Source organism: Scyliorhinus canicula, chromosome 13, assembly GCF_902713615.1.
Source record: "Scyliorhinus canicula chromosome 13, sScyCan1.1, whole genome shotgun sequence".
Lineage (NCBI taxonomy): Eukaryota > Metazoa > Chordata > Chondrichthyes > Carcharhiniformes > Scyliorhinidae > Scyliorhinus > Scyliorhinus canicula.
This window is the reverse complement of record NC_052158.1, coordinates 67483707-67627539: the sequence shown is the minus strand read 5'-3', so window position 1 is coordinate 67627539 and position 143833 is coordinate 67483707. Positions and strand designations below refer to the sequence as shown.

Here is a 143833-nt window from a genome sequence, read left to right as displayed (position 1 = left end):
CCACATCACCCTCACCTCCCCACCACAGACCACCCTCACCTCCCCCACCACCGACCACCCTCACCTCCCCCACCACCAACCACCCTCACCTCCCTCACCACCCACCATCCTCACCTCCCCACCACCCTCACCCCCACCACCGGCCACCCTCACCTCCCCCACCACCGACCACCCTCACCTCCCCCACCACCGACCACCCTCACCTCCCACACCACCGACCACCCTCACCTCCCACACCACCGACCACCCTCACCTCCCCACCACCGACCACCCTCACCTCCCCCACCACCGACCACCCTCACCTCCCACACCAACCGACCACCCTCACCTCCCCCACCACCGACCACCCTCACCTCCCCCACCACCGACCACCCTCACCTCCCGCACCACCGACCACCCTCACCTCCCCCACCACCGACCACCCTCACCTCCCACACCACCGACCACCCTCACCTCCCACACCACCGACCACCCTCACCTCCCCCACCACCCTCACATCCCCCACCACCGACCACCCTCACCTCTCCCACCACCACCTCACCCTCACCTCCCCCACCACCGCCCACCCTCACCTCCCCCACCACCCTCACCCCCACCACCACCCACCCTCACCTGCCCCACCACCGAACATCCTCACCCCCACACCACCAACCACCCTCACCTCCCCCACCTCCCCAGCACCCTCACCCCCACCACCGACCATCCTCACCTCCCCCACCCCACCACCCTCACCTCCCGAGCACCCTCACCCCCACCACCGGCCACCCTCACCTCCGACCACCCTCACCTCCCCCACCCCACCACCCTCACCTCCCCAGCACCCTCACCCCCACCACCGGCCACCCTCACCTCCCTCACCACTGACCACCCTCACTTCCCCCCCCCACTGACCACCGTCACCTCCCCACCGCCGACCACCCTCACCCCCACCACCGACCACCCTCACCTCCCCCACCTCCCCAGCACCCTCTCCTCCCCCACCACCGACCATCCTCACCTCCCCCACCACCCCAGCCCCCTCACCTCCCCCACCACCCCAGCCCCCTCACCTCCCCCACCACCGACCACCCTCACCTCCCCACCACCGACCACCCTCACCTCCCCCACCACCGACCACCCTCACCTCCCCCACCACCGACCACCCTCCCCTCCCCCACCACCCCAGCATCCTCACCTCCCCCACCACCGACCACCCTCACCTCCCCCACCACCGACCACCCTCACCTCCCCCACCACCGACCACCCTCACCTCCCCCACCACCAACCATCCTCACCTCCCCCACCACCCCAGCACCCTCACCTCCCCCTCCACCCACCACCCTCACCTCCCCCACCACCGACCACCCTCACCTCTCCCCCTGACCATCCTCACCTCCCCCACCACCCCAGCACCCTCACCTCCCCAACCACCCAGCGACTACCCTCACTTCGCCCACCACCTACCACCTTCACCTCACCAGCCACCCGCATGCACACCACCCCTCCATTACACATCCACCTGCTGCACAACGGGCCGGGCTCACACGGTCGCCGGTGGAAGCAGGTCTATTGCATGCCACGGAGGATGATGACAACCTCTCTGCGATGAGCTCAGAGCTCCACATCGTTAGACAATGTCTGACTCATGGCCACAGTAACATCCTCCACTTGGGTTGTCCCTCTCTGTGGCTTGGACACTGCATCACATGGCCAGTCGTCTCGCTGTGGGCGGGGTGGTGAGTGCGAGCCGGGGGTAGGGGGCGTACGACACACTCACCAGAGCGCAACATCCCACCACCCCTCACCCACACTGCAGCTCAGTTCCCACCCCACCCCCCGCGAGGCAGCTTCCATAGGTGTAACAGTGTGTTTAATTACAAACGTTATATACATGTTCCCTAGCCCCTGATACTAGTATGTGCCCTGCACCCGTGCCAATGTCTACCTTTTGGCCAGAGCGACGGGGACACAGTGAAAGAGCGCGAGGAGAGCGGCGGGGACACAGTGAAAGAGAGCGAAGAGAGTGGCGGGGACACAGTGAAAGAGCGCGAGGAGAGCGGCGGGGACACAGTGAGAGCGAGGAGAGCGGCGGGGACACAGTGAAAGGGAGCGAAGAGAGTGGTGGGGACACAGTGAAAGAGCGTAAGGAGAGCGGCGGGGACACAGTGAGAGCGAGGAGAGTGGCGGGGACACAGTGAGAGCGAGGAGAGCGGCGGGGACACAGTGAGAGCGAGGAGAGCGGTGAGGACACAGTGAGAGCGAGGAGAGCGGCGGGGACACAGTGAGAGCGAGGTGAGTGGCGGGGACACAGTGAGAGCCAGGAGAGTGGCGGGGACACAGTGAGAGCGAGGAAAGCGGCGGGGACACAGTGAAAGAGAGCGAGGAGAGCGGTGGGGACACAGTGAGAGCGAGGAGAGTGGCGGGGACACAGTGAAAGAGAGCGAGGAGAGCGGTGGGGACACAGTGAGAGCGAGGAGAGCGGCAGGGACACAGTGAGAGCGAGGAGAGCGGCGGGGACACAGTGAGAGCGAGGAGAGCGGCGGGGACACAGTGAGAGCGAGGAGAGCGGCGGGGACACAGAGAGCGAGGAGAGCGGCGGGGACACAGTGAGAGCGAGGAGAGCGGCGGGGACACAGTGAGAGCGAGGAGAGCGGCGGAGACACAGTGAGAGCGAGGAGAGCGGCAGGGACACAGTGAGAGCGAGGAGTGCGGCGGGGGGACACAGTGAGAGCGAGGAGTGCGGTGGGACACAGTGAGAGCGAGGAGAGCGGCAGGGACACAGAGAGCGAGGAGAGCGGCAGGGACACAGTGAGAGCGAGGAGAGCGGCGGGGACACAGTGAGAGCGAGGAGTGGGCAGGGACACAGTGAGAGCGAGGAGTGAGGCAGGGACACAGTGAGAGCGAGGTGAGGGCGGGACACAGTGAGAGCGAGGTGAGTGGCGGGACAGTGAAAGAGAGCGAGAGAGGGCGGGGACGGACACAGTGAGAGCGCGAGGAGAGCGGCGGGGACACATGGAGCAAGAGGAGAGCGGCGGGGACAAGTGAGGGAGCGAGAGGAGTGGGGGGACACAGTGAAAGAGCGGGAGGAGAGCGGCGGGGGACACAGTGAGAGCGAGGCGAGTGGGGGGACACAGTGAGAGCGAGGAGAGCGCGGGGACACAGTGAGAGCGAGAGGAGAGCGGTGGGGACACAGTGAGAGCGAGGAGAGCGGCGGGGACACAGTGAGAGCGAGGGAGTGGCGGGGACCAGTGAGAGCCGGAGAGTGGCGGGGACACAGTGAGAGCCAGGAGAGCGGCGGGGACCACAGTGAGAGCGAGGAAAGCGGCGGGGACACAGTGAAAGAGAGCGAGGAGAGCGGTGGGGACACAGTGAGAGCGAGGAGAGTGGCGGGGACACAGTGAAAGAGAGCGAGGAGAGCGGTGGGGACACAGTGAGAGCGAGGAGAGCGGCAGGGACACAGTGAGAGCGAGGAGAGCGGCGGGGACACAGTGAGAGCGAGGAGAGCGGCGGGGACACAGTGAGAGCGAGGAGAGCGGCGGGGACACAGAGAGCGAGGAGAGCGGCGGGGACACAGTGAGAGCGAGGAGAGCGGCGGGGACACAGTGAGAGCGAGGAGAGCGGCGGAGACACAGTGAGAGCGAGGAGAGCGGCAGGGACACAGTGAGAGCGAGGAGTGCGGCGGGGGGACACAGTGAGAGCGAGGAGTGCGGTGGGACACAGTGAGAGCGAGGAGAGCGGCAGGGACACAGAGAGCGAGGAGAGCGGCAGGGACACAGTGAGAGCGAGGAGAGCGGCGGGGACACAGTGAGAGCGAGGAGTGCGGCAGGGACACAGTGAGAGCGAGGAGTGCGGCAGGGACACAGTGAGAGCGAGGTGAGTGGCGGGGACACAGTGAGAGCGAGGTGAGTGGCGGGGACACAGTGAGAGCGAGGAGAGCGGCGGGGACACAGTGAAAGAGAGCGAGGAGGGCGGTGGGGACACAGTGAGAGCGAGGAGAGCGGCGGGGACACAGTGAGAGCGAGGAGAGCGGCAGGGACACAGTGAGAGCGAGGGGAGCGGCGGGGACACAGTGAGAGCGAGGAGAGCGGCGGGGACACAGTGAGAGCGAGGAGAGCGGTGGGGACACAGTGAGAGCGAGGAGAGCGGCGGGGACACAGTGAAAGAGAGCGAGGAGAGCGGCGGGGACACAGTGAAAGAGCGCGAGGAGAGCGGCGGGGACACAGTGAAAGAGAGCGAGGAGAGCGGCGGGGACACAGTGAGAGCGAGGAGAGCGGTGGGGACACAGTGAGAGTGAGGAGAGCGGCAGGGACACAGTGAAAGAGAGCGAAGAGAGCGGCGGGGACACAGTGAAAGAGCGCAAAGAGAGCGGCGGGAACACAGTGAGAGCGAAGAGAGTGGCGGGGACACAGTGAAAGAGCGCGAGGAGAGTGGCGGGGACACAGTGAGAGCGAGGAGAGTGGCGGGGACACAGTGAGAGCGAGGAGAGCGGCGGGGACACAGTGAGAGCGAGGAGAGCGGCGGGGACACAGTGAGAGCGAGGAGAGTGGCGGGGACACAGTGAGAGCGAGGAGAGCGGCGGGGACACAGTGAAAGAGCGCAAAGAGAGTGGCGGGGACACAGTGAGAGCGAGGAGAGCGGCGGGGACACAGTGAGAGCGAGGAGAGTGGCGGGGACACAGTGAAAGAGAGCGAGGAGAGTGGCGGGGACACAGTGAGAGCGAGGAGAGTGGCGGGAACACAGTGAGAGCGAGGAAAGCGGCGGGGACACAGTGAGAGCGAGGAGAGCGACGGGGACACAGTGAGAGCGAGGAAAGCGGCGGGGGACACAGTGAGAGCGAGGAGAGCGGCAGGGACACAGTGAGAGCGAGGAGAGCGGCGGGGACACAGTGAGAGCGAGGAGAGCGGCGGGGACACAGTGAGAGCGAGGAGAGCGGCGGGGACACAGTGAGAGCGAGGAGAGCGGCGGGGACACAGTGAGAGCGAGGAGAGCGGCGGGGACACAGTAAAAGAGAGCGAGGTGAGTGGTGGGGACACAGTGAGAGCGAGGAGAGCGGCGGGGACACAGTGAGAGCGAGGTGAGTGGTGGGACCACAGTGAGAGCGAGGAGAGCGGTGGGGACACAGTGAGAGCGAGGTGAGTGGTGGGACCACAGTGAGAGCGAGGAGAGCGGTGGGGACACAGTGAGAGCGAGGAGAGCGGCGGGGACACAGTGAGAGCGAGGAGAGCGGCGGGGACACAGTGAGAGCGAGAGAGCGGCGGGGATACAGTGAAAGAGCGCGAGGAGAGTGGCGGGGACACAGTGAGAGCGAGGAGAGCGGCGGGGACACAGTGAGAGCGAGGAGAGTGGCGGGGACACAGCGAAAGAGCGCGAGGAGAGCGGCGGGGACACAGTGAGAGCGAGGGGAGCGGTGGGGACACAGTGAGAGCGAAGAGAGTGGCGTGGACACAGTGAGAGCGAGGAAAGCGGCGGGGACACAGTGAGAGTGAGGAGAGCGGCGGGGACACAGTGAGAGCGAGGAGAGCGGTGGGGACACAGTGAGAGCGAGGAGAGCGGCGGGGACACAGTGAGAGCGAGGAGAGCGGTGGGGACACAGTGAGAGCGAGGAGAGCGGCGGGGACACAGTGAGAGCGAGGAGAGCGGCGGGGACACAGTGAAAGAGAGCGAGGTGAGTGGCGGGGACACAGTGAGAGCGAGGAGAGCGGCGGGGACACAGTGAGAGCGAGGAGAGTGGTGGGGACACAGTGAGAGCGAGGAGAGCGGCGGGGACACAGTGAGAGCGAGGAGAGTGGCGGGACCACAGTGAGAGCGAGGAGAGCGGCGGGGACACAGTGAAAGAGCGCGAGGAGAGCGGCGGGGACACAGTGAGAGCGAGGAGAGCGGCGGGGACACAGTGAGAGCGAGGAGAGTGGCGGGACCACAGTGAGAGCGAGGAGAGCGGCAGGGACACAGTGAAAGAGAGCGAGGTGAGTGGCGGGGACACAGTGAGAGCGAGGAGAGCGGCGGGGACACAGTGAAAGAGAGAGAGGTGAGTGGCGGGGACACAGTGAGAGCGAGGAGAGCGGCGGGGACACAGTGAGAGCGAGGAGAGTGGCGGGACCACAGTGAGAGCGAGGAGAGCGGCGGGGACACAGTGAAAGAGCGCGAGGAGAGCGGCGGGGACACAGTGAAAGAGCGCGAGGTGAGTGGCGGGGACACAGTAAAAGAGCGCGAAGAGAGCAGCAGGGACACAGTGAGAGCGAGGACAGCAGCGGGGACACAATGAAAGAGCGCAAAGAGAGCGGCGGGGATACAGCTGCCAGAGAAGCGGACTTCAGATTTTCGGCGGGAGCAGTGGCCAGGGGTCTGTCGGGAAAGTAAGTTTACCGATTTAAAAACTTTAAAAACTTACCTTGAAGAGTGACATCACAGCAAAGCAGTGACCTGATTGGCTGGTAAGGAAAGTGCTCCAATTAGCAGTAGCTGGGAGAAATTCAACTTTTCATGTGTTGGTAAGTATAGTGATTGGTAAGTAAAATCCTTATTCCTTTCACTTATTCATTATTTGATATTATATTTGTAATCAGTTCAGGTAAAGTGTAAAAATGGCAGGAGATCCCAGACCTGTGTTATGCTCCTCGTGCTCAATGTGGGAGTTCAGGGATGCGGCCGATGCCCCTGACTCCTTCATGTGCGGGAAGTGTGTCCAGCTGCAGCTCCTGTTAGACCGCATGACGGCTCTGGAGCTGCAGATGGACTCACTTTGGAGCATCCGCGATGCTGAGGAGGTCGTGGATAGCACATTCAGTGAGTTGGTCACACCGCAGATTAGGATTGGTGAGGGAGACAGGGAATGGGTGACCAAAAGTCAGAGAAAGAGCAGGAAGGCAGTGCAGGTGTCCCCTGCAGTCATCTCCCTCCAAAACAGGTATACCATTTTGGATACTGTTGGGGAGATGACTCACCAGGGGAAGGCAGTAGTAGCCAGACACATGGCACCGTGGCTGGCTCTGCTGCACAGAAGGGCGGGAAAAAGACTGGCAGGGCTATTGTCATAGGGGATTCAATCGTAAGGGGAGTAGACAGGCGTTTCTGTGGTCAAAAACGAGACTCCCGAATGGTATGTTGCCTCCCGGGTGCACGGGTCAGGGATGTTTCAGATCAGCTGCAGGACATACTGAAGGGGGAGGGTGAATAGCCAGTTGTTGTGGTGCATATAGGCACCAGCGATATAGGTAAAAAACGGGATGAGGTCCTACAATCAGAATTTAGGGAGTTAGGAGATGTTAAAAAGCAGGACCTCAAAAGTAGTAATCTCAAGATTGCTACCAGTGCCACGGGACAGTCAGAGTAGAAATTCAAGAATAGTTAGAACGAATATGGGGCTTGAGAGATAGTGCAGGAGGGAGGGGTTCAGGTTTTTGGGTCATTGGAACCGGTTCTGGGGGCGGTGGGACCTTTACAAATCGGATGGTCTACACCTGGGCAAGACTGGAACCAATGTCCTAGGGGGTGCTTTTACTAACACTGTTGGGGAGGTTTTAAACTAATGTGGCAGGGGGATGGGAACCAGATTAAGAAGTTAGAGGTCAGTAAAGTGGCAGCAACTAAAGCCAGTAAGGTACTAGATAATAAACTCAATGTGACTAAGGGGAAGAGTAGACAGGGAAGAGATGATGAACGCAAAGGGACAGATTGTCTGAGGTGCATTTGTTTTAATGCGAGAAGTGTAGCATGTAAGGCAGATGAACTTAGGCTTGGATCAGTACCTGGGAATATGATGTTATTGTTATTACTGAGACTTGGTTGAGGGAAGGGCAAGACTGGCAACTAACTATAGATGCTTCAGGAGGGATAGAGAGGGAGGTAGAAGGGGTGGAGGAGTTGCATTACTGGTCAGAGATGATATCACAGCTGTGATTAAGGAGGGCACGATGGAGGATTCGTGCACTGAGGCAATAGTGGTAGAGCTAAGAAATAGGAAGGGTGCAGTAACATTGTTGGGACTTTACTACAGGCCTCCCAAAACCGAGCATGAAGTAGAGGTACAAATATGTAGACAGATTATAGAAAAATCTAGGAGCAATAGGGTGGCCGTGATGGGAGATTTTAACTTCCCCAACATTGAATGGGACTCATGTAGTGTTGGAGGCATAGATGGAGCAGAATTTGTAAGAAGCATCCAGGAGTTTTTTAGAGCAGTATGGAAATAGTCCAACTCGGGAAGGGGCCATACTGGACCTGGTATTGGGAAATCATCCCGGCCAGGTGGTTGAAGTTTTAGTCGGTGATTATTTTGGGAATAGCAATCACAATTCCGTAAGTTTTAGAATACTCACGGACAAAGACGAGAGTGGTCCTAAAGGAAGAGTGCTAAATTGGGGAAAGGTCAAGTATAACAAAATTCGGCAGGAGCTAGGGAATGTGGATTGGGAGCAGTTGTTTAAGGGTAAATCCACATTTGAAATGTGGGAGTCTTTTAAGGAAAGGTTGATTCGAGTGCAGGACTGACATGTCCCTGTGAAAATGAGGGATAGAAATGGCAAGATTAGGGAACCATGGATGACGTGTGGAATTGTGAGACTAGCTAAAATGAAAAAGGAAGCATACGTAAGATCTAGGCGACTTAAAACTGATGAAGCTTTGGAGGAATATCGGGAAAGTAGGACAAATCTCAAACGCGCAATAAAGAGGGCTAAAAAGGGTCATGGAATATCTTTGGCTAACAGGGTTAAGGAAAATTCCAAAGCCTTTTATTCGTATACAAGGAGCAAGAGGGTAACTAGAGAAAGGATTGGCCCACTCAAAGACAAAAGAGGGAATTTATGTGTGGAGTCAGAGGAAATGGGTGAGATTCTTAATGAGTACTTTGCATCGGTATTCACCAAGGAGAGGGACATGGCGGATGTTGAGGCTAGGGATGGATGTTTAAATACTCGAGGTATAAGGAAGGGGGAAGTTTTGGGTATTCTAAAAGGTACTAAGGTGGACAAGTCCCCAGGTCTGGATGGGATCTATCCCAGGTTACTGAGGGAAGCAAGGGACAAAATAGCTGGGGCCTTAACAGAGGTCCTGGAGGACTGGAGAATTGCTAATGTTGTCCCTTTGTTTAAGAAGAGTAGCAGGGATAATCCAGGGAATTATAGACCTGTGAGCTTGATGTCAGTGGTAGGCAAACTGTTGGAGAAGATACTGAGGGATAGGATCTATTCACATTTGGAAAAAAAATAGACTTATCAGTGATAGGCAGCATGGTTTTGTGCAAGGAAGGTCATGTCTTACAAACCTAATAGAATTCTTTGAGGAAGTGATAAAGTTAATTGATGAGGGAAGGGCTGTAGATGTCATATACATGGACTTCAGTAAGGCGTTTGATAAAGTTTCCCATGGCAGGTTGATGGAAAAAGTGAAGTTGTATGGGGTTCAGGGTGTACTAGCTAGATGGATAAAGAACTGACTGGGCAACAGGAGACAGAGAGTAGTGGTGGAAGAGAGTGTCTCAAAATGGAGAAAGGTGACTAGTGGTGTTCCACAGGGATCCGTGCTCGGACCACTGTTGTTTGTGATATACATAAATGATCTGGACAAAGGTATAGGTGGTCTGATTAGCAAGTTTGCAGATGATATTAAGATTGGTGGAGTTGCAGATAGCGAGGAGGACTGTCAGAGAATACAGCAAAATATAGATAGATTGGAGAGTTGGGCAGAGAAATGGCAGATGGAGTTCAATCCAGGCAAATGCGAGGTAATGCATTTTGGAAGACCTAATTCAAGAGCGGACTATACGGTCAACGGAAGAGTCCTGGAGAAAATTGATGTACAGAGAGATCTGGGAGTTCAGGTCCATTGTACCCTGAAGGTGGCAACGCAGGTCGATAGAGTGGTCAAGAAGGCATACAGCATGCTTGCTTTCATTGGACGGGGTATTGAGTACAAGAGTCAGCAGGTCATGTTACAGTTGTATAGGATTTTGGTTTGGCCACATTTGGAATACTGCGTGAAGTTCTGGTCGCCACATTACCAGAAGGATGTGGATGCTTTGGAGAGGGTGCAGAGGAGGTTCACCAGGATGTTGCCTGGTATGGAGGGTGCTATGAAGAAAGGTTGAGTAGATTAGGATTGTTTTCATTGGAAAGACGGAGGTTGAGGGGGGACCTGATTGAGGTCTACAAAATTATGAGAGGTATGGGCAGGGTGGATAGAACAAGCTTTTTCCAAGAGTGGGGGTGTCAATTACAAGGGTCACGTTTTCAAGGTGTCTCAATTCTCACTTGGTGGCGCGCTCATGATCTTGGCATTGGCAACCTCCCGGTCCTCGGGTCCGCCTGCAATGCCCAGTGCCCTCTGTTCATGCACAGTGTGGGGGCGCAATTCAGGTGGAACCCCCTCCGGTCCTGTCCCGGTCCCGGCGGTGGTGGCGCACTTCTCCTGGGGGGACGCACAAAACGATCAGCAGTGTTAGGCGGACAGATACATGCAGCATAGCGGTTGGGGCTATGTTGGCATTGGTTCATAGGCCATCCTGTCAATGCGGTTGGCATGGGTGGGTGCAGCCATGTGGGTCACAGCTGGAGTTGTACCGCCCCCCCCACCCCGCGGAGGAGGGGGTGGTGCCACATGTGTGAGGGGGTAGAGGGGTAGAGCCATGGGCACAGTGCTGGGTCCGCACCCTGGCTGCCCTGACTAGGTCATTCAGCTTTTTGTGGCACTGGCCACCTGTCCTGGGTGTAATCCCGTCACCGCTGACACCTTCACCCACCTCCCTCCACATATGCCGGGTGGTGTTGGCTGGGGTCATGCAGCCGTGTCTGTGGTACAGGGCCCCCCCTCCTCTGCTCCATGGCGTCCAGAATGCGTCTTGATATCCCGGTTCTGGGACTTTGGCGCTGAGCGGCGGACGGCCATCATGCAGCATCGCCCTGTGGCGCATATTTGACTGCGGCGCCGCGTCAATTACGGCGCGTGCATCTGTGACGCAGGTCTCGGGCCGCGCCGTCGCACTTCCCGTGACACTCGTGCTGGCCCCTTCCGGGGCGCAGAATAGACGCACTTTTGACGCCAGTGTGGAACGCTCCGGTTTTTATGCCGGCGTCAACGCTTGGCCTGGATGTTGTAGAATCCCGGCCCTTGTGTATATTTACGGCTGAGATAGATTCTTCATCAGTAAGGGAATCAAGGGTTACGGGGAAATGGCAGGAAAGTGGACATGAGAAATATTGGATCAGTCATGATCCTATGAATGGTGGAGCAGGCCCAAGGGGCCGAGCGGCCTACTCCTGTTCCTATTTCTCATGGCCTTGTGGTCTCCATCCCATCGAACTGAACCAAATTTCTCACCCACTGTCCATCTAGGAACAACAGCAAACAGAAAATGTCCCATTGGAATCATAAAACCCGCCTGGTTCCACAAGTTGATAGGGAGCAGGAGATAATGGGAACCACTTGGGAGGAAGACACAGCGTCAAACGCTGGAGGGTAGGAAATGAGAGCAGTTGATAGGGAGAAGCTGCAGAAGCTGATTGGGAGTGGCAGATAAAACTGGCTGCTGAGAAACAGCAGGCCCACGACATTCACTGTTCTACAGACTGAACCTGATTCCTAACAGTTTCAATGCTGACTTGCAAAATAATTCCCTGCTCTGGCCTGCACCCTGCTGGCAAACCATTGCTAACTGCAGTTTAGAGATCATTTCCATTGCAGGGAGATCACAATTCTTGCGAGAGCTTTATTCCCTGTGTGCAATACACTGGGCGCAGCACGGTAGCACAGTGGTTAGCACTATTGCTTCACAGCGCCAGGGTCCCAGGTTCGATTCCCGGCTTGAGTTACCGTCTGTGCGGAGTCTACATGTTCTCCCTGTGTCTGCGTGGGTTTCCTCCGGGTGCTCCAGTTTCCTCCCACATGTCCCAAAACATGTGTTGTTAGGCAATTTTAACATTCTGAATTTTCCCTCTGTGTACTCGAACAAGCGCCGGAGTGTGGTGACTAGGGGATTTTCACAGTAACTTCATTGCAGTGTTAATGTAAGCCTACTTGTGACAATAAACATTATTTTAATTCTCCAGAAAGATTAGTACTCCTTTTTAAGTGTGGTATACTTTTTAAGTGAATACCCACTAATGCTATACAACGTTAATTGGTCCACTTAATGAGGCCCCACGGGCTTCTCGCCGCAAATGCAGGCTCGCCAGCTGATTCGCTGGGACCGCGCTCACCAGCCCCCCATGAACAAGGCCGAGCAGCACTCACACAGCCAACCGCACTCGGGTCGCAGCCATGGCGCCAAGAAGACCGGCCCCAAGATTCAGGGATGCAGACCTGGGGAGGTTCCTCGATAGGGTGGAGGCCAGGCGGGATGGCCTGTTCCCCGAGGGTCCCAGAGGGTTGGCCACAGGGCAGCCAGTGCCTCCTGGGACAAAGTGGCGGTGGCTGTAAACTCGGGGAGTGTGACCGATATTGGGGAATGGGAATGGCCATCCTGGGGAATGGCCTCCAATATCGTAGGAAGGTCAATGACCTACATTGGGCAGCACGAGTGACTTGACACCTATGCCCCCCCCCCCCCCCCCCCCCCCCCCGCCCCCGAGACCTTTCTGTCCCCACATGAGTATCCACCCCCCAACTCTCAAGGCGGCCCCCAACCTGATGTGTTATCTGTGTTGGTCTAACATTGACTGGTAGTGGATGCAGTAAAACGAGAAACAGGCTTCAGACACAGGAGATGGTCCAATGCTGTTTTATTGAACCTGTTGATTGCTGTACATAATCTGCTGTGGGTTGACACTCTATTAACCTAACTGACAACCTCCTACTGGCTTGACCAGACTAGCTCGCTGTCACATGGTGATGATGTTCATTGGCCTGTGCACTGTGACTATCTCCCTGACCGTGTCCTGTGAGAGAGGGAGAGCCTTAATGCCCTGTGGGCTTTATAGTGGTGGTGTCCTGTCTGGTGATTGGTTGTTCTGTGTCATGTGTGTTCATTGGTTATCCTGTGTGTCAATCACTGCCTGTCTGCATCTCATGATATACATGAGTGGATATTATGACACAACCCTCACTTCACCCCCCCTCCAACCCCCCCACAACTCTTCCTTTATACTCCCCTCTCCCATTACTGCGAGCCACAAGTGTGGCTATCGATGCCTTCTCTGTGTTTCCGCAGGAGAAGCTCTTGCGTAATCACCGAAAGAAGGCCCAGACTGCCGAAGGCGTGCCGGATATAAAAATCCTCACCAACTTCGAGGAGCAGGCCCTGGAGGTGACAGTGAGTGGCCGAGGACAGGGCGGTCACCAACCTGGATGTTAGCGGAACCGCAGAGATGAGGAAACACGGGCTCCCCCCGGAGGACCTATCAAACGTGAGTTATCATTGCCATACTGACTGACCCATCCCTCCCCCGACCACATGTCCATTCACCCACAGGCCCTCCAGCCGACGGCACTGGCCCATCCGGGGTGGCCCCCTCTCCTGTCTCCCAGGAGAACACCTCGGAGGAGAGCTCCGAGGATGCCACGATCGATGTGTCACTGCTGTCATCCCCACCCTCCGCCAGCACAGATACACACACCTCGGTGGGAAACATTTATCAGGATTCTGGGGCACAATGCGGTGAGCAGCACACAGCTGTTGATGTCCATCAGGTGGAGGCAGGAAGCCCCAGGCGAGGAAGCAGTCGGAGGTCTGTTGGATCCCAGGACCCAGCTGGGTCCCAGCCTGATGCTGAGCCTCTGGAATAGGGTTACCCGGAGCTGATAGAGACGATAGGGAGTGGCCGGGACATTCAGAGGGAGATGTCAGCAACACTCCAGCAGGGCCATTGCCGATTAGAAGACTTCCAGAGGCTACAGGTGTAGGCGATGTCGCCGGCAATGCGTGGCTCTGAGGTCAACACTGCTGGGGTGGCGATCTCAGTGGAGAGCCTGCTGCATGACATCAGCACCATTAGTGGTTTCCAAGGCGCCGTGCAGTCAGTGACGGCCATGGCTGCGGACATCGGCAGAATGTCCGACTCGCTGGGGGATGTGACCCAGTACCAGGCTGACCTTCATGAGGATCTGCGGGACGTGGCCCGCTTCCAGGTGGGCATTGCTGAGGCGCTGCAGAGCATGGCCAGGTCACTGGGGAGGTGTCCCAGTCTCTGAGGAGCATCGCCAAGGGCAACGACGCCATGGTGCAGACATCGGGGATTCGCCAGGGCTGGCAGAGCCAGATGATGCAGGGGAAGCCGGGACTCGAACCAGCTGCCCCTTTATCCCAAGGTGAACCCCAGGGCCCTATAGGCACTGAGCGGGTGGAGGGGGCACTGGGTGCTGACCCGGGCCCGTCCCATGGAGTGGGGTTGGTGGCAAACGGCTCCCCCGAGTTCCATCCCTCCGGTGAGGCCACATCTCGGGGTCAGCACACGGGACAGGATGGCACGGCTGTGCATAAGCCGCTGACAAGTGAGCCGGGGCCTTCCGGCCTCAGAATCCCCCCCCCCCCCCCCCCCCCCCCCGAGGACACCCGCCAGGGGCATCAAAGGCCACGGGACGTGGTAAGCAGCTGGCTGCCTCCACCTCAGATGTGCATCCTGGGGATACACCTAGATGTAGCGGTACAACTAGGAAGGTGAAGCACGTAGAGGATCACTGAGGGCACCAGGGGAGGGGGGGGAGAGTGTGGGGGGTGGTAAGTAGGGGGTGAGGGGGTGGTGGGGCGAGTGGGGCAGCACAATTCGAGTGGCGTATTGTATGACACATTAAAAACCTTTGAGCACAAGCAGTACGACGCCTCTGTCACTTTATTCTGCAATGCGGACTGACCTCCGAACCCTTCGACCATCTCTCCAGGCATCTCCTCCTCCCCATAGGACTTACCCACTCTCTGGCCGTGGACATGTCCCCGGAGCTGTGGCCCATCCCCTGGGTGTTCGGATGTTGGTTGCTGCGTTTGTGGTGTTGCCTCCTGCAGCGTTCAGGTACATTGGCCAGGCATCGTGGTCTGATTGGGATGCTAGGCAATGACTCCCACATGCTACATGGCCCGCCCACTCACGGGGATACACTTGGGTTGTGTGAAGTGCCCACTTAACCACAATTGCCAATAGACTCCAGCCACAAGGCCAGAGTCCTTGGTAGTCGGTGGGGGTTATGGGCGGTCAGTGAGGCAGAAGGGCAGGGGCTAGGGTTGCCCCAGAATGGGTACACATGATTCAGGGATTGGCATGCTGGTGCCATGCACAGGTGCGCCCCCAGCACCCCCCCCACTCCCCCACCCCCCGCATCTCCCCACCACCACCACCATGGCAGCTCACCCCTCCAGAGGGTGCCTCCCTCCACCTCCACCCAGGCGAAGGTTCTCAACCCCTCGCCAAGCACTGGTGCGGCAAGCCCAGCACCCCGGCCTCTTTGCCTGTGAGCGGATGCCCTTCCACCCGGTTCACGGTTTTAAAAGGAGTACCAATCAGCATGAACGTGACCACTTGACGGGGAGGCCACTGGATCACTGGAGGCCGTTGGATATGGGGTCATTCCCGTTAATTGTATAGAAATAGGGCTTAAGTGGTGATAATTGCTTTCTCGCCACGCTATGGCAAGATCCTGATTTTGCCTTCGGGAGTGAGCTGATTGCATCGCAAACTCTTTGCCGCCTGGTGCAGTTCTCGTTTTCTGACTTTCCCGCTATTCACTGACCTTGTTTCGCTTGAGCAAGAGCACAACAAAGCCAGAGAATCATGCCCAGTATTGATGACCTGAATAAAAGTCCAATCATCATGGGTATTTCAAAATTCACCCCAAATCAGAACCAATATCTGACTCCTCCGTGTCAGTGCTTGGTACTTCACTGGATCTGATTGAGTTCCAGGTTTTTGGCTTGTGGATTGATTCCCTCATTTGATTACAGGCAGATTCATTCTCAAGTGTAGCCCTCCGTTGAATTAAGGATGATACCCTCACATTAATGTTGGAAAATAGCAGACAGATATAAGACCATTTGGTCCATTGGCCTGGGTTCATACCTTCCTTTTGTATCCAAGCACCATGTCCTCTATGACACAACTATCACCACCACCACCCAAGGCTCCCACACAACAATGGCCATATATTAACAGAAATGGCCACAATGAACAGAGGTTATTCATGAAGGTCCCACCTTCTCAACCTTGCCCCTCGCCTGAGGTGTGGTGACCGTCACGTTATATCATCACCAATCAGATTCCCCCTCAAAGGGGAAAGCAGCCTATGGTCATCTGGGATTATGGTGACTTTACCTTTAGCTGTGATCAGAAAATAAGAAGAGGAATAGGCCACATGGCAGAGAAAGACTCGAAGCCAATTTAGGATGGAAAAATATCTGGGAAGTTCCTCTCAAATCCTTGAAAGAAATCAAAAGAAGTTTCTGGAAGCCAGTGCCCATGGGACATCTCACCACCACATCTGCCCCATGTAAATTCCAATATCGATCAAAGAACTTTTATTTTAGCATTTTAGCACTTGGCAAAATCTGTACTTGCTGTACAAGCTGGCAACGTGTTCCAAATGTTTACTATAATCCTCTGGAAAACGAAGAACCTCCTGACATCTAACCCAGTTCTGCTATTGCGTAACTTATACGCTTGTCCTCTGGTCCTCTCTAATCTAGCTAATTCAAATAGACTAACTGCATGGGCAAAGTCCAATTCCTTCATTAAAGACTTTGATCACATCTGCTTGCAGTCTATGCTTTTCTAACGTTTAAAACTCCCAGCTCTGTAATCTATTGTGGCAACTAATAGTTGTTAAGCTAAGTATCACAGTACAGAATCATGGAACTTTACAACACAGGAGGCTACTAGCCCTGTCACATCCATGCTGCCTCTTTGCAAGCGCAATGTAGACATCCCACTTCCAGGCCCTTTCCCTGTGGTTGATAATTCTTTTCCTCTTCAGGGACTTATCCAATTCCCTTTTGAATGCCAGACAGTGCATTCCAGATAATAAACACTCACTGCATAGAAAAGACACCGGGCGCGATTCTCCCATGGCCCACGGGAGAATCACCATTCATGCCATATTTTCCCACAGCGCCGGTCCGACGCCGGCAGGCGATTCTCTGAGGAGCGGAGAATCGGCGGCATTTGCGCCGGCGCATTTGGTGTGGCACAGGTCGCGGGCCGCTGTCAGTGGCCAGGACACCAATTCTCCGGTCTTAATGGGCCAAGCGGCCGCGCGGAAACAGCAGAGTCCCGCCGGCGGCGTTCACACCTGCTCGCAGCCGGTGGGAACTCTGTACGTAGGGTTAGTGTTAGGCGCGGGAGGCGGCCCGTGGGGCGGGGAAAAGCGCTCCTTCACCGGGGTGGGGGGGGCCTCCGATGGGGTCTGGAACACGATCAGGGCCCACCAATCGACGGGCCGGCCTCTCCAGCCCCGGTCCTATTTTATTACGTGGCCTGTCCCTGAACCCCCACGCTATGTTGCGTCGGGGCCGGCTGCTGAGGAAGTCCCCTGCGCGTTCGCGGGTTGGCGCGGCCCAACTGCGCAAGTGCGGGTTGGCGCGGTGCTCATTTGGCACCGGGAAGGGAGGCTGGAGCGGCGTGAACCCTGTGGGGCCAGAATCACTACTGCCCGTGCCAGTTTCGCTGCATCGTGAAACACGACGGCGTTCACGACGGCGCGAACACTCTGTCTCCATTTCGGAGAATCGATGTCCCCTTGTTTCTTTTGCTGCTCACTCTAAATCTATGTCCTCTAGTCTTCAACTGTTCTGCCAACAGGAACTATGGCCGTTAGGGTTAGGGTTACGCCGCTCCAGACTCTCTTCCCAAATGGTTGGGCCAGTTGGGCGAATGCGCGGTTGACTTACTCAGCGGCCACCCTTTCCCCATAACCCAGTAACCCCACCCAACACTAAGGGCAATTTGGAACACTAAGGGCAATTTATCACGGCCAATCCACCTAACCTGCACACCTTTGGACTGTGGGAGGAAACCGGAGCACCCGGAGGAAACCCACGCACACACGGGGAGGATGTGCGGACTCCGCACAGACAGTGACGCAGCCGGAATCGAACCTGGAACCCTGGAGTTGTGAAGCGATTGTGCTAACCACAATGCTACTGTGCTGCCCATGAAAATGAAATGAAAATCGCTTATTGTCACGAGTAGGCTTCAATGAAGTTACTGTGAAAAGCCCCTAGTCGCCACATTCCGGCACCTGTCCAGGGAGGCTGGTACAAGAGGGGGAGGGGAAGGGTTGGTTGGACCCGAGGGCGGGGCATCAGACTGGAGGGGGTGGTTAGTCTGAGAGGTGGGGGAGCTCAGTCAGACCGGGGGGGGGGGTTCAGTCCGGGAAGGGGTAATGGACTGGACGCTGGGGGAGTCAGACCGGATTGAGTGGGGGGATCGGACCAGAAAAGGGGGGGTGGAAAATCAGATTGGCGGAGGGGGCGGCTGGGTGGGGTTAGTGTTAGGCCATCTGGGGGAAGGGTCAGTCGAGGTTGAGAGGAGTTTAGCCGGGGTTGTTTGATGGGTCTCCTGGGGGTCGTGCGTGTGCGGGCTGACCCATCAAGTCTGGGTTTTTTTAAGTAGTTACTTTGGAGTTGGAAGTGATTCTTTTTCCTGTAACTTACATGGGAACTTCCTAGAGGGATTCCCTTGGGTATCAGATTTATTTAAAGGATTTAAGATTACACCACCGGGACCTTCGGTGGCGGACGTAGAGGGGAAAGATAACGGCGGCAGCACAAACTTAAAAAGCCAGTGAATCGTTGTGTGAATGCCAGGACAACAAAAACTGCCTAATTAAAATAAGTAGAGGAAGGAAGCAGATTGTACATGTACCTCAGGCTTCAAGGCTTCACAAGACTAGGCGGGTGGCAAAATGGTGGCGGCGAGGTCCCCCTCCCCCCAGGCAGCAGCGTGGACGACGCCCAATGAAATCAGCCACATCGTGGCGGCTGAGTTGAGAAAATATCACCAAAACCTGGCTGATGAGGTAAAAAGATCGGTGGATGAGGCCCTGGCCCAGACATCAAGTAAGTTTGAAGGTATCAATAGACTTATGGAGGCACCTGGGACTACAGTGAAAAATATGGAGGAAGCCCTTTCCGATCATAGTGATCGGATTGCTGCGCTCGAGAATGACCTGTCTTCTGTAATGGAGTCCAATAAATATTGAAAGGCCAAATTAAATGGCGTCGAAAACAGGTCCCGAAGGCAGAATACTGCCTCATGGATTTGCCAGAGGGGACGGAGGGCAACAGCCTTACGGGATATTTTTTTACACAGAGGGTGGTGCGTGCCTGGAACTCGCTGCCGGAGGAGGTGGTGGAAGCACCTGCGCTTAAGGGGCAACTTGATAAATACATGAATATGTCAGACGGGGTTTGTGAAGGGGAGGCAGCTCTTTTCGAACATTAGGAGGGTATTGAATGTGGTTATGGCGCCGGTGGAGGGGAGGGGAGGGAGACAGAGGTGGTTGTGGCATTAGGCGCCGAGAAGGTGTGAAAAGGGATAGTGCGGGGTGGAGGTGGGGGGGGGGGGGAGACATGAATTAATGCCTGCTTATTTTCTGCTGAGACAGTGAACTTTGGGCTAAGTGTGACTCTAACAGATGTATCCTCCAACGACAATGGGCCAGTGATGACCAGTGCTCCACGGACTGCAGGAGCTGGTATTCTAAGCTGTCAAAACAGCTGCGAGAGGTCCTGGGTTCAAATCCAGGACTGGCAACTCATGACCCTATGACTGGCGTCACGTAACCTTATGTAATCATGTGCGGAACATATTGATTGGACGAATGTAGCACACTGTGTAAAGAAATGATAACTATATATGGAATGAACTGCGATACTAAGAGAATTGATTGGCTGTATGTAAAGGAGAATGCAAACTAATTCTGCTTTTGAAAGTGTATATTAACCCAGTTTAAGGCCCAGCTCAGTGAGAACGTGTGCCGGCAAGACCGAGGCGTCCAGGACCTTTCTCCCAGAGCTCTGCAACAATAAATTGCTTCTTTTATTCACGTTAAGGTCTACTTGTGAATATTTTCACACGACATTCAGGATATAAACTAAATTTTGATAAAAGTGAATATTTTGTGGTGTTTCGGCCAGGGCTGGGGGCAGGGGTGGGGGGCTACCATTCCCACTTTAGATATCTGGGGGTGCAGGTGGCACGGGATGGAGGGGGGAGGGGAGGGCACCGTAGGTATAATATAACAAGTTTTGTGGGGGAGTGTGAAAGTGGATCTGACAAGGTCTCCCTCTGTCGCTGGCAGGTCGGGTACAGACAATTAAAATGAACGTGTTGCCGCGATTCTTGTTTATTTTTCAGTGTCTGCCGATCTTCCTGCCAAAGGCATTTTTCAAGGAGATTGAAAAGATGATTACCTCGTTTATATGGGGGGGGGGGGAAGGTGGCTAGGATTAGGAAGGTGTTGCTGCAGAGAGGACAGTAGTCAGGGGGGTTGGGTCTTCCAAATTACTATATTCTTACTGGGCGGCGAATGTGGAGAAGTTGAGAAGCTGGGTTAGAATGGGGGGGGAGGGGGGGTTAGAATGGAGGAGAGTCTGTGCAGGGGGTCGGGGCTGAGGGCGTTGGCAACAGCGCCGCTCCCAATGGCCCCAGGGAAATACTCAGGGAGTCCGGTAGGAGTAGCGATATTGAAAATCTGGAGGCTGTTGGACCAGCACTTTAGGCTGGTGGTGGAGTCCAGGGGAATGCTGGTGGTGGGGGAATCATAGGTTTGAGCCAGGGAAGTGGCATGGGAGTTTTCGGAGATGGGAGGAGAAGAGGGTCAGGGCATTAAAAGATTTGTTTCTAGGGGTCCGGTTTGCGGGATTGAAGGAGCTGGGGCGAATTATGGGTTGGGGCAGGGGGTAATGTTGAGGTATATGCAGGTCTGAGATTTTGCTAAGAAGGAGATACAGAGCTTTCCGATGGAGCCGGCCTCCACACTGTTGGAGGAGGTGCTGACGGCAGGGGGAATGGAGAAGAAGGTGGTGTTGGAGATTTATGGGGCAATTCTGGGAGAAGAGAAGGCACCGTCGGAGAGGATTAAGGCAAAGTGGGAGGAAGAGTTGGGGGAGGGCATGGAGGAGGGGGTGTGATGTGAGGTGCTCCGGAGGGTGAATGCCTCAACTTTGTGCCCGAGGTTGGGGCTGATACAGCTGAAGGTGGTGTATAGGGCGCACCTCACAAAGGCGAGGATGAGCCGACTCTTTGAGGGGGTACAGGATGTTTGTGAACGTTGTGGGGGGACCCCGCAAACCACGTTCTTTGTTTTGGTCCTGTCCAAAGCTGGAGGGGTATTGAAGGGAGGTGTTCAAGGTAATTTCGAAGGTGGTACATGTGAGGCTTGAGCCGGATCATCTGGAGGCCATATTCGGGGTATTGGATTGGCCAGGGTTGGAAGCGAGTGCGGAGGCAGATGTTTTAGCCTTCACCACACTGATCGACTGAAGGCAGATCCTGATGGGGTGGAGGTCAGTTTCTCCACCCCGTGCCCTGGAATGGCGGCAGTATCTGTTGGAGTTTTTAACACTTGGGAAGGTGAAGTTCGAGTTGAGGGGAAGGATGGAAGGGTTCTACAATTCATGGGCTTTGTTTAATATGCACTTTTAAGAATTCAATGATATCGAACATTGGGGGGCGTGGGGGGGGGGTTGGACTGTGTATGTTGTTGGTGACTATGTATGGGTGGATGGTGGATTCTTTATCCTTTTCATTGACGTTTGTATTTAAAATATTGAAGGTTGTTTGGGGGTTGGTGGGAGGGAGGAATGGTTGGTCAGGGGATTGACATTGTATTTGTACCATTGATTTTTTGTTGGTGGGTGTAAATGTGGATGAAATGTGAAAAAGGAGGAGAATAAAAATATTTTTTTAATAAGTACTAGTATTTAGATTCTAAGCATACCCTGAATCTCTGTGATTCAGCTGTAAATATAGCTTTTTGAATATCAGTGACTTAATCTGGTGTTTTGGAAAAATGTTACAAAATTACAGAAATCATTCCACTTTCCAAAGAAAGCCTTTTCTTTTCATTAAAATCGGGCACGTTCTTGGACTGCAAACATTGATTGACAAATGCGTGACAGAAACTCCCATTCTGCTCTTCACAAGATATGAAAAAATGAAATGAATGAAAATCGCTTATTGTCACAAGTAGGCTTCAAATGAAGTTACTGTGAAAAGCCCCTAGTCGCCACATTCCGGCGCCTGTTCGGGGAGGCTGGTACGGGAATTGAACCGTGCTGCTGGCCTGCCTTGGTCTGCTTTAAAAGCCAGCGATTTAGCACAGTGTGCTAAACCAGCCTCTTATATAAACCAGATATGTATGATGGATAGCGATCTTTTGACTCAGCAGAGTACAGGATCACTGCAATTGGTCAGGTATGGAGTCAGCCATTTCTCAGCTCCTCTCTTATTTTGCCCCACTTGATTTTTCTTTCCACTGATTTCAGTGGAATCAACTCCACTGATTGACTGTATTTTCAATCTGTATGAGTGATGCTGATTTTAATCCTCACTGCCTCCAGTAGTGAAGCTATATGTTTCCAGGAGTAACACACGCAGGGGGATTTGGCTCATTGATGGCAACAATCTGAACTGGAGGGGAATCCTCTTGCAACCATGTGAGACTGCGTGATGTACGACGCAAAGGCAGCTGGCATGGGGACCATGTTGAGTGATTTCTACCTGAGCTATTATGTGGCACTCAAGGGCAGGTTTGGCTACAAGTTCCTGGAGTTTGAGTTCATGCAGGACAGTAAGAGATGATCGGAATGCACAGTGCTCATGGTATGGTTTTAAATCCCAAATTTGGGGAGGTTAAGAAGTGGTGGAAGAAAGGCCGGGCCAAGGGCTTCATGCTGAATGTCTCGAGACGCCATCTTCCCAAATGGGAACAAAGCCCCGAACACGTTTAGCCACTTTTGAATAAGAGACCTACCGAGGTTGCGCATTGCCGCTTGTTTTACAATGGGGAGCTCCGCTTGCCGAAACTCTCCATTGTAGCGAGAGATTGGGATGCCATTTATAAACGGCATTCCGATCTCCGAGGCCCCGAAAAGAAGCCCTGACCCCCCCCCCCCCAGACCAAACACAATATGGGAGGGGCCCCCGGCCCATTCCCACACCCTCCAACACCCACAATGGGCAACCCCAGCCGGATCACACACAAAGAAATGCCAGCTTGGCAGTACCAGCGTGGTACTGCCAGGGTACCCAGGTGGCACCAGCAGTGCCAGGGCACCACCCTGCCCGAAAGGCCTGTAGCTGGAGTCTCCAATCCCCTTGGCGACCCCGAGTGCCATTCCATCACAAGTACCAGAGGACATTCGCCCAAGATCCCCGAGTCAAAGGTATTGAATCCCATAGCCTCAGGTACCTCGGGAACCTGCTCATTAGAGCGAGAGTTACTGCCTCGATCTGATATGCAAATTTTCTAAAACGTGATCCCGCCCATTGTAGGCGGGGTTCCCCTTGCAACGTCTCGCGAGATTGCGTTGAATCACGGCAGGTGTTGTGAGCGGGTAGATCCCAGGAACGAGGTCTCCCGGTTTTCAATGGCCACACTGCACCATAGCGAGTTGTTTTTCCGCGTGGCTGGAGGATCGCACCCTCTGTGTCAATGTAAAACAAAATACAGGCCTTACCTTTGAAGCTTATCCAAAGATGTGCTGGTGAGGTGGATTGGCCATGCTAAATTGCCTCTTAGTGTCCAGAAAAAGGTTACTGGTTTACAAGGATAGGGTGGAGGCGTGGGTTTATTAGGGTGCTCTTTCCAAGGGCTGGTACAGGCTCGATGGTCCGAATGGCCTCCTTCTGCACTGTAAATTCTATGAATCTATGATTACTGGAATCTGATGCAGCATCAGTACCCTGCTGATAGTTTGCCTGCTAGTTCCTTGGCTGTGATGGCCTGGTGCTGTGAAATGCAGTATAAGGTATGTATTCCCTGCTGACAGCTTTATATGGAATTTACAGCCCAAAAACTGGCCATGTGGCCCACCACATCTATATTGGTGTTTATGCTTCACTCAGGCCTCCTCCCACCCTTTTTGATCGCACTATCAGGTTAACCTTCAGCTTCTTTCTCCCTCGTGTGTTATCAACTTCCTTGAAGTAGAACCACAGAAAGGTTACGCACAGAAGGAAGTCATTCAGCACATTTGTCTCTGTGTCAGTTTCCCGCGACAGCGACTCAGTTGGTCCCCCTCCTCTGTCCTTAAAAATCTTCACTTCATATAATTATCCAGTTCCATTTTGCAAACCACATTTGAGTCTGTCTACCACACACTCTCAGGCAGTGCATTCCAGATCCAAACCACTTGCTGCATAAAGAAATCTGTCCTCATGCCGCCTCTGGATCTTTTGTTGATCACCTACGGGACCTGCTGTCAATGAGACCATTTTCTCTCCATTTATTCAATCCAGACCCCTCAAGGTTTTGAACTTCGCAGCGTTCCCAATCACAGGGCCATGCTTTGCGGTGTTACTGAACGCTGGGCCATGCGTCGCAGCGTTCCTGATCGTGGTTCGTGCCCAATGGCGCGACCAGCTTTCAGAATGCCGGCCATTCCCCGCATGCGCGGCCCCTCAGCAGTGCGCAGGTCTAGAGCCCAGCGGAACAGTCAATGTGCTGACCCAGGAGCAGATTTTGTTTTCAGAAAATCGCTGCCGTCTTCCTACCTGGAGCGGTGGCAAAGAGCAGGTCACATGCCCTGTACACTGATGTCATGTGTTCTGGATGCAAGAGCGATATCTCAGTTTTGTAGCTGTCGGCAGCGCTGGTGTGAACTCCAAGGACCTCTGGTGAACGACCCATGAAGAAGAAGCTGAAAACAGGAACAAAGCAGCATAAAGATGGTTACTTGAGGTGCGGGTTATTAATTGTGCCAATGCAAATCAGGATTCAAAGTTCATGTGTGTTATATGCAGGGAAACACAACAAAACATCAAAGGCATTTGAAAACTCTTGATTTTTTTTAACGGATGCAGAAAGAACTGAAGTAATCAATTGAAGTCATCATCAGAAATGAAACATAGAATAACAAAGCAAGTGAGATCGTGAGGACCAAGTAGACTCGCCTGTCACATTAAAGATAAGTGAAAATGGTGGGTCACGAAGTTTGGCTGGCATGGGTGGCGAAGGTCAGCTGGTCCTGAACGATGGTGGGTTTGTAAAAATGTTTGAAAACACTGGTCTACCCCATTCCTCAGACTGTGACCACTGGTTCCGGATATCCCCGCCATTGGGAACATCCCTCTTGCATCTACCCCGTCCAGTCCTGTTAGAATTTTATAGATTTCTATGAGATGACCCCCCTCCCTTCTCAGCCCCCAACAGCACTGTGGGTGCGCCAACTCCACAGGGACTGCAGCGGTTCAAGAAGTTGACTCGCCACCACCTTCTCAAGAGCAATTTGACACTCACAAATTTTATGCCCACAAACGTGAAAGAATACCAAAATAACCCAACCAGTGTCCAAGAACAAAAACAACAGAAACTCTGCCACCCTTTTCTATGCTTCATTACCAGCCAAACCAGCTCAACATTCAAGGGTCGAAATTCTTGATTTCCTCTCCCTGAAAATTGCTCGTTTCCCTGGGTGCCAACCTTTCCCTGCCCCAGAATTTCCAGGCTTTATCACACCCACAGACTGCACTGGATGATAACGGTAATGATATTGAAGCCGGGAAATTGTGGGGCCTCAGGTGATGTGGGATGCCTGTCTCCCACTGTGGTAAACACCACTGGTAACACACTACGTGTATTACGGTACTGCCACTGTACTACAGTTAACACAGTAAATCCCAGCCTGCTGGCTCCTCCCAGCAGGTGCTGTATAAAAGTATGTGCTCTCCTGCGCTGCTTCCATTCTGGTTCCAGCTGCAGGAGGCACAACATCTAGTGCAATAAAGCCTCAATAGTTTCACCATTTTCATCTCGTGGTCATTGATGGCATATCACCCACCTACTTTTGCAGCACAAATGTGCCCGGGATACTCCCATAGCTACAAGTCACTGTACTGTTCTCCCACGTCCGCCTGACCCACCAATCAGCAAGCTGAAGTTAATGAGGCGAGGGACATTGGGTAATCTTTTGGGCAAGTGGGACCTTCTGGCTGCTGATCTCCAACTTCATCTGGGAACTGATCTCAAAGACCTGACGTTATACAGTTCGAGAGGACTACAGTTGTGCTTTAATTACCTGACCCTTCTGCTGACACTGCTCCCTGGTGGGGTTGTGGGATGTGGGCATGGGTGGCGGGAGGACGGTGGTCAGGAAGTCGGAACGGTTTTATGTGTGCTGCTGCTGACCAGCGAGGGTCAGAGGTCGGCTTAGGTACGCGTTGGGCATTACGCAGGAAGATCTGCTCTGTATTGTTTAGCTGAATTGACCTTGCTGCGGCAAGACCTGGCCCGTAATGCTTCTTCAACATAACAACAGCAACAAACAAAATTCCTACTTTAAAGTGGATTCTCCATGGTGCTTGCAAAACACGACCGGAAGAGTGTAAAACAGAGAAGGCAATCGGGCTGTAATGCTGTAAAAGCATAGCAACAATATGTCCACTTCCTGATTTAATAAGACAGTATGAAGCAGGGGTGAATTTGGTTAATTGGATTTGGAGAATTGAACAGCCGCAGGTAGGCCCCGGTGATTCAGACCTAAACAACAACTTAACAGCCTGCGAGACAGAAATAAAGAATTTGCATTTAGATCACATCTTATCCTATTTCTTAGTAATGTCCCAATTTGCTTCACTTCAAATGAATTGCTTTCAAAGCTGCTGTGAAGTACGTGGCAGCCTATTTTATGCACAGCAAGGCCCACAAACAACCCAAAAGATGAATGACCGTTTGCCCTGTTACAGCAGAGCTGTCAACATTGGATAAATGCCTGACGTAAGCCATGCGACGAAGCATCACATTTTACCTCAACTTTAAAAGTGCAAGCTGCACTTGTCATGCGGGCTGTAGGGCCCGTATAACAGGCCCATTAATAAGGGTTGCCTATTTAAAACAGAAAGGAGGAGGGACTTCCTCTCTCAGAGGGTAGTTCATCTGTGGAATTCTTTACCGCAGAGGGCTACAGAGGCTGGGTTGTTAAGTATGTTCGAGGCTGAGACAGATTTTTATTCTCAGTCAAGGAATCAAGGGTTATGGAGATAAGGCAGGCAAGTGGAGTGGAGGATTATCATTTCAAAACAGCCATGGTCTCACTGAATGGCGGAGCATAAGTGATGGGCCGAATGGCCTACCTCTGCTCCTATGTCTTATGGTTTTATTGCCATTAATGGACCTGCTCTCCTTTGAGAAAATGAATGGAAACGAGAGGACAATCTCATCCCAGCACCCTTAAAGCTGCTGAGAGTCATCCATTAAGATTATTCCTTCAAAGGTTTGAGGAGAAGGTCTTACATTTATAGAATCATAGAATTTTACAGCACACAAGGAAGCCATCAAGCCTGTCCAGTTCTTTGAAAGAACCATCCAATTAGTCCCACTTCCCTGCTCTTATCACATAATTGTACAATTATCTCCCCTTCAAGTATTTATACAATTCCCTTTTGAAAGCTCTGATTGAATCTGCTTCCACTACACTGACAGGCCATGGTATCCTGATTGTGCAAAACAAATTCTCCTTACCTCCTGACTCTTTTTCCAATTACACTAGATCCTCAGTTGCTGTCCATTCTGACACTGAAAGGTTTCTCCTATTTCACTGTCACAAAACCCTTCATAATTACTTCTATTAAATCTCTCCCTCACCTCCTCTGCTCCAAAAACATAAAAACATAACAAATGGGAGCAGGAGTAAGCCACTCGTCCTTTTAGCCCACTCTGACCCTCCAGCTCATCCTGCCATTCAATAAGATCACGGCTCATCTTTTATCTCAACACAATTCTCCTGCATTATTCTCGTGGTCCTCTATGTTTTTAATAGGTAGAAATCCATCGATCTCGGTTTTGAACTTGCTTAATGATGAGCATCTATAGCTCTGTGGGCAGAGAATTCCAATGATTCACCACCCTCTGAGTGTATAAATTCCTCCTCACCTCCATCCTAAATGACCAAATCCCTGATTCCAAGACTATGCCCCCTGGTTCTAGAGGCCCCAGTGGAGGGAAACATCCTTGCTGCATCTACCCTGTTGAGTCCTGTAAGAATTTTATATGATTAGTAATAATCTAATAATAATCTTTATTATTGTCACAAGTAGGCTTACATTAACACTGCAATGAAGTTACTGTGAAAATCCCCTAGTCGCCACATTTCAGCGCCTGTTCGGGTACACTGAGGGAGAATTCAGAATGTCCAATTCACCTAACAGCACGGGCGTAATTCTCCGCTCGCCACGCGGTCTGGGAGAATCGCGGGAGGGCCTCCCGACATTTTTTATGCCCCCCCTGGCGCCGCCGCGATTCTCCCCCCCCCCCTCGGAAAAATCGGCGCTCGCCGTTTTTCACGGCGAACGGCGATTCTCCGAGCCCGATGGGCCGAGCGGCCGGCACTTCACGCCCGTTTCACCACTTCAGCAACCACACTTGGTCGCTGCATTCGTGAAACGGGGCGCCAGATGCCCGTTTGGGGCATCTAGGGGCCCGATTTGGACGGGAGCACCGCGACTGTGCTCGGGAGGGGACAGGCCCGCGATCGGTGCCCACCGATCGTCGGGCCAGCGTCCAAAACGGACGCCCTCTTTCCCCTCCGCCGCCCGGCAAGATCAAGCCGCCACGTCTTGCCGGGCGGCGGTGGAGAAAGACGGCACCACGCATGCGCGGGTTGGAACCGGCAACCGGCTTCTAGCCCCCCGGGTGGGGGTGAATTAGGTGCGGGGACCGGGCCCAGAGGCTGTCGTGAACCACGGCCGAGTTCACGACGGCCTCCGCGATTTTTGGCCTTAGTGGAGAATACCGCCCCACATCTTTCGGGGATTGTGGTAAGAAACCGGAGCACCCGGAGGAAACCCATGCAGACACGGGGAGAACGTGCAAACTCCTCACAGATGGTGACCCAAGCCGGGAATCGAACCTGGGACCCTGGTGCAGTGAAGCAACAGTGCTAACTACTTCTACCATGCCGCCCTTGTGCTACCGTGCCAAAATGAGATCACCTCTCATTCTTCTAAGTTCCAGAGAATAAAGGCCCAGTATGTTTAATCTTCCCTCTTAGGACAATCCCTCTATACCAAGAATTATTTTGGTGAACAATTGTTGCACTCACTCTGACAAATCTATCTTTCCTTAGGTATGGAGACCAAAACTGCACTTTGTGAGACAATACTCCAGGTGTGGTCTCATAAAGGCTCTATATATTGAATTATTCATGAAGGCTTCACCTCCTCAACCTTGCTCCTCGCCTGAGGTATGGTGACCCTCGGGTTAAATCACCACCAGTCAGCTCCTCCCCTCAAAGGGGAAAGCAGCATATGGTCATTTGGCACTGTGGTAGTATGACTAGGGGTATTACGGTACCTGGGCGTGTGAGCTGCCATTGGTGCAGAGGACTCGCTGCCCATTGGCCCAGGTATCGTGTGCCTCTAATCCCTATTGGCTAAGAGGAAGGTAGCTCCGCCTATGAGGCAGGGTATAAGAACCCGTGTTCCCCGACAGCCAGCCATTTTCCTGTACATCTGCTGCCGGGCTCACTTCTTGCTAATTAAAGCCTTTCATTCGGACTTCAGCTACGTTTTGTGTCCATTGATTGTGCATCAATTTAATTAGCAAGATTTTAAAGGATGGAGCTTCGCATCAAGCCGGAGTATCTTCGACTCAGCCCGCAAGCAGCAAATGTAACAGCCGCATTTAATCTCTGATCTCCCCTTGAGTTCTCGACAGAGGTTAGGATGGTCCGCCTTCCCGTGTGGGAGGGAACCATGTCCCCTCCTGCGAATGGCCTTCCTCCCCGTTTCTTCTCTGCTGTAGTCCCTTTCATCCAGGTGGCGCTCCTTGCCCCCCTCCGTCCTATCTGCTCCTCCCCTAGTTAGTTGCTGGGTGCAAACAGGTCTGTGAAGAGGTTTGTGAAATTCTTCCATGTGTCGTGGAATCTATCCTCCGACCCCCTTGTCGAGAATTTTATCTTTTCTAGTTTCAGGAACTCGGCCAGGTCCGAGAGCCACTCCGAGGCCCTGGGTGGCGCTGCCGACTTCCAACTTAGCGGAAATCGTTGTCTGGCAATCAGAGGGGTGAAGGCCTGGGCATCCGCCCCCTTCCCTGTCTCGAGCTCAGAATGCTCTGACACTCCGAAGGCCGCCACAGATGGGCACGGCTCCATCTTGACCCCCATAACCTCAAAAAAGGCCGTCCAGAACTCCCTGAGTCTGAGGCAGGACAAGAACATGTAGGTATGGTGGGCCGGGCCCCCTGACCCTGCCCTCACCTATCCGACACCAATGGAAAGAACCCGCTCATGTGTGACTTAGTAAGGTGAGCTGTGGAGAGACTTCCGGTAGCGGCCATGTCCGACCAGGTCGCATATACGGCAGCTCCAGCCGGGATCGGGGTTTCGGGCTTTTAAACGGAGCAACATCGACACTTGGAAGGTGAATACCAGCTTGGGAAAGAACACTGGAGAGGCTCCCCCCCACTGCTGTATGGAGGGAACCAGGAGCGGGGCCGTTAAACCAATGATTGCGGGGAAGAGAGCGGAACGGGTCCGGGAGGACAAAATGGCGGCTGGCGCGGACCACGAAGCGTGGGCCCAGTGGTCGAGAGAGCAGCAAAGAAGAACAAAGAACAAAGAAAATTACAGCACAGGAACAGGCCCTTCGGCCCTCCCAGCCTGCGCCGATCCAGATCCTTTATCTAAACCTGTCGCCTATTTTCCAAAGATCTACTTCCCTCTGTTCCCCACCCGTTCATATATCTGTCTTGATGGAACCATCAATTCACTAGACATGTGCTTTAAGATATGAACAGTGGTTTTAATCTACTTACAACAGAGCCAGCCTGTCCCGCGTTGAACGCTCGATGAACCGAACGACTGGCTCTGAGCATTGGTATTTATACAGCAGGCCAGGGGGAGGAGTTGTGGGCGGAGCCAAGGGTGGAGCCCTGCACAAACTCCTAAGCATTCCCAGCTCTACTCCCCCTAGTAGTCGGGCAACGCAACTGCGCTTACAAATGCATGGTCTCATGTATATACAATACAGTGTGAATTACGGAGTTACATTCACCACATGTCTAGATGCATCTTAAATGATGCTATGGTGCCCGCCTCTACCACCTCCGCTGGCAAAGCGTTCCAGGCACCCACCACCCTCTGCGTAAAAAACTTCCCACAGACATCTCCCTTAAAGTTTCCCCCTCTCACCTTGAAATCGTGACCCCTTGGAAAAAGCTTGTTGCTATCCACCCTGTCCATACCTCTCATAATTTTGTAGACCTCAATCAGGTCCCCCCTCAACCTCCGTCTTTCCAACGAAAACAATCCTAATCTACTCAACCTTTCTTCATAGCTAACACCCTCCATACTAGGCAACATCATGGTGAACTTCCTCTGCGCCCTCTCAAAAGCATCCACATCCTTCTGGTGATGTGGTGACCAGAACTGCACGCAGTATTCCAACTGTAACATGACCTGACGACTCTTGTACTCAATACCCCATCCAATGAAGGCAAGCATGCTGTATGCTTTCTTGACCACTCTATCGACCATCGTTGCCACCTTCAGGGTACAATGGACCTGAACTCCCAGATCTCTCTGTACATCAATTTTCCGCAGGACTCTTCCATTGTCCGTATAGTCCGCTCTTGAATTAGATCTTCCAAAATGCATCACCTCGCATTTGCCTGGATTGAACACCATTTGCCATTTCTCTGCCCAACTCTCCAATGTATCTATATTTTGTTGTATTCTCTGACAGTCCTCCTCGCTATCTGCAACTCCACCAATCTTAGTATCATCTGCAAACTTGCTAATCAAACCACCTATACCATCCTCCAGGTCATTTATGTATATCACAAACAACAGTGGTCCGAGCACGGATCCCTGTGGAACACCACTAGTCACCTTTCTCCATTTTGAGACACTCCCTTCCACCACTACTCTCTGTCTCCTGTTGCCCAGCCAGTTCTTTATCCATCCAGCTAGTACACCCTGAACCCCATTCAACTTCACTTTTTCCATCAACCTGCCATGAGAAACTTTATAAACGCCTTACTGAAGTCCATGTATATGTCATCTACAGCTCTTCCCTCATCAATTAACTTTGTCACTTCCTCAAAGAATTCTATTAGGTTTGTAAGACATGACCTTCCCTGCACAAAACCATGCAGCCCATCACTGATAAGTCTATTTTCTTTCAAATGTGAATAGATCCTATGCCTCAGTATCTTCTCCAACAGTTTGCCTACCACTCTCATCAAGCTTACAGGTCTAGACTTTAGCAGAGCTGAAGACGGAGATGCTGGCCCATATGAAGGCCTCTATGGAAAAGATGGTGGAGGTTCACAAGGTGCAGGAGAAGGCGATCAAAGAGGTGGAGAGGAAGGTATCCGAGAATGAGGACGAGATCCTGGGCCTGGCGGTCAGGGTGGAGGCGCAAGAGGCCCTACACAAGAGATGGCAGGAGAGGCTGGATGACCTCGAAAATAGGTCTAGGAGACAAAACCTGCGAATTCTGGGCCTCCCTGAAGGTGTGGAGGGGGGACGCAAGCATGTATGTGACTACAATGCTGGGGACACTAATGGGCACCGGGGCCTTCCCGCGGCCCTTGGAACTGGATGGGGCGCATAGAGTCCTCGCGAGGAAGCCTGGGGTGAACGAGCCACCGAGGGCGATGGTGATAAGGTTCCAACACTTCACAGACCGGGAGCGTGTCCTGCGGTGGGCAAAGAAGGAGCAGAGCAGTAAGTGGGAGAACGGCGAGATTCGCATATACCAGGAATTGGGAGCTGAACTGGCGAGGAGGCGTGAGGGTTTCAATCGGGCTAAGGCGGCCCTCCACAGCAAAGGGGTTAAGTTCGGGCTCCTGCATCCGGCGAGACTTTGGGTAACGTACCAGGACAGGCAGCATTACTTTGATACACCGGATGAGGCGTAGACATTCATTAAGCACGAAAAGCTGGACTTGAACAAAGGGGCAGCTGCACGTGGGTGAAACGCGCTGGTGGAGATGCGTAACCGGGTGTTGGCCTGGTGTAAGTTTGTTAGTAGAATTTAAGTTTGTTGGCTTTTCTTTTCCTGTTTTTTGTTTCAGGGGGCGGGGTAACACCCGGGTTGTGCTGTCCGGTGCACCGGAAGGATCCGGATGGCACTTGCCCCCTTACCCTGTGGGGGAGGGGCGTTGGGGGGCCGAAGGTGGAGACAATAGTAAGGTTCGAGATAGACGCGGGAGTGGCCGGGGTCAGCATGGGTCAGCTGACTTACGGAAGCGCAATGGGGGGGAAATCAGTGCTAAGCAGGTGCTTGGCAGCGGGGGTTGGGATTGGGGGGGGCCTGGTGGGGGGGGGGGAAGGGTTGCTGCTTTGCTGACTGAAGTGGAGCCAACTGTTGGAGATAGATGGAGAGTCGGGTTGGGGGCTGGAGCGAGCTGGGGGACTGGGCACGTGGCTGGCCGAAAAAGGGAGATGGCTAGTTGGCCGGGGTGGGGGGCAGTGTTAACCCCCCGACCAGGCTGTTCACGTCAAATGTGAGGGGCCTGAACGGGCTGGTCAAGAGGTCCCGCGTGTTCTCGCATTTAAAGGGGTTGAAGGCAGACGTGGCCATGCTGCAGGAGACGCACTTAAAGCTTGCTGACCAAACGAGGTTAAGAAAAGGATGGAAGGGCCAGGTGTTCCACTCGGGGCTAGACTCAAAGACCAGAGGGGTGGCAATTCTGGTTAGTAAACGGGTGGCGTTTGAGGCAGGGAGCATTGTGGCGGACAAGGGGGGCAGGTACATAATGGTGAGCGGCAAGCTACAGGGGGCCCGGGTGGTGTTGATGAACGTGTATGGCCCGAACTGGGATGATGTGGAATTCATGAGTCGCGTGTTGCGTAAAATCCTGGTCAAGTAACTTGATCATGGGGGGTGGGGGGGGAGACTTTAATACTGTCTTGGATCCGGCACGAGAATGGTCTAAGTCCAGGTCGGGAAAGAGACCGGCGGTTGCCAGGGCCCTGTGGGAGTTCATGGATCAGATGGGGGGGGTGTGGACCCGTGGAGATTCGCGTGGCCAAGGGCGAAGGAGTTCTCCTTTTTCTCTCACGTCAATAAGTCTACTCGCGGATTGACTTTTTTGTGTTCAGCAGGGCGTTAATCCCGAGGGTGGAGGGGTTGAGTATTCGGCCATTGCAGTCTCGGACCATGCCCCGCACTGGGTGGACCTGCGACTGGGGGCGGAGCGGGGGCAGCGCCCTCTCTGGAGACTGGATGTGGGGCTGCTGGTGGATGAAGAGGTGTGTGGGTGGATAAGGAGGAGCATTCAGAACTATGTGATAACGAATGACACAGGGGAGGTAACAGCAACAATGGTTTGGGAGGCCATGAAGGCGGCCATCAGAGGGATGTTAATTTCTATTAGGTCCCATAGAGAGAAGAGGGATAGGGTGGAGAAGGAGAGGCTCGTGGGAGAGATACTCAGAGTAGACAGGAAGTATGCGGAGACCCCCGAGGAGGGGCTGCCAGAGGATCGCCGGAGACTGCAGGCGGAGTTTGATCTGTTGACCATGGGGAAGGTGGAGGCGCAGTTGAGAAAAGTGAAGGGGCAGTCTACGAGTATGGTGAGAAAGCAAGTAGGATGCTGGCGCACCGACTTCGCAGGAGAGAGGCAGCCATGGAGATCGGGGGAGTGAGGGGTAAGGAAGGTAATACGGTGTTGAGCCCAGAGAGGATTAATGAAGCCTTCAAGGAGTTTTATGGGAAGCTGTACGAGTCAGAACCCCCGAGGGGAGGGGAAGAGTTGAAGTAATTTATGGATCGATTCAGGTTCCCTAGGGTGGCCGAGGATCGGGTGGAGGGACTGGGAGCCCTGATTGAGTTGGAGGAGAGAGTTAGGGGACTGGCAAGTATGCAGTCGGGCAAGGCCCTGGGCCTGGACGGCTTTCCTGTAGAATTTTATAAGAAGTTCTCGGAGCTGCTGAGCCCACTCCTGCTCAGAACCTTTAATGAAGCGAAGGAGAGAGGAACCCTCCCCCCCGACGATGTCGCAGGCATTGATCGCGCTCATTTTGAAGAGAGAGAAGGATCCGCTTCATTGTGAGTCCTACAGGCCGATATCGCTCCTGAATGTAGATGCCAAATTGTTGGCAAAAAATCTGGGTATCAGAATAGAGGACTGCGTCCCAGGAGTGATCGAGGAGGACCAGACGCTCAGAGACGTCCCCGAGCAGGAGGCTTCTCCATTCTGACCCAGTCCGCCTCCAGTTCCGTTAGCCACCCCCTCAACCTCCGCGTTTGCTGCCCGGTGGTAGAATAGGAGGTTCGATATGGCCAGGCCTCCCACGTGTCACTCTCGCCGTAAGATGGTATGCGTATCCTAGGGACTCTTCCCCCATCTAGACGAAAGCCACGATTAACTTGTCGACCCTGGCGAAGAAGGATTTGGGGATGAAGAACAGGAGTGATCGAACTACAAAGAGGAACCCAGGCACACGTTCATTTTGACCATCTGTACGCTTCCCGCTTGCGAAAGAGGGAGTGACCTACATCTTTGCAGGTCCCTCTTCACCACTTCCTTGTGCCGTATCCCTCTATACCCATCCTATCCATGGATTTGAGAGATGCCTTTTGAACACCGTTAATGTACCTGCTTCCACAACCTCCCCAGGTAACACGTTCCAGGCACTCACCGCGCTCTGTGTAAAAAACCTGCCTTGCATATCTCCCCTAAACTTTACCCAACGGACCTTAAAACCTATGCCCCCTGGTGACTGACCCCTCCACCCTGGGAAAGAGCGCCTGCCCATCCACTCTGTTCCTCATTTTAGCCATCTCCATGTGTTGTCTGCTGCAACTAACTCCCCTGCCCCCTCTGTTTCTCCCCATGTACCCACTACACTTGTCCTTTCCACCCCCAGTCCATCACTGTGCTCATCACCATGATTGAAACCGTCCTATCTTTGTACAGAATTCCTTCTCGGCCAGGAGAGCTGCATCCAGCCTCCATGGGGTGAAGTTGGGTCCGGCCCTTGTCCATCCTCATGTCTATGCAATGGGTTGCATGGCTGGAGATCACAACCACGGGGTATTCCGATTTTGTTACCCCTGGAAGCAACCTTTTCTCCACGGCAAAAGTCTCTACATGAGTAGGCCTTGTGCATGTGGGAGAAGTAGGAGAATTCTTTTTCTCTCGGGCGATTGAACCTCCCCCGGGTCTACTCCACCCATGTGCTTCATGAAGTGTGTTCAATTCTCAGACCGTACCTGACACAGTTCCTGTCCAGGGGTTGGGTCCTGTACACAGTTAAAGTCTGCCCCCCGCCCCGCATGATGTCGGTGGGTGTCTAGGTCCGGGATTTTGGCCATTGTTTTTTTTGACAGGTTCTGCATACTCCCAGTCCGGGAGGTATATATTAGCCAAGACTACCGGGGACCCTGCCAGGGTCCCGCTGACCATAACGTATCACCCCGCCCACACCTGGGTCCATCACTGTGCTCATCAACGTGAATGAAACCATCCTATTGATTAGCATGGCCAACCCATTTGTACGGTGTTGAAACATGAATGAAACATTTATCCCACCCAGTCCTTCCGCACCCACAATCGATCCCTGTCTCTTAGGTGTGTCTCCTATAGGAAGGCTATATCCACCCTCAAACTCTTGAGATGCACAAGGACTCTGGATCTCTTCTCCGGCCCACTGAAGCCCCTCATGTTCCATGTTACTATCCGGATGTCCCCTCACCCTCCCTCCTGTGGGGTCAACCATACTCACCCTGTGGGCTTAGCCCTGTTAGTCCCGGGCTGCCCTTGGCTTACGGGCCACTCAAGATGGCACCCGACTACTTTCTCATTTTGGCCATCTCCACGTGTTGTCTGCTGCAGCCACTTCTTTACCCTCCCCTCTCCCCTCCCCCTACCCCCTCTGTTCCTCCCTATGTATCCCCTACTCTTGTGCTCCCCACTCCTAGACCCACCCTTCCCCCTTGGTTTTAAATCTTCTCTACATCCCCCGACCGCCCCTCCTTTCCCCTGAAATTCTGTTTTTCCCTTCCCGTCCGCCAGGCGCCCCCTTCCTCCCGGGAGGCTCGCCAGGAGCCCTCCTTCGTTGTGCTTCCATACGTCAGCCTGCTCGCTAGTCTAGTGGCTCACTTAACAGTTGGATTCCCCTATTTAACCCCAGTCTACCTTTCCATTCCTTCCTCCCCTCCCTCCATGCCTCTGTGTGTGGTCACCTTTGCCCCTCTGGAATTCTTGCAGCCCACGTCCTGTCCATTGCCCTCTTTCATTGGTTGACCAGTCCATTTTTCTGGATCAACTTGTTGGCTTCTCCCGGGGCACCAAAGTAGTGTCTTTACCTTGGTACAAGACTCATAGCTTGGCAGGGTAGAGCATGGAGTCAAACCGCACCCCACCTTTTGGACAGAGTGTATTTGGCACCATTGAATTCTGCCCACTGCTTGGCCAGGTCAGCAACAAGGTCCTGCTGCAAGATGATGGAATATCTTTCCCTCCCTCACCTTCTCGTGCTCTTCTCCCACCTCAGGATCCGCTCTCTATCCTGGTACCTGTCCAGTTTCACGATCATCACCCGCGGTGGTTCCCCAGCCCACGGCCACGGCTGAAACGACCTGTGGGCGCGGTCTACCTTGGCAAAGCCCTCTCGCTGACCAACTTTCTGGGCATCGCTGCTATGTATTCTATGGAGTTTCGCCCCTCCATTCCCTTCGGCAGGCCCTCGATTCTCAGGTTTTGCCAACGCAATTAGTTCTCGTGGTCTTTGACTTTATCCTTCAACCCCTTCTGGGTTTTGGCCAGACTCGCTACCTCGGACTCGACTGCCACGATCTGGTCCTCATGGTCCAAGGCGGCCTTTTTGAAGTCCTGCGTCATCTTTCCTGGGCCTCTGGTCTCCACTCCGTATTGCCCATTGCCTCCCTCATGGGAGCTGTCGCGTCCGCCACTGCCAGCTCGATGGCTGCCGGGAGGTCTTAGTTCGTCTCCTCCCTACATCTCTGGGGCTCGAGGTGATGAGTTCCATCAGTGCCTGGATCTGTGCTGGGAGCTCCGCTGGGTCCACCCTCACCGGTTCTGTGCCTCCACAGGCGCTTCCCTGCTCCGAGGCTGAGGTTTCCCTCCCCTCATCTTTACTGGCTATTTGGCTGGGCGACTGGTTCTTTCCCATCCTGCTTGGCAGTGTGACCAGTAGAGGGGTTAATCTGGGGGATTCTGAGTACTTTCAGTGCCCAATGTTGGGGGTAAATGACCTTAGTTGAAGTTCTCAGACGAGAGCCACCTTTCATGCCACCGCCAGCACATGGCTGTCCGCCCTGTCAACTTCAAGGATTTTTATACGTAATCCCCTGTGTCTCAATGTTCCAGCAACCCCTCCAAAAGTGAACATTTAGTTTATATTGCGTCTCCTTAATCTTCCTTCCAAAAAGCATCACTCCATACCTCTTTGCATTAAATTCCATCTTTCAAGCTTCAGGTATGGCACCTTTCATGCCCTCACGGTGCCCCAAAGCGTTTCACCGCCAATGAGGTGCTATTTGAAGGTAGTCTCAGTTTAAGGTAGGAAAGGCAGCATCCAGCACTGCGCCACAAACAGCCTTCAGCTAAACGGCTGGATAATCGATTCAAGGTGAGAGATAAATATTGGCCAGGCAACAAGAAGAAACCCAGTGCTCTTCCACAAATAATGTTACGGGATCTTTTATCCCCTCGTGAAAGGGCACATTAGGCTTCAGTTAAGCACCTCATCAGATAGGTGGCACCTCCAGCTGTGCCACACACTACTACACTGGTGTCATCTGTTATGTGCTCCTTTTTCTGGCATGGGCCTTGAATGCATTACCTTCTGACTCAGAGGGAAGAGAGCTTCCACTCATCCAGGACTAAACAGGAAAAGAATCAAGCTACCCGAATGAAAACAGAAAATGCGGCAAAACCCCAGCAGCTCTGGCAGTCTCTGTGGAGAGAGAAGCAGAGTTGACGTTTCAAATCCAAGATGACTCCTCTTCAGAACTGAAGGGGGATAGAAAGGTGATGGGCTTTATGCTGTTGAGAAAAGCGGGAGGGAGCAAAATAGAAGTTGCTGGATAGGTTAGGGGGCAGGGGAGAGTAAATGACAAAGATGTCATGAAACACAAGTCTAAGGGAGTGGTAATGATAGTGTTAACGTTAGTCCACAGTAGGTGTTAACAGCAGATCAAAGGTCAACACTGCCTGAAAACAAAAACATGAGAACAAGATGTGGCACATGATCTAACGGAAAGGTTTCTAAGTGTCATTTGTGGCGGGATTCTCCCCGTTTCTGTTGGCGCGTTCCCCACCGCTATCTAACCACACTTACCAGTCAAGCCCACACTTAGAATATTTTCATCACTGTGGAACTGAACTTGCTGGCCAGATCGGCTCGTCGGAGATTAGGCCACCATTTGAAAGAGTGCCCCGATCTCTAAGTAGGCCCACAACCCCCACCCACGGGGAATTTCATCACCCTGCAATGGGGTCGCTAAGAGGCCCCCTCCTTTTCAGGCCTTCTCACACCCCCTTTTGCACCCCCCTTCCAAGACCCCCCCTTTATGCCCAACCTTTCAGAGGCCCCTTCATACCCACATTGCAGTACACCCCGCCCTTCATATCCCCTCCACCCTCCTTTCAAGGGCACAGACCCCTCAGGCTCTGACCCTTGGCAGTGCCACCCTGGCATCCAGACACCTTGGCAATGCCATCCTCCAGTGCTCCTACCAGCTTTGCGGTACCACCCGGGCATCATGGCAGTGCCTGCATGGCAGTGCCAAGGTGCTTACATTCCAGGGGGAGGGCCAGGGGCCACCCTGTCCTAAGCCTGACCACGCAGGGACCGCTGATGGTCCGGGAGACCCCCTAGCGTTTGTGTGGACCAGTACGAATCGGTTCCCTATGTGGGACTCTCCCACTCACTTGGATACCCTCCTGGCGCAACACAGCTGTTAGATCGCACCCATAGACTTGCACTTGGGTTTGGGGGCTGGGGGAAGGAATTAAAATGGAGGACAGAGTTCATGGTCACAAGTTGTTGGACACCAGGTTGAGTGCAGGAAGCTGCAATGTGCTTAATCAGAAGATGATTAATCAGACTGCTCCACCAGCTTGTGTTGGGCTTCACAGAAACATTGTAGCAGGCCAAGGAGAGGAATGTGGGCATGGGAGCAATATGATGAGTTGGAATGTCAAGCGACTGGAGGTTTGTCGTCATGTTCGCCAATTGAGTGAAGGTGATCAGCAAAGCAGTCACCGAGTCTGCGTTTGGTCTCCGCAATGCAGAAGCAACTTGAATGGTTGGTTTTATGGTACTGGTGTTTCCTGTCAGTGTGCACATGTGCCAATCTGTAAAACTCAAAAAAGATGTTGAAGAGCTTCAAAGGATGTTAACATATCCCCCACAAAACTGACAATTTAATTACCAGTGTCCCACCAAAATCAGCCTTGACCAAAGATATTTTTTCAAGGTGGCTGGATAAATTCAATCCTTTTAAAATTCCAAATGAATAATAGATGTCAGGTGTTTTATGAATATTTTGGGATCATATTCCACGATTGTTTTGAAATTCACTTTTGATGGGATGTGGGCATCTCTAGCTACGCCAGCATTTGTTGTCCATCCCTAATTGCCCTTGAGAAGGTGGTGGCGAGCTATCTTCTTGACCCGTTGCAGTCTATGTGCTGTAGTTACACTTACTGTGCTATTAGAGGGATTTTGACCCAGCAACAGTGAAGGGACGGCGATATATTTCCAAGTCAGGATGGTGAGTGACTTGGTGGGCAACCTCCAGGTGGTGCTGTTCCCATGTATCTGCTGCCCTTGTCCTTCTAGATGGTAGTGGTCGTGTGTTTGGAAGGTGCTGCCCAAGGAGCCTTTGTGAGTTACTGCAGTGCATCGTGTAGATGGTACACACGGCTGCTTCTGTGCCTCGATGCTGAAGGGAGCGAATGTTTGTGGAAGAGGTGCCAATCAAACAGACTGCTTTGTCCTGGATGGTGTCGAGCTTCTTGAGTGTTGGAGCTGCACTCATCCAGGCAAGTGGGGAGTATTCGATTACATTCAAGGGCACAGAACTCCTGCAATGATGTCCTACTTGCCGCAGGATTCCTAGCGTCTGACCTTTTCTTGTAGCCAGAGTATTTCTCTGGCTAGTCCAGTTCAGTTTATGGTTATTGGCAACCCCCCAGGATGTTGATTGTGGGGGATTCAGTGCTGGTAATTTCATTGAATGTCGATTGCCTGCCACTTGTGTGGTGCAAATTTACTTGCCACTAGTCAGCCCAAGACTGGATATTGTCCTGGTCTTGCTGCATTTGTACATGGACTGCTTCAGTGTCTGAGGAGTCCCGAATGGTTCTGAACATTGTGCAGTCATCCGTGAACATCCCCACATCTGACCTTATGTTGGAAGGGAGGTCATTGATGAAGCAACTGAAGATGGTTGGGACTAGGACACTACCCTGAAGAACTCCTGCAATGATGTCCTGGATCTGAGATGATTGACCTTCAGCCACCACAGCCATCTTCCTTTGTGCCAGGTATGACTCCAAACAATGGAGAGTGTTTCCCCTGATTCCCATTGACTCCAGTTTAGCTAGGGCTCCTCAATGCAACATTCAATCAAATGCGGCCTTGATGTCAAGAGCAGTCATCTTACTCACCTCTGGCATTCAGCTCTTTTGTCCATGATTGTACCAAGGCTGGAATGCGGTCAGGAGCTGAGTGACCCTGGCGGAACCCAAACTGAGCGTCCGTGAGCAGTTTATCGCTCAGTAAGTGCCACTTGATAACACTGTTAATGGTTCCTTCCATCACTTTACTGATGAGTGATAGGGGGTAATTGATTGGGTTAGATGTGTCCTGTTTCTTGTGTACAGGACACACCTGGGTAATTTTCCACATTGCCGGGTAGATGCCAGTGTTCTAGATGTATTGGAATAGCTTAGCTAGGGTGCAGCAAGTTCTGGAGCACAAGTCTTCAGTACTATCGGCGGAATAATGTCAGGGCCCATTGCCTTTGTAATACCAGTGTCTTCATCCGTTTCTTGATATCATGTGGGGTGAATTGAATTGGCTGAATCCTGGTATCTGTGATGCTGGGGACCTCTGGAGGAGACCGAAATGGATCATCCACTCGCACTTCTGGCTGAAGATTGTTGCGAATGCTTCAGACTTGTCTTTTGCACAGATGTGCTGGGCTCCTCCATTGTTGAGGCTGGGAATATTTGTGGAGCCTCCTCTTCCAGTGAGTTGTTTAATTGTCCACCACCATTCACAGCTGGATGTGGCAGTACTGGGAGCTTAGATCTGATCGTTGATTGTGGGATCGCTTAACTCTGTCTATTGCTTTCTGCTTATGCTGTTGGCACACAAGGAGTGCTGTGTTGTAGCTTCACCGGGTTGACACCTCATTTTTCAGTATACCTGTTGGTGCTTAAGGCAAGCCCTCCTGCACTCTTCATTGACCCAGGGTTGATCCCCTGGCTTGGTGGTAATGGTAGAGTGGGGTATATTCCAGGGACATGTGGTTGCAGATTGTGATTGAATACAATTCTGCTGCTGCTGATGGCCCACAGAGCCTCATGGATGCCCAGTCTTGAGTTGCTAGATCTGTTCAAAGTCTACCCCTTGGCACAACACGATGGACGGTATGTTCAATGTGAAGTTGAGATTTCGTCACCACAAGGACTGTGCGGTGATTACTTCTTCTGATACTGTCCTGGACAGATGCATTTGCAGCAGGCCGGTTGGTGAGGAGGAGGTCAAGTATGTTTTTCCCTCTTGTGGGTTCCCTCATCACCTGCTGTAGTTGCCGTCTGAGGCAGTATAATCAAAGACCCACCCCACCTGGCTTATTCACTCTTCCAACTTCTTCCATTGTGAGACAGCTTTGACACAAAAATGTGAGAACACGCACTAACAGATTCAAAAACAGCTTCATCCCCACTATTACCAGACTCCTAAATGACCCTCTTATGGACTGGTGGACTTATGAACTGATCTGACCTCTTCACACATTGTTTTCTCCTGAGTAGTACCACACTCCTGATTCCTTCACACAATGCCTGTGTCTATGTATTTACACTGTACATTTTATGTCTGCACTGTTATGTATTTTCTTTTCATGTGTGGATTGATCTGTTTGAGCTGCACACAGAACAATACTTTTCACTGCATCTCAGTACACGTGACAATAAAGCAATCCAATCCAATCCAGTTATGTCCTTTAGAACTCAGCCAGCTCGGTCTGTGGTGGTAATACCGAGCCACGCTTGGTGATGGAAATTGAAGCCCCCCCACCCAGAGTATATTCTGCGCCTTTGCCACCCTCAGTGCTTCCTCCAAGTGGTGTTCAACATGGAGGAGGACTGATTCATCAGCTGAGCGTGGACGGTATATAAATAATAATAATAATCGCTTATTGTCACAAGTAGGCTTCAATGAAGTTAGTGTGAAAAGCCCCTAGTCGCCTCATTCCAGTGCCTGTTCGGGGAGGCCGGTACGGGAATTGAACCTGCGCTGCTGGCCTTGTTCTGCATTACAAGCCAGCTGTTTAGCCCACTGTTCTTTTTCCTTGCCCATGTTTAACCTGTAGCCATGAGATCTCATGGGATCCAGAGTCGATGTTGAGGACTTCCCAACTGTGTACCACTATGCCACCACCTGTGCTGGTGGGACAGGACATACCCAGGAATGGTGATGTTGGTGTCTGTGACATTATTTGTAAGGCACGATTCCGTCAGTATGACTATATCAAGCTGCTGCTTGATCAGTCTGTGAGACAGCTTTGACACAAGCCCCCAGATGTTAGCAAGGAGAACTTTGCAGGGTTTGCTGTTATTGCTTCTGGTGTCTAGGATGAGCCGAGTGGTCCGTCCAGTTTCTTTTTCAGCCAAATTATTGATTTTTTGGCGATTTGATACAACTGAGTGGCTGGCTTGCGAGGGGATTTCAGAGGGCATTTAAGAGTCAACCACATTGCTGTGTATCTGGAGTCGCATGTAGGCCAGACTGGATGAGGACTGCAGATTTCCTTCCGTAAAGGGCGTCATTAGACTTTTAATTCCAGATATTTATTAGATTCAATTTCCACCATCTGCCATGGCGGGATTCGAACCCTAGTCCCCTGGGTATTACCCTGGGCCTCTGGATCACCAGTCCAGTGGCAATACCACTAACGTCACCACCTCCTCCAATTCTTTATCTGTAAAAGGTGAAACCCAGGGGCCTTGCATATCAGAAACAACAGAAGCAGTGAGAATCACTTTGAATGGGTAGCACGGTGGTGCAGTGGGTTAGCCCTGTTGCCTCACGGCGCCGAGGTCCCGGGTTCAATCCCGGCTCTGGGTCACTGCCCGTGTGGAGTTTGCACGTTCCCCCCGTGTTTGTGTGGGTTTCGGCCCCACAACCCAAAGATGTGCAGGCTAGGTGGATTGGCCATGCTAAATTGCCCCCTAATTGGAAAAATGAATTGGGTACTCTAAATTTATTTTTAAAATTCACTTTTAATGCAATCCATCAGAGTCAGCATGGTTTTATGAAGGGTAAATCGTGTTTGACTAATTTCCTAGAGTTCTTCGAAGATGTAACAAACCACATGGATAATGGGCATCCTGTAGGTATAGGACATCAAAACTTCCAGAAGGCATTTGATAAGGTTAATAAACAAGGTAAGATCACATGGGATTAGGGCTAATTTATTGGCTTGGATAAAAGACTGGCTAACCAACAGAAGGCAAGGAGTTGGGATAAGTGGGTCTTTTTCTTGTTAATGACCCATTTGCATCCTCCTGCTGGTGGCTTTGGGTGACTGTGTGGAGTTTGCACTTTATCCCTGTGTCTGCATGGGTTTCCTCCGGGTGCTCCGGTTTCCTCCCACAGTCCAAAGATGTTTGAGTTAGGTAGATTGGCCATGTTAAAACAAAAATTACCCCTCAGTGTCCAGGGATGTGCAGGTTAGGTGAGGTTACGGGGATAAGGTGGGGGACTGGGCCAAGTTTAACGTTCTTTCAGAGGGTCGGTGCAGACTTGATGGGACGAATGGCCTCCTTCTGCACTGTAGGAATTCTATGATTCTAAGTATCCTTTCCTTACAGTTTACAAAATTGAAAAATGTATGGCATCTCGTCCAGTTTCCCATTATAAATTGAGATCTGGTCCCGGTACTGTTACAACTAACAAAATCAAAATGTTGTTGTGTGTGTCAACGATGCATCCCAGTGCCCTCTGATTATCCCCATTTATATTCTTTTTTTTAAACTATTTTCTTTCCCCTCCTTTTTCACATTTTCTCCCAAATTTACACCCAACAATAAACAATAATCAGTAACGAATGTAATGTCACTCCCCATATCAATAACAACGCTCCCATCCTCCCTCCAAACCCCCCAAACATTAGCCCGCATGTTAACACAAACAAATGACAAAAAGCAATCAGGAATCCCCAGTCACCATTAACACATACAGTCCCTCTCTGCCCAACCCTCCCAGCCTCCCCCCCCCCCACCCCAGCCCCCCCACAATGTTCAATGTGATCCAATTCTCGAAAGTGCATAACAAATAACGCCCATGAATAGTAGAACTCCTCCATTCTTCCCCTCAGTTCAAATTTAACCTTTTCCAGCATCAAGAACTCCAGCAGGTCCTCCTGCCACGCCCATGCACAGGGTGGAGAGGGCGATCTCCACCCTAACAGGATCCGCCTTTGGGCGTTCCCCTCATTTATATTCTTTTGGCAGACAATGTACAAGTCTCTCAAAATAATAGAACAGGTTAACACAAATTAACAAAACAATTTGAGGGGAATAATTCCTTAAAGGGACACCAAATCCAAACCAAATTACTAAAAAAGATAACTTAGCGAGCAAAATCAAAATATAATTCTCGGGTGATGATGCACACTGGTCGCCCCAGCTTCCCCATTTATAGATCCATCGCCCGTTTAACAATCAATCCATAACAATGTAATAAATAAGAAAGACATTTTGGTGAACATCCCCGCATTCTGCTGCACACAGTGGATCAGGATTTGGAGCAAAAAATAATTTTGCCAAAATTTAGATATAAATATTAAAGTAATAGCAATTATCACAAGTCAGAAGTGACTCATGATTTTCAGTGCCATTAAAAGCAAATACTTAATGTGTACAACACAGCAGGCCTTTGAGTTTCCTAATTGAATTTGATAATAGCATCCTAAGGCTATTGAAACCGATGTAAACAAGAGAACACTTTAAATGAAAGACAACTGCAGGAGGAAGATGTCCCATTGCAGTTACAATGCACTTCGACAGCAGAGCGTCGGATAACCATCAACCATCCACCCTCCAGTTCACAAAGGATACTCTACTCCTCCAGACACAGTTTAGAGAGATATTTTATTTTGCCACTTAGCACTCTGCCAACCTCGCTTATATTTATTTCTCCTCTTCCTTCTCCATTCAGTTCCACATTACCATGTACTTTCCCCTCCACTCCTTTTGCCCACTTCTCTCCAGTGGTTAATGCATCAGACACCCCGACTCTTTCTGTCCAAGTACTTCAGTATTCGTGGCCACCTTTGTCAGCTCTGTACGTAGGAGAGTTTCTACCACACCTCCAGTTATAGTGGCGGGGTGGGAGGTCTCCCAGAACGTTTCCGGCACTTACTCATTTCTGTGTATAAGCTGTCCAGAGCTCTCAATAAGACTCCAGCTTGTAACTCACTCCCGGGCAATCATCATTTAAAACATTAACCAACCAAGCCTTTCAATTAGATTCCAGCCCATAATAGGTATTTATTGTTCAGTGAAATACATGACCAGGGGCTCTTCATTACATTACTGTTTAGACCAGGAGTACAATAAAGAACTGGATAATGGACAGAGCATTTTGAGTGGTTGAGGCACATATATTCGACAGAGGAAATGAGTCTGTCCATCTGCCAGAAACCAGAGGGAGGAGTATTGTCTGTCATAGGAGAATGATTTCGCACAAATCTAGTGTTGTCTTCGAACATCCCATACCATTTACAGTTGGATGCAGAAGAAAGATCCCTTAACTCTGTGCAGCCCCCCACCCCCCCAGCTTAAATGGAGTCATTCTCAGCTGAAAAGCTCCTACAACCATTTCCCCCGCTGACGTTTCTGAGTGACATTTCAATTTAGTGAGAGGTTTTGTCTGTAAGTAGTGAATATCGGGTGCTGTGAAGCAGACGCCACACCATGATTTTCATCAGGGCTTGACCAAGTCGTCCCACTTGGCAATCCCAGATATGTCACGCAAATTTCGGCCAACGTTCCATCAAAGTTGCAGATGGCAAAAAACCTCTGAGGATATTACTGCCACCTGTCTCTCTCTGACCACAGTGGTTCGTCAAGAAAGCCCCCCCCCCCCCCCGCCACCCCCCCCCCCCGCCATCCCCCCCCCCCCCTCCCCTCCCCCCCCCCCCCCGCCACCCCCCACCACCACCACCAAGGAGATTACTGCCACCTGTGTCTCTCTCAATAGCTTTGGTCTTCAGATGAGGTCCCAGAGTTGAAAGGGCAAAGTTGAACAATGCCCCAATCCAAGAGATTTCCATGTACTGAAAATTAATAGCAAGTGTTTATCATACTTTTATATTAGAACCATAGGATTTACAGGGCAGAAGGAGGCCATTCAGCCCATTGAGTCTGCACTGGCCCTTGGCAAGAACACCCCATCAAAGCCCACACATCCACTCTCCCGTAACCCAGTAACCCCACCTAACCTTTTAGGACACTAAGGGCAATTTAGTGTGACCAATCCACCTAACCTGCACTCCTTTGGACTGTGGGAGGAAACCGGAGCACCCGGAGGAAACCCACGTAGACACGGGGAGAACGTGCAGACTCCACACAGGCAGTGACCCAAGCTGGGAATCAAACCTGAGACCCTGGAGCTGTGAAACAACTGTGCTAACCACTGTGCTGTGATTGTTTCATTAATGGTATGAATATGATGTAGGGAATGGGGACTTGCTTATTGTTAAGTTACTTTGGTATTGTGAATTTTGCACATCTACTGTCAGGCTGCAACCATGCACTAGGAGCTGGCTTCACTAGCGTGAGCCTAAGCACAAAATGCACAAAAATTGTTTTCATTTGAATCCTACATACATTGGATTATGTACCATAGAAACAATAAGAAGCATTGGAATTTTATATAATTGAAAGGGGTTTGAGTTCATATTTATGTACACACACACCAGTGTCCGGGAATTGAACCCACGATGCTGGCATTGTTCTGCATCTGGCTTGTAATACCTTAATGACTATCTCTCAGTGGCTCTGACATCCATCATCATGAAGTGCTTCGAAAGGTTAGTCATAGCACGAAGCAACTCCAGCCTCCCGGATAGCCTTGATCCTCTACAGTTCGCCTCCCGCTGCAACAGGTCCACAGCAGACGCCATCTCCATGGCCCTGCACTCTACCCTGGAACACCTAGATTACAATGACACCTATGTCAGACTCCTATTTATCGACTACAGCTCAGCCTTCAACACCATCATTCCTACGAAACATCTCCAAACTCCGTGGCCTTGGCCTCGGCTCCTCCCTCTGCGACTGGATCCTGAACTTTCTAACCCACAGGCCACAATCAGTAAAGATAGGCAACAACACATCCTCCACGATCATCCTCAACATCGGTGCCCCACAAGGCTGTGTCCTCAGCCCCCTACTATACTCCTTATACACCTATGACTGTCTGGCCAAATTCCCCATCAACTCGATTTTCAAATTTGCTGATGACACCACCGTAGTGGGTTGGATTTCAAACAATGATGAGACAGAGTACAGGAATGAGATAGAGAATCTGGTGAACTGGTGCGATGACAATAATCACTCCCACAATGTCAACAAAACGAAGGAGATTGTCATCGACTTCAGAAAGCGTAGTGGAGAACATGCCCCTGTCTACATCAATGAGAAAGGGTCAAAAGCTTCATATTTTTAGGTGTACAGATCACCAACAGCCTGTCCTGGTCCCCCCCCATGCCGACACTATAGTTATCAAAGCCCACCAACGACTCGACTTTCACAGAGGACTAAGGAAATTTGGCATGTCAGCTATGACCCTCACTAACTTCTACAGATGCATGATAGAAAGCATTCTTTCTCCCTGTATCACAACAAAGGTTGTGAATGTAGCCCAGTCCATCATGCAAACCAGCTTCCCATCCATTGACTCTATCTATAATTCCCGCTGCCTCAGAAAGGCAGCCAGCATAATTAAGGACCCTACGCACCCTGGACTTCTTCCGTCAGGAAAAAGGACCTCTTCCTCCTTCTTCCATCAGGAAAAAAATACCAAAGTTTGAGGTCATGTACCAACCGACTCAAGAACAGCTTCTTCCCTACTGCCATCAGACTTTTGAATGGACCTACCTCGTATTAAGTTGATCTTTTCTCTGCACCTTGCTATAACTGTAACATTATATTCTGCAGTCTCTCCTTCCTTCCCTATGTATCGTATGCATTGTTTGTACAGCATGCAAGAAACAATATTTTACACTGTATACCAATATATGTGACAATAATAAATAAAATCAATTGAGGACTTCCGGTTGCGGTTATGCAGAGCTAAGTCGCATGTTCGGCAGCTCCCGCTACGGGGAAACTACTGGTTTGTCCCGGGGAGGATAAATGGTTTACGGGGTGGCATAGGGCAGGGATAAGGAGGTTGGGGGACATATTCGTGGATGGGAAGTTCGCGAGCCTGGGGGAGCTGGAGGAGAGGTACGGGCTCACCCCAGGAAACGCCTTTTGGTACCTTCAGGTAGGGCGTTTACCAGGCGGCAAGTGGTGGAATTCCTGCTGCTGCCGCCATGCACAGTACAGGACAGAGTGCTCTCGGGGTGTGGGTTGGAGAGGGGAAGATTTCGGCAACATACCAGGTGATGCAGGAGGAGGAGGAGGCCTCGGTGGAGGAGCTGAAAGGTAAGTGGGAGGAGGAGCTGGGGAGGTGATCGAGCAAGGGACTTGGGCAGATGCCCTAGGGAGGGTCAACTCTTCCTCTTCATGCGCGAGGCTCAGCCTCATACAGTTTAAGGTGCTGCATAGGGCATACATGACCGGGAAAGGATGAGCTAGTTTTTTGGGAGTGAGGACAGGTGTGTTAGGTGCTCAGGGAGCCCAGCAAACCACACCCATATGTTCTGGGCATGCCCAGTGCTGGAGGAATTTTGGAAGGGCGTAGCAAGGACGGTGTCGAGGGTGGTAGGATCCAGGGTCAAACCGGGCTGGGGGTTCAGAATATTTGGGGTTGCAGAGGAGCCGGGAGTGCAGGAGGCGAAAGAGGCCGGTATTCTGGCCTTTGCGTCCCTGGTAGCCCAGCGGAGGATTCTTCTCAAGTGGAGGGATGCGAGGCCCCCAAACGTTGAGGCCTGGATCAATGGCATGGCGAGGTTTATCAAATTGGAAAGGGTGAAATTTCCTTTGAGGGGGTCGGTACAGGGGCTTTTCAAGCGGTGGCAACTGTTCCTAGACTTCCTGGCAGAATGGTAGACAACGATCAGTGGCAGCAGCAACCCGGGTGGGGGGGGGTTTATTTTAGTTTTGTTTCTATATATTGGAGGTTCTGTCTGGGTGTATATATTTGCTATGTGTTTGGGCGGGTGTTAATTTATTATTCCTGTTACTGAGTTTTCTTTACATTTTTTATATTCTGTATTTTATATTTTTGTTGTCGATATTTTGTGAAAACTTTAATAAAAAATTATTTTTAAAAAAATAAATCAAATCAAATCAAAAATAATGCCGAACAATGCCAGCAGCATACTGGCCTCCCCGAACAGGCGCCGGAATGTGGCGACTAAGGGCTTTTCACAGTGTGGTAAACCACTGTTACACCTATATTAGGTGATGTATGGTAGGACCAGTACTACAGGTTCGTCGGTAGTCCCTGCCTGATGGCTCCGCCCAGTAGGTGGAGTATAAATAATGTGTGTCTTCCATGCTGCAGCCATTTCGCCAGCTGCTGTGGGTGGCCACACATCTTAGAGCAATAAAGCCTCAGTTGTATCCAACTCTAGTCTTTGTCCAATTGATTGTGCATCACACAGTAACTTCATTGAAGTTTACTTGTGACAATAAGTGATTATTATTATTATTACTATTAAGGTCAGCTTTTCTGCTTATTGGCCTGATTTTGTTTATGGACATCTGTCGCCTGCTCTATTCTGGGAGAAGTGAATAGAGCCAGCTCATTTTCCATACAGAAGTATAATAAGTACTTGTTATTCATTTTCACTGCATAGAATTCTGTTGGGTGGGAGCATTGTTTAACTTCACACCCTTTCAGCGCTGCGGCCTTAGCTGAAGACCAAAGCTAGTGAGAGAGAGACACAGGTGGCAGTAATCTCCTCGGGGGGCTTTCTTGATGAACCACTATGGTTTGGATTTGGGACAGTCAAGTGGCACGCTATATTTATCATGTTGACCTGAGTAAAAATCATGTTATTGGTATGTTTGTGTGGATAGAAGGAGAAGCTGCTGTGACTCGGTGACATCAAAGTGGTATTATCAATAATTGATCAGCATTTTGTTGTTGTGACACTTGTTGATTTAATAAATGGAAATTTAATAATTTACATAACCAGGAGTCAGGCTTATGCTTGCTCACTGTCAATGACAGATGTCTCTCTAACTGTCGCCAAGCATAATGAGTACTGGTTTCCTGGAGCAATGTATTAAACCAAAGATAACGGGCGGGATTCCCTCGTCCCCAGCCGCGTGTTTCTCGGTGGCTCATCGTTCTCCGGCGGTGGGATTCTATCTTCCCACCGCTTGTCAATGGGATTTCCCATTGTAACCACCCCACGCACCGGGAAACCCCTGGGTGGCGAGTGCACTATCGGCAGGAAAATTGAATCGCAATGACCAGAGATTTCTGGCCAAACTCTCCCATTTATGGCCAAACTCTCCCTTTATATAGTTTTGCAATGCTTATTCATTATTACAGAGTACAAATGGGTCATACCCAGCAGTAAACTTCCAACTCAATCCCAAGTCTGAGCTCAGTTATCTGGGGTGCTAGTCTTCCAAAAGGTTTCGCAATGTGGTAACGAGCGGGAACTGCAGCGAGCTTCCTGGAGCTCAGCCCGGCGAGGCCGGCACCGCAATACAACATTAATTGTTCCACTTTAGGAGGCTCCAGGGGCCTGTCAGCCGAATCGCCGGGACTGGGCTCGCCAGTCACCCGCTAGCAGGGCACATCGCACAAGCAGCTTAGGGACCAATGACACAAGCAACAACCTGACCTCTGGATCTATCACTGCGATGGGTTTGGAGGGAGAAAGTTCCAGTTGGTTCAAGATACTTAGAAGCAATACTTACAGAAATAAGTAGTCAAACTTTCTTGAACTATCTCCTGGGGATGACAAGAAATAGGGGTTGCAGAAATGGCTGTATTTTGTGAAGGCGTTCGTCAGTGCCTGAGGAGCATGTTTTCAACTATGCTCTTAAATAATACAATGGACCAATCTTGAAATCGGTTATTAGAATTTACAGTGCAGAAGGAGGCCATTCAGCCCATCGATTCTGCACCAGCCCAAACCCGCACATCTTTGGACTGTGTGTGGAAACCGGAGCACCCGGAGGAAACCCACGCAGAACATAGAACATAGAACAGTACAGCACAGAACAGGCCCTTCGGCCCTCGATGTTGTGCCGAGTTTCGTCCGCAACCAAGATCAAGCTATCCCACTCCCTGTCATTCTGGTGTGCTCCATGTGCCTATCCAATAACCTCTTGAAAGTTCCTAAAGTGTCCGACTCCACTATCACAGCAGGCAGTCAATGCCACACCCTAACCACTCTCTGAGTAAAGAACCTACCTCGGACATTCCTCCTATATCTCCCACCCTGAACCTTATAGTTATGTCACCTTGTAACAGCTACATCCACCTGAGGAAATAGTCTCTGAACATCCTCTCTATTAATCCCCCTCATCATCTTATAAATCTCTATTAAGTCATCCTCCTTCACTCCAATTAGAAAAGCCCTAGCTCCCTCAACCTTTCCTCATAAGACCTACACTCCAAACCAGGCAGCATCCTGGTAAATCTCCTTTGCACCCTTTCCAATGCTTCCACATCCTTCCTATAATGAGGTGACCAGAACTGCACACAATATTCCAAATGTGGTCTCACCAGGGTCATGTATAGTTGCAGCATAACCCCACTGCTCTTAAACTCAAGCTCCCTGTTAATAAACGCTAACACACTATAGGCCTTCTTCACGGCTCTATCCTCTTGAGTGGCAACCTTCAGAGATCTGTGGACATGAACGCCAAGATCTCTCTGTTCCTCCACATTCCTCAGAACCCTGCCGTTGACCCTGTAATCCACATTCAAATTTTTTCTACCAAAATGAATCATTTTGCGCTTATCGGGGTTAAACTCCATCCGCCATTTTTCTGCCCAGCTCTGCATCCTATCAATGTCTCTTTGCAGCCTACAACAGCCCTCCACCTCATCCACTACTCCACCAATCTTGGTGTCATCAGCAAATTTACTGACCCACCCTTCAGCCCCCTCCTCCAAGTCATTTATAAAAATCACAAATAGCAGAGGACCCAGCATTGATCCCTGTGGCACACCACTGGTAACTGGTCTCCAGTCTGAAAATTTTCCATCCACCACCACCCTCTGTCTTCTATGTGATAGCCAGTTACTTATCCAATTGGCCAAATTTCCCTCTATCTCACACCTCCTTACTTTCTTCATGAGCCGACCATGGGGAACCTTATCAAACGCCTTACTGAAATCCATCTTTACAACATCAACTGCTCTACCTTCATCTACACACTTAGTTACCTCCTCAAAGAATTAAATCAAATTTGTAAGGCAAGACTTACCCTTTCTTCAATCCGTGTTGACTATCCTGGATTCAGCTGTATCTTTCCAAATGGTCATTAATCCTATCCCTCAGGACCCTTTCCATTAACTTACCGACCACCGAGGTAAGACTAACCGGCCTATAATTACCAGGGTCATTTCTATTCCCTTTCTTGAACAGAGGAATTGCTTTCTTGAGCAGGCTTGGGGAGAAAGTGCAAACTCCACACAGTCAGCCAAGGCCAGAATTGAACCCGGGTCCCTGGAGCTGTGAGATAGCAGTGCTAACCACTCTGCCACCGTGCCTCCCCCAATCTTTCGACAAACTTTGTGAGCCAGTTCTTCTCCTTAACCTGTGTCACATAAATGGTGCTTTTAGTACTTCCCTTGTGATCTTTAATGATGGTAATTTGGTAATGATCTGTGTTATGCCTATTATCATGGCATTTAAATCATGTGTAGATGTCGATTATAGCTATAATGCTGAATACTGAGCTAAGAATTCAGTTAAATTTTCACAAAAGGTGACAACCAGATACAAATCCGAATAAATTCCACAACATGTTTGTACTTGAGGTTGGATAAGGGACAAGGCTCTCACATCATACCACTCATATGTCACTCATATACTGAGGCAGTACCTTCTAAACCCAGGACCACTACCATCTAGAAGGACAAGGACAGCAGATACCTGGGAACGCCACCACCTGGAGGTTCTCCTCCAAGTCACTTGCCATCCTAACTTGGGGAATGTATCGCGTCTCTTTACTGTCGTTGGGTCAAAATTCTGGAATTCCCTCCCTAACAGCACTGTGGGTGTACCTACATCTAAGGTGTTACTTGGAGAAGGAGGATTTTTGGTGCAAAATTCAGACAGAGGGTTTGGGAGGTTCTTAAGCAGTTTGTCATAGGGAGTGAGGAGGTACTAGAGGCTTTGGTAGGCTTAAAAGTGGGTAAATCCCCAGTATTACGACCTTGGACCTGAACCTAACAGTCGCTGGAATACTGGACAGAAACCCCAATATTTTATTTTAATTTTGTAAGACTGTGAGGAAAGGATATCTCGCTCCAGGAGTGATTTCATGAAAAATAAGGATATGGGGCGTGATTCTCCGCTCCCCACGCCGGGTGGGAGAATAGCGGGAGGGCCGGGCGACTCACGACACGCCCCCCTAGCGCCCACCGCGATTCTCCCACCCCCCCGCTTGGAAGATTCTCCGGCCCGGATGGGCTGAGCGGCCTGCCGTTCGCGACCGGTTCACGACGGCGGCAACCACACCTGGTTGCTGCCGTCGTGAACATGGCACCAAAAGCTGGTTTGAAGCTTGTGGGGGGCGGAGAGGGGAGTGAGCACCACGGCCGTGCTCGGGAGGGGACTGGCCCGCGATTGGTGCCCACCGATCGTTGGGCCGGAGTCTCAAAGCAACGCACTCTTTCCCCTCCGCCGCCCCGCAAGATCAAGCCGCCACAACTTGTTGGGCAGCGGAGGGGAAGACGGAAACCACGCATGCGCGGGTTTGAGCCATCAGTCGTCGTGACATCAGCCGCGCATGCATGGGTTGGAGCCGGCCAACCTGCGCATGCGCGGCTGACGTCACTTAGGCACGCCAGCCACGTCATTCTCGGCGTGCGTCAAGGCCCGGCGGCCGAGAGTTACGGAGGGCCGCTCCTAGCCCCCCGGGTGGGGGTGAATAAGGTGAGAGGAGCGGCCTCCGAGGCCGTCGTGAAATTCGGCCGAGTTCACGACGGCCTTGCCGATTTTTCGTGGGAGCGGAGAATTCCGCCCATGGTATATTAAAACTAACTTTATTAGAACACAGTGTTACAATATCTTTAACATCACACAAGATAATGGCTTACATTAACCCTTAAACAAAGCTAATCAATACAGTGCCACAATAACCCTTAACTGAAAATGAAATAAAAATGAAAATCACTTATCGTCACAAGTAGGCTTCAAATGAAGTTACTGTGAAAAGCCCCTAGTTGCCACATTCCAGCGCCTGTTCGGGGAGGATGGTACGGGAATTGAACCATGCTGCTGGCCTGTCTTGGTCTGCTTTGAAAGCCAGCAATTTAGCCCTTAACTGCTATCTCTATTCCCACTCAAACAACAACAAAAAAGTCAGGAATGTACAGAGATGTCTGGATATTGTACTTTGAGAAAGAGAAATCTTTTGACACTGCTTTAAAGAGAAGACCTGAATCCTGTCAGAACTGTGCAGAAACTCTGGCTGCATTTATTCAGAAGTTACTTGTCAGCTTGTTTCAGCTCACCTTCCAAGCACACAATTCTGACGTGCTTGGAAATAAATTGCTAATCTGTCTACAGGCATATCTTTAACTGAACTGCAGTGAGAGCAGATGCTCAACCTCTGCTCATATCTCAATCTAAAACTCAACTGAATCTGGTTTTCTGCAAAATGCCTGGTCCCATAGCTCCTTCCATTATTTTACCAAGCTGAAATCAAACTAACTCCACAGGGACCTCTTTAATCCAAACAAAACTCCATTATCCCAAGCATTATGATGCCTTAATTGCAGCTCTGGCTCCCAGAACCTTTCAAACCAGGAGTCTTTAAAATCAGTACTGCAGCAGTCATACACACACTAACCGAGGCGTTTAACCCTTACTGCACCAAATGCCTATAATACAATATATCTGAAATTGCTAGATTCATCACACCATGCAAGTTGTATCCCAAGCTGCTGTGGGAGGCAAGGGAGGAATTTACAGGGGCTCTGACCCAATGTTTTAATTCCTCTTTTTTAAAATAAATTTAGAGTACCCATTTCATTTTTTTCCAATTAAGGGGCAATTTAGCATGGGCACATCTTTGGGTTGTGGGGGTGAAACCCACGCAAACACGGGGAGAATGTGCAAATTCCACACGGACAGTGACCCAGAGCCGGGATCGAACCTGGGACCTCGGCGCCGTGAGGCAGCAGGGCTAACCGACTGCGCCACAGTGCTGCCCCGTTTTAATTCCTCTTTGACCACAGGGGAGGCACCAGAGGACTGGAGGACAGCTAATGCGGTTCCACTTTTCAAGAAGGGTTGTAGAGATACATCAGGGAATTACTTACGAGTGAATTTCGCCTCAGCAGTAGGGAAACTATTGGAGAAAATTCTGAAGGACAGAATCAATCTCTACTTGGAGAGGCAAGGTTTGCTCAGGGGTAGTCAGTGTGGCTTTGTCAGAGGGACGTCATGTCTAACAAATTTAATTGAATTCTTTGAGGAGGTAACCAGGTGTGTACATGAGGTTGATGCAGTTTATATAGTGTTCTGTTCCGTGTTCGATGTCTAGCAAGGAATCTACCAAACAACTTGACTTGACCAAACCAGGATCTTATTGAATCACTCATGGTAAGATAATGGTCTGTTACAGAGCAAGTTATCATGGAGTTTCTTTGTACACCTCTGGAACTACCCCTAGGCACGACTGTCCACTTGTACGTCTTATAACCATCTGCTTATGGCTGGATGTGCCCCACTTACAGTGGAGTGCCTTGTCATATGACCACTGTGTGAATGCATGGGTGTCTGTATCGCCACCTGCTGGTTGGAGGTTGCACCACCAGCCATCTATGATATTGCTTACAGGCATATCACCACATTCCCCTTCCTCAGAAAACATTAAGATTTGTATACTACCAACATTAATCTTTTAACTTTATACATGCATGATATGCCTAACAATGTGAATAAGTTTGACTAGGGTGTCCATAGGGATGTGCCTGGCCAGTATCCGTCTCTTGTGCACATGTCATTGTGCCTCCCTCACGGGATCACCTCGGTGCTCATTCGGGCTGTTGCCAGCCTCTTCGAAGACTGGTTTACGTGCTGGCCTCGTACTTCTTCTCCTCTTTGCTCTGTGCCTTTGGAAGGCCTGTGATCATGATTGCTACACGTGCGTCTCCAGCCTCTTTCTTTTGCGCTTCCTGCCACAACGCTGTTTGCTGCTTCTCTTTCTTTCTGTTTCTAGTTTATTGTTGCTTCTCTTTGTTTCTGTTGCTGGTTTGTTAGCGGGATGAGCTAGCTCTCCCAGTCTTCTCTTCTTCCTTCACTTTCTTGTGAGAATGGAATGATGCAGTGTCTTGCGTTTGTAGTTAGGCTTGGCAGCCTCAGGCATGGTCCTGGTCTTCACCCTGTGCTCTGGGGTCTTCAGAGTTTCAGGTGTACCCTGAGGGGCCAACGTGTCATCACTGGCTTGTGTGACCACGCCCACTTCTCGGCCTCCATGGAATGTTGGAGCGCCTTGCATTCTGGGGTTGGAACTTTAGCAGCAGGTGCCGTCCCCTCTTGGCTCACTGGAGCATCGCTCAATCGCTTTTCTTAACTAGAAATTACGATGCTCTCTGGTCATGATGATTCAGTTGGCTGAGCTGCATAACGAGACTGTCGTCAGCTCCTCCTCTGGGTCACTCTTGGAGTCGCCAATCACTTCAACTTCCAAGTTTCTGTTATTGTAGTCATCATCAAAGTCTTCCCATTCACCGTCAGTGTCCTCTAGTATCTCCACTGTTTCAGTCCGAGAGACGACAAACTCTCCGATATCAGAGTTTCTGTCGTCGTCTGCATCAAATGCCTTCCCACTCATCCTCGGTGTTCTCGATGATCTGGGAATCAACTACAGGAATTGTTTCAAAGACCTGGAACGAGTCACCACGTAGCTCTGGAGCCAGTTTCTCTAATATTGGGATGATTTTTTTCTGTTTCTAGCTTGGTCAGTGGCTGGCCCTCCGTGATATCAGCAGCTTTGTTTGCAGTTTCTATTTTTGAGTGTGCCATCTCAGAGTTCCCGATCTTCTCATTGCCCAGCGTGGTCTGGGCGTCCCTCATGACCACCTCGTCTTGAGGCTTCTTGAGCCTTTTCATTTAGCCCATCTTTGCTCTTTTGAAAAATATCTGCAAGTGGTTCATTCTGGTCTTCATCTGTCTCACCTTCCACACGATCACTTTCTGCATCATTGTCGAAGTCTTCAAACATATATTCGTAGTAGTCATCATCAGATTGAGCATCGGCTGCAATGATTTCCCCTGTAAATAACAACATTGCACACGGAATTGTGTGTTCATGCAGTAGGCTGCCAGGTTCAAACTCAGCACTGAGTTTGGTCACCGAACTTTGGCTTAACATTCCACACTGTGGAACTTCCAGGAGGACTGAAGAAATGAAAGAACGATTCATTTGGTACAGTATTCGTGATTGTTCTGCGAGTGCTTTGACCTTTGTGCTTAACTTCAGTTTTAGATGCTTTCATTGTTACATTTTTGCCGTCCTCCAGTCGATTTGCAGCCTGTGCACCCCATGATTTCTTGTTCATCAAAGAATGATTCAAGCAGCCGTGAATGTCACACAATTTACAGTGCAGAAGGGGGCCATTCGGCCCATCGAGTCTGCACCAGCTCTTGGAAAGAGCACCCCACCCAAGGCCAACACCTCCACCCTATCCCCATAACCCAGTAACCCCACCCAACACGAAGGACAATTTTGGACACTAAGGGCAATTTAGCCTGGCCAATCCACCTAACCTGCACATCTTTGGACTGTGGGAGGAAACCGGAGCACCCGGAGGAAACCCACGCACACACGGGGAGGATGTTCAGACTCCGCACAGACAGTGACCCAAGCCGGAATCGAACCTGGGACCCTGGAGCTGTGAAGCATTTGTGCTATCCACAATGCTACCGTGCTGCCCTATCTGATATATATGAATCTATCTGATATACTTTTCGTGATCACCTCATTTGTGAAATAGTCATTGGGCTCGGACTTATACTCCAGAGTGAAGCTCCTCGGCTTCTCATACTCTGTCCATTTAACATTCACATCTTTCAGATGCTTTAATATGGGCTCGTTATGCACCTGTATCATGCCACGGAGCACATGCACGTTCTTGAAGACTGTTCACTAGAATGGCGGAATGCTCGCTGGCTGTTCTGTCTCTTTGTTTGATTCGTTGTCCTCAACCAGGATTTCTTCTGAACCCTCATCAACCGTGCACACTCGGATATCTTGTAGGGATCAGTAGTATTCAGGTGACCAGCCGCCTTCTGGGACACACAGTCGCTCAACTAAATTCAGGGATTCACATGAATCTGCTCCGATGATGGAGTCAATGACCATGTTTACAATATGAAACAGTAACATGTACCTCATGCCATCCACGGAGAGCTCAAGTTCGCCTGCACCGAAGGTCTCCATTGTTCTTGTTCCGTAGCACACTAGCAGCCCTGGCCGATCAGCGACTTTCAGTTGACTGTTTAGCTTGTGCCAAGCAGACCGACTGAGGAGGTTGGTCTCATTATCGTGTCGAAATCACATAAAAATAATATGTTATTCAGGAACACATTATTCAGAAACACATAGTTTTTATTAGTTTCTGGAGAGTTCTTTCTAGCTTCAGTCTTACTTGGAATTTTGTTTTTATCTTTTTTGTTTGGACTCTTCTGGACCTTGACTACGATGAGATCAATGAGAAACTGTTATTCGGTATTTATCTCATCAACTACATTTACTGATCTTATATGGTCCATTGTGGGACGCGCAAAACATTGTTTTGCAAAGTACCCAATATGGCCGCACCTGGAACACACTTTTCCAAAGGCCAGACATTGCCATGGGCCATGCCGAATGCCACACTTTTGGCACAAGATGGAGGTTCTTGTCAGCCACTTGAAATGGCCACCTACACAGAGACCACATTTCTTCATGACGTGCGTCAGCGCACTAATGGCGCTGGTATGTTCCCCCGAGTTGGCACCAATATTTTTCGAGCAAAGTGTGCTGATGTGCTATGCAGCTACCTCGTTCGCCTGGCAAATCTTTACTGCTTGTTCCAGCACCAAATCTTTCTCCCTCAACAACCTCTCCCGGAGCTTATCATTGGCTACACCAAAGACAATTTGGTCGCGGATGAGCGAAGATTTCAGGCTGTTGATGTTGCATGACTGGGCCTTCAGCCTCAAGTCAGTGACAAAACTATCAAATAATTCACCAGTTTTTTGGATACACATATGGAACATGTATCGCTCAAATCTCATTCTTTTAGGGGGAGCAATACCGATCAAAGTTCCTAACGACTTCATCATATTTCTTGCGATCCTCCTCATTGTAAAATGCAAATGAGTTACACAGTTCGATTACTGGTGGATCTGCAAGTATTAGAAGCAACGCGATTCGCCTTTCATCAAGCTGGGCCTGCAGGCCTAGGGCTGAAAGAGAGAGGTTACACTGTTGCATGAAGAGCCGCCAATTTTCTTCTACATTAATGGAAATCTGAAGCTGGTGGGGGCCCTTCAGTCCTTCCATCTCCCACTTCAGCTTCTTCCAGTGCATTGAGTCACCACAGGTTGCAGTTCACCAGATCAGTCTGTCTGCCGGATTTCAACTTTGTCACTGCCGCCGTTACCTTCAGATCTTCAGCAATCCTGGTACCATGTTGTGTTCGGTGTTCAATGTCTAGCAAAGAATCTACCAAACGACTTGACTTGTCCAAACCAGGATCATTATTGAATCACACGTGGTAAGATAAAGATCTGTTACAGAGCAAGTTATCATGGAGTTTTTTTTGTACTCCTCTGGAACTACCCTAGCACTACTGTCCACTTGTACGTCTTATAACTATCTGCCGATGGCCGGATGTGACCCCACATATATTGGAGTGCCTTGACACATGACGACTGTCTTGAAACCGCATGGTTTTTCTGTACCGCCACCTGCTGGTTGGCGGTTGACCACCAGCTATCTAGGATATTGCTTACAGGCATATCACCACAATATGGATTTCAGCAAAGCCTTTGAGTAGGTCCCACATGGGAGACTGATAAAGAAGGTAAAAGCACATGGGATCCAGGGTAACATAGCAAGTTGGATCCACAATTGACTTAGCGATAGGAGACAGAGGGTGGTGGTAGAAGGTTGTTTGTTTGACTGTGGTGTACCACACGGATCAGTGCTGGTTTCTTATTATTTGTGATATATATATATATAAATGATATAGAAGAAAATGTGGGAGGCTGAATAAGTTTGCAGATGACATGAAGGTTGGCTGGGTGGTTGAAGAAGCAGATCTTAGGTTACAGGAGGATATAGATGGCTTGGTCAGATCGTGCAGATCAGTGGCAGATGGAATTTAACCCTGAAAAGCGTGAGGTGTTGCACTTTGGAAGGATTATCACAACAAGTGAGGACTCAATGAATGGTAGGCACTAGGGAAGCTCAGAGGAACAGAGGGAACTTGGGGTGCATATCCACAGATCCCTCAAGGTAGCAGGACTGGTTAAGCCGGCCTATGAGACACTGTCCGTCATCATTTGTGGCATAGATTATAAGAGCAGGGAGGTTACGTTGGAGCTGTACAGGACTTTGGTTAGGGCTACAACTGGAGTACTGTGTCCAGTTCTGGTCACCGCATTATCTGAAGGATGTGATTGCACTAGAGAGGGTGCAGAGGAGTTTCAGCAGGATGTTGCCTGGGATGAAGCATTTTAGCTACGAAGAGAGCTGCATAAGCTTGAGTTGTTTTGTTTGGAGTAGAGAAGGCTGAGAGGGGACCTGATTGAGGTATAGACGATTATGAGGGGCATGGACAGGGTGGATATAAAGCAGCTCATCCCCTTAGTTGGAAGGTTAATAACAAGGGGGCCGAATCTAAAAGGGAAAGGCAGGAGGTTTAGAGGGGATGTGAGGAAAATAATTTTCACCCAGAGGATGGTGGGAATCTGGAATGTACCGCCTCGGAAGGTAGTCGATGCAGAGAAACCTCACAATCTTTAAAAAGTGCTTGGATGAGCACTTGAAATGTCATAACACTCAAGGCTGTGGGCCAAATGCTGGGAAGTGGGATTAATGTAGATTAGAGTAGCTTTTTGTGTAGGTGCAGGCTTGATGGGCTGAAGGGCCTTTTCTGTACTCTATGATCCTGCAACCAGGGGTTATGGTGGAAGAATCAATCCAGTCGAGTATTTTAAGTTCAAGCTGGTTTATTGTGAGACACTTCCACATAGCTACTAACCCACAAGAAGCTCCCACCCCAAAATGTTCCAAATATTTTGATCAACATAAATAAGAAAGTAAATTAAATCAAATAAACTGATGGGCAAATTGTAGGGGCATTCCCTTAAATAACAGAAAAGGGGCTGCAGTCTAAAGCAACCTGTGTAAGCATAGTACACGGACTCCACAAGACTGCAAAAAGGAAGGCACTTGCAAGTCCATGAACCAATGCATTCTTCGGTTGTATGGGACTGCTGTGTGAAACACCCTCCACTCCAGGGTCCCGAAACTAAGGGAGGAGGACTCTTCTGTAGAGGCACCTCCGCTGGGGTCCTCTGCTGCCAGACAGCAACAAGTCGTGCCAAAGTGTTCCAGCGGTCTGTATTTGCCGGATAATCAATGTCAATGTTTAATGAGCAATTTCCTCATCAAGGTAATTGCCATGCAAAGTGACAAAGAGTAGATTGACATCGGGGAGTACAGCGGTTCAAGAAGGCAGCTCACCACCACCTTCTGCAGGGCAACTAGGGATGGGCAATAAATGCTGGCCGAGCCAGTGAAGTCCACTCCCATAAAATAGATTTTAAAAGGTAGACAAACAGATGTCTTTTGCCCTTCAGGTTCCTGCCCCTCATGGACCTTGTTATGCCATTTTTTAAAATGTTTTGTTTATCTACTGTCAATCAATCAGGTCTCTTTTGTTAATGATTGATGTGGTGGCTTAGGCACAGAGTTGACTGGTCACATGGCATGAGGATTCAGAGCAGCCTGGAAGAATTTTGTTTCGAAATGGAAGCAGGCTGTCAGCTGTCTGTGGTGAGGAGCAGAAAAGTGGTGTTGGATTTGGGGATCTGCCCAGCTGACATCATCATAGAAGGAGACAAGATCGTGAGCATTCAAGCTGAGGGAACCACAGCACCATGGGCACCGAATCAGCAGGTAAGCCCAGCTGACATTGTACAATCTGGACGTTTCACTACGTGAAAGCGGCACACATTATCATCAGCTTGGAATTCTCCATATTCCCACGCCGTATTCTCCACACACCCACCTGGTATTTTGTACAGTCCCTCCTGGACCAGCGACGGGACTGCTGTCCAGAGGACATTGAAATAAAGGTGTCAAGGGGCATGGGAAATAAGGAGAGTATGGCATTGAGTTAGAGGATCATCCATAGAACGGCAGAGCAGGCTCCAAGGGTCCAATGGCCTACTCCTATGTTTCTATGATTTAAGGTGATTGGCAAAAGAACTAATGACGGCGTGAGGAAAATCACAGCAAGTGGTTAGGATCTGGCATGCGCCAAGAGCGTGGTGAAGGCAGATTCAATCGTGGCTCTGGGAGGGGTATTGGATAATTATCTAAAGAGGAAAAATTTGCAGGATTACAGAGAACCGGCGAGGAAGTGAGACTAGCCGAGTTGCTCTTGCAGAGGGCTGGCACAGACCTGATAGGCTGAATAGCCTCCGACTGTTCTTTAGCCATTGCATGATTCTCTGACTCTCTGGTACTAAATAGCATGGTCTATTCTGATTATCTGATTAGGCACGTACGAGCTCTGCTGGAGCACTCTCACCTCTAAGCCCTATGGTTCATGGGTCAAACCCCATTCCAGAACTTGAGTTCTCAATCGAGGCCAACTCTCAAGGTCACAACAGCTGAGACATTAAACCAGGGCCTGTTTTCGTCTTCACTTTGAATGTAAAAGTCCTGACGGTAGCATTTGAAGACCTAGAAGTTGTTCTTTTATCCCAGCCAACATTCATCCCGCTATCCCGCACCACCACAAAACAGATAAGCGGATCATTTGTGGTTTTGTAAGACCTTGTGGTGGATGTCGGATGTATTCCTGTTCCCATCACCAAGTAACTCATTAGCTGCTCACTACTGGCCTTGGAATGTACTGAGGGTCTGAAAGGCATCATATGAATGGTAAATGTTCTTTTTTTTTAATTTAGAGTACCCAATGATTTTTTCAATTAAGGGGCAATTTAGTGTAGCCAATCCACCTAGCCTGCACATCTTTTGGGTTGGGGGGGCGAAACCCACGCAAACACGGGGAGAATGTGCAAACTCCACACGGGGAGAACGTGCAAACTCCACACGGACAGTGACCCAGAGCCGGGATCGAACCTGGGACCTCGGTGCCATGAGGCAGCAGTGCTAACCACTGCACCACTGTGCTGCCCTCAAATTGTTCTTTTTAATTCTAATTCACCTACTAAGTCCAGAAGATTATATAAGGATGAAAAAAGGTAATTGGCCCCATCACTAAACATTCTCCCAATACCGGGGTTGGAAGAGAGAGGGGTGGCAGGGGATTGTTGGGAAGGAGGAGACCCTCCTTGTAAGCCTGCTGCTGGGCCCGGCCAAGTTGACCATTAATGGGTCCAGTCAGCAAGAGGTCGAGGGGGTCATCTGATATAACTATCCGCCCCCCTACTGTGGTAACATTCACGGCCGGTTGAGGGAGCATCCAAGGCATCTACTGCCACACTTTAGGCCTTCCATGACCATTGGGCATCGTGGGGGCTAGAATATATCATCATCCCCCGGGAAATTACATTTTGGTTCAGTTAGTTAAGCTTCCTTTACCGTTTTGTTTTTTTTAATAAATTTAGAATACCCAATTCATTTACTCCAATTAAGGGGCAATTTAATGTGGCCAATTGACCTTCCCTGCACATCTTTAGGTTGTGGGGGTGAAGCCCACACAGACACGGGGAGAATGTGCAAACTCCACACGGACAGTGATCCAGAGCCGGGATCGAACCTGGGACCTCGGCGCCATGAGGCAGCAGGGCTAACCCACTGCGCCACCATGCTGCCCATTACCGTTTTGTTTTAGTTGTAGTGTCCCAACAGGGTCTATCAACCCCTGACTCTTGTTTAATGTATTGATTTTTCTAATCAAAAGAGTAGAAACTCAAGCCTGTCACACCCAGAGCCTTTGTTATCAGGAAACCCTCTTTGTGGAGCTCTGGCTGGCTGCTTATAATCACTGACCAAAGTGTCTTCAGCAACACAGCCCACACCCAAAGCCTCCACCAACTAGAATTACAAATACAGCATTGTGCATGTGAATACCATCACTTCCAGGTCACACGCCATCCTGGCTTTGACCTATATCCCTGCTCCTTCATCATAATTGGGTCAAAATCCTGAAACTCCCTATCCAAAAGCATTGTGGGAATACCTACCACATGGGCTGCTGACGTTCAAGAAGTCACACCACCACATTCTCAAGGGCAATTATAGACGGGCAATAAATACCTGACAGTGATTAAAAAGAAATGAAGACAACATTCTTAAACAACACTGATACCATGTTCTGCATTCTATTGAGGTACCTGTCACTGATTCTAATTAATTTCAAGTGTTACAGATGCCAGACCAGATCCCAACAGTGGCTATAGGTACTGGACCAGAATCGCAAAGTTTTTTTATTGGTAAGACAGCTCACTCCAAGTGATTGCATCAGAAATAGGGCTTGGTTATTTTAACAAACAAAAAACTTTATTATAACAAAAAAAAACATTTAAACTTTTAAACTTCACCCCAAGGAAGAACAGCTTACTTGTGTCTGTTAACGCTACCACACAATTACCTATTAAGCAGCACGTAAAATGAACATACAGCTTTCAACTCCACTTACATAGGCAGGCAAAAAATGATACTTGCATTGCAGAACATGGGCTGGATTCTCCGCAGCCCGACGGCGAAATCGTGGCCGACGCCGGGGAGGAGAATCCAGTTTGATGCCGTAATTGGGCCCGGCGCCGGTTCGGCAATTCTCCGGGCACCGAGAATCGGCGTCACAATGGATTACGCCGCGCCGCTGGGGGGCCATTGCCTGAGACCCGCTCAGCAAACCTCCGCTCTCGTCGGGCCAAGTTCCCGATAGCGTGGAACTAACCATCTATTGCCGGTCGGGATGCTCGCGTGGCGGCTACGGACTCAGTCCATGGCCACTCCGGTCGGGGGGGGGGGGAATAGATTGGAGACCAGGGGGGGGCCTTATAGGCAGCTGCCGATTGAATGTGTGGGGTTTGAGGCTCGGCGCGCGGCCAATCAGGGAGTCTCCTTCTTTGGTGTGGCTCCGCGGTCCGAGTCTGCCATGGAGCACGGCGCAGCCGCTAAAGGCCGCCGCCATACGCATGAGTGGCCTCTGACCCGGAAGTGCGGATCCCCTTATCTGCAGCAAAACCTGCGCGATTCACTCCAGGTCCCTGGTAGCCCCCTGCAGGGCAATGAACTCTTTGAACTTATTTGCAGGAATTTCTGGAGTAGAACCCCGCAGTTCTTCCACCAGAGTGGGGACATAGTCTCAAATTGGGAGAATCCAGCCCCATATACCTGCTGTTAGTGAATCTCCTTCTGACCCTTTCCAAAAGCCTATCTTCATGGCAGTTTCTTCATGACCTTTCTCAATCAGTCTCCAAATCCTTCTGCCCCTACATGTTTGAACAGGATTCTCTTATCTCTCTAAGATCTGACCAGCCCCTCTAAAATGGTTCTGTCTAGGCATGTCCTGACTTGAACTCATCATCGCTATATGGACTTTTGAGTGCCCACTCCCTTGAAATTAAAAAGAACATTTTGCATTTGTAGGATGCCTTTTGTAACCCTCAGTACATTCCAAGGCCATTACTGAGCAGTTAACGATGATCGGAACAGCAATATAGCCAACATCCATATCAGAGTCTTATAAAACCGCAAATGACCCACTTATCTGTTTTTTGGTAGTGCAGGGTAGCGGGATGAATGTTTGCTGGGACACTAGAACAACTTCTAGGTCTTCAAATGCTGCCATCGGAACTTTTGTATGAAAGAGTAGGGCCACGCTATGAACATGCATCTAACCTTCAATTTATGGACAAAAGGAGCCATCAGACCCCTTATTGGGTTAATGGCTGGTCAGACCAGGGTATCCTGGAGGACAATGGATCGTGAATGAATCACCCTGCTGAACGGGGTACCCTGTTTATTCCCATTTACAAGTTTAAGGCTGAATGGAACAATGAAACTCAGGCCAGGTGTGGGTGTATACCTCTGACTCAGTGCTAGCAGTGTACCCACAAGCTGGAAAAGTAAAGAGTTAAACGGCTGGACATGCTGCAGAAATGGCTGATGATTTTGAATTGGTTCATAAAGCAAAGTGTGGTGTTCAACATCAATTTCAATCTGCGAAGGACAGAGAGGTTGAATAATCTTGGTTTGTTCTCACTGGAACAAAGGAGGTTGAGGGGCGACCTGGTAGAGGTCTACAAAAGTATGAGGGGTATAGACAGAGTGGATAGTCAGAGACTTTTTCCCAGGGTAGAGGGGTCAATTACTAGGGGCATAGGTTTAAGGTGTGAGGGGCAAGGTTTAGAGGAGATGGACGAGGCAAGTCTTTTACACAGAGGGTACTGGGTGCCTGGAACTCGCTGCCGGAGGAGGTGGTGGAAGCAGGGATGATAGTGACGTTTAAGGGGCATCTTGACAAATACATGAATAGGATGGGAATAGAGGGATACGGACCCAGGAAGTGCAGAAGATTTTAGTTTAGACGGGCAGCATGGTGGGCGCAGGCTTGGAGGGCCTGTAATTTTCTTTGTCAACCCCAAATTGCCCACTATACCTTTGATCCAATTTCCTAATATCTCTTCATGATCTCACCTCACTCCTAAATAAAAAACTGAACGATCAATATACATAGATGGCTTCAATTTCAGAATCCTTTCCAACTTTAAACATTTCTTAAGGTTACATACACTGTACATTCTATATGATATATTATAGGTGGGATTCTCTGCCCCGCCGTGCCACATTTCTGCCCCGACTGGCCAACGGGATTCTCTGTTACGGCAGCCGGTCAATGGGGTTTCCCATTGTGGGGCAGCCCCACGCCGTCGGAAAACCCCCAGGCACCAGCATAAGGGACAGCACGGTAGCACAAGTGGATAGCACTGTGGCTTCACAGTGCCAGGGTCCCAGGTTCGTTTCCCCAATGGGTCACTGTCTGTGCGGAGTCTGCACGTTCTCCCCGTGTCTGCATGGGTTTCCTCCGGGTGCTCCGGTTTCCTCCCACATTCCAAAGACGTGCAGGTTAGGTGAATTGTCACGGCGCTGAGGTACCAGGTTCGATACCGGCCCTGGGTCACTGTCCGTGTGGAGTTTGCACATTCTCCCTGTGTTTGCGTGGGTTTCGCCCCCACAACCCAAAAATGTGCAAGCTAGGTGGATTGGCCACGCTAAATTGCCCCTTAATTGGAAAAAATGAATTGGGTACTCTAAATTTTTAAAAGAAAGAAAAGAAAAAAGAAAAAAGGTTAGGTGGATTGGCCATGATAAATTGCCCTTAGTGATCAAAAAGGTTAGGAGGGGTTATTGGGTTACGGGGATAGGATGGAAGTGAGGGCTTAAGTGGGTCAGTGCAAACTCGATGGGCCAATTGGCTCCTTCTGCACTGTATATTCTATGTTCTACAACGGAGAATCATGCCGGCGGAGAATCCCGGCCCATGTCACATTTTTGAACAAGCAAAGATCAAATGAATATAGTCCATTGTAGTCTTCACCCATGTCACAGTCATGATAATAATCAACAATCGCATTTGTTTCAGACAAACTTTATCCTAGTTCTGTCCCAGTAGTCCTGGTATCATCAAACATAAAGGTGGCCTCTGTGATAGTTTCCATACTGCTACACAACAGAACTTCATCAATAATTCAATTACATGAAGTTGCCAGGCTATACCAGTAGAATTTTCCAGTTGATAGTAAGATAGATTGTCAATCGATGGTGCTTCATTCATCATCAGTCCTTCACATTCATCAACTATTTGTATTTTGCTTCCTTAGCTGTCTGCCGAGGATAGGCAGAAATATTGGTAATAGCTGGTGCATTTGGACAGTGTCAAATATCAGTCATAGCATGTTGATGGTTTTTGAATATTCTGGCTACATTTGAACCAGCTCTTCAGCCTCCAGATTCTGTATTCCATCACGGATGATGCTCTCTGTGAAATGGTGATGCAGCTTCAGTCCTTTATCTGTCCCTCCTGACCAGATCTGAGTGTTATCACTTCCTGTGTCACCATTATGATAGCCATGATGTGGAGATGCCGGCGTTGGACTGGGGTGAGCACAGTAAGAAGTCTTACAACACCAGGTTAAAGTCCAACAGGTTTGTTTCAAACACGAGCTTTCGGAGCACGGCTCCTTCACCTGAAGAAGGAGCCGTGCTCCGAAAGCTCGTGTTTGAAACAAACCTGTTGGACTTTAACCTGGTGTTGTAAGACTTCTTACCATTATGATAGGAAGTTGATACTCTTGGAGCTGCACAGTACTTGCAGTATCTTTCATTGCAACCTGCTGTCTTGTGAGCAGCTCTATCCATTGTTAAAGTTCATGCTCCTCTTCAATTGCATGCAGATGATCGCTGATATGCTGGAGTTCCTGTGCAATCTGTTGTTGGATCTAAGCTTTCTTCTGAATCTGCCTTTCCAGACTAGCTTTCTTTTCCGTGTACCCATCACTGATGCCTCCTGCTGGATGAAACTCCCATGCCAGCTGCTTCCTAGGCTTCAATGCTTCGTTACCTCTGTCAAGGAGTTCTGTTTTGCATTTACAAAAATCAGCCATCTCCGTTTGTCCCTGTGTTGTCTTTAGTGGATTGAGCTTGCATGGGTGTTGGGTGTTGTTTAATGGGAAAGCATTTCCGATTGATACATTATGCGTAATTACTTTTGTATGTCCCAAGTTTTTCCCTACACACAGCTCTATGTGATTGTAATAACTCTTTCAGATCATTTTGATTTTCCTCTGGAAGATACTTCAATAATTCTTCCCATTTAATGAATGCTTCCTCATGGTCCAATTTAATTTGAGGAATGCCAAATTCAGAATTGTCTGGATTTATGTCTTCTACCAGAGTTACAATGATTAATACTTCTTCCTTAGGGGCTGGTTTAGCACAGGGCTAAATAGCTGGCTTTTAAAGCAGACCAAGGCAGGCCAGCAGCACGGTTCAATTCCCATACCAGCCTCCCCGAACAGGCGCCGGAATGTGGCGACTAGGGGCTTTTCACAGTAACTTCATTTGAAGCCTACTTGTGACAATAAGCGATTTTCATTTCATTTCATTTCTTTTCTTCTTTATCAAAATACCTTTTGAGCACATTAACATGATACACTCTGTGATTCTTTCTTCTGTCCGGCATTCTTAAAAATAATTCACCTCACTCAGTTTCCTTTCAATCTGATAAAGCCCATTAAATCTTGCCTTAAATGGTTCCCCCACCATTGGTAACAAACTAGTAGTTTCTCCACCCCCCTAACAAAATTATGAATTTTTGATTTCTTATCCGCCTCTTTCTTCATCACATGTTGTGATGAATTTTAAATGCGTTCTAGACAACTCACCAGCCCTGTTTAATCTCTCCACAAAGTTTGTCAACGACATAGTCTCCGAATGCTGTCTCACCAATTTCTCTGATCAATTTAAGTGGTCCTCTCACCTCATGACCAAAATTCAATTCAAATGGACTGAATTTAGTTGATTCATTAGGTGCTCCCTAATCCCTAAGTATAAATGGAATTCCTTAATCGCAATCTTCTGGATAATCCTGACCATAGGCCCTCAATATGATCTTTAGAGTTTTGTTGCCATCTTTCTAATGCTTTTTGTGATTCCTGATGATATGCCGTTGAGTTAAATTGCTTTACACTTAAACTATCCATCAGTTCCGTGAATAATTTCAACATAAAATTGAATCCCTGATCTGATTGAATTTCTTTTGGTATTCCATACCGAGTAAAACATTTGGTTAGCTCCTCTACAGCTCTCTATGTAATGTTTCTGAATGGAAATCTAGTAGACAAATCCATCATGGTCACAGATACTGATTCCCACATTTGGTTTTACGCAAGGGTCTCACGCAATCAATTAGGACTCTATAAAATGTTCCTCAAATGCTGGAATGGGTATTAAAGATGCTGGTTTGACAAAACCCCCTTTCTATGACCCTCCGGTAATACCACTTGATGAACTTCTGCCCATTTCTCATCTTCTTAAATATGTAAAGGTCTCCATTTTCTCATTAATACATTATTTCTAATGTAATAATACTCTGATATACATTCAAATTCCATTTCCATATATTCTTTGTGATACAACTTCCTTATCTCTGAATTTTTCTGTTGTATTTCAACCAGCTTGCTTGGACTAAAGACATCTGCTTCATCCACCACCCACTTTTGGCCTTGGCTAACCACCTGATCAAACATGTTTTCTGATAATTGAATGTCAGCCTCCTTTTTGCACTCCTCAAGTTCTCTCCCTCCTGCCTCAGCCTGTGGCCCCGGCTGGCAGGGCGCCAAAGGCCTTTCCCGCCGGCAGGCGGCGCGCCAACCACTCCGGCGCGGGCCTAGCCCCTAAAGGTGAGGGCTTGGCCCCTAAAGGTGCGGAGGAATCCGTACCTTTTGGGGCAGCCCGAAGGCGGAGTGGTTCACGCCACTTCATCCCGACGGGACCCCCCGCCCCGCCCGGTAGGGGAGAATCCCGCCCCCGGTGACCACACAATCAGAAAACACTCCCGGATATACTTCTTACAACACCTCCATTATTTGACTTTCCACTGGCTTTTCAACCACTCCCACCTGTGATCTAGCTATATTATTACCTAGGATAAATTCTAACCCTAAAAATGATATTTTATCTATTTTGCCTACTACCACTTCACCACTTTTCACCGGACTCTCTAACCTAACCTTACATAGTGACACACTAAGGCTCTCACCATTGATGTCACTAATTACCACCTCTTCTGGCAATACTCCTTCCAAACTACATATCTCCTTATCGCTCACCATTAAAGATTGACTTGCTCCTCTGTCTCTTAAGATCTTAATGTCCTTACCTACTCCACCTTGTACACATGAATAAACTTTACCCTCACAAATAAATTCCTTAAAAGGTTCTGGTATCTGTTTCTGAATAGGTTGTTCACTCAGTCCCCCCTTTCGGCTGGAGCAGTAGCTTTTCCTGCCACTTTAATAAACCCCACTAGCTTATCCTGTTTTACCCAGTCTGTCTTCCCAGTACGTTTCATAAGCCACCAACACTGTGACTTCACGTGTCCAACTTTATTACAATGAAAACACAAGTTTTCTGACCTCTCTACCACTATCATTGATTTCCTTTTTACTCTGAGGCACACTCTCCTTAACATCACTGAAGACACCTCCTCTGCATGGACCCCCTGTGAATTTCTAATTTCCCCAGTTTCTGTCCTTCACAGATCGAAATTGATGTTGAACACCACACTTTGCTTTATGGACCAATTCAATATCGTTAGCCATTTCTGTGGCCTGTCCAGCCATTTAACTCTTTGCTCTCCCACATGAGTTCCCACTACTGCGGGAAGTAAATCTTTAAGTTCTTTCAAAATAATTCTTTCCTGACTAAGCTTTTGACTAGGACGTATTTTATCGAATCAGAATTTACAGTGCAGAAGGAGGCCACTCGGCCCATAGAGTCTGCACCGGCCCCTGGAAAGAGCACCCTACTTAAGCCCATACCTCCATCCTATCCCTGTAACCTCACCTAATCTTGTTGGATACTAAGGGCAATTTATTATGGCCATCCACCGAATCTGCACATCTTTGGACTGTGGGAAGAAACCGGAGCACCCGGAGGAAACCCACGCAGACACGGGGAGAACATGCAAACTCCGCACAGACAGGGACACAGCAGGGAATCGAACCTGGGACCCTGGAGCAGTGATGCAACTGTGCTACCCACTGTGCTACCATGCTGTATGTCCTTCAGACCTTCCTCAGCTACTGCCTTTAACTTCAATCTTTTAAGTCGTTGTTCTCCTTGCAGTGCCAGTTTCTAAAGTTCAAACTCACTCTCTTTTTCTTTTGCTTCTGCCATTACCAGTCTCTCTCTCTCTCTCTCTCTCTCTTCCTTTGCTAATCTTTCCCTTTCCACCTGAATCTTATTCCTTTCCATTTCCCTCCTCAGTTTCATCTCCATTCCTTTCAGTTTTTGCTGCATTTCCAATTCTTTCATTTGCAGATGGATTCGAGCTAATTCTGATGGGTCAGGCTGTGTCACTGGCAGGTTTCAATATTGAGCTACAGCTTCTATTATTACTGCCTTCTTTGCACCTTGAGGCAAGGCTAACTGCAGTTTTTCCACCAAGCTCAAAAGATTTGTTTCAAACTCCCCTTGTAAATCACCCCAAATAATTTGTTCCACACCCAGGGAATCATTTGCACTGAAAGGGCCATTTCCAGTCACACCCTGTTCAAATTTCAAACCCAAAAAGAATGCAATTGTTCCCCACACACTCACTGTCTTTAAATTCAATAACTCCAAGCCAAACAAGGAACTATATGTAAGAATCCCAGTAATGAGTATCCAATTTTGTTATGGACAGCAGACCAGATCCTAACAGTGGCTAAGATACTGGACCAGAACCGCAACTTTTTTTTATTTTTAAGGCTGTGCGGAAAGACCGATTCGCTCCAGGAATGAATGCATGAAAAATAGGGACTGCCAATTTTTACTAAAAAAAAACACTATTATAACAAAAAAAAACAATAATTAAACTTTTATACTTCAAACCTAACAAGAACAGCTTATGTGTATCGTTTGACCCTAACAAACAATTTCCCATTAAACAGCACTTAAAATGAACATACAACTCTCAACTCCACTTACACAGGTAGGCAAAAATGATACTTGCATTGCAGAAAGTATTCCGCCTGTTGATGATTCTCTTTCATAACCTTTCCAAAAGCCTGTGTCTGTGGCAGTTTCTTCATAACCTCTCTTAATCGGTCTCCAAATCCTTCTGCCCACGCCAGTTCGAATCTTTTATCTCTCTAAGCTCCGCCCAGCCTCTCAAAGATGGTTCTGTCCAGGTGTACCCATACTTGAACTCATCATCACTGTCTGGACTTTTGATTGCCCATTCCCATTTATATAATAGGACCATTCTATGAATATGCAACTATCCTCCAATTTACAGACAAAACAAGACATCAGTAATGGGCTAATGGCTGGTCAGACCAGTGTCCTGGAAGACAATGGATCTTGAGGACTCACCCCTGCTGAACAGGGGTATCCTGTTTATTCCCATTAATGAGTTTAAATCTGATTGGGACAATGTAACTCAGTCCAGGTGTGGCGCATACCTCCAACTCAGTGCTAGCAGTTTTACCCTTAGGCTGTTAACTCCTAAATTGCCCACTACATCTTTGATCCAATTTTCTAACATCTCCTCATCATCACACAAGTGACAGTTCATCGTGTAGAGGAACTGTCTCTGTTAAAAGCCTTTGATAATGTTTATTTTGTTTGAAGAGCCAAGATCATCTCTGTCAGGGTGACTTCACTTTATGTGATAATTCATCTGCATATGACTTAGACCCTCACATTACATGTCTCGCAAACCTTACCGTTTTTGTCCCATGAGGGCAGTGCACCATTCACAGAATCAGAGAATTGTCATGGCGCAGGAGGCCATTCAGCCCATCGTGTTTGCACCAGCTCTCCAAATGAGCATCATGTCTTCGTGCCATTCCCTGCCTTTTCTCCATAACCCCGCACAAAATAATCATCTTATGCCCTCGTGAATGACTCGATTGAACCTGCCTCCACCACACTTTCAGCAGTGCATTCCAGACCCCAACCACTCACTGTGTGATAACTAACTTTTTTATTTCATCACATTTGCTTCTTTTGAAAATCATTTTAAATCTGTGCCCTCACGTTTTTGATCCTTTTGCAAGGGGGAATAGTTTCTCCCTATCTACCCTGTCCAACCACCCCGTGATTTTGAATACCTCTATCCAATCTCCTCTTAGCCTTCTTCTCTCCAAGGAGACCATCCCGACCTCTCCATTCTAACCTCATAACTCAATTTTCTCAATCCTAGAGCCATTCCTGTAAGCCTCTTGAAATGAAATGAAATGAAAATCGCTTATTGTCACGAGTAGGCTTCAATGAAGTTACTGCCACATTCCGGCGCCTCTCCGGGGAGGCTGGTACGGGAATCGAACCGTGCTGCTGGCCTGCTTGGTCTGCTTTAAAAGCCAGCGATTTAGCCCAGTGAGCTAAACCAGCCCCTTCTCCAATGCATTCATATCTTTCTTATAGTGTGGTGTCCAGAACTGTACACAATACTCCTGCTGGAGTCTAACTATTGTCTTGTACAAGTTCATGACTCTATTAGTAAAGCCCTGGATACTATCTGCACCATTAACTGCTCCCTTTACCTGTACTGCCATTCAATGATCTATGCCCATATAAACTCAAGTCACGTTGCTCCTGTAGCCCCTTCAGAATTGTACCACTTATTTTATATTGTCTGCCAATGTTCTTCCTACCAAAATATATCACCACCTCAAACTTCTCTGCATTGAACGTCATCTGCCACCCATCTGCCCACTCCACTAACTTGTCTATGTCCTTTTGAAATTCCACACTCTCCTCCTCACATTTTACAATACTTCTTAGTTTCTTACCATCCGCAAACTTTGAAATTGTTCTCTGCACATCGAGATCTAGATCATTAATATATATCAGGAAAAACAAAGGTCCCAATATCGACCCCTGGGGAACACCACTATAAACCGTCCACCAGCCTAAAAAAAAAATCCATTGACCATTACTCCCGGTTTTCTATTATTCAGCTACTTTTCTATCCAGGATACAATTGTCGTTTTTTATTCCCTGAGCCCTAACTTTTCTCACAGGTCTGTTGAGTAGCACTGTATCAAATGCCTTTTCAAAGTCCATGTACGTCACCTTAACAGCATTACCTCATTGACCCTTTCTGTTACCTCCTCAAAAAACCCAGTAAGTTAATTAAACACTATTACTCCTTTTGAAAATTCATGTTGTCGCTTCACGATTAAAGCACATTTTTCCATGTGAATGCAAATTCTATCCCAAATAATTGTTTCCAGTAATTTGCCCACCACTGAAGTTGAACTGACTGGTCTGTAATTTAATGTAATAATGCGTTTCCTTCCAACCTTTTTTGACCAAAGGCATAATGTCTGCAATTCTCCAGCCCTGAGTCTAGAGGAGACTGACTCTCCTCTAGACTCAGAAATTGTATTGCCAGTACCCCTGCAATTTCCTCACTTCCTTCAGTGCGGTAAACACCACATTGCATGTATTACGGTACTGCCACTGTATTACAGGTACCACAGTAAACCCCAGCCTGCTGGCTCCTCCCAGCAGGTGGCGTATAAAAGTGTATGCTCTCCTGCACCGCTCCCATTCTGGTTCCAGCTGCAGGAGGCACAACATCTTGTGCAATAAAGCCTCGATTGTTTCACCATTCTCGTCTCGTCGTAATTGACGGTACATCATTCAGTGTCCTTGGAAGCAAGTCATTCGGTCCCGGTGCCTTGTCAACTATACGTACAACAGTGTATCCAATGTTTCCTCCTAATCAGTTTTGAATTCTTTTAGTGATACAGATTTTCCTCCACTGTCACCATGGCCTGAATAGCATCTACCCCCTTGGTAAAGAGAGATGAAATGTATTAATTTAATATCGCAGCCATGCACCCTGTCATGTGTACATCCCCTTTTAGGTCCCCAATTGACTCTACCCCTTTTACCAACCTTTTACTATTTATATGCCTTTAGAAGACTTTGGGATTCCCCTTTATGTTGGCTGCCAGTCTTTTCTCATAATCCCTCTTTGCTTCTCCAGTGTGCTTTATCACTTCCCCTCTGAAGCTGCTGTAATTCCTTTTGCTTCTCAATAGTATTTTCTACCAGACGCCTGTCAGAAGCACACTTTGTCTTCTTTATCTTAATTTCTATCTCCATTTTCATCCAGGAAGTTACAGATTTTGTTTGCCCTTCCTTGAGCCAGGTATCTGTTATCACCAGATCATATTTCCAAAGCTTAATCTGCACCAATTTTATTTACATTCACATATATGCACAGTAACCCTGACTTAGACTTCATTACTTTCTCCCTTATTCCGACTCCACCCATTAACTTACTGTTCTTTATTGCAGTGTCTCTTCCAGTTAATACTCTTTAATATTCTCTGTTGGTTCAGCACCCTTGCTGAGTTAGTTTAAAGCCCTCCCAACAGCATTAGCAAAATGCCCTCGCAATGAACTCAGTCCCAGCTTTCTTCAACTTTTACAGATGCACTATAGAGAGCATCCTATCGGGCTGCATCACAGACTGGTATGGCAACTGCTCGGCCCAGGACCGCAACGAACTTCAGAGAGTCGTGAATACCGCCCTTTCCATCACACGATCCTGCCTCCCATCCATGGACTCAATCTACACCTCCCGCTGCCGGGGGAAAGCGGGCAGCATAATCAAGGATCCCTCCCACCTGGCGTACTCACTTCTTCCATCGGGCAGGAGATACAGAAGTCTGAGAACACGCACGAACAGGCTCAAAAACAGCTTCTTCCCCACTGTCACCAGACTCCTAACTGACCCTCTTATTGACTGACCTCATTAACACTACACCCTGGATGCTTCAACCGATGCCAATGCTTATGTAGCATTGTATATCTTGTGTTGCCCTATTATGTATTCTCATGTATTTTCTTGAATTTTGTTTAATTCCCTTTTCTTCCATGTACTGAATGATCTGTTGAGCTGCTTGCAGAAAAATACTTTTCACTGTACCTCGGTACACGTGACAATAAACAAATCCAATCCAATCCAATCCAATCAGGGGTAACCTGTGCCCCATCTTCCCAGAGTTAGACTCAATACCCCACCTAAAGCCCTCCTTCCTGCACCATCTTTCCAGCCATGCATTCATCCGTCTTATTCTCCTATTTCCGTGCTCACTACATGTGGCATAGCAGTAAGCTGGAGGTTACTACATTTGACATCCTACTGGTTACATTTCTACCGATCTCCCTAAATTGTGTTTGCAGGACCACAGCTCCTTCCACCTTAGTCATTGTTCCATTGGCTGTCCCCCCTCCCCCAGGAGGCTGTCCTGACATCCTTGAACCTGGAACCGGGGGTGGGGGTGGGGGGGGGTCACCATAACCTCCTGGAGTCACATCTATGATCACAGGAACGCCTGTCTGTTCCCCTAACTCATGAATCCCTATCACTATTGCTCTTCTTTTCTTCTCCCTCCAATCCTGAACAGGTATTTCCTTCTGAAATATTTCTTTCTGCTGAGTATTGTAATGAACGATATTTACACCATTTTATTTAACATGTAATGGTCTACATCAATCTTCTGACTATTTCCAGTCTTTCACAAAGAGCAATCTGGGATGTGCAACAGCACTATATTCACAAATAAAGGCTAAATAATTAGCCACTTGAAATCTGACATTTTATTTTATAAATGTTTTTTTATTGGGTTTTTGAACAAGGTATAATTACCGTTATGTACACAGGATAAGAAACATATATATATATACACATATTTAGAAGAGAAGGGTACACCCCAACATACCAAAGAGAAGAAAATAGTACATAGTAAAAAAAAAACACAATTAAAAAATGAATAAAAGCAAAAAGTACTGGATAAACGCAGCAAGTCTGGCAGCATCTGTTCTGTAGAAGGGTCACATTGGCTGCTGTCAGACCTGCAGAGCTTATGCAGCGTTTTCTGTTTTGAAACACTTCATCCTAACCTTAACAAACGTACACAGAATTTAGCTTTGCAAATGCCAGTTGCATCGTACTCAAGAGCTGATGTTAGTCAGAGACAAACGGGGAAGTATTATGGCTCCCAGTGACACCAATTGCAGCTGTTGATGTAATGATGTACTTTGTAAGGATTCAAAATATGGAAAGAGAAGTTATTTAATATTTAAAAGCAGCATGGCAGTATCTTGTGAGGGATCTCAATGAATTTATTTATGTCAACATGGGATCCGTGCAGCCTGCAAATTGCTGTTGGTGCATGTGATGAACGGTATTAATAACTGCCGTAAACGGTACCTGACCTTAATACCTTGCCCCTTTAAGAGGCTTGGAACCCTGGGGGACTCCGCCTCTGCCTACGCCCCCAGGAAACAGTATATAGGATAAGGCTCCATGTGGCAAGCATACCTCTCGAATGCTGTCCTGTTCTCTGTAGATTAAAGCCTTTTGATTACCGACCTAACTCTCGTGTCGTAATTGAGAGTGTCTCAGTGCATTTACTGGGGTTGATGGGACATTGCCTGTCTGCTATTTTAACAATTTCTAGCTTGTTCATTTTAAAACTGAATGGTCTCTTAAATGCATTGAGGACAGTGTTAAGAACAAACTGAGCCATTGTCTACTAACATCAGCAGCAAGAGCTTCAAATTCACTGAATAGTTTAGACAGTTTTCTTGCTTAGGAATATAAGACTAGGTTAATTCTCAAACACTCCCACGACAGGTACAACACAGAGTTAGAAACAGTAAATGTCCCTCTACACTGGCCCCATCAAACACTCCCAGGGCAGGTACAGCACAAGTTAGAAACTGAGTAAATGTCCCTCTGCACTTGTCCCCATTAAACACTCCCAGGAAAGGTACAGAGGTTAGATACAGAGTAAATGTCCCTCTACCCTGGCCCCATCAAACACTTTCAGGGCAGGCACAACAAAGGTTAGATATAGAGTAAATGTCCCTCCACACTGTCTCCATCAAACACTCCCAGGGCTGGTACAGCAAAGGTTAGATACAGAGTAAATATCCCTCCACAGTCTCCATCAAAAACTCCCAGGCCTGATACAGCAAAGGTTAGATGCAGAGTAAATATCCCTCGAAACCTGGGTTTTACAAAGTGCAAGTACTTTTGTTACCGCAAGTGTGGGAGATTCAGATTCATGGACACACAGTCCTATCCCTTGAACAATCTAGTGAGAGTGCGTGGGAGACAGAACTGTGACAGAAGAGATGAGGAAAGTATCAAAGCAAAGGATAGTCGCTGAGCTCACCTACTTAACCTTGGGCAATGAATGTATTATGCTGGCTGTGCACCACCCCGCTAACTGCCCTTGGCCCCACTTCTGACATGTTGCAACTGCTCAGTATTGGGAGTCAGTTGCTGCCACCAGAATCCATTCACTTGGTGATTTATTTCGGCCCACACCAAAGTACTGGCCCCTCAGAAGTGGAACACTTAGTGGCTGAGATACCCTCAATTACGACACAGGAGAGAAGATTGGTAATTCAAAGGTTTTAATAATCTGAGAACTGAACAGCAGCCGAGAAGTGTGCTCATCACATGCTGCCGAGTGAGCCTCATCTTATATACCGTTTCCTGTGGGCGGAGCCAGAGGCGGAGTCCCCCAGGGTTCCAAGCCCGGTCTTAAAGGGTCTTAAGGTACCGTTACAGCAGCTACTGATACCATTCATCACAATGGCAAATACCCTAAATCTGTCCCTCCGCCTTGCAGAATGGTAGCGGCGGCAGGTGCATGGTACCTTGAAGGTTGCCCTCTAAATCTAACTCTACTTTTGGAATGGTGGCAGGAAGGATAATGTTTTGAGCACTGAAATATTATTCTGATATTCTGCGTTTTTAAACAGTATTCATCCGTAAATATTTCATAACCTTTAATGAGCTTTCCGATATCTGAGAGTGCATTCTTTCAACCTTCACAAAAGAAATGCTCCTTTGGCTTCTCACATTTGCTGGGCATGTGGAAATATACAGATCTCAGGTTTTGCTTGATTAAGGTTGGAGATCATGGGGAGAATTTGCAGGAGTGTCAGAAAAAAAAGGGATAGCAAATTTAGCCCACTGACCCATGTGCCTAATTGTCTGATCTGACTAACTAGCCACTACCTGGACTGTGATCTCATCAAATCTACAACACTGGCCCAATTCTATGCCTTGGTCACAAACCGTGCCACTTCCTACCCCTGTGATCGTGTGGGTTTACTGTCAAATTTCCAATTCATCATCACATCACAGGCTGCAGATACATGTTCCTCTTTTATTGTTTTAAATTTAGAGTACCCAATTATTTTTTTTCCAATTAAGGAGCAATTTAGCATGGCCAATCCACCTACCCTGCACATCTTTGGGTTGTGGGGGTGAAACCCATGCCGACATGGGGAGAATTTGAAAACTCCACATGGACAGTGACCCCGGTCCGGGATTCGAACCCGGGTCCCCAGTGCCGCAGTCCCAGTGCTAACTACTGCGCCACATGGTGCCCCTGTAGATATATGTTTAGGGGCTGCCCACTTCACATACAATCCCAAACAGCACTGTGGGTGAACGTGCATCTCAGGGACTGTAATAATTCAAGAAGGCAGTTCACCCCCGCCCTCCCAAGGGCAACTAGAGATGGGCAATAAATGCTGGGATTTATGGGATGTAGCCAGTGATGTCTAGAATATAGAATATACAGTGCAGAAGGAGGCCATTCAGCCCATCGAGTCTGCACCGCCCAATTTAAGCCCTCACTTCCACCCTATCCCCGTAACCCAATAACCCCTTCTAATCTTTTTGGACACTAAGGGCAGTTTAGCATGGCCAATCTACCTAACCTGCACATCTTTGGACTGTGGGAGGAAACCAGAGCACCTGGAGGAAACCCACGCACAGACGGGGAGGATGTGCAGACTCCGCACAGACAGTGACCCAGTGGGGAATCGAACCTGGGATCCTGGCGCTGTGAAGCCACAGTGCTAGCCACTTGTGCTACAATGCTGCCCAAAAATGTCTACATCCAATAAATGAATTTTTTAAACATGCTTAAATATTGTCATCCCATAGTCCCTGTTCTGGATTCAAGCTCGAGGCACATAGAAGTAAGGAGAACGTGCTCAATGTTGCCTTCCCACATTAATGTGGTCTGGAGATTTCCAAGAGTACAAGACAGACAGATGCAGCACTGTTAAAAAATGTAGAGGTGACCCAGTGGCTATAGTAACTGATTATGTTGTGCCAGGGTGCTGTTTGCCTTCTTTAATGCCAGTTAATCATTGATAGGGGCAGATTCTGGATGTTGGAGACTTGGTGGTGATGCCTGGCGTTGTGGACAGTCACGTCCATGTCAATGAACCGGGACGCACTGACTGGGAAGGCTATTGGACAGCAACGAGAGCAGCAGCAGCAGGTGGAATAACAACTATTGTCGACATGCCACTGTAAGGAACCAGGGCACAAACGTGTCACATAATGGTCAGACTGATGCCTGAACCTGATAGTGTGAATGTGTCAGACTGGTCCCTGAACCCTGATAGTGTGAGTGTGTCAGACTGGTCCCTGAACCCCGATAGTGTGAGTGTGTCAGACTGAGGCATGAACCCCAATAGCGTGAGTGTGTCAGACTGGTGCCTGAACCCCAATAGTGTGTGTGTCAGACTGGTGTCTGAACCCCAGTAGTGTGAGTGTGTCAGACTGGTGCCTGAACCCTGATAGTGTGAGTGTGTCAGACTGGTGCCTGAACACCGATAATGTGAGTGTGTCAGACTGGGGCATGAACCCAAATAGTGTGAGTGTGTCAGACTGGTACCTGAACCCCGATAGTGTGAGTGTGTCAAACTGGTGCCGGAACCCCGATAATGCGAGTGTGTCAAACTGGAGCTTGAACCCCGATAATGTGAGTGTGTTAAACGGGTGTCTAAATCACGATAGTTTGAGTGTGTCAAACTGGTGTCTGAACCCCGATCGTGTGAGTGTGTGAAACTGGTCCCTGAAACGTGTAAGTGTGAGTGTCAGGCTGGTACCTGAACCCCGATAATGTGAGTGTGTCAAACTGGTGCCTGAACCCCGATAGTGTGAGTGTGTCAGACTGGTCCCTGAACCCCGATAGTGTGAGTGTGTCAGACTGAGGCATGAACCCCAATAGCGTGAGTATGTCAGACTGGTGCCTGAACCCCAATAGTGTGTGTGTCAGACTGGTGTCTGAACCCCAGTAGTATGAGTGTGTCAGACTGGTGCCTGAACCCTGATAGTGTGAGTGTGTCAGACTGGTGCCTGAACACCGATAATTTGAGTGTGTCAGACTGGGGCATGAACCCAAATAGTGTGAGTGTGTCAGACTGGTACCTGAACCCCGATAGTGTGAGTGTGTCAAACTGGTGCCGGAACCCCGATAATGTGAGTGTGTCAAACTGGAGCTTGAACCCCGATAATGTGAGTGTGTTAAACGGGTGTCTAAATCACGATAGTTTGAGTGTGTCAAACTGGTGTCTGAACCCCGATCGTGTGAGTGTGTGAGACTGGTCCCTGAAACGTGTAAGTGTGAGTGTCAGGCTGGTACCTGAACCCCGATAATGTGAGTGTGTCAAACTGGTGCCTGAACCCCGATAATGTGAGTGTGTCAAACTGGTGCCTGAACCCTGAGAGTGCGAGTGTGTCAGACTGGTACCTGAAATGTGATAGTGTGAGTGTGTCAAACTGGTAAATGAACCCCTATAGTGTGAGTGTGTCAGACTGGTACCTGAACACTGATAGTGTGAGTGTGCCAGACTGGTACCTGAACACTGACAGTGTGAGTGTGTCAGACTGGTGCCTGAACCCCGATAGTGTGAGTGTGTCAAACTGGTGCCGGAACCCCGATAATGTGAGTGTGTCAAACTGGAGCTTGAACCCCGGTCTTGTGAGTGTGTCAGACTGGTCCCTGAACCCCGATAGTGTGAGTGTCAGACTGGTACCTGAACCCCTATAGGTGTGGGTGTGTCAGACTAGTGCCTGAACCCTGATAATGTGAGTGTGTCAAACTGGTGCCTGAAACCTGAGAGTGCGAGTGTGTCAGACTGGTCCTGAAATGTGATAGTGTGAGTGTGTCAAACTGATAAATGAACCCCTGTAGTGTGAGTGTGTCAGACTTGTACCTGAACACTGATAGTGTGAGTGTGTCAGGCTGGTACCTGAACACTGATAGTGTGAGTGTGTCAGACCGGTGACTGAACACTGATAGTGTGAGTGTGTCAAACTGGTGTCTGAACCCTGATAGTGTGAGTTGGTCAGACTGGTGCCTGAACCCTGATAGTGTGAGTGTGTCAGACTGGTGCCTGAGCCCCGATAGTGTGAGTGTGTCAGACTGGTGTCTGAACCCTGATAGTGTGAGTTGGTCAGACTTGGGCATGAACCCCGATAGTGGGAGTGGGTCAGACTGGTGCCTGAACCCTGATAGTGTGAGTGTGTCAGACTGGTGCCTGAGCCCCGATAGTGTGAGTGTGTCAGACTGGTGTCTGAACCCCGATAGTGTGAGTGTGTCAGACTGGTGCCTGAACCCCGATAGTGTGACTGTGTCAGACTGGTGCCTGAACCCCGATAGTGTGAGTGTGTCAGACTGGTGTCTGAACCCCGATAGTGTGAGTGTGTCAGACTGGTGTCTGAACCCCAGTAGTGTGAGTGTGTCAGACTGCGGCATGAACCCCAATAGCGTGAGTGTGTCAGACTGGTGCCTGAACCCCAATAGTGTGTGTGTCAGACTGGTGTCTGAACCCCAGTAGTGTGAGTTGGTCAGACTAGGGCATGAACCCCGATAGTGGGAGTGGGTCAGACTGGTGCCTGAACCCTGATAGTGTGAGTGTGTCAGACTGGTGCCTGAACTCCGATAGTGTGAGTGTGTCAAACTGGTGTCTGAACCCCAGTAGTGTGAGTGTGTCAGACTTGTACCTGAACCCTGATAGTGTGAGTTGGTCAGACTTGGGCATGAACCCCGATAGTGGGAGTGGGTCAGACTGGTGCCTGAACCCTGATAGTGTGAGTGTGTCAGACTGCTACCTAACCCCGATAGTGTGACTGTGTCAGACTGGTGTCTGAACCCCGATAGTGTGAGTGTGTCAGACTGGTGCCTGAACCCCGATAGTGTGACTGTGTCAGACTGGTGCCTGAACCCCGATAGTGTGAGTGTGTCAGACTGGTGTCTGAACCCCGATAGTGTGAGTGTGTCAGACTGCGGCATGAACCCCAATAGCGTGAGTGTGTCAGACTGGTGCCTGAACCCCAATAGTGTGTGTGTCAGACTGGTGTCTGAACCCCAGTAGTGTGAGTTGGTCAGACTAGGGCATGAACCCCGATAGTGGGAGTGGGTCAGACTGGTGCCTGAACCCTGATAGTGTGAGTGTGTCAGACTGGTGCCTGAACTCCGATAGTGTGAGTGTGTCAAACTGGTGTCTGAACCCCAGTAGTGTGAGTGTGTCAGACTTGTACCTGAACACTGATAGTGTGAGTGTGTCAGGCTGGTACCTGAACACTGATAGTGTGAGTGTGTCAGACCGGTGACTGATCACTGATAGTGTGAGTGTGTCAAACTGGTGTCTGAACCGTGATAGTGTGAGTGTGTCAGACTGGTGCCTGAACCCTGATAGTGTGAGTGTGTCAGACTGGTGCCTGAACCCTGATAGTGTGAGTGTGTCAGACTGGTGCCTGAACCCTGATAGTGTGAGTGTGTCAGACTGGTGCCTGAACCCTGATAGTGTGAGTGTGTCAGACTGGTGCCTGAACCCTGATAGTGTGAGTGTGTCAGACTGGTCAATGAACCCCTATAGTGTGAGTGTATCAGACTGCTACCTAACCCCGATAGTGAGAGTGTGCGACAGATTGTTTCCTGAACCCCGATAGTGTGAGTGTGTAAGACTGGTGTCTGAACCCTGATAGTGTGAGTGTGTCAGACTGGTGCCTGAACCCTGATAGTGTGAGTGTGTCAGACTGGTGCCTGAACCCTGATAGTGTGAGTGTGTCAGACTGGTCAATGAACCCCTATAGTGTGAGTGTCAGACTGGTACCTGAACACTGATAGTGTGAGTGTGTCAGGCTGGTACCTGAACACTGATAGTGTGAGTGTGTCAGACTGGTGGCTGAACCGTGATAGTGTGAGTGTGTCAGACTGGTGCCTGAACCCTGATAGTGTGAGTGTGTCAGACTGGTGCCTGAACCCTGATAGTGTGAGTGTGTCAGACTGCTACCTAACCCCGATAGTGAGAGTGTGCGACAGATTTTTTCCTGAACCCCGATAATGTGAGTGAGCGTCAGACTGGTGCCTGAACCCCGATAGTGGGAGTGGGGCAGACTGGCGCCTGAACCCCGATAGTGGGAGTGGGTCAGACTGGTGCCTGAACCCTGATAGTGTGAGTGTGTCAGACTGGTGCCTGAACCCTGATAGTGTGAGTGTGTCAGACCAGTGCCTGAACCCCGATAGTGTGAGTGTGTCAGACTGGGGCATGAACCCTGATAGTGGGAGTGGGTCAGACTGGTGCCTGAACCCTGATAGTGTGAGTGCATCAGACTGGTACCTGAACCCCGATAGTGTGAGTGTGTCAGACTGGTCCCTGAACCCTGATAGTGTGAGTGTGTCAGACTGGTCCCTGAACCCCGATAGTGTGAGTGTGTCAGACTGGTACCTGAACCCCGATAGTGTGAGTGTGTCAGACTGGTGCCTGAACCCCGATAGCGTCAGTGTGTCAGACTGGTGCCTGAACCCCGATAGTGTGAGTGTGTCAAACTGGAGCTTGAACCCCGATCTTATGAGTGTGTCAGACTGGTCCCTGAACCCCGATAGTGTGAGTGTCGACTGGTACCTGAACCCCTATAGGTGTGGGTGTGTCAAACTGGTGCCTGAACCCTGACAGTGTGAGTGTGTCAGACTGGTCCTGAAACGTGATAGTGTGAGTGTGTCAAACTGGTAAATGAACCCCTATAGTGTGAGTGTCAGACTGGTACCTGAACACTGATAGTGTGAGTGTGTCAGGCTGGTACCTGAACACTGATAGTGTGAGTGTGTCAGGCTGGTACCTGAACACTGATAGTGTGAGTGTATCAGACTGGTGTCTGAACACTGATAGTGTGAGTGTGTCAAACTGGTGCCTGAACCCTGATAGTGTGAGTGTGTCAGACTGGTGCCTGAACCCTGATAGTGTGAGTGTGTCAGACTGGTGCCTGAACCCTGATAGTGTGAGTGTGTCAGACTGCTACCTAACCCCGATAGTGAGAGTGTGCGACAGATTGTTTCCTGAACCCCGATAATGTGAGTGAGCGTCAGACTGGGGCATGAACCCCAGTAGTGTGAGTGGGTCAGACTGGCGCCTGAACCCCGATAGTGTAAGTGTGTCAGACTGGTACCTGAACCCTGATAGTGTGTGTGTCAGACTGGTGCCTGAACCCTGATAGTGTGAGTGTGTCAGACTGGTGCCTGAACCCCGATAGTGTGAGTGTGTCAGACTGGTGCCTAAACCCCGATAGTGTGAGTGTGTCAGACTGGGGCATGAACCCTGATAGTGGGAGTGGGTCAGACTGGTGCCTGAACCCTGATAGTGTGAGTGTGTCAGACTGGTGCCTGAACCCCGATAGTGTGAGTGTGTCAGACTAGTAGGTGAACTCCGATAGTGTGAGTGTGTCAGACTGGTCCCTGAACCCCGATAGCGTGAGTGTGTCAGACTGGTGCTAAACCCCGATAGTGTGAGTGTGTCAGACTGGTGCCTAAACCCCGATAGTGTGAGTGTGTCAGACTGGGGCGTGAACCCTGATAGTGGGAGTGTGTCAAACTGGTGCCTGAACCCCGATAGTGTGAGTGTGTCAGACTGGTGCCTAAACCCCGATAGTGTGAGTGTGTCAGACTGGGGCATGAACCCTGATAGTGGGAGTGGGTCAGACTGGTGCCTGAACCCTGATAGTGTGAGTGTGTCAGACTGGTGCCTGAACCCCGATAGTGTGAGTGTGTCAGACTAGTAGGTGAACTCCGATAGTGTGAGTGTGTCAGACTGGTCCCTGAACCCCGATAGCGTGAGTGTGTCAGACTGGTGCTAAACCCCGATAGTGTGAGTGTGTCAGACTGGTGCCTAAACCCCGATAGTGTGAGTGTGTCAGACTGGGGCGTGAACCCTGATAGTGGGAGTGTGTCAAACTGGTGCCTGAACCCTGATAGTGTGAGTGTGTCAGACTGGTGCCTGAACCCCGATAGTGTGAGTGTGTCAGACTAGTAGGTGAACTCCGATAGTGTGAGTGTGTCAGACTGGTCCCTGAACCCCGATAGTGTGAGTGTGTCAGACTGGTAGGTGAACTCCGATAGTGTGAGTGTGCGACAGATTGTTTCCTGAACCCCGATAATGTGAGTGTGTCAGACTAGTAGGTGAACTCCGATAGTGTGAGTGTGTCAGACTGGTGCCTGAACCCCGATAGTGTGAGTGTGTCAGACTGGTGCCTGAACCCCGATAGTGTGAGTGTGTCAGACTAGTAGGTGAACTCCGATAGTGCGAGTGTGTCAGACTGGTGCCTGAACCCCGATAGTGTGAGTGTGTCAGACTAGTAGGTGAACTCCGATAGCGTGAGTGTGTCAGACTGGTCCCTGAACCCCGATAGTGTGAGTGTGTCAGACTGCTACCTGAAAGTGTGTCTCAGTATGTTAGATTTCTGACTGAACAGGTAAAGTGGTAGTGGTTCTCTCAGAGTGCTGATGATCCAGAGACACGAGTCCAAACGTCTCCACAAGACCTGGTGCATTAGAATTTAGTTAGGGCTGAGTAATGGTAATCTTGAAGCTAATGGACTGCTATAAAATCCAGCTGACTCACTGATGTCCTCCAAGGAAGGAGTTCTGCTGTCTTTATCCAGTCTGGCCTATGTGTGATGCAGACCCACAGCTAGATGTTTGCCTCTCTCCTGTCCTCTATAACAACCCAGTAAGTGACTCAGCTGTATCAAACTGCTACAAAAAAGTTGAATAAAAATACTCACCCAATTGAACTTTACAGTTAATGGGCGGGATGCTCCGAAAACCGGCACGATGGCCGGGACCCGGTGCCAAAAACGGCGCAGATCACTTCGGTGTCGGGCCCCCTCAAAGGTCGCGAAGTCTCCGCCCAAATGGGCTAGCAACGGCGTGATCTCATTACAGCTTTAGTCCAAACATGGACAAAAGAGCTCAACTCAATAAGTGATGTTAAAGTGACTGCCTTGGACATCAAGTGTGGCATCAAGGAGCCCTAGTACAACTCAGGCCAATAGGAATTTGGGGAAAACTCTCCACTGGTTGCAGTCTTTAGAAACACAAAGGAAGATGGTTCTGGTGGTTGGATGTCTGTCATCTCATCTCCAGGGCATCACTGCAGGTGTTCCTCTGGGTAGTGTCCTAGGCCCAACCATCTTTAGCGGCTTCATCAATGACCTTCCTTCCACAATAAGTTCAGAATTGGGGAAATTCGCTAATGATTACGTAACATTCAGTTTCATTCACATTTTCCCAGATACCGGAGCAGCCAAGCTCTCATGCAACAAGACCTGGACCACATTCGCACTTTGGCTGGCTAGTGCAGTGTTCTTCAAAGTTGCGGGCGGGTGTCGGGAGGGTCGCGGAGCCGTTGTCCGTGGCGCTCCCGTTCGCGCAAATCCCTGCGCAGCAGCCGGCTTTTCATAACGCCGGCTGCAAGCGGCCGCAAACATGTTAAAAATAAAAATTTGGCCGCATTGCGCATGCGCGCACAATGATCGAGGCGCATGAGCAAATGCGCCGACAAGTTCTGCAGTGGTTTTTATTCATTTATTCATTTATTTTATTCATTTAATTTTTATTTTTTTCATTTATTTTATTCATTTTATTTTTTTTACAAGTTCAGGAGGGGGGTTTATTCATTTTTTCCATTTATTTTACTCATTTTATTTTTGTTTACAAGTTCGGGGTGGGTTTATTTGATAAAATTTTACTGGATAAAAATGCAGAACTTTGGACAGGTGGAGACTCCATACTTTCAAACACCGGAAGGCTTCACCTTCATCCAACAGGTTCCATTGGAGGAGCGTGTACGAGGGTCAAAGGGTCCCAAAACCATTTGCTCCATTTTTGTCAGTAGCAAACAAGGTAAGATAAAATGGTGGGTCGCGCAGGTCGGCCGGCGTGGGTCACGCAGGTCGGCCGGCGTGGGTCGCGAAGGTCGGCCGGGTTGGGTCCCGAAGGTTGGCGGGTTGGTAAAAATGGGTCCTCGGGGAAAAAGAGTTTGAAGAACACTGGGCTAGTGAGAAGTAACATTTGCACCACACAAGCGTCAGGCAATGACCATCTTCAACAAGAGAGAATCTAACCACATCCTGTTGAAATTCAATGGAATCGCTGAATTCCTGCCATCAACATCCTGGGGTGACCAGGTACCACAAATTTAACACGACCAATCACAAAAATATTGTCACTAAAAGAGCAGGTCAGAGGTGAGGAATTCAAATCACTCAGCTTCCGATTCCCCAAAGCCTGTCTACCAAGGCACAAGTCAGGACTGTGATGGAATGCTCGTCGCTTGCTTGGATGAGTGCAGCTCCGACAACACTTATGAAGCTCGACACCGTCCAGGAAAAGGCTGGATTGGCATCCCATCCAACATCTTAAACAGTCACTCTCTCGACCACCGACGCACAGTAGCAGCAGGGTGCAGCACACACAAGATGCACTGAAACAGCTTGCCCACCTTCTTTCGATAGCACCTTCCAAACCCATGACCACTGCTACCTCAAAGGAGAAGGGCAATAGATGCATGGGAACACCACCATCTGAGAGTACTTCTCCAAGCCACACACCATCCTGACTTCAAAATATATCATTATTTCGTCATTGCCTTTGGGTCAAATCCTGGAACTTTCCCTAACAGCTCTGTGGGTGTCCCTACACCACACAGACTGCAGCTGTTCAAGAAGGTAGCTCATTTTCGGAATGGGCAATAAATGCTGGTCTAGCCAGTGATGCCTACAGCCTGTGAATTCATCTGTAAAAACTCCCATAGTGTCAATGTGCAAATTTGTGTCTTAACCTTAACAGTGTACCAGTGTGTTAGGTTTGTGTTGTTGCTCACTTATCCTGTTCATATACATGCTTGTCCATGAGGAGTTTGTATTAGAAAAGCAGAATTCTTAATATTATTATAGGCCAATAAATTAACAGTCTAAAATCAAAGCTTTAAAATTGAATCTCTTTTTTCTTTCAAAGTTCCTTCCAGTGGGAATTTCCACGACCAGTGCCCCCCTATAACTAACTGTCACACACCCCTGCCCCACTGCTAATGTTCTTGTATTCGCTGCATCAGGAGATCCACTACGCATAGGTACACAAGCAGTGGACATTCTCCTTCTATTATATGGAGTTTTAACCAGTTTACATTCTGGAGATGTTACAGTCTAATTGATGTGCCAACAGTGCCACATAGTGACACAAAGTAATACAGTCCTGATTAATAATCTATACAAAATAAAATAAAAATGCTGTCTGTCTTCTACCTTGGTAAGGATCAACGATCTGTGGCCTGGCTGTTCATTTAGGTTTCTCAATTTTAATAAGTCTATATTTTTCCGTTGTGTATAGTGTCTGTCGTGTGATCTGTGACTATATCAATGATTAATGGTATGGGGAACAGCAAGTCCTGCTCTGTCCAGTGATCTGTGATTGTATTAAAAAGTAACGTTTTTTAAAATCTGGACGTCACTGGCAAGAGGAAGTGAGTCACCCTCATGAATTGCTGCAGTCCGTGAGGTGAAGGTTCTTCGACAGTGTCGTTAAGGAGGGCGTTCCAGGAATTTTGATCCAGCGATGACGATGGATATATTTTTAAGCCGGGCTGATGATGGTGTGTCTATGTGCCGCCTGTCCTTGTCTAGGTGGTAGAGGTTGTGTGTTTGTGAGAAAATGAGTGTAAGAAATCGGAACAATAGACCATACGGCCCATCCAGCCTGCTCCACCATTCAATACAAACATGGCTAATCATGGGCATTATGTCCACTTTCCTGCCCATTCCCCGGATCCCCTGAATCCCTGAGAGATCAGAATTCTGTCTACCCAGCTTTCAATATATTCAGTAATGCAGCATTCGCAAACAGCAGAGTAGGACATACCCAGGAATGGTGATGGAAGACTCTGGGACTTTGACTCCAAAGTATGATTCGGTGAATGTCTTTACTTCAGGCAATTGCTTGACAAGCTCTCTCAATGTTGACGCAAGTCCCTAGACATTACTGAGGAGGATTCTGCAGGGTTGACTGGGTAGGTAAGTTTCCGTTATATCCAAATCCAATGCCGAGATCGAATCACAGCGGGCCTGTCCAGTATTATTCTTATTGTACTTCTTGTCAAAGTTTGATACAATCTAGTGGCTTGCTGGGCCATGTTGGAAAGCAGTTAAAAGCATTAGGTTTGAAGTTGCACATAGTCATACCAGGAAAGGATAACAAGTTTCCTTCTTTAATGAACATTAACCAAACTGGTGGGATTTTATGACAACCGGTATCTCAAACGTCACCATTACTGATAATAGTTGATTACTGCAGAATGTGAATTATTTCATTTAAATAGAATATGAATTCACAAACAGTCATGGTGGGATGTTTACTCTGTGCTCAAACTATTAGTCCAGACCTCTGTATACAAGACCAGGACTAGCCACTGCATTACATACCTGATGTAAATTGATGCCGTTACCAGTTGATTAAGCTGTGACTGTTTTCCTGAGGAACTGACAGGTGTAACATCAGGTCTGTCTGTTTTCACATTGGGCAGGAACAGCATTCCACCAACAACAACACTAGAAAACCTCCAAACTAAACTGCACACCGCCAGGAACAAGTGTTTTGTTGATGCTGCATTTTGGGGAGGCGTTGTCCCAGGCAACCAGGTGACCCTCTTTAAAATATAATTAAGCATTCACTATAAGCAGATTGATCAGACTGACCAGTGTGAGTTGTCTATAGGCCATTAAGATTCAGAAGGATCAGATGGTGATTGGATTACCTATCATTTCATTTGTAGCCATTGAGTGCATTGAGAAGCTCAGTCACTGTGAGTGTGTTGAGAAGCTCAGTCAGTGTGAGTGCGTTGAGAAGCTCAGTCACTGTGAGTGCATTGAGAAGCTCAGTCAGTGTGAGTGTGTTGAGAAGCTCAGTCAGTGTGAGTGTGTTGAGAAGCTCAGTCACTGTGAGTGCGTTGAGAAGCTCAGTCACTGAGAGTGTGTTGAGAAGCTCAGTCACTGTGAGTGTGTTGAGAAGCTCACTCAGTGTGAGTGTGTTGAGAAGCTCAGTCACTGTGAGTGCGTTGAGAAGCTCAGTCACTGTGAGTGTGTTGAGAAGCTCAGTCAGTGTGAGTGTGTTGAGAAGCTCAGTCACTGTGAGTGTGTTGAGAAGCTCAGTCAGTGTGAGTGTGTTGAGAAGCTCAGTCAGTGTGAGTGTGTTGAGAAGCTCAGTCAGTGTGAGTGTGTTGAGAAGCTCAGTCACTGAGTGTGTTGAGAAGCTCAGTCAGTGTGAGTGTGTTGAGAAGCTCAGTCACTGTGAGTGCGTTGAGAAGCTCAGTCAGTGTGAGTGTGTTGAGAAGCTCAGTCAGTGTGAGTGTGTTGAGAAGCTCAGTCACTGTGAGTGTGTTGAGAAGCTCAGTCAGTGTGAGTGTGTTGAGAAGCTCAGTCACTGAGTGTGTTGAGAAGCTCAGTCAGTGTGAGTGTGTTGAGAAGCTCAGTCACTGTGAGTGCGTTGAGAAGCTCAGTGACTGTGAGTGTGTTGAGAAGCTCAGTCACTGTGAGTGTGTTGAGAAGCTCAGTCACTGTGAGTGCGTTGAGAAGCTCAGTCACTGAGTGTGTTGAGAAGCTCAGTCAGTGTGAGTGCGTTGAGAAGCTCAGTCACTGTGAGTGTGTTGTGAAGCAAAGTCACTGAGTGTGTTGAGAAGCTCAGTCAGTGTGAGTGTGTTGAGAAGCTCAGTCAGTGTGAATGCGTTGAGAAGCTCAGTCAGTGTGAGTGTGTTGAGAAGCTCAGTCAGTGTGAGTGTGTTGAGAAGCTCAGTGACTGTGAGTGTGTTGAGAAGCTCAGTCAGTGTGAGTGTGTTGAGAAGCTCAGTCACTGTGAGTGTGTTGAGAAGCTCAGTCAGTGTGAGTGTGTTGAGAAGCTCAGTCAGTGTGAGTGTGTTGAGAAGCTCAGTCACTGTGAGTGTGTTGAGAAGCTCAGTCACTGTGAGTGTGTTGAGAAGCTCAGTCACTGTGAGTGTGTTGAGAAGCTCAGTCACTGTGAGTGTGTTGAGAAGCTCAGTCAGTGTGAGTGTGTTGAGAAGCTCAGTCAGTGTGAGTGTGTTGAGAAGCTCAGTCACTGTGAGTGTGTTGAGAAGCTCAGTCAGTGTGAGTGTGTTGAGAAGCTCAGTCAGTGTGAGTGTGTTGGGAAGCTCAGTCAGTGTGAGTGTGTTGAGAAGCTCAGTCACTGAGTGTGTTGAGAAGCTCAGTCAGTGTGAGTGTGTTGAGAAGCTCAGTCACTGTGAGTGCGTTGAGAAGCTCAGTGACTGTGAGTGTGTTGAGAAGCTCAGTCACTGTGAGTGTGTTGAGAAGCTCAGTCACTGTGAGTGCGTTGAGAAGCTCAGTCACTGAGTGTGTTGAGAAGCTCAGTCAGTGTGAGTGTGTTGTGAAGCAAAGTCACTGAGTGTGTTGAGAAGCTCAGTCAGTGTGAGTGTGTTGAGAAGCTCAGTCAGTGTGAATGCGTTGAGAAGCTCAGTCAGTGTGAGTGTGTTGAGAAGCTCAGTCAGTGTGAGTGTGTTGAGAAGCTCAGTGACTGTGAGTGTGTTGAGAAGCTCAGTCAGTGTGAGTGTGTTGAGAAGCTCAGTCACTGTGAGTGTGTTGAGAAGCTCAGTCAGTGTGAGTGTGTTGAGAAGCTCAGTCAGTGTGAGTGTGTTGAGAAGCTCAGTCACTGTGAGTGTGTTGAGAAGCTCAGTCACTGTGAGTGTGTTGAGAAGCTCAGTCACTGTGAGTGTGTTGAGAAGCTCAGTCACTGTGAGTGTGTTGAGAAGCTCAGTCACTGAGTGTGTTGAGAAGCTCAGTCAGTGTGAGTGTGTTGAGAAGCTCAGTCACTGTGAGTGTGTTGAGAAGCTCAGTCAGTGTGAGTGTGTTGAGAAGCTCAGTCAGTGTGAGTGTGTTGAGAAGCTCAGTCACTGTGAGTGTGTTGAGAAGCTCAGTCACTGTGAGTGTGTTGAGAAGCTCAGTCACTGAGTGTGTTGAGAAGCTCAGTCACTGTGAGTGTGTTGAGAAGCTCAGTCAGTGTGAGTGCGTTGAGAAGCTCAGTCAGTGTGAGTGTGTTGTGAAGCAAAGTCACTGAGTGTGTTGAGAAGCTCAGTCAGTGTGAGTGTGTTGTGAAGCTCAGTCACTGTGAGTGTGTTGAGAAGCTCAGTCAGTGTGAGTGTGTTGTGAAGCAAAGTCACTGAGTGTGTTGAGAAGCTCAGTCAGTGTGAGTGTGTTGAGAAGCTCAGTCAGTGTGAGTGCGTTGAGAAGCTCAGTCAGTGTGAGTGTGTTGAGAAGCTCAGTCAGTGTGAGTGTGTTGAGAAGCTCAGTCACTGTGAGTGTGTTGAGAAGCTCAGTCAGTGTGAGTGTGTTGAGAAGCTCAGTCACTGTGAGTGTGTTGAGAAGCTCAGTCAGTGTGAGTGCGTTGAGAAGCTCAGTCACTGAGTGTGTTGAGAAGCTCAGTCAGTGTGAGTGTGTTGAGATGCTCAGTCAGTGTGAGTGTGTTGAGAAGCTCAGTCACTGAGGGCGCTGAGAAGCTCAGTCACTGTGAGTGTGTTGAGAAGCTCAGTCAGTGTGTTGAGAAGCTCAGTCAGTGTGAGTGTGTTGAGAAGCTCAGTCACTGTGAGTGTGTTGAGAAGCTCAGTCACTGTGAGTGTGTTGAGAAGCTCAGTCACTGTGAGTGTGTTGTGAAGCTCAGTCACTGTGAGTGCGTTGAGAAGCTCAGTCAGTGTGAGTGTGTTGAGAAGCTCAGTCACTGTGAGTGTGTTGAGAAGCTCAGTCACTGAGTGTGTTGAGAAGCTCAGTCAATGTGAGTGTGTTGAGAAGCTCAGTCACTGTGAGTGTGTTGAGAAGCTGAGTCAGTGTGAGTGTGTTGAGAAGCTCAGTCACTGAGTGTGTTGAGAAGCTCAGTCACTGTGAGTGTGTTGAGAAGCTCAGTCACTGAGTGTGTTGAGAAGCTCAGTCAATGTGAGTGTGTTGAGAAGCTCAGTCACTGTGAGTGTGTTGTGAAGCTCAGTCACTGTGAGTGCGTTGAGAAGCTCAGTCAGTGTGAGTGCGTTCAGAAGCTCAGTCACTGTGAGTGTGTTGAGAAGCTCAGTCACTGTGAGTGTGTTGAGAAGCTCAGTCAGTGTGAGTGTGTTGAGAAGCTCAGTCACTGTGAGTGTGTTGAGAAGCTCAGTCAGTGTGAGTGTGTTGAGAAGCTCAGTCACTGAGAGCGTTGAGAAGCTCAGTCACTGTGAGTGTGTTGAGAAGCTCAGTCACTGTGAGTGTGTTGAGAAGCTCAGTCACTGTGAGTGTGTTGAGAAGCTCAGTCACTGTGAGTGTGTTGAGAAGCTCAGTCACTGAGTGCGTTGAGAAGCTCAGTCAGTGTGAGTGTGTTGAGAAGCTCAGTCAGTGTGAGTGCGTTGAGAAGCTCAGTCACAGTGAGTGTGTTGAGAAGCTCAGTCAGTGTGAGTGTGTTGTGAAGCTCAGTCACTGAGTGTGTTGAGAAGCTCAGTGACTGTGAGTGTGTTGAGAAGCTCAGTCACTGTGAGTGTGTTGAGAAGCTCAGTCACTGTGAGTGTGTTGAGAAGCTCAGTCACTGTGAGTGTGTTGAGAAGCTCAGTCAGTGTGAGTGCGTTGAGAAGCTCAGTCAGTGTGAGTGTGTTGAGAAGCTCAGTCAGTGTGAGTGTGTTGAGAAGCTCAGTCAGTGTGAGTGTGTTGAGAAGCTCAGTCAGTGTGAGTGTGTTGAGAAGCTCAGTCAGTGTGAGTGTGTTGAGAAGCTCAGTCACTGTGAGTGTGTTGAGAAGCTCAGTCAGTGTGAGTGTGTTGAGAAGCACAGTCACTGTGAGTGTGTTGAGAAGCTCAGTCACTGTGAGTGTGTTGAGAAGCTCAGTCAGTGTGAGTGTGTTGAGAAGCTCAGTCACTGTGAGTTTGTTGAGAAGCTCAGTCACTGTGAGTGCGTTGAGAAGCTCAGTCACTGTGAGTGCGTTGAGAAGCTCAGTCACTGTGAGTGCGTTGAGAAGCTCAGTCAGTGTGAGTGCGTTGAGAAGCTCAGTCACTGAGTGTGTTGAGAAGCTCAGTCAGTGTGAGTGTGTTGAGAAGCTCAGTGACTGTGAGTGTGTTGAGAAGCTCAGTCAGTGTGAGTGTGTTGAGAAGCTCAGTCACTGTGAGTGTGTTGAGAAGCTCAGTCAGTGTGAGTGCGTTGAGAAGCTCAGTCAGTGTGAGTGCGTTGAGAAGCTCAGTCACTGTGAGTGCGTTGAGAAGCTCAGTCACTGTGTGCGTTGAGAAGCTCAGTCACTGTGAGTGTGTTGAGAAGCTCAGTCACTGTGAGTGTGTTGAGAAGCTCAGTCAGTGTGAGTGTGTTGTGAAGCTCAGTCAGAGTGTGTTGAGAAGCTCAGTCAGTGTGAGTGTGTTGAGAAGCTCAGTCAGTGTGAGTGTGTTGAGAAGCTCAGTCACTGTGAGTGTGTTGAGAAGCTCAGTCACTGTGAGTGTGTTGAGAAGCTCAGTCAGTGTGAGTGTGTTGAGAAGCTCAGTCACTGTGAGTGCGTTGAGAAGCTCAGTCAGTGTGAGTGTGTTGTGAAGCTCAGTCACTGAGTGTGTTGAGAAGCTCAGTCAGTGTGAGTGCGTTGAGAAGCTCAGTCAGTGTCAGTGCGTTGAGAAGCTCAGTCAGTGTGAGCGTGTTGAGAAGCTCAGTCAGTGTGAGTGTGTTGAGAAGCTCAGTCACTGTGAGTGTGTTGAGAAGCTCAGTCAGTGTGAGTGTGTTGAGAAGCTCAGTCAGTGTGAGTGTGTTGAGAAGCTCAGTCAGTGTGAGTGTGTTGAGAAGCTCAGTCAGTGTGAGTGTGTTGAGAAGCTCAGTCAGTGTGAGTGTGTTGAGAAGCTCAGTCAGTGTGAGTGTGTTGAGAAGCTCAGTCAGTGTGAGTGTGTTGAGAAGCTCAGTCACTGTGAGTGTGTTGAGAAGCTCAGTCACCGAGTGTGTTGAGAAGCTCAGTCACTGTGAGTGTGTTGAGAAGCTCAGTCAGTGTGAGTGTGTTGAGAAGCTCAGTCAGTGTGAGTGTGTTGAGAAGCTCAGTCACTGAGTGTGTTGAGAAGCTCAGTCACTGAGTGTGTTGAGAAGCTCAGTCACTGTGAGTGTGTTGAGAAGCTCAGTCAGTGTGAGTGTGTTGAGAAGCTCAGTCACTGTGAGTGTGTTGAGAAGCTCAGTCACTGTGAGTGTGTTGAGAAGCTCAGTCAGTGTGAGTGTGTTGAGAAGCTCAGTCAGTGAGTGTGTTGAGAAGCTCAGTTAGTGTGAGTGTGTTGAGAAGCTCAGTCAGTGTGAGTGTGTTGAGAAGCTCAGTCACTGTGAGTGTGTTGAGAAGCTCAGTCACTGTGAGTGTGTTGAGAAGCTCAGTCAGTGTGAGTGCGTTGAGAAGCTCAGTTAGTGTGAGTGTGTTGAGAAGCTCAGTCAGTGTGAGAGCGTTGAGAAGCTCAGTCAGTGTGAGTGTGTTGAGAAGCTCAGTCACTGTGAGTGTGTTGAGAAGCTCAGTCACTGTGAGTGTGTTGAGAAGCTCAGTCAGTGTGAGTGTGTTGAGAAGCTCAGTCAGTGTGAGTGTGTTGAGAAGCTCAGTCACTGAGTGTGTTGAGAAGCTCAGTCACTGTGAGTGTGTTGAGAAGCTCAGTGACTGTGAGTCTGTTGAGAAGCTCAGTCACTGTGAGTGTGTTGAGAAGCTGAGTCAGTGTGAGTGTGTTGAGAAGCTCAGTCACTGTGAGTGTGTTGAGAAGCTCAGTCAGTGTGAGTGTGTTGAGAACCTCAGTCAGTGTGAGTGTGTTAAGAAGCTCAGTCACTGTGAGTGTGTTGAGAAGCTCAGTCACTGTGAGTGTGTTGAGAAGCTCAGTCACTGTGAGTGTGTTGAGAAGCTCAGTCACTGTGAGTGTGTTGAGAAGCTCAGTCAGTGTGAGTGTGTTGAGAAGCTCAGTCAGTGTGAGTGTGTTGAGAAGCTCAGTCAGTGTGAGTGTGTTGAGAAGCTCAGTCAGTGTGAGTGTGTTGAGAAGCTCAGTCAGTGTGAGTGTGTTGAGAAGCTCAGTCAGTGTGAGTGTGTTGAGAAGCTCAGTCAGTGTGAGTGTGTTGAGAAGCTCAGTCACTGTGAGTGTGTTGAGAAGCTCAGTCACTGTGAGTGTGTTGAGAAGCTCAGTCACTGTGAGTGTGTTGAGAAGCTCAGTCAGTGTGAGTGTGTTGAGAAGCTCAGTCAGTGTGAGTGTGTTGAGAAGCTCAGTCACTGTGAGTGTGTTGAGAAGCTCAGTCAGTGTGAGTGTGTTGAGAAGCTCAGTCACTGTGAGTGTGTTGAGAAGCTCAGTCACTGTGAGTGTGTTGAGAAGCTCAGTCAGTGTGAGTGTGTTGAGAAGCTCAGTCAGTGTCAGTGCGTTGAGAAGCTCAGTCACTGTGAGTGTGTTGAGAAGCTCAGTCAGTGTGAGTGTGTTGAGAAGCTCAGTCACTGTGAGTGTGTTGAGAAGCTCAGTCAGTGTGAGTGTGTTGAGAAGCTCAGTCACTGTGAGTGTGTTGAGAAGCTCAGTCACTGTGAGTGTGTTGAGAAGCTCAGTCAGTGTGAGTGTGTTGAGAAGCTCAGTCACTGTGAGTGTGTTGAGAAGCTCAGTCAGTGTGAGTGTGTTGAGAAGCTCAGTCACTGAGGGCGCTGAGAAGCTCAGTCAGTGTGAGTGTGTTGAGAAGCTCAGTCACTGTGAGTGTGTTGAGAAGCTCAGTCAGTGTCAGTGCGTTGAGAAGCTCAGTCACTGTGAGTGTGTTGAGAAGCTCAGTCAGTGTGAGTGTGTTGAGAAGCACAGTCAGTGTGAGTGTGTTGAGAAGCTCAGTCACTGTGAGTGTGTTGAGAAGCTCAGTCAGTGTGAGTGTGTTGAGAAGCTCAGTCAGTGTGAGTGTGTTGAGAAGCTCAGTCAGTGTGAGTGTGTTGAGAAGCTCAGTCAGTGTGAGTGCGTTGAGAAGCTCAGTCACTGTGAGTGTGTTGAGAAGCTCAGTCACTGAGTGTGTTGAGAAGCTCAGTCAGTGTGAGTGTGTTGAGAAGCTCAGTCACTGTGAGTGTGTTGAGAAGCTCAGTCACTGTGAGTGTGTTGAGAAGCTCAGTCACTGTGAGTGTGTTGAGAAGCTCAGTCAGTGTGAGTGCGTTGAGAAGCTCAGTCAGTGTGAGTGTGTTGAGAAGCTCAGTCACTGTGAGTGTGTTGAGAAGCTCAGTCACTGTGAGTGTGTTGAGAAGCTCAGTCACTGTGAGTGTGTTGAGAAGCTCAGTCAGTGTGAGTGCGTTGAGAAGCTCAGTCAGTGTGAGTGTGTTTAGAAGCTCAGTCACTGAGTGTGTTGAGAAGCTCAGTCAGTGTGAGTGTGTTGAGAAGCTCAGTCACTGTGAGTGCGTTGAGAAGCTCAGTCAGTGTGAGTGTGTTGAGAAGCTCAGTCAGTGTGAGTGTGTTGAGAAGCTCAGTCAGTGTGAGTGTGTTGAGAAGCTCAGTCACTGTGAGTGTGTTGAGAAGCTCAGTCAGTGTGAGTGTGTTGAGAAGCTCAGTCACTGAGTGTGTTGAGAAGCTCAGTCACTGAGTGTGTTGAGAAGCTCAGTCACTGTGAGTGTGTTGAGAAGCTCAGTCAGTGTGAGTGTGTTGAGAAGCTCAGTCAGTGTGAGTGTGTTGAGAAGCTCAGTCACTGTGAGTGTGTTGAGAAGCTCAGTCAGTGTGAGTGTGTTGAGAAGCTCAGTCACTGTGAGTGTGTTGAGAAGCTCAGTCAGTGTGAGTGTGTTGAGAAGCTCAGTCAGTGTGAGTGTGTTGAGAAGCTCAGTCAGTGTGAGTGCGTTGAGAAGCTCAGTCACTGTGAGTGTGTTGAGAAGCTCAGTGACTGTGAGTGTGTTGAGAAGCTCAGTTAGTGTGAGTGTGTTGAGAAGCTCAGTCAGTGTGAGTGCGTTGAGAAGCTCAGTCAGTGTGAGTGTGTTGAGAAGCTCAGTCAGTGTGAGTGTGTTGAGAAGCTCAGTGACTGTGAGTGTGTTGAGAAGCTCAGTCAGTGTGAGTGTGTTGAGAAGCTCAGTCAGTGTGAGTGTGTTGAGAAGCTCAGTCACTGAGTGTGTTGAGAAGCTCAGTGACTGTGAGTGTGTTGAGAAGCTCAGTTAGTGTGAGTGTGTTGAGAAGCTCAGTCAGTGTGAGTGTGTTGAGAAGCTCAGTCAGTGTGAGTGTGTTGAGAAGCTCAGTCACTGTGAGTGTGTTGAGAAGCTCAGTCAGTGTGAGTGTGTTGAGAAGCTCAGTCAGTGTGAGTGTGTTGAGAAGCTCAGTCAGTGTGAGTGTGTTGAGAAGCTCAGTGACTGTGAGTGTGTTGAGAAGCTCAGTCACTGAGTGTGTTGAGAAGCTCAGTGACTGTGAGTGTGTTGAGAAGCTCAGTCAGTGTGAGTGTGTTGAGAAGCTCAGTCAGTGTGAGTGCGTTGAGAAGCTCAGTCAGTGTGAGTGTGTTGAGAAGCTCAGTCAGTGTGAGTGTGTTGAGAAGCTCAGTCAGTGTGAGTGTGTTGAGAAGCTCAGTCACTGTGAGTGTGTTGAGAAGCTCAGTCACTGTGAGTGTGTTGAGAAGCTCAGTCACTGTGAGTGTGTTGAGAAGCTCAGTCACTGTGAGTGTGTTGAGAAGCTCAGTCACTGTGAGTGTGTTGAGAAGCTCAGTCAGTGTGAGTGCGTTGAGAAGCTCAGTCAGTGTGAGTGCGTTGAGAAGCTCAGTCAGTGTGAGTGTGTTGAGAAGCTCAGTGACTGTGAGTGTGTTGAGAAGCTCAGTCACTGTGAGTGCGTTGAGAAGCTCAGTCAGTGTGAGTGTGTTGAGCTCAGTCACTGTGAGTGTGTTGAGAAGCTCAGTCACTGTGAGTGTGTTGAGAAGCTCAGTCAGTGTGAGTGTGTTGAGAAGCTCAGTCAGTGTGAGTGCGTTGAGAAGCTCAGTCAGTGTGAGTGTGTTGAGAAGCTCAGTCAGTGTGAGTGTGTTGAGAAGCTCAGTGACTGTGAGTGTGTTGAGAAGCTCAGTCAGTGTGAGTGCGTTGAGAGGCTCAGTTAGTGTCAGTGTGTTGAGAAGCTCAGTCAGTGTGAGTGTGTTGAGAAGCTCAGTCAGTGTGAGTGTGTTGAGAAGCTCAGTCAGTGTCAGTGTGTTGAGAAGCTCAGTCAGTGTGAGTGTGTTGAGAAGCTCAGTCAGTGTGAGTGTGTTGAGAAGCTCAGTCAGTGTGAGTGTGTTGAGAAGCTCAGTCACTGTGAGTGTGTTGAGAAGCTCAGTCAGTGTGAGTGTGTTGAGAAGCTCAGTCAGTATGAGTGTGTTGAGAAGCTCAGTCAGTGTGAGTGTGTTGAGAAGCTCAGTCAGTGTGAGTGTGTTGAGAAGCTCAGTCACTGTGAGTGTGTTGAGAAGCTCAGTCAGTGTGAGTGTGTTGAGAAGCTCAGTCAGTATGAGTGTGTTGAGAAGCTCAGTCAGTGTGAGTGTGTTGAGAAGCTCAGTCAGTGTGAGTGTGTTGTGAAGCTCAGTCAGAGTGTGTTGAGAAGCTCAGTCACTGTGAGTGTGTTGAGAAGCTCAGTCAGTGTGAGTGCGTTGAGAAGCTCAGTCACTGTGAGTGTGTTGAGAAGCTCAGTCAGTGTGAGTGTGTTGAGAAGCTCAGTCACTGTGAGTGTGTTGAGAAGCTCAGTCAGTGTGAGTGTGTTGAGAAGCTCAGTCAGTGTGAGTGTGTTGAGAAGCTCAGTCAGTGTGAGTGTGTTGAGAAGCTCAGTCACTGTGAGTGTTTTGAGAAGCTCAGTCAGTGTGAGTGTGTTGAGAAGCTCAGTCAGTGTGAGTGTGTTGAGAAGCTCAGTCAGTGTGAGTGTGTTGAGAAGCTCAGTCAGTGTGAGTGTGTTGAGAAGCTCAGTCAGTGTGAGTGTGTTGAGAAGCTCAGTCACTGTGAGTGTGTTGAGAAGCTCAGTCAGTGTGAGTGTGTTGAGAAGCTCAGTCACTGTGAGTGTGTTGAGAAGCTCAGTCAGTGTGAGTGTGTTGAGAAGCTCAGTCACTGTGAGTGTGTTGAGAAGCTCAGTCACTGTGAGTTTGTTGAGAAGCTCAGTCAGTGTGAGTGTGTTGAGAAGCTCAGTCACTGTGAGTGTGTTGAGAAGCTCAGTCAGTGTGAGTGTGTTGAGAAGCTCAGTCACTGTGAGTGTGTTGAGAAGCTCAGTCACTGTGAGTGTGTTGAGAAGCTCAGTCAGTGTGAGTGTGTTGAGAAGCTCAGTCACTGTGAGTGTGTTGAGAAGCTCAGTCACTGTGAGTGTGTTGAGAAGCTCAGTCAGTGTGAGTGTGTTGAGAAGCTCAGTCACTGTGAGTGTGTTGAGAAGCTCAGTCAGTGTGAGTGTGTTGAGAAGCTCAGTCAGTGTGAGTGTGTTGAGAAGCTCAGTCAGTGTGAGTGTGTTGAGAAGCTCAGTCAGTGTGAGTGTGTTGAGAAGCTCAGTCACTGTGAGTGTGTTGAGAAGCTCAGTCAGTGTGAGTGTGTTGAGAAGCTCAGTCAGTGTGAGTGCGTTGAGAAGCTCAGTCACTGTGAGTGTGTTGAGAAGCTCAGTTAGTGTGAGTGTGTTGAGAAGCTCAGTCAGTGTGAGTGCGTTGAGAAGCTCAGTTAGTGTGAGTGTGTTGAGAAGCTCAGTGACTGTGAGTGTGTTGAGAAGCTCAGTCAGTGTGAGTGTGTTGAGAAGCTCAGTCACTGTGAGTGTGTTGAGAAGCTCAGTCACTGTGAGTGTGTTGAGAAGCTCAGTCAGTGTGAGTGTGTTGAGAAGCTCAGTCACTGTGAGTGTGTTGAGAAGCTCAGTCACTGTGAGTGTGTTGAGAAGCTCAGTCACTGTGAGTGTGTTGAGAAGCTCAGTCAGTGTGAGTGTGTTGAGAAGCTCAGTCAGTGTGAGTGTGTTGAGAAGCTCAGTCACTGTGAGTGTGTTGAGAAGCTCAGTCAGTGTGAGTGTGTTGAGAAGCTCAGTCACTGTGAGTGTGTTGAGAAGCTCAGTCAGTGTGAGTGTGTTGAGAAGCTCAGTCAGTGTGAGTGTGTTGAGAAGCTCAGTCACTGTGAGTGTGTTGAGAAGCTCAGTCACTGTGAGTGTGTTGAGAAGCTCAGTCACTGTGAGTGTGTTGAGAAGCTCAGTCACTGTGAGTGTGTTGAGAAGCTCAGTCAGTGTGAGTGTGTTGAGAAGCTCAGTCAGTGTGAGTGTGTTGAGAAGCTCAGTCAGTGTGAGTGTGTTGAGAAGCTCAGTCAGTGTGAGTGTGTTGAGAAGCTCAGTCACTGTGAGTGTGTTGAGAAGCTCAGTCACTGTGAGTGTGTTGAGAAGCTCAGTCAGTGTGAGTGTGTTGAGAAGCTCAGTCAGTGTGAGTGCGTTGAGCAGCTCAGTCATTGTGAGTGTGTTGAGAAGCTCAGTCACTGTGAGTGTGTTGAGAAGCTCAGTCACTGTGAGTGTGTTGAGAAGCTCAGTCACTGAGGGCGCTGAGAAGCTCAGTCAGTGTGAGTGTGTTGAGAAGCTCAGTGACTGTGAGTGTGTTGAGAAGCTCAGTCACTGTGAGTGTGTTGAGAAGCTCAGTCAGTGTGAGTGTGTTGAGAAGCTCAGTCACAGTGAGTGTGTTGAGAAGCTCAGTCACTGTGAGTGTGTTGAGAAGCTCAGTCACTGAGGGCGCTGAGAAGCTCAGTTAGTGTGAGTGTGTTGAGAAGCTCAGTGACTGTGAGTGTGTTGAGAAGCTCAGTCAGTGTGAGTGTGTTGAGAAGCTCAGTCACTGTGAGTGTGTTGAGAAGCTCAGTCACTGTGAGTGTGTTGAGAAGCTCAGTCAGTGTGAGTGTGTTGAGAAGCTCAGTCACTGTGAGTGTGTTGAGAAGCTCAGTCACTGTGAGTGTGTTGAGAAGCTCAGTCACTGTGAGTGTGTTGAGAAGCTCAGTCACTGTGAGTGTGTTGAGAAGCTCAGTCAGTGTGAGTGTGTTGAGAAGCTCAGTCACTGTGAGTGTGTTGAGAAGCTCAGTCACTGTGAGTGTGTTGAGAAGCTCAGTCAGTGTGAGTGTGTTGAGAAGCTCAGTCAGTGTGAGTGTGTTGAGAAGCTCAGTCACTGTGAGTGTGTTGAGAAGCTCAGTCAGTGTGAGTGTGTTGAGAAGCTCAGTCACTGTGAGTGTGTTGAGAAGCTCAGTCAGTGTGAGTGTGTTGAGAAGCTCAGTCAGTGTGAGTGTGTTGAGAAGCTCAGTCACTGTGAGTGTGTTGAGAAGCTCAGTCACTGTGAGTGTGTTGAGAAGCTCAGTCACTGTGAGTGTGTTGAGAAGCTCAGTCACTGTGAGTGTGTTGAGAAGCTCAGTCAGTGTGAGTGTGTTGAGAAGCTCAGTCAGTGTGAGTGTGTTGAGAAGCTCAGTCAGTGTGAGTGTGTTGAGAAGCTCAGTCAGTGTGAGTGTGTTGAGAAGCTCAGTCACTGTGAGTGTGTTGAGAAGCTCAGTCACTGTGAGTGTGTTGAGAAGCTCAGTCAGTGTGAGTGTGTTGAGAAGCTCAGTCACTGAGGGCGCTGAGAAGCTCAGTCAGTGTGAGTGTGTTGAGAAGCTCAGTCACTGTGAGTGTGTTGAGAAGCTCAGTCACTGTGAGTGTGTTGAGAAGCTCAGTCAGTGTGAGTGTGTTGAGAAGCTCAGTCACTGTGAGTGTGTTGAGAAGCTCAGTCACTGTGAGTGTGTTGAGAAGCTCAGTCAGTGTGAGTGTGTTGAGAAGCTCAGTCACTGTGAGTGTGTTGAGAAGCTCAGTCAGTGTGAGTGTGTTGAGAAGCTCAGTCAGTGTGAGTGTGTTGAGAAGCTCAGTCAGTGTGAGTGTGTTGAGAAGCTCAGTCACTGTGAGTGTGTTGAGAAGCTCAGTCACTGTGAGTGTGTTGAGAAGCTCAGTCAGTGTGAGTGTGTTGAGAAGCTCAGTCAGTGTGAGTGTGTTGAGAAGCTCAGTCACTGTGAGTGTGTTGAGAAGCTCAGTCAGTGTGAGTGTGTTGAGAAGCTCAGTCAGTGTGAGTGCGTTGAGAAGCTCAGTCACTGTGAGTGTGTTGAGAAGCTCAGTCACTGAGTGTGTTGAGAAGCTCAGTCAGTGTGAGTGTGTTGAGAAGCTCAGTCACTGTGAGTGTGTTGAGAAGCTCAGTCAGTGTGAGTGTGTTGAGAAGCTCAGTCACTGTGAGTGTGTTGAGAAGCTCAGTCACTGTGAGTGTGTTGAGAAGCTCAGTCAGTGTGAGTGTGTTGAGAAGCTCAGTCACTGTGAGTGTGTTGAGAAGCTCAGTCAGTGTGAGAGCGTTGAGAAGCTCAGTCAGTGTGTGTGTTGAGAAGCTCAGTCAGTGTGAGTGTGTTGAGAAGCTCAGTCAGTGTGAGTGTGTTGAGAAGCTCAGTCAGTGTGAGTGTGTTGAGAAGCTCAGTCAGTGTGAGGGTGTTGAGAAGCTCAGTCACTGAGTGTGTTGAGAAGCTCAGTCACTGTGAGTGTGTTGAGAAGCTCAGTCAGTGTGAGTGTGTTGAGAAGCTCAGTCAGTGTGAGTGTGTTGAGAAGCTCAGTCACTGTGAGTGTGTTGAGAAGCTCAGTCAGTGTGAGTGTGTTGAGAAGCTCAGTCAGTGTGAGTGTGTTGAGAAGCTCAGTCACTGTGAGTGTGTTGAGAAGCTCAGTCAGTGTGAGTGTGTTGAGAAGCTCAGTCACTGAGTGTGTTGTGAAGCTCAGTCACTGAGTGTGTTGAGAAGCTCAGTCACTGTGAGTGTGTTGAGAAGCTCAGTCACAGTGAGTGTGTTGAGAAGCTCAGTCACAGTGAGTGTGTTGAGAAGCTCAGTCACTGTGAGTGTGTTGAGAAGCTCAGTCAGTGTGAGTGTGTTGAGAAGCTCAGTCAGTGTGAGTGTGTTGAGAAGCTCAGTCACTGTGAGTGTGTTGAGAAGCTCAGTCACTGTGAGTGTGTTGAGAAGCTCAGTCAGTGTGAGTGTGTTGAGAAGCTCAGTCACTGTGAGTGTGTTGAGAAGCTCAGTCAGTGTGAGTGTGTTGAGAAGCTCAGTCAGTGTGAGTGCGTTGAGAAGCTCAGTCAGTGTGAGTGTGTTGAGAAGCTCAGTCAGTGTGAGTGTGTTGAGAAGCTCAGTCACTGAGTGTGTTGAGAAGCTCAGTTAGTGTGAGTGTGTTGAGAAGCTCAGTCAGTGTGAGTGCGTTGAGAAGCTCAGTCAGTGTGAGTGCGTTGAGAAGCTCAGTTAGTGTGAGTGTGTTGAGAAGCTCAGTGACTGTGAGTGTGTTGAGAAGCTCAGTCAGTGTGAGTGTGTTGAGAAGCTCAGTCACTGTGAGTGTGTTGAGAAGCTCAGTCACTGTGAGTGTGTTGAGAAGCTCAGTCAGTGTGAGTGTGTTGAGAAGCTCAGTCACTGTGAGTGTGTTGAGAAGCTCAGTCACTGTGAGTGTGTTGAGAAGCTCAGTCACTGTGAGTGTGTTGAGAAGCTCAGTCACTGTGAGTGTGTTGAGAAGCTCAGTGACTGTGAGTGTGTTGAGAAGCTCAGTCAGTGTGAGTGTGTTGAGAAGCTCAGTCAGTGTGAGTGTGTTGAGAAGCTCAGTCAGTGTGAGTGTGTTGAGAAGCTCAGTCAGTGTGAGTGTGTTGAGAAGCTCAGTCAGTGTGAGTGTGTTGAGAAGCTCAGTCACTGTGAGTGTGTTGAGAAGCTCAGTCACTGTGAGTGTGTTGAGAAGCTCAGTCACTGTGAGTGTGTTGAGAAGCTCAGTCACTGTGAGTGTGTTGAGAAGCTCAGTCACTGTGAGTGTGTTGAGAAGCTCAGTCACTGTGAGTGTGTTGAGAAGCTCAGTCAGTGTGAGTGTGTTGAGAAGCTCAGTCAGTGTGAGTGTGTTGAGAAGCTCAGTCAGTGTGAGTGTGTTGAGAAGCTCAGTCACTGTGAGTGTGTTGAGAAGCTCAGTCACTGTGAGTGTGTTGAGAAGCTCAGTCAGTGTGAGTGTGTTGAGAAGCTCAGTCACTGAGGGCGCTGAGAAGCTCAGTCAGTGTGAGTGTGTTGAGAAGCTCAGTCACTGTGAGTGTGTTGAGAAGCTCAGTCACTGTGAGTGTGTTGAGAAGCTCAGTCAGTGTGAGTGTGTTGAGAAGCTCAGTCACTGTGAGTGTGTTGAGAAGCTCAGTCAGTGTGAGTGTGTTGAGAAGCTCAGTCACTGTGAGTGTGTTGAGAAGCTCAGTCACTGTGAGTGTGTTGAGAAGCTCAGTCAGTGTGAGTGTGTTGAGAAGCTCAGTCACTGAGGGCGCTGAGAAGCTCAGTCAGTGTGAGTGTGTTGAGAAGCTCAGTCACTGTGAGTGTGTTGAGAAGCTCAGTCACTGTGAGTGTGTTGAGAAGCTCAGTCAGTGTGAGTGTGTTGAGAAGCTCAGTCACTGTGAGTGTGTTGAGAAGCTCAGTCAGTGTGAGTGTGTTGAGAAGCTCAGTCAGTGTGAGTGTCTTGAGAAGCTCAGTCACTGTGAGTGTGTTGAGAAGCTCAGTCAGTGTGAGTGTGTTGAGAAGCTCAGTCACTGTGAGTGTGTTGAGAAGCTCAGTCACTGTGAGTGTGTTGAGAAGCTCAGTCAGTGTCAGTGCGTTGAGAAGCTCAGTCACTGTGAGTGTGTTGAGAAACTCAGTCAGTGTGAGTGTGTTGAGAAGCTCAGTCAGTGTGAGTGTGTTGAGAAGCTCAGTCACTGTGAGTGTGTTGAGAAGCTCAGTCAGTGTGAGTGTGTTTAGAAGCTCAGTCAGTGTGAGTGCGTTGAGAAGCTCAGTCACTGTGAGTGTGTTGAGAAGCTCAGTCACTGAGTGTGTTGAGAAGCTCAGTCAGTGTGAGTGTGTTGAGAAGCTCAGTCACTGTGAGTGTGTTGAGAAGCTCAGTCAGTGTGAGTGTGTTGAGAAGCTCAGTCACTGTGAGTGTGTTGAGAAGCTCAGTCACTGTGAGTGTGTTGAGAAGCTCAGTCAGTGTGAGTGTGTTGAGAAGCTCAGTCACTGTGAGTGTGTTGAGAAGCTCAGTCACTGTGAGTGTGTTGAGAAGCTCAGTCAGTGTGAGTGCGTTGAGAAGCTCAGTCAGTGTGAGTGCGTTGAGAAGCTCAGTCAGTGTGAGTGCGTTGAGAAGCTCAGTCACTGTGAGTGTGTTGAGAAGCTCAGTCAGTGTGAGTGTGTTGAGAAGCTCAGTCACTGTGAGTGTGTTGAGAAGCTCAGTCACTGTGAGTGCGTTGAGAAGCTCAGTCAGTGTGAGTGTGTTGAGAAGCTCAGTCAGTGTGAGTGTGTTGAGAAGCTCAGTCAGTGTGAGTGTGTTGAGAAGCTGAGTCAGTGTGAGTGTGTTGAGAAGCTCAGTCAGTGTGAGGGTGTTGAGAAGCTCAGTCAGTGTGAGTGTGTTGAGAAGCTCAGTCAGTGTGAGTGTGTTGAGAAGCTCAGTCAGTGTGAGTGTGTTGAGAAGCTCAGTCACTGTGAGTGTGTTGAGAAGCTCAGTCACTGTGAGTGCGTTGAGAAGCTCAGTCAGTGTGAGTGTGTTGAGAAGCTCAGTCAGTGTGAGTGTGTTGAGAAGCTCAGTCAGTGTGAGGGTGTTGAGAAGCTCAGTCAGTGTGAGTGTGTTGAGAAGCTCAGTGACTGTGAGTGTGTTGAGAAGCTCAGTCAGTGTGAGTGTGTTGAGAAGCTGAGTCAGTGTGAGTGTGTTGAGAAGCTCAGTCACTGAGTGTGTTGAGAAGCTCAGTCAGTGTGAGTGTGTTGAGAAGCTCAGTCAGTGTGAGTGTGTTGAGAAGCTCAGTCAGTGTGAGTGTGTTGAGAAGCTCAGTCACTGTGAGTGTGTTGTGAAGCTCAGTCACTGAGTGTGTTGAGAAGCTCAGTCAGTGTGAGTGTGTTGAGAAGCTCAGTCACAGTGAGTGTGTTTAGAAGCTCAGTCACTGTGAGTGTGTTGTGAAGCTCAGTCACTGTGAGTGTGTTGAGAAGCTCAGTCAGTGTGAGTGCGTTGAGAAGCTCAGTCAGTGTGAGTGTGTTGAGAAGCTCAGTCAGTGTGAGTGTGTTGAGAAGCTCAGTCAGTGTGAGTGTGTTGAGAAGCTCAGTCACTGTGAGTGTGTTGAGAAGCTCAGTCAGTGTGAGTGTGTTGAGAAGCTCAGTCACTGTGAGTGTGTTGAGAAGCTCAGTCAGTGTGAGTGTGTTGAGAAGCTCAGTCAGTGTGAGTGTGTTGAGAAGCTCAGTCACTGTGAGTGTGTTGAGAAGCTCAGTCAGTGTGAGTGTGTTGAGAAGCTCAGTCAGTGTGAGTGTGTTGAGAAGCTCAGTCAGTGTGAGTATGTTGAGAAGCTCAGTCAGTGTGAGTGTGTTGAGAAGCTCAGTCACTGTGAGTGTGTTGAGAAGCTCAGTCACTGTGAGTGTGTTGAGAAGCTCAGTCACTGTGAGTGTGTTGAGAAGCTCAGTCAGTGTGAGTGCGTTGAGAAGCTCAGTCAGTGTCAGTGCATTGAGAAGCTCAGTCACTGTGAGTGTGTTGAGAAGCTCAGTCAGTGTGAGTGTGTTGAGAAGCTCAGTCACTGAGTGTGTTGAGAAGCTCAGTCAGTGTGAGTGTGTTGAGAAGCTCAGTCACTGTGAGTGTGTTGAGAAGCTCAGTCACTGTGAGTGTGTTGAGAAGCTCAGTCAGTGTGAGTGTGTTGAGAAGCTCAGTCAGTGTGAGTGTGTTGAGAAGCTCAGTCAGTGTGAGTGTGTTGAGAAGCTCAGTGACTGTGAGTGTGTTGAGAAGCTCAGTCAGTGTGAGTGTGTTGAGGAGCTCAGTCAGTGTGAGTGTGTTGAGAAGCTCAGTCAGTGTGAGTGCGTTGAGAAGCTCAGTTAGTGTGAGTGTGTTGAGAAGCTCAGTCACTGTGAGTGCATTGAGAAGCTCAGTCAGTGTGAGTGTGTTGAGAAGCTCAGTCAGTGTGAGTGTGTTGAGAAGCTCAGTCACTGTGAGTGCATTGAGAAGCTCAGTCAGTGTGAGTGCGTTGAGAAGCTCAGTCAGTGTGAGTGTGTTGAGAAGCTCAGTCACTGAGGGCGTTGAGAAGCTCAGTCACTGTGAGTGTGTTGAGAAGCTCAGTCAGTGTGAGTGCGTTGAGAAGCTCAGTTAGTATGCTTATCACAGGGAGCAGAGATGAATGGAGATAAATTAACTTCTATGTGTCAACATTGCCAGATCGTGTCTCCCTGGGGAGAGGGGGATCTCCCCCAACAGGACTGCAAATGACAGACACCAATCTAGAGCACTCCAAACCAAACGTGCACCATTCCCCACTTTCCCACTGTTCAAAATTGGTCACAAATGTGTGAGTTCCCACATCGCTGATCCTTTGTGTGAGACTCTGAGCGGCGCTTGGGGACTGGGCTTAGTGGAGAGGGGGGGCTGGATGTGAGCGGTGTTGGTTTTTGATCCCACAGCTTCAGGATGTTTGGCGCCCAATTTTGTATTTGAGAAATTTCCAGTTTCTTGTCCAACAACTTTATCCCTGGTTTAAATAATAATGTTCACCAGCACTGTGGGAGAATTATCCGTACCATCAATCCAACCTAACATGTTATAGCTTTTAAGTAACTCGATGTAATTTAAAGGTCTGCGCTCAACTTCACAGGCAAAAACAGAATGAACGAATAAGCATTCCTCAAGGTCAAAGATTGAACTGAGTGTCAAGTCAGGCACCAGTCAGATGACTTGAACACACTGTTACAGAGTTAATCCCTCTGCTTTATTCCAAGTCTGCACTGCGCCCCATGATTGAGGCTGGAGTACCGGGTTTCAAATGCTTCCTCATTCCCAGTGGAGTGGACGAATTCCCTCATGTCACCGAGACAGATCTGCGGCCAGCCCTGGCTCAACTGCAGGGTACAGGTCGGGTGTTACTGGTAAGTATATGCAACCTCTATATCTCATTCTATCTCCATCTAACGGTCTTAAAAGTTCAAATGTACACACAGTGCTGCCCTAATTTAACGCAAAAAAGTAAGGGTCAAGATTTAAATGTTCTGTTTGCAGATAACTCATTGCAACTGTGCACATGGAGCAGAGAAATAGACAAATCTGGTATGAAACCATAAGGTCAATGCAGAGTGAGCTTTCCAGACAGACAATAGGGGTTATTGGGTTACGGGGATAGGGTGCAGATTCGATGGGCCGAATGACCTCCTTCTGCACTGTATGTTCTAAGTCGATGAACGGTTGCCACCTCCGGGTGAACCATAACAGTGACCCCCTCAAGGCGAACTTGATTTTTTCCAAACAGAGAAAGCTAGCCATGTCTGATAGCCAGGTCTCCGCCTTCGGGGGCTTTGAGTCGCTCCAAGCTAATAGTATCTGTCTCCGGGCTATTAGGGAAGCAAAGGCCAGAATATTTGCCTCTTTCTCCTGGATTCTCGGGTGTTCAGACACCCGGAAACCGCCACCTCTGTACTCAGCGCCACCCTTGTCTAAAACCATGGATAAAGCGACACTTATTCAGCAATAACCCGCTCACTGAAACTCAGTTTGAGTTCCGTAAGGGTCACTCAGCTCCCGGCCACATTACAGCCTTGGTTCAAACATGAGCAAAAGAGCTGAATGTCAGAGGTGAGGTGAGAGTTACAGCTCTTGACACCGAGGCAGCATTTGACCGAGTGTGGCATCAAGGAGCCCTAGCAAAACTGGAGTCAATGGGAATTGGGGGAACGCTCTCCGCTGGTCGGAGTCCTACCTGGCGCAGATCCAGTTTGAAGTCAGTCAGATACAGTGAGCCCTCTGGGTAGACAGACTCGGTGCTGAAGGATAAAGCCAAGAATCCTAACCCTTCTGTGAATTCAGAGGGTAAGAATGTCTTAATCCATCGATCTCATGCTGCATTCTCTATCCTGTTATTTCAACACAGTAACTAGGATTTGTTGCTTGTCAGGTCTGTTCACTCACTTTAATGGGTGGGAGATCACAGACATCAGACAGACAAGTGCAAAACATGGCCACCTGCTCGGTTCTGAATCAGACTACTGTAAAACCCATTTCAGTAAGCTCCCACTCAGCCTCAGTTGTGTGTAGCACCAGGTAATGATCTAAGCGTGGTTCACACAGCACCTTTACCTCTGGATCAGAAGCTTGCAGGCTGGAACTTCAGGAGTCGGCCCATATAATCCAGGCTGACATTCCCGTGTCGTACTCGAGAGCTTGGGTTTGTTCTTAAGGTTGACTTTAACTATCTATTTCAATGCATGCCTTGATCAATGTTCTTCTCTCATCCAGTGCTGATTAAATAGTCTTCCATTTCCGTGCTGTGTTTGGGATTTTAAAATGTTAAAACAGACTCTCGGATTTTCCATCGTAACAGGACAATGTACTTCAAAGTGATTCTTTTTTTTTAAACGTGATGCACAGCACAGTGGAAAAGCCCCCATTACGCACAAGCACACCTTGTTCTTTATTTACCCCAGATTATAGGAAATAGCTATCACTTAATTCAATGTAAAATGAGATTTGGCTCCTAACCTGAGTGTTTTGAAAATGCATGCTTGAAGCCAATCTCACAACAATATCACACAGATTCCACCTGCGCTGCTCCAGATCTGGGAGTGTGTGGTGGAACAGTATAAAGATCATTTTATCTAACCCCGTCCACCTGTGTTCTACTGGACCTGCAAGTGTTTGATGGGGCAGTGCAGGGAGAGCTTTACTCTGCGTTTTATGTTAAATGACATAAGATTGGGGACAACAAACTGGAATGTTGTCCCATGTGACGACATTGCACGTCATGAAAAACATGAAACAGCTAACAGGCTATGTATTGCTTCTTCAGTTCCATGCAGAGAGAGAACTGGAGCATGTGAGCCCTTTACTAAACAGTAAGTATAAGAAGTGAAGGATAAATGAAGAATAGCAATGCAAGATTAAAGCTATCAAATATACCCTGTAAATGGTTGATTCCAATTGTTGGTATGTTTTGAACTTGTATTATTTAAGAGGGATATCTCCACACAACTACTTATTTGAATAATAATTAAGAGTCTGCAAAGTTCACCTTGCTGCAAAGAAATAAGTCCCATTTTCATTTCAGATGTTGGACGGGGCCATCTCATCTAGACTATTTTACAAAGAGCAGATTAAGTCTTCAAGGTGTTCTGACCAGGTTTTATCCTTCAACCAACGTGGACCATGTAAAATAGGCACTGACATGGATCATGTACAATAGACACCGACATGGATCATGTACAATAGGGGTAGCACAGGGGCAGCATGGCAGCACAGTGGTTAGCACAGTTGCTTTACAGCTCCAGGATCCCAGGTTCGATTCCCGGCTTGGGTCACTGTCTGTACAAAGTCTGCACGTTCCCTCCGTTTCTGCGTGGGTTTCCTCCAGGTTCTCCAGTTTTCTCCCACAGTCCAAAGATGTGAAGGTTAGGTGAATTGGCAATGATAAATTACCCTTAGTGTCCAAAAAAGGTTAGGTGGAGTTACTGGGTTACAGGGATAGGGTGGAGGCATGGGCTTAAGTGGGATGCTCTTTCCAAGGGCCGGTGCAGACTCAATGGGCCGAATGGCCTCCTTCTGCACTGTAAATTTTATGATTCTCTGATTCTAAATAGTCACCGACATGGAACATGTACTATAGACACCAACATGTACCATATACAATAGACACCAACATGTACCATGTACTTTAGACACCGACATGGACCAGTTACAATAGACACCGACATGGACCATGTACAATAGACACCAACATATATGGCATACACCAACATAGGATTTAGAGGAGGCAGTGGTGTTGTGTAACTGGATGAGTAATCCAGAGACCCAAGGCAAGATCTGAGGGACCTGCACTCAAATGCCACCAAGACAGATGGTGCAATTTGAACTCAATAAAAAAAAATCTGAATTAAAAACCATTGTCCTTGCCTGGTCTGACCTACAACTGACTCTGACTCTTAAATGCCCTCAGAATTGGGCAATAAATGTTGTCCCAGCCAGCGACGCCCGCAATAAAATAAATGTACTTTCTTGGATTGGATTTGATTGGATTTGTTTATTGCCACGTGTACCGAGGTACAGTGAAAAGTATTTTTCGTGTGATGGACTGGGCAGTGTTCACGACTCTGAAGGTTCTTGCGGTCCTGGGCCGAGCAGTTACCATACCAGGCTGTAATGTAGCCAGATAGAATGCTTTCTGTGGTGCATCTGTAAAAGTTGGTAAGGATTAATGTGGACATGCCGAATTTCGTTAGTTTCCTGCGGAAGTATAGGCACTGTTGTGCTTTCTTGGTGGTAGCGTCGACGTGAGTGGACCAGGACAGATTTTTGGAGATGAGCACCCCTAGGAATTTGAAACTGCTAACCATCTCTACCTCGGCCCCGTTGATGCTGACAGGGGTGTGTACAGTTCTATGCTTCCTGAAGTCAATGACCAGCTCTTTAGTTTTGCTGGCATTGAGGGAGAGATTGTTGTCGTTACACCACTCCACTAGGTTCTCTATCTCCCTCCTGTATTCGGACTCGTCGTTATTCGAGATCCGGCCCACTATGGTTGTGTCGTCAGCAAACTTGTAGATGGAGTTGGAACCAAGTTTTGCCATGCAGTCGTGTGTGTACAGGGAGTAGAGTAGGGGGCTAAGTACGCAGCCTTGCGGGGCACCGGTATTGAGGACTATTGTGGAGGAGGTGTTGTTGTTCATTCTTACTGATTGTGGTCTGTTGGTCAGAAAGTCAAGGATCCAGTTGCAGAGTTGGGAGCCAAGTCCTAGGTTTTGGAGCTTTGATATGAGCTTGACTGGGATTACGGTGTTGAAGGCGGAGCTGTAGTCAATAAATAGGAGCTGATGTAGGAGTCCTTGTTGTCAAGATGCTCTAGGGATGAGTGTAGGGCCAGGGAAATGGCATCTGATGTGGACCGGTTGCGGCGGTATGCGAATTGCAGTGGATCAAGGCGTTCTTGGAGTATGCGGTGATGTGCTTCATGAACAACCTCTCGAAGCACTTCATTACGACTGAAGTCAGGGCCACCGAACGGTAGTCATTGAGGCACGTTGCCTAGTTCTTCTTTGGCACCGGTATGATGGTGGTCTTCTTGAAGCAGGTGGGGACCTCGGAGTGGAGTAGGGACAGGTTAAAGATGTCCGCGAACACCTCTGCCAGCTGGTCCACGCAGGCTCTGAGTGCACGACCAGGGATCCCGTCCAGGTCCGTCGCCTTCTGAGGGTTCACTTTCAGGAATGCCGATCTGACTTCGGAAGCTGTGATGGTGGGCATGGGTGAATTATGGGCGGCTGTGGCACTCGACAGTGGATTGTTGGTTACCTACTCGAGCCAAGCATAGAATGTATTGAATTCATCGGGGAGGGGTGTGCTGCTGCCGGAGATACTGCTCGGCTTCGCTTTGTAGCCCGTTATGTTGTTTAGCCCTTGCCACAACCGCCGAGAGTCTGTGACTCTATTATGGTTTGACATTCTCTCTTGGCATCTCGGATGGCTTAGCGGAGGTTGTATCTGGATTTCTTGTATCGGTCAGGGTCGCCTGCCTTGAACGCCTCAGATCTGTCCTTCAGTAGGGAATCAATCTCGCGATTGAGCCATGGTTTCCGGTTGGGGAATGTACGTACTGCTTTCTTTGGCACGCAGTCATCCACACATTTGCTGATGAAATCTGGACGGTGGTGGCAGACTCTTTTAAGTTGGTCGCTGAGTTCTTAAAAGTACAACATAGATCAACATGGGCATGGTATAACATATAGTAATATGGAACAAGTGCATTATACACCAACATGATCCATGTACAACTTTTACAGTTACCAACCATGATCAAGAGCTTTTACTGTCACTGACAAATGACTGTTGAAAGAATGGTTATGACAGGGACTTTTAGAAAGCAAAAGTTGAAAAACTTCAATAATATTATCCCATTTTTACAATCATCTAGCTGCATAAATCCCACTGGCATTCCCATAGATCAGCCAATCAATTTTAATATGAAGTATTTCATTATAGATTGATAAATTATTAGCTGATAAGTATTAATTCTTCATTTTAGCCTTTTATAAACACATTGTGCTGTAAAATGTCTGAAACCAGTTTGTTTCACTGTTTCTGCTTCAGTCCATCATTACATCTTCCAAGTTCTTGCCACTCCCAATCAGTGCTTTTGTATGTCTCAACTCTTCCTCTATGCTCGTCTGTTTCTGTCTCCCTCCATTTCCTTGCTTTTCTTTCTGCCCGTGTCCACTGATCTGTTTCTATCTCCCTCTTTGATATCGGTCTTTTCTTTCTCAATTTCACTGCCTCTAATGCTCTATCAATGCTTGTCTCCGGGCTTCTCTCCCACATCTCTGTCCATCTTTCCCCACTTCCACCCCTCTCTCCCCAAGTCTCTGCCCCTTTCTCCCCACATCTCTGCCCATCTCTCCCCAAGTCTCTGTCCCTCTCTCCCCATGTCCTGTTCTTCTTTCCCCATCTCTCAGCCTCACTCTGTTTGTCTCTGCGTCTGCTTCTCTGTTTCGCCATCTCTCTTAGTTCATGCCACATCTCTCTGTCCCTGCTTCCTCAGACCCCTGTGATTACGCAACATTTCTGGTGACCCGACCCGATGAGATGGAGGTTGAAGCCATTCGAACAGTTATTAAACTTTGTCTCCAGTACAGGTAAATAATTAATTCAACTGCAGATAATTCAGCTAGACACCGACATGGACCATGTACAATAGGGGCAGCACGTTGCACAGGGTCAGCACAGTAGCACATTGGTTAGCACAGTTGCTTCTCAGATCCAGTGTCCCAGATTCGATTCCCGATTTGGGTCCCTGTCTGTACGGAGTCCACACGTTCTCCCCGTGTCGGCGTGGTTTTCTTCCGGGTGCTCCGGCATCCTTCCACAAGTCCCGAAAGTTGAATTGGATATTCTGAATTCTCCCTCTGTGTACCTGAGCAGGTGCCGGAGCGTGTCGAAGAGGGGATTGTCACAATAACTTCATTGCTAATGTAAGCCTACTTGTGACAATAATAAAGATTATTATAAATATTAAAAGGTAATCCTCTAAAATACTCACAAACAGACACTAACCATTATAATCCACGTTCAGGATTCTCCTGGAAGAGCAGTGTTTTCTGATCAATGGATCTTCTGGAGTATGCATAAAATAATTGTGTCAACAGCAAATGAATGAATAAGACAAATGGTTGCGGTAACTGGAAAGGGGTAGCAGGTATAAAGGAAAATGGAGTGGGGGCACTGGATAAAAATGGAAATTACTTTGGGCAATGAGAAAAATGGGAGCTGCGGGGGATATAAAATAACTGGGCGGTGGGGAGGGGGCCCAGGTGTATTGAGGATTAAAAGAAACAAACTTTATTTCTTCAGAATTTGAGTTCATTACACTTCCCATTTATTGTCAATTGGTGGAAAATCTAGATCAAACTGGAGTTCTATCTGTATCAATCTTAAAAAAAAAGGCCCTCTTGTCTGTTAAAGTATTCCAAACAGCAGCAAAATCTGAGCCATCCCTCTTCCACAGTGATTTAAACGCAAATCTTGCTGGAGAGCATCCAAGCCTATGGGATTTCAATACTATTTCTCTGACTCAATGCCAGACAATGCAGTAATCACCAGGTTTAAAATAGAGATGGACCTCACTCTATCAGGGGCTGTTTAGCACAGGGCTAAATCGCTGGCTTTGAAAGTAGACCAAGGTAGGCCAGCAGCACGGTTCAATTCCTGTAACAGCCTCCCCGAACAGGTGCCGGAATGTGGCGACTAGGGGCTTTTCACACTAACTTCATTTGAAGCCTACTTGTGACAATAAGCGATTTTCATTTCATTTCATCCCTGGATTGCGTTTGAACCCTGCTGCTGACCACAGGCATCGCCCAATTCTGTGAGAGGGCAAGGCATCCTCCACTCTGCTCTGATTCACAACAGCACCCATTGAACAGTCGGTGAATGTTTATCAGTTTCCAGAAGGTTACAAAGGACCTGAACCTTTCTGAGCTTATTTGGTCCATCAGTGGATGGACAGTCCAGTTGTAGTACTCCAGACATACTCACTTTCTTCTCTTCTCTCTGTCTCAGAGTTCACTGTCATATTGTCCATCTTTCCACTTCGGAAGCTCTACCCATTATAAATGAAGCCCGTAAAGCAGGGGCTATGCTGACGGTTGAGACCACTCACCATTACCTCTCTCTGGCTGCTGAAGACATACCAAGTGGTGCCACACACTACAAGTGCTGCCCTCCGATTAGGACAAGAGACAATCAGGTTTGGATTCAGCATTTCACTAATAAGTCCATTTTTAAATTGATTTCAGAATGAAGTTGGGATGTCATTCAAACCACAATGTTTTCGAGGGACTCTTGATTTGCCAAATTCCCTGAGCCCAAAGTGGGCCCTGATAGTCAGCTTTTCAACCTCAATGTTTTCCAAAGTCCTAAATGTGGATTTAAAAGTCTAAATTGTGGATTAATGAATTGCATCTGTTAAACATGATGTCTGCTGATATCACCTTGGCTTCTCTCCACATCTCTTTTTTTTTTAATACACATTTTATTGAGGTAATTTTGGTATAGTAACAACAACAAAATAAACAACATACATGAAACCATAAACATACTGCAAAAGGTTTGTACGGGTCCCACCCTTATTAACCCCCTACTCTGACTTAAACTACTCCACCATAGTCAACAATACTACTACTACTACTTAAGGTGCAACAGAATAACAACAAAGTCCAAAATGTCCCATAGCCGCATCAGATGGACACGATCAGCCTGTCGGGTGCCCGTGGTGTTCTAGAGGACCGTCACAGTGGAGCCGGTGACGTCGGGCCGATGATCGTCCTTGCCTCCGGGAGCGTCGGTCGTAGATGTGTCTCCGTACCCCGGGCCGGTGGTGGAGACGCTGTAATCGGAGGAGAGGGGGCATGTGCGCTGGGTCGTGGGGGCGCGGTGTTGATGTAAGGGGAGAAGGCCGCACGCCGGCGGGTGCCAGGTCCCGAAGTGAGACCGTATCCTGCCGACCGTCGGGATACTCCACGTACGCATACTGCGGGTTGGCGTGGAGTAACTGGAGTCGCTCAACCAACGGGTCGGACTTGTGCACCCGCACATGCTTCCGGAGCAAGATGGGCCCGGGGGTGGCCAGCCAGGTCGGGAGAGGGGATCCTGAGGACGACTTCCTAGGGAAAACAAGAAGATGTTCATGAGGTGTTTGATTAGTAGTAGTGCAGAGGAGAGACCGGATTGAATGGAGGGCATCGGGGATGACTTCTTGCCAACGGGGAATAGGGAGATCTCTGGACCGTAGGGCCAGCAGGATGGTCTTCCAAATGGTGCCATTCTCCCTCTCGACCTGACCGTTACCCCGGGGGTTATAACTGGTCGTCCTGCTGGAGGCTATGCCCCTGCTGAGCAGGAACTGACTCAGTTCGTCACTCATAAAGTAGGACCCCCGGGCGTTGTGGATGTACACGGGGTAACCGAACAGGGAGAAGATGGATAGGAGGGCCTTTATGACGGTTGTTGTGGTCATGTCGGGACAGGGAATGGCGAAAGGGAAGCGGGAGTATTCGTCGATAACACTCAAGAAATATGTGTTACGGTTGTTGGAGGGGAGGGGACCCTTGAAGTCTATACTGAGACGTTCAAAGGGGCGGGATGCCTTGATCAGATGATCAGACCCCTGGATGGCAGAGGTCCGTGTGGAGGGAGCGGAGGTGGTCAATCTGCGCGCTGGCGCAGGTATCGCGGGATAGGGCGTCGGGAGGCTCGTTGAGCTTCCCAGGACGATACAAGATATCGTAGTTGTACATGGACAACTCGATCCGTCACCGCAAGATCTTGTCGTTCTTGATCTTGCTCCTCTGTGCATTGTCGAACATGAAAGCTACTGACCGTTGGTCTGTGAGGAGGGTAAACCTCCTGCCGGCCAGATAGTGCCTCCAATATCACACAGCTTCGACTAAGGCCTGTGCCTCCTTTTCCACCAAGGAATGGCGGATTTCGGAAGCGTAGAGGGTTCATGAAAAGAAGGCCACGGGTCTGCCCGCTTGGGTCAGGGTGGCCGCCAGAGCTACGTCAGACGCGTCGCTCTCAACCTGGAATGGGAGGGACTCGTCGATAGCATGCATCGTGGCCTTTGCGATATCCGCTTTGATGCGGCTAAAGGCCTGGCGGGCCTCCATCGACAGGGGAAAGGAGGTGGACTGGATGAGGGGGCGGGCTTTGCCGGCGTAGTTAGGGACCCACTGGGCATAATATGATAAGAAGCCCAGGCAGCATTTGAGGGTGTTGGGGAGAGGGAGTTCCATCAGGGGGCGCGTGCGTTCGGGATCGGGGCCTATCACTCCGTTACGCACTACGTAGCCAAGGATGGCTAGACGGTCGGTAATAAACACGCACTTATCCTTATTGTAAGTTAAATTAAGGAGTTTTGCGGTTCGGCGGAATTTTGGAGGTTGATATCGTGGTCCTGCTGGTCGTGGCCGCAGATGGTGACGTTATCGAGATATGGGAAGGTGGCCTGGAAACCGTGCTTGTCGACCATTCGGTCCATTTCCCGTTGGAAGACCGAGACTCCATTTGTGACACCGAATGGAACACTGAGGAAGTGGTAGAGGCGCCCATCTGCCTCAAACGCGGTGTACGTTCGGTCACTCCTGTGAATGGGGAGCTGGTGGTAGGCGGACTTAAGTTCCACCGTGGAGAAGACTTTGTACTTCGCGATCCTGTTAACCAGGTCGGAAATACGGGGCAGAGGGTACGCGTCCAGCTGCGTAAACCTGTTGATGGTCTGACTGTAATCGATGACCATCCGGTTTTTCTCCCCAGTCCGAACTACCAGCACTTGGGCTCGCCAGGGACTGTTGCTGGCCTCGATAACTCCTTCCTTAAGGCGCCTCTGGACCTCGGACCTGATGAAGGTGCGGTCCTGGGCACTGTATCGTCTGCTCCTAGTGGCGACTGGTTTACAATCTGGGGTGAGATTAGCAAATAAGGAAGGGGGGTCCACTTTGAGGGACGCAAGGCTGCAAACAGTAAGAGGAGGAATAGGGCCGCCGAATTGAAAGGTCAAGCTCTGCAGGTTGCACTGGAAATCCAGGCCCAAGAGTGCTGGAGCACATAGACGGGGAAGGATGAGGAGTTTGAAGTTTTTGAAAACCCTCCCCTGGACCGTGAGGTCCTCTATGCAGCACCCGGTGATTTGGACAGAATGCGAACCCGAGGCCAATTCAATCTTATGCTTAACTGGATGGATGGGGAGTGCCCAGCACCTTACAGTGTCGGGGTGGACGAAACTTTCCGTGCTCCCGGAGTCCAGCAGGCATCTCGTTTTGTGTCCGTTGAGCTGGATCGTTGTCGTAGACTTGGCGAGTGTGCGTGGTCGCGACTGGTCGAGTTTGATGGAAGCAAGTCGTGGTGAGAGTTGCAGATCATCCTCGGTGGCAGAGTAATCGCTGGCAGGGCCTTCCGTGTTGGCCCAAGATGGCGGCGCCCAGGGCCCGCACGTGGAGCCGGGGTCCCAAGATGGTGGCGCCCATGGCCAGCACATGGCATCCATGTCCCAAGATGGCGGCGCCTGTGGGAACCTCGTGGCGGCTGGGGGCATTGTCAGCGGCGTCTGCGGGCCGGTTGGGGCAGGTGGGAGCGAGAGTCGGGAGGACCGTGGGGCCGTTGCGGGGGCCGGGAGGCGAGCCAGAGAGATTGGTGCGCGGCGCTGGGCCCTAGGGGGGGGCCGGGTGGGGGCGATCCGCAGTCACTGCGCGGAACACCAGCGACCGACTTGGTCTGGCGTAGTGGCCCTTCTTCCCGCAGCTCTTACACAGAGCGGAGCGGGCCGGGCTGCGCGGGCAGGGGCGCTTGGAGAGACCACAAAAATAGCAACAGGGCCCCGTTAGTTTGTCAGAGCGACCCGTAGCGCAGGCCGGGAGTGGCGCGTGCCATGAAGTCCAGGGGGTTGCTGCGCGGCCGGGGGCGTATGCGCGGGTGTTCAGGTCAGCAACCTCCAGGGAGGTTGCAAGGGTCCGTGCCTCAGCTCGGCTGAGGGCGTTCTTCTCCAGCAATCGTTGTCAGATAGAAGGAGACTGCATGCCAGCAACGTAAGCGTCTCTGATTAAAAGTTCCATGTGCTCAGTCGCCGAAACTTGGAGACATGCGCACGTTCTCCCTAGAGCTGCGAGGGCCTGGTAAAACTCGTCGAGTGACTCACCAGGGAACTGTTGTCTAGTCGTCAGGAGATGCCGTGCGTATACTTCGTTGACCGGCCGGAGAAAGTGTCCTTTGAGAATCTCCATGGCCGCATCATAATCGCTTTCGCCCGCAATCTTTGAGTAGACCGCTGTGCCCACGCATGAGTGGAGGATGTGGAGTTTCTGCTCCTTGGTGGGCTTGCCGGCTGCAGTCGTCAGGTAGCTACTAAAACACGCCTGCCAGTGTTTAAAGATTGCAGACGCATTTGCAGCATGCGGGCTGGTCCGGAGGCAGTCAGGCTTGATGCATAGCTCCATTCCAAAATTCTAGCTGAATAAATTGATGTACCATCAATTGGACTCAAGACACGATTAAGATCCAAACTGTGGCTTTAATCAGCTAGTTGTTAGCCCGGTGGTTGACTACAGAGTAAGGCCGACCGCCGGGAACTCTGGGTACTTATACCCCGCCTCTCGACCAATTGGTGAGCAATCACATGACTAGTCCCAGCCAATCGGACGAGAGGCACATGACCAGCCAGAGCCAATGGGAAACCCATGCTCTGCACCAATGGCAGTGCTCACATTCATTCCACCACACCAGGGAAGCAAAGGCCAAAACGTCCGCATCTTTCTCCTCCTGGATTCCCGGGTCTTCTGACACCCTGAAAATTGCCACCTCTGGACTCAGTGCCACCCTTGTTTTTAACACCGTGGACATGATGTCCGCAAACCCCTGCGAAAATCCCCTAAGCTTCGGACATGTCCAAAACATGTGGACATGGTTCGCTGGTCCTCCCGCACATTTTGCACACCTGTCCTCCACCCCAAAGAATCTGCTCATCTGAGCCACTGTCATGTGAGCCCGGTGAACAACCTTAAATTGTATCAGGCTGAGCCTGGCACATGTTGCGGACGTGTTGACCTCACTCAACGCGTCTGCCCATAGACCATCCTCTATCTCACCTCCCAGCTCCTCTTCCACTTGCGCTTCAGCTCCTCGATCTGCGTCTCCTCCAAACCCATAACCCCTTATAAATGTCCAAGATGCTCCCTTTTCATACCCACCCTCTGGAAACTACCCTGTCCTGAATCCCTCTTAGCGGTAGGAGCAGGAAGGTTGACCCCTGTTTACGAAGGAAGTCCCCTACCTGCAGATACTTGATTTTGTTTCCCCTCGCCAACCCAAACTTTTCCTCCAACGTCCTCGTACTCGGAAAGGTCCCCTCTATGAACATACCCCCCCCCATCCTCTCAATCTCTGCTCTCCGCCATAACCGGAACCCCCCATCCATACTCCCCAGGGCAAACCGGAGATTATCACAGATTGGGGCCCAGACCGATGCTCCCACTGCTCCCACATGCTGCCTCCACTGGCCCCAAACTCTCAGGGCCGCCACCACCACTGGACTGGTGGAGTACTGCGCCGGCAGGAACGGCAGAGGCGCAGTTACCAACGCCCCCAAACTGGTGCCTTTACATGAAGCCGCCTCCATACGCTTCCATGCCGACCCCTCCCCCACCACCCACGTCCTGATCATGACTATATTAACCGCCCAGTAATAGTTCCTAAAATTTGGCAGCGCCAGTCCGCCCTCTCTCCAACTCAGCTCAAGCATTACCTTTCTTACTCGCGGGGTCTTGCCCGCCCAGACGAAGACCATGATCACTCTGTTGACCCACTTAAAAAAGGACCACGAAGACACTGAAATACAAATAGGAATCTCGGGAGGACCGTCATCTTCACCGTTTGCACCCACCCAGCCAGTGATAATGGAAGTGCGTCCCATCTCTGTAAATCGTCCTTCATTTGGTCCACTAGCTGGGCCAGATTCAATTTATGCAGCCGGTCCCATTCCCGCACCACTTGGATGCCTAGGTACCTAAAGCTTCCGTCTACTAACCTAAATGTCAGCTCTCCCAGTCGCCTCTTCTGTCCCCTCACTTGGACCACAAACATCCCATATTAAGCTTATACCCCAAAAACTGGCCAAATTGCTCTAGAGTCCTCATGATTTCTTCCATCCCCTCTATTGGGTCCAAAACGTACAGAAGCAGGTCATCCGCAAAGAGCGAAACCCAGTGCTCCAACATCCCCCTCCCCCCCACCCCCGACCAGTCCTCTCCAGCCCCTCGAGGCTCTCAGAGAAATTGCCAATGGCTCTATAGCCAGCGCAACAACATTGGGGAGAGGGGGCATCCCTGTCTCGTCCCCCGGTGCAGTCTAAAATAGTCCAATGTTGTCCTATTCGTCCATACACTTGCCACAGGAGCCTGATACAGTAACCTGACCCAGTCAATAAAGCCCCGCCCGAATCCGAACCATCCCAGTCTCTCCCACAGATAGTCCCATTCTACCCGCTCAAAAGCCTTTTTTTCTGCACATCTCTTAATAGAACTTGTAGACTGTTCCCATATGGGAGTGGCTTTTAACATACTCCAGTAAATATTATAAGAGGTGACCTCCATCTAATAATGCTAATCGTTCATTGTCACAAGCAGGCTTCAATGAAGTTACTGTGAAAAGCCTCTAGTCGCCACATTCAGGCACCTGTTCGTGGAGGCCGGTACGGGAATTGAACCCGCGCTGCTGGCCTTGTTCTGCATTACAAGCCAGCTATTTAGTCCACTGTGCTAACCCAGCCCCTAATCTTAAATCTAACTTCCAACGTCTCTCTTAACTGCAGCCTTTTCTGACTCTGTTTTATCTATAGCTCCTCTGCATTCTCCTCCTATAAGTTGCAAATACCTTGTCCTGCACCAGTCTCACTGTATTGTCTCCTATTCTAACCCATTCTCACACTGTAGAGGTGGTTACTTTTCTCTGCCTCCCCTTCCTGGGTTCCACCAGCCAGCAGCATTCTGACTGGACGAGGGAAGATCCTGGGTTTGGTTCTTGCTTGTTTTTGGCAGTCTAATTTCTGAGGCAGGCAGGCTTGGATCCTTTTTGGAGTGGAAGTTGGATGAAGCCATCAGGCTGGACAATGTGACCAGGTGATCCGCAAATTGATACAACCATGTGCATGCCAAAACTCAGCATTGATGATTCCCTCAGACTGTGCGATTATTGTGGGGATTGGGTGGATGTATATTTTTAGTTCAGGCATGGTAATCGATCACTGGACATCAGCGCAACATCCAGTCCCGAGGGAGGATGTGTCACACTTTTGTGGAGTGCTGCAATAACTGATTCCCACCAGTAGGGAGCTGCTGCCGTATCTTAGTCTCACTAAGAGAGAGCTACTGTCGTACCTGATTCCCATCAATAGGAGCCAGTGCTGTATTTGATTGTCACCCAATAAGAACAGCTGCTTTGCCTGATTCCCACCAATTGGGAGTGATAATACTGAAGAGGTGACCGTGGGGCATATCAGCACTGTGCTGGCCCCAAGTGCTGAAGTCAGGTCCTGTTGAGCTAGGCTCTCCTCCACCTCCGACACTGGTGGCACTGATTATCGTTCGCCTCAAGGCCAGTCCTAGTCCTATTTTTCATTATTGTCCATGTTCCACAATGGAGGTAAATCTCCCACATTCTGAGAGGCATTTTCTCCTGGCTGGAGAGTCTTGTAATTAGGGCACAGTCTCAGGATAAGGGTTGGCTATTTTAGGCTGAGATGAGGCAAAATTTCTTCACTCATGGCTCGTGTGTAGGCAGCACGGTAGCACAGCGGTTAGCACAGTTGCTTCACAGCTCCAGGGTCCCAGGGTCGATTCCCGGCTTGGGTCACTGTCTGTGCGGAGTCTGCACGTTCTCCCTGTGTCTGCGTGGGTTTCCTCTGGGTGCTCCGGTGTCCTCCCACAGTCCAAAGATGAGCAGGTTAGGTGGATTGGCCATGCTAAATTGTCCTTAGTGTCCAAAAAAAAAAGGTTAAGTGGGGTTACTGGGTTACGGGGATAGGGTGGACTTGAGCAGGGTGCTCTTTCCAAGAGCAGGTGCAGACTCGATGAGTTAAATGGCCTCCTTCTGCACTGTAAATTCTATGATTCTGTGAATAACTTGAAGTCCCTCCCTAGAGGGAGATGTATGCTCATTCAAGAACTAACCAAGATTAATAGATTTTTGGGCAGAAAGTAAATCCTGGGAGATGGGATCAGGTGGGAATGTAGAGTTGAGCTACAAGATCAGCCTATAGAAAAACAGAACATGCTCAAGGGGTCATATGACCAACACTCAATCCTTTTTCTCATGTTCCGACAATCTGCAGGTTTGAAAACCCAAGTTTGCCTTCAGATGATGATTAATGTAATTGGAACCAAAAAAGTCAAACAGTGAAACTGATAAAAGGGCTTCTTGAAGAACAAGATTTATCATCACCATGTATGCTCTGCCAGAAGGCAGGTCTTTGGCTTATAGAGGTCTTTTCATATCTCTCTATCCTGTAACCTCCTCCAATATTCAAGCCATCCAACGTTAATATTCTCTTCTTTCCTCTTCCCCCTCCTTCCTTGAAATCCTCCCCCTTTTTACAAGTCTGTTTCCACTCGGAGCATGTCCAACCCAGTTTCTCTGCCTTGTCCTAATTATGTCCAACATACTTCTTTTGTTACTTTTTCTGTCTAGCTGACCATTTCCACTCTCCTCCAAACCCACATTTCAAAGGTATTTAGCAAGCTGATTTCCTCCTCCTATAAGGTCCAAGTCTCACTCCTAATACAAATCAAGATTTTTTTCAGAAGTCATTTTTTAAGTTGTTTATTCAGTTTTCCAGTTACTAACGATCACATTTTTTTTAACAAGTACAGACTTTCCCATCACTATCCTTACTTCATTGTTGTCTCTTCGACTTATTATTAGGACAAAATTAATATTCCCAAGTGCTTAAGTTCGAATTGGTGTTCTAATTGTTTAATAGACCACATTTATTGTTTGATAGTCTGTAATTATAAAGGGATACAGGTAGTACTGTGATGTCTTGATGGAGGAATGATTGTTGGACACAATAAACAGGAAGTTGAAGAAGTCAAGATTTGCTTTCTAGTTCTTATTACAGAGATACCATCAGAGCTTAACAATGGTAGCAGAGGTTGGTTCCTGCTAGTAAGTGAAAAGGATTAAAAACTAAGATTTCTTTGGACAAAAGACTGTATTCTGAAGTCTAACCTAGAAGAGTGATTTAGATTGAATCCAAGTGTAGAGTGTTGGTGTATGATTAGCCGCCATTGTGTTCTGAGCCTCAACCCTATGACCAACGGAAGATGAATTTACCATGTGGACACGGATTATGGCCTTGGCATTTTCACTACCGTACAAAAACAAAAAGAGATGCAAGATATTCTCGGAGTTGGATTTGGATAAGTGGGACATTGATGAAGGTTTGGATACACTATTAACTTTCATGGATAAAATTTACCGAAATGATTACTCATCAAATGGGACCTGGTCAGATTTTGACAGATTTAGAAAGTCAGAGGATATCTCCATAGAAGAGTAAGTATATAATGGAATTCAGCAGACTGTATACAATGCTGCAAATATTCAGTCTAGAAATCGCTCAATCAGTGTGGATGCTTAAATTATTGGGCAGTGTTAAAGTTACAAATATGGATAGGCTTCTGGTTTTAAAATATATGTATATATTATTCGTTCATGGGGATGTGGGCATTGCTGGCTGGGCCAGCATTTATCCCCGAGGGCATTTAAGAGTCAACCATATTGCTGTGCGTCTGGAGTCACATGTCGATGGCAGATTTCCTTCCCTAAAGGATATTAGTGAACCAGATAGATTTTTACGACAATTAACAATGAGTTCATGATCACCTTTAGACTTTTAATTCCAGGTATTTATTCAAATTTTACCATCTGCCATGGCGGTATTCAAACCCGGCTCCCCAGAGCATTACCCTGGGTCTCTGGATTACTAGTCCATGCATGGATGCAATAAGACACCAAATAAAGATGTCGTTAATGCCCTATAGTGTTTGCGTCTACGTCAGCTTACAAACTGATTGTGGCATTGATAAGTTACTGTCTGTTCCCATGCAGGAACAGCTGTGGTCTGCACTGAGAGATGGAATGATAGACATGGTGGTCTCTGATCATTCTCCATGCACTACGGACCTCAAACTGCTACAATCTGGAGACTTCCTTAAAGCTTGGGGAGGGATTTCTTCTCTGCAGTTTGGTGAGTCCATTTGTGTCAGCCAAATTCAAACCGTTAACGTGGGTATCACATGCATTGTTGGCATATGGATGACCTCCTGGTCAATAGGTCGATTGAACAGTTGGCTCCGTTGGTAACACTCTTGCCTCTGTGGTAGAAGGTTGAGAGTTGAAATTCTACTTTGGGGACTTGAGCACATAATCCAGCCACACGCTTGAACGCAGAATAGTCGGGTATTGCCTATCCAAGCTGTTGCAAAAGATCCCATTTTAATTAAGGGCTATGGGGAGAGAGCGGGTAAATGGAGTTGAAATCAACCATGATTGAATGGTGGAGCGGACTCGATGGGCCGAATGGCCTTACTTCCGCTCCTATGTCTTATGGTCTTATGGCACTATTCAATGGAAGGTTGGGAAGTTTGCCTAAATGTTCTGCCTGACATTTATCCCTGGACCATCACCACCATAACAAATGAACTGATCCTTTATCCTACTGTTGTATGTGGAATCTTGTCCTTTGTATCCGTCGTTGGAAAAAGAAAACTGACTATACTTTGTAAGTAAACTCCTGACGTGGAGTTTTGTTGTTATGGGGCGGCACAGTAGCACAGTGTGTTACTGTGCCGCCCCACACAGGGTCCCGGGTTCGATTCCCATGTGGGTCACTGTCTGTGTGGAGTCTGCACGTTCTCCCTGTGTCTGCGTGGGGTTCCTCCATGTACTACGGTTTGCTCCAAGTGCCGAAAAACGTGCTTGTTCTGAATTCTCCCTCTGTGTACCCGAACAGGCCCCGGAATGTGGTGACTAGGAGATTTTCACAGTAACTTCATTGTAGCGTTAATGTAAACCTACTTGTGACACTAACAAAGATTATAATTATTAATGAATGGGTTGTGAAGAACTATGGCAGATCCTGTGCATGTGAAATCTTCTCTATCAATTAAGTTCTCCCTGACATATGCACCATGTACTGTTAACACACAGACCATGGACTATTGAAAAATGGACTGCACTGTCAGCATGTAGACCATTTACTGTCAACATAAACAATTCTGTATCCACATTGTCACAGGAATGTAGTCACACACCATGTACTATTAGCACAGATACTATCATATCTCTATGACCACCTAAACTAATATAGAACTTACTTAAGTGGTGCTAATTAGTGTCATAGGCAAATTTCTTCAAATTTGTTCAGGAGTGATTTACTACGGTCAGCCTTTGGGAAGTTGTTGGTCATCCTCAGAGTGCAGAGCAGAAACTGTGGCAGTTAGGACTTCGACATTGTCTACTGTCTTAAGTATTGGGATAGAACATAGAACAGTACAGCACAGAACAGGCCCTTCGGCCCTCGATGTTGTGCCGAGCAATGATCACCCTACTTAAACCCACATAACCCGTATCCCAACAATCCCCCCCATTAACCTTATACTACGGGCAATTTAGCATGGCCAATCCACCTAACCCGCACATCTTTGGACTGTGGGAGGAAACCGGAGCACCCGGAGGAAACCCACGCACACACAGGGAGGACGTGCAGACTCCACACAGACAGTGACCCAGCCGGGAATCGAACCTGGGACCCTGGAGCTGTGAAGCATTGATGCTAACCACCATGCTACCGTGAGGCCTTTGGGATGACCATTGCCTGTTATCGTCTTCTCTGTCTCTACAATGTCATTCTTTTAAAAGGTCTTCCTCTGTTCTGGACCTCCGCACGGCAGCGAGGATTCACTCTGCAGGACACAGTCAACCTGATGTGTAAAAATACAGCCAAGTTGTGTGGGATTGAGAACAGGAAAGGGTCTCTCGGTCCCGGCAAGGATGCTGATCTTGTGATATGGGATCCCGACAGCAAGTTTGAGGTAGGTTCCTAACAGGTTATCGACTTCATCATGAGCATGTTTCTGTGTCTGACTATAATCTCAGTAACTGAATTTTGTTATTTGCAGGTGAGAGAGACCTTAATTCACCACAAAAACAAAGTAAGTGTCCTGATCACAATCTTTAAGCATCTCTTCTTTGAATTCCTTTAGTTGGAGATCATAAGCGCTTTCAGGTCAGATAATTCTCTGAGTTAGTGCCTAGGCACTCCCTCTTTCACCTCCCCACATGGAGAACTGCTCCCATTCCTTGAGTAATTCCATCAACAGGTATTCTGTGAACTTGTAGAATTGGTGCAGTGTGATAGGCCGTATCCAAGAAGTGACAGGATAATACCTGGCAGATGAGGCTGTAAAGAGGAAGCCGATTGTCCCAGAACTAACACTGGCCGTGGTGTTGAAGGGGAGGCAGTCACAGGAGTGGCACTAGTCGCAATCTGAATGTAAAGAGTCACAGGACTGGCGCTGGCTGTGCAGTTGAATAAAAGGCAGTCACAGGACTGGCACTAAAATGCTGCTGAATGCGAGACGGAGGGCCATGACTATAGAAAAGATTCAAAAAAATCAAAGGATATCTTGAAATCGTCAAAACAGGCTGTTGATTCCAAATAACAACGGGCTCATTGCACTTGCAACATCACCTATTGTGAGGTGTTGCTGAGCAGAGGCTCGGCCTCTTCCTTCCACTGGCATCAGAATGAAATCAACACTCAGGCTGCACATCCCTGTACGCCATTAGGTGATTTCAACACATCATTGCTGTAAGAATGGGACCACTTGCTTTTTTAAAAAATATATTTTATTAAGGTATTTGAACATTTTTATAACAGTAACAAAAACAATGACATCAACATGGTCAAATAAACTTCCCACCCCCCCCCACCCCAGCCCAATCTTCACACACCTCGACCATACAACAGTCCGCACCCCCCCCCCCCCCCCCCCCCCCCAACCCCGGAATACTGCATCTACTGGCATTTTTTATTTTCTCCGAGAAAGTCGACGAACGGCTGCCACCTCCGGGTGAACCCTAACATTGACCCTCTTAAGGCGAACTTTATTTTCTCAAGACTGAGAAACCCAGCCATGTCACTAACCCAGGTCTCTACACTCGGGGGCTTCGAGTCCCTCCACATTAACAAGATCCGTCTCCGGGCGACCAGGGAGGCAAAGGCCACGGCGTCGGCCTCTTTCGCCCCCTGAACTCCCGGATCTCCCGCCACTCCAAAGATCGCAACCTCCGGACTTGGCACCGTGTTTTTAGCACCGTGGGCATTGCCTGAGCAAAACCCTGCCAAAACCTTCTCGGCTTCGGGCATGCCCAAAACATATGGACATGATTTGCTGGACTTCCCGCGCCTATCCTCTACCCCGAAAAACTTACTCATCCTAGCCGCTGTCATGTGTGCCCGGTGGACTACCTTAAATTGTATCAGGCTAAGCCTGGCACACGATGAGGAGGTATTAATCCTGCTTAGGGCATCCGCCCATAGACATGCCTCCATCTCTCCGCCTAGCTCGTCCTCCCACTTGCCCTTGAGCTCCTCCACCGGAGTTTCCTCCGCCTCGAAAGCTTCTGGTAAATATCCGATACCGTCTCCTCTCCCACCCAGGTACTGGAAACTACTCTATCCTGTAGCCCCCTTGGCGGCAGCAGCGGAAAGGCCGGAACCTGCTTTCTCAGGAAGTCGCGCACTCTTTAAGGAGGGGGTGAACCATTCCCTGCTGGCAAATTAAATTTATCCTCCAAAGCTTTCAAGCTGGGAAAGCTCCCATCTATAAATAGATCCCCCATCCTTCTAATTCCTGCCCTCTGCCAGCTCCAGAACCCGCCATCTAGCCTACCCGGTATAAACTTGTGGTTGTTATAAATTGGGGTCCAAATTGATGCTCCCTTCACTCTCTTACATGTCCTCCACTTCCCCCAGATCCTCAGAGCCGCCACTACCACCTGACTTGTGGAGTATCGGGCTGGCGAGAATGGCAGAGGGGCCGTTACCAATGCTCCCAAACTGGTGTCTTTACATGACGCCGCCTCCATCCGCTCCCATGCCGACCCCTCTCCCACTACCCACTTCCTAATGATGGCTAAAATAGCCGCCCAGTAGTAATTGCAGACGTTCGGCAGCGCCAACCCATCCTCCCCCCAACTGCGCTCCAGCAACACTTTCTTCACTCGCGGGGTTTTATTCGCCCACACAAAGCCTGAAATAACCCTAATTCACCCGCCTAAAAAAGGCCTTGGGGATGAAGATGGGGAGGCACTGAAAGACAAACAGAAATCTGGGGAGGACCATCATTTTCACGGTCTGTACCCTCCCCGCCAATGATAGCAGGAGCATGTCCCATCTCTTAAAGTCACCTTCCATTTGTTCTACCAACCAGGATAAGTTTAACTTGTGCAGTACCTCCCACTTCTGGGCCACCTGGATTCCCAGATACCGAAAGCTCTTTCCTACCATTCTAAGCGGCAGCTCTCCCAGTCTCTTCTCCTGCCTTCTTGCCTGGATCGCAAACATCTCGCTTTTCCCCATGTTCAATTCATACCCCGAAAAATACTAATAGATCACCCCCCTTGCCTTCCTCAACTGTTCCACTGCTTTCCCTGTGGTCAACAGCCCAAACTCCACCTGTAACCTCCGCCGCTCCCTCAGTAGCCCCGTTTCCGGGGCCTCCGAGTATCTCCTGTCCACCTGGAGTATCTCCTCCACTAATCTATCCCTTTTGGCCCATTCCACCTTTTCTCTGTGGGCCCGTATTGAGATTAATTCCCTTATGACCAATGCCTTCAAAGCTTCTCAGACCATTGCTGCAGAGATCTCCCTCGTATCATTTGTTTCCAGATAGTTCTGGATGGACTTGTTAACCCGCCCACAGATCGCTTCGTCCGCAAGCAACCCCACATCCAGTCTCCACAGCGGGCATTGTACTCTCTCCACACTAACCCGTAGATCCACCCAGTGTGGGGCATGATCCGACACTGCGATTGCCGAGTACTCAGTATCCACCACCTTCGGTATTAGCACCCTGCTCAGAACAAAATAGTCGATGCGAGAGTATACCTTGTGGACATGTGAAAAAAAAGGAAAACTCCGTCCTCGGCCGTGCAAACCTCCATGGGTCTACTCCCCCCATCTGTTCCGTAAAACCCTTCAATTCCTTTGCTGCAGCCGGCCTCCTCCCTGTCCTGGATTTTGACCGGTCCAATTCCGGATCAATGACTGTGTTGAAGTCCCCTCCCATGATCAGTTTATGTGACTCTAAGTCTACCTAACACCCGCCTCATAAATTCTATATTGTCCCAATTCGGACCATATATGTTCACAAGTACCACTCGCACCCCCTCCAGCTTCCCACTCACCATTATGTAACTACTCCCCCCTTGTCTGACACGATTCTCCCTGCCTCGAATACCACTTGTTTGCTGATCAAGATCGCTACCCCCGCCTGGTCTTTGAGTCCAGTCCTGAGTGGAACACTTGGCTAACCCACCCTTTCCTCAATCTCGTCTGGTCTGTAACCTTTAGGTGTGTCTCTTGTAGCATTGCCATGTCCGCCTTCAGTTCCCTCAAATGCACGAACGCGCGAGCCCTCTTGACCGGCCCATTCAGTCCTCTTACGTTCCATACGATCAGCTTGGACAGGGAGCTTCCAACATCCCCCCCACCGACTAGCCATCACCCTTTTTAGGCCAGCCTCGAGCCCGCGCCCTTCGCTTCCTCAAGTACCCACTCGGGCTGTCGCCGTTCCCGACCTCCCATTTGTCCCCTAGTAACAGTTTCTCTCCTGTCAGCAAAGCAGCTCCAACCCCTAGCAACAACACTTAAAAACCCAATCCCCCAAGTCCAGCTCCAGCTTAACACCTGTCCACCCCACACTGCGCTTCCGAGAGTCAGCTGACCCATACTGACTCGATAGCTACCACCCCTGGCACCAAGCAGTCTGTCTCCCTATTGTACTCTCCTCTCTCCCCCCCCCCCCCCACATGAATAAACATTTTAAAAGCATCACATTTCCCCCCACATGAATAAACATTTTAAATGCATCACATTCCCCAGTAAACAAACAGAAAAAAAAAGAAACATTCACTTAAGAAAAATAGTCACCCAGAACTAAATTCAAAGCCCATCCCCCCCCATCAACCTTTAACAATCCACACAGCCCATTATTTCACACAGAGCTTAAATTTATACATCACTCACAAATTGCTGCCACAGTTCTTCTCCAAGGCTTAAGTGTCTTTTAATTTGCCTCCAGCTTCATTCTTTAATAAAGGTCCATACTTCGTCTGGCATTTCAAAGTAGAAGTCCCGTTCCTCATGTGTGACCCACAGGCGGGATGGGTACAGCATCCCGGACTTCACCCCCTTCTTAAAAAGGGTTGTTTTTGCCCGATTGAACCCAGCTCGCCTCTTGACCAAATCCGCTCCCATGTCTGATAAATGCGCAATTCACAGTTCTCCCACTTGCTGCTCCGTTCTTTCTTGGCCCACCGCAAAACGTATTCCTTGTCCGTGAAACGGTGAAAACGTACCACCATGGCCCTCTGCGGTTCGTTCACTCTGGGCTTCCTCGCGAGGGCTCTGTGCACTCTGTCCAATTCGAGGCCGAGGGAACGCCCCAGCCCCCATCAACTTCTTCAACATGTCCGTCACATCGGCCCTCGCATCCGATCCCTCACTGCCTTCAGGGAGGCCAACAATTCTGAGATTCTGCCTCTTGGACCTATTCTCCAGGTCCTCCAGCTTCTCCTGCATTCTTTTCTGGCGGTCGTTCATCATCCCCACCTTGTTTTCCAGCACGGTTATATACTCCTCGTGCTCAGACAACCTTTGTTCGACCTAGATCACTCTCCCGTGGGTTTCCTGATTCTAAACTACTTGATCAATCGAAGCCTTAATCGGGTCCAGCGTATCCTTCTTCAGTTTGGCGAAGCAATCCTCGAAAAACTTCACCAGCTGCTCCGTCGACCACTGTGCCGTCTCCCCGCAGCCTTTGCCCTCCGCCATGCTGTCGCGTGTTACCAGCTCTGCTTGCATCTCCCTTACAGGACTTTCGTCTCACACGGCCACTTCTGGTCCAATTCTCCATACACCGGAGGGGGATTTCTCCTTACTGTCTCACTCTTCACTGCTTCATCCCATAAAATCTGGAAAAAACAGGGGGAAAAAGGTCCAAAAGTCCGTTACAGGCGGGAGCACTCAAATGTGCGACCTACCCCTCCATGGCCGCCACTGAAAGCCATGGGACCACTTCTATACCAAGGCCATTCTCACTCATGGATAGATTCTGAATACTTTCTGCACAAAGGCCACTCTCACTCATGGATAGATTCTGATCACTTTCTATACCAAGGCCATTCTCACTCATGGATAGATTCAGATCACTTTCTTCACCAAGGCCACTCTTGCTCATGGATAGATTCTGATCAATTTCTGCACCAAGACCATTCTCACTCATGGACAGATCCTTTTTTTTTCTTCATTTAGACTACCCAATTCATTTTTTTCCAATTAAGGGGCAATTTAGCGTGGCCAATGCACGTTCCCTGCACACCTTTGGATTGTGGGATCAAAACCCACGCAAACACGGGGAGAATGTGCAAACTCCACACAGACAGTGACCCAGAGCCGGGATCGAACCTGGAACCTCGGCGCCGTGAGGCACCAGTGCTAACCCATTGTGCCACCGTGCTGCCCTACTCATGGATAGATTCTGGTCACTTTCTGCATCAAGGCCATTCTCTCTCATGGATAGATTCTGATCACTTTCTGCATCAAGGCCATTCTCTCTCATGGATAGATTCTGATCACTTTCTGCATCAAGGCCATTCTCTCTCATGGATAGATTCTGATCACTTTCTGCACCAAGGCCATTCTCTCTCCTGTATAGATTCTGATCACTTTCTGCATCAAGGCCATTCTCTCCCATGGATAGATTCTGATCACTTTCTGCATCAAGGCCATTCTCTCCCATGGATAGATTCTGATCACTTTCTGCATCAAGGCCATTCTCTCTCATGGATAGATTCTGATCACTTTCTGCACTAAGGCCATTCTCTCCTGTATAGATTCTGATCACTTTCTATACCAAGGCCATTCTCTCCTGTATAGATTCTGATCACTTTCTGCACCAAGGCCATTCTCTCCCATGGATAGATTCTGGTCACTTTCTGCACCAAGGCCATTCTCACTCGTGGATAGATTCTGATCACTTTCTATACCAAGGCCATTCTCTCTCATGGATAGATTCTGATCACTTTCTGCATCAAGGCCATTCTCTCTCGTGGATAGATTCTGATCACTTTCTACAGCAAGGCCATTCTCTCTCGTGGATAGATTCTGATCACTTTCTACAGCAAGGCCATTCTCACTCGTGGATAGATTCTGATCACTTTCTATACCAAGGCCATTCTCACTCGTGGATAGATTCTGATCACTTTCTGCACCAAGGCCATTCTCTCCCATGGATAGATTCTGATCACTTTCTGCATCAAGGCCATTCTCTCCCATGGATAGATTCTGATCACTTTCTGCATCAAGGCCATTCTCTCCTGTATAGATTCTGATCACTTTCTATACCAAGGCCATTCTCTCCTGTATAGATTCTGATCACTTTCTGCATCAAGGCCATTCTCTCCCATGGATAGATTCTGATCACTTTCTGCATCAAGGCCATTCTCTCCCATGGATAGATTCTGATCACTTTCTGCATCAAGGCCATTCTCTCCCATGGATAGATTCTGATCACTTTCTGCATCAAGGCCATTCTCTCTCATGGATAGATTCTGATCACTTTCTGCATCAAGGCCATTCTCTCTCATGGATAGATTCTGATCACTTTCTGCATCAAGGCCATTCTCTCCCATGGATAGATTCTGATCACTTTCTGCATCAAGGCCATTCTCTCCCATGGATAGATTCTGGTCACTTTCTGCACCAAGGCCATTCTCACTCGTGGATAGATTCTGATCACTTTCTGCATCAAGGCCATTCTCTCTCGTGGATAGATTCTGATCACTTTCTATACCAAGGCCATTCTCTCTCATGGATAGATTCTGATCACTTTCTGCATCAAGGCCATTCTCTCTCATGGATAGATTCTGATCACTTTCTGCATCAAGGCCATTCTCTCTCATGGATAGATTCTGATCACTTTCTGCATCAAGGCCATTCTCTCTCGTGGATAGATTCTGATCACTTTCTACAGCAAGGCCATTCTCACTCGTGGATAGATTCTGATCACTTTCTATACCAAGGCCATTCTCACTCGTGGATAGATTCTGATCACTTTCTATACCAAGGCCATTCTCTCTCATGGATAGATTCTGATCACTTTCTGCATCAAGGCCATTCTCTCCCATGGATAGATTCTGATCACTTTCTGCACCAAGGCCATTCTCACTCGTGGATAGATTCTGATCACTTTCTATACCAAGGCCATTCTCTCCTGTATAGATTCTGATCACTTTCTATACCAAGGCCATTCTCTCCCATGTATAGATTCTGATCACTTTCTGTACCAAGGCCATTCTCATTCATGGGTAGATTCTGATCACTTTCTGCACCAAGTCCATTCTCGTCATGGATAGATTCTGAACACTTTTCTACACCAAGGCCACTCTCATTCATAGATGGTTAATAGAAAACAGCTTACATACAAAAATAAAACAGAGCCAACTCCCACCCCAACCGAAACACAAAAATAACATTCAGCATGAGACTACTTGGTACAGAAAGATAAACACTTGCACACTTTAACTAGATTTCTTTGTTCAAATGCAGACCTAACTGGTGGGGACCTTAGTCCCCTTTGCTGGTTGCGAGGATTGCATGTGACAAGTCAAAGTTGAGTTTCTAGTGGGTGCAGAACTGCTTCATTTTAATCTCTCATTCAGGCATGTCACGCTGGTACATTTCAGGTATGCAAAAGAGGTTGAGGTTAAGCAACGTATGGGGGCAGAGTAGCTGTGCATAATACGATAGGAGTAGGCCACGCAGCCACTCAAGCCTGCTTTGCTCTTAAACAAGATCATATTGGTCATCTGCCAACGTCCCTTTCTCACCCTATCCCCATATTCCTCAGTTCCCATTGCGTTCAAAAATCATAAGACCAAACGACATAGGAACATAATTAGGCCACTCGGCCCATTGAGTCTGCTTTGCCATTCAACCATGGCTGATATTTTCTCATCCCCATTCTCCTGCCTTCTCCCCATAACCCCTGATTCCCTTATTAATCAAGAACCTATCTATCTCTGTCTTAAAGACCACTTAAGCCTTGAATATACTCCATGACTAAGCGTTCATATTTCTCTGTGTTAGAGGATTCTAATGATGCACAATCATTGCTCTTCCTTTCGATCCGAAATGGCTGATGCCCTGTTCTGAGACTGGCACCCTGCTTCTAAACCCTCCAGCCAGGGTAACAGCCTCTCAGCCTCTACCTGGCCAAGCCCTCGTGTGAATTTTATACACTCCTAGCTCTCGTGTACTAGTGTGAATAACAGAATTTCAACAGTGCAGGAGGCCATTCAGCCCATCAGGTCTGCATTGTGCTTTCCGTGCATGCCCAATATTGGGAAGTGTCTCATTTACAAACCCACAAATCCCTCATCTGGAGAAAATGATCCAAAAAAGGTAAATTTGAAACAAAGTGACACTAATCTTGCTTCCTTTCCAGTTGACCCCATATCTTGGATGCAGACTACAAGGAGAAGTTTTTGCTACTATTGTCCGGGGAAAGATAGTTTACCTACAAGGAAAATTCTCCGACAAACCCCTGGGAGAGCACATCCTGATCGATAGTACTCAAATATGAACTTAATCAAGATTCACTTGTATGCACTTTCCCCAATGATTCATTAATCAAAACCAACCTATGTAGCCTCTCAGTATATTGCATCCAGAAAATACAAATTTAGATATTGATGGTGTTGTGTTGGCCAATGTTTAACATGATTTGCACGATATTTCTCTAGCTGTTATTTTAACATGGAATGCCAGAATTGGATTAACCTGGCTAAACTGAAACGTAAGAGTTTATATTTACAAACATATGGAAAAAAGGGACAGGACAGGTCCGGCCAGCCTGTCCCAGACAGATGTCTGTATATTCCCAACTCCATCTGGAAGCTTTATAATCGCCAGAGAAGCTCAAGAAATACAAGGGGAATTAAAAAGTGCAATAATGGGGAAGGGGAGGGGTAAAAGATTTCTGGAAAATTCCTCTTTGACCCCATTAGGCAATCTAAAGTAGTTCAGGAGACCATTCCGGTCATTATCAATGTACAAGGTAATCTCCACCACAGCCAATTACATATCCAGCACTCACTTGAAGCAAGTCAGCAGATCAGCGTTCAAGAGTAAATGCTTGCCGCACAGGTCCACTGTTCTCCGGGGAAAGAATCATGACCTACCATCCAACATTAATAACATTCATATCTGCAACAGAAATTCCTCATTCACAGATTTCATTTCAAAGTTGATGCAGGGTGCCAAAATCTTGGGCACTTGAGTGGTAACTGCTGGCGAGTGGCAGCTCAGTGGTTGTCTGATGGACCACAGCAGTGAAAGTGCGCTAGGTACACAAGGATACAAGCTTGCGTCACGGTGAACTACCTCCCACAAACTGTAGTTAACGGGCTTAGCAAATCGATAACCTAACTACTCATTTTGTTTCATGGGAACAGTCTCAGTCTGAACATAATTGGGATGAAATTAATCTCTACTGGTAGCACAGAACAGGCACATTGGCATCAGACTTTACACCATGTTTATTGACCTTTACACCATGTTGATTGATCTTTGAATAGAAAAGAAAATCAAAGCTGAGAACAGCGTGCCAATTTGCTAAAAAGCTCTTTTCGCCCTCCTGGAAACCAATATCATACCCATTATCTCTCCTCTTGCTATCATGCTGTACTATTTCCTGAAATAAATTAATACAATCACTTCTTGCCACAGCTTGTTATTTGGGAGTCGGACTTACAAAAACAGTTTATAACTATTGCAATCATTTGTCAATCGACCTTTTTGTACAAAAAGAACTATTGATTTTGGCTTCCCACCAAAATGTCTATTGAAGCTTCTGTGGCTTTGGAGGATAAGAAACATACGAATCCGAATAAAGCAAATATTTTTGAATCGGCCATTGGTGGTACTGTAGGTAAATATTTACCTCAGAGGGGTCAACGGTCAGGTGGCATCGATGTAAAGAAATTGGTAGGAGAATTAGAAGGGAAATGAGGAAACCTTGTTTTCACCCAAAGGCTAGCAGGTACTTAGAATGAGAAACTCTTTGCCGCATTTAAAATGTACTCGGAAATCTACTTGAAGATCTGTGATCTGCAGGGTTACGGAACTAGTGCAGAAAGGTGGGATTTGGCTGGACGGCTCTTCAACAACCAGCACAGGCACGATGGGCTGAATGGACTCCTTGCATTATAATTGTTTTCTGCAGCTCCAGATTTTAGGCAGCTCCATCTACTGGCACAAGTACACAGCTACAAGAATGGTGATGCCCACATAAGGAGCACGCAACATGCATAAATTTAATATACTGTTTATTGGACGGGGTCAAGGAAGCAGAAATTGAATAGCAATTCCCTAATACCATTACCAATTATTGTGCAGGGGGTGTACTTTTAGATAGTCACCCCGCACCCAATTACAAAAGAGCAAGTCATCCTTGCAGATGATATTGAGCATCGTTCACTCATACCATGTGCTAAGAAGGTGTTGGCAACAATGGACTTTCATTTGATTGGTCCATGCTTATGCTTGGCAATGTACTACAGTGGTTCACTATTACCTTCTGCAGTCTGGCTGACCAGGAATCTCTCCCACTTACTGCCTGCCATCGGGTGTATTGGAAGGGTTTAGAGTTTGATAATCAACCTGTTTGGCCTCAGCATGAATGAATCTTCCTTGGCCATAAAGTCTAGGAGTGGAACTTGAACCCAGAGCTCCCTGCAGAGATGTTGAAACATTACTGCACCATAAGGCCTCCTATCAAAGCAGACCAGAAGGATAAATTTACTTATGTGCTCCCGATGGAGCCCAGATCTGTGAATAAGAACTCCAGTGATAGACCTCTCAGAAACCTTTTGAGTGAGACCTGTTTGGACCAGAACGATTGGTGAATTAAAGCTCCGATTCCTGCCTTCCATACTAGCTGGGGTCAGTTCCAGGCTAAGTCGAAGAAGGTCAGGAATCAAAACTTGACAATATTTTTCCCCGCAGCTATTTAAAAATATGAGGACTGAAGGTTGAGGTCTCGGACAATTGGTAATCTGAGTATTTTAGTGGCTTTAGCGTCTGCAGAGCTCCTTACTGTTCGATCCTGAATCTGACTTTCAGTAAGAGGAGACAGTCTGAAGCGAAGGGTAGAAAATGCTCTCCCTTCCCCATTGCTCAGTTTACAAACCAGTTTTGCAGTCAGTTTCCATCTGATCCATTTTTTAAATCAGCAGCCCGAGGAGAGGTTGCAGTGTGGAATGTATCAGTGAGAGGGAGGGGATAATAAAGGATCGACCAGAACAATGAACTGTTACCAGTGCCAAATATCAGTAACCTAGAAACTCACACCGCTTTCAGAGTTTGATGAGCGTGTGGCTGCAGTTAGTATGGAGCTTTGGTTTTTAACCGCATTGCCAACGTAAGATGGCAGAGAAGAACGGCACGCTGTATAAAAATCACAAGACTAAATGTAATGGTCGAGGAGCAAGATATTAAAATTGCCTCATTCTTCAATATTGCCTCTGAAAAAACACAGGCTTGGACTTGCATTATTCTTAAACAGAACTCCCATTTAGGGTTATAGCCTCAAGCATGTTTCTAAACACTGGCTCCAACAACGGAGGCCCTGGGATCTTTCACAAATCCAGTGGGAGATCTAAATTGAGCTGAGTTTTGTGATGAGACTGCTCACCCACCAGGACTTGATTTCCCAGTACGCAAACTTCATTATTAGACAAAGAAACATGAAATGTATCTTAAGTGGGGGAAGGGGA

General features: G+C 48.9%; 1 protein-coding gene across 1 annotated transcript; it reads left to right on the top strand.

Annotated features, from left to right (window-relative positions):
* The first annotated feature begins 63645 nt into the window (after nt 1–63645).
* Nucleotides 63646–141773, top strand: zgc:103559. Its single transcript, XM_038816685.1, has 11 exons — nt 63646–63828; nt 82832–82989; nt 93322–93436; nt 112411–112557; nt 114468–114513; nt 118206–118299; nt 119723–119909; nt 129818–129956; nt 131630–131802; nt 131890–131922; nt 140503–141773. The coding sequence occupies exons 1-11, from the start codon at nt 63679–63681 to the stop codon at nt 140638–140640; spliced, it is 1380 nt and encodes a 459-aa protein (XP_038672613.1). The 5' UTR covers nt 63646–63678; the 3' UTR covers nt 140641–141773.
* The last annotated feature ends 2060 nt before the right edge of the window (nt 141774–143833 follow it).

What these genes read in the sequence shown, in the direction of transcription:
- zgc:103559 (XM_038816685.1), top strand. Translation starts at nt 63,679, where the DNA reads ATGGAAGCAGGCTGTCAGCTGTCTGTGGTGAGGAGCAGAAAAGTGGTG. An exon ending in GATTTCTTCTCTGCAGTTTG is followed by an intron (nt 129,957 to 131,629) that starts GTGAGTCCATTT and finishes TTCTTTTAAAAG; the next exon opens with GTCTTCCTCTGTTCTGGACC. An exon ending in TAATTCACCACAAAAACAAA is followed by an intron (nt 131,923 to 140,502) that starts GTAAGTGTCCTG and finishes CTTCCTTTCCAG; the next exon opens with TTGACCCCATATCTTGGATG.